Source organism: Chamaea fasciata, unplaced genomic scaffold (genome assembly GCF_029207755.1).
Source record: "Chamaea fasciata isolate MVZ Bird 193981 ecotype frontalis unplaced genomic scaffold, bChaFas1.0.hap1 SCAF_8, whole genome shotgun sequence".
Classification (NCBI taxonomy): domain Eukaryota; kingdom Metazoa; phylum Chordata; class Aves; order Passeriformes; family Sylviidae; genus Chamaea; species Chamaea fasciata.
In genome coordinates this window covers 11962873-12107051 of record NW_027094093.1, presented here as the reverse complement: position 1 = coordinate 12107051, position 144179 = coordinate 11962873, and the positions used below count along the sequence as shown (strand labels likewise).

The following is a 144179-nucleotide window of genomic DNA, read 5'->3' as shown; positions in this document are numbered from 1 at the left end:
GACCTTAACTTGAGACAATAGCCTTAAAATTTAGTTTCTGGCAATCACTGGTAGTAAGAGTACTCATGCACACATATAGACTTCATTAATATATTTTTCATGCAATATATTAATTTTCAGGGTTTTTGATACAGAACACAACTGATGTTACTTGTACTTCAATGTTATCAGTAGTTAAGGATGTAACAAAAGCCACACAAAGTAAAAATAGGCAGACTGGATTTAAAGCAAGAGTAGCTACGAAAGGAACTGATGAAAGCATTCTGAACTATCACATCCTATGGAAATCCACACTTAAGGTTTAGTTCCACCAGAAAGCACATGTACTGCATGTCAACAGTGTCTTCTGGTCCTTTAGTTTTTCATTTAGAGGTTTTATGTGACAGACACAAAACCACATGAAGAGGAAAATACAATATTAGAGACCTCAAATTAGGCTCTAGGAGTCAGTATAAAAAAATAATTTAAAAATGGTTTGATGCCTGATGAAGAGGTCACTGTCTCTCTTTAGTGTTAAGTAGATTTCTCAGAATGACAAATTTAAGTCTCAGTTATTCCTGCTAGGTCCAGTAGCTTCACGGTATCATTTAGGACTTCACCTTAAGACAGTTTTGACAAGAACTGCATTAATGTACATTCTTCTAATAATGGATTTTCTTCCAACCTAGGCTATTTTTCAGAACAGGTTAGGCAGCAACACCACGGGCAGTTACATTGACAGATTTCAGGATGCAGAAAATACTCATAGGTGAGGCAATGGCAAGCAGATGAGGAGTAGTACAGCAACCATTTCAGTTACAGCTAGAATAGCCTGTACTAATACAAATACCTGGTGATGATATAAAAGCAAGAAACATTTTATATTTTGCAAACCTGTAAGTGAGGAACTGAGGTATACAGCACAATGAATGCTGACGCACTACAGAAATGTATAGGGATAGCAACAGGATAACTATCACTATGAACTTTCTAAAGGCCAAGAAATGTCTTCCCAGCCTTGAAGATACACAGATTTAGGCAGGAACAAATGCAGGTACTAAGCATTTTAAAAGGAATACATTGTTAGTTGAGATGTTCATAACAGAAAAATAAGCCTGAGAAATAATTTGTGAAGTGAATGTGTAGGGCAGTATAAGAAAGTAGTAAGATGCTTCACTAAGTTTAATAAGGAAATGTTAACCTGCTCAGTGTAGATTCTTCCAACAACCCACAATCCCCATATCAAAAGTCTATATGATTAATAATACATGGGTAAGGGAATTTGGCTTCATAATTTTCCAGCTAATGATCCTCTGTGTTGTAAGGTTTGTCAGTATAAAATTCTTACCAGGATAGAATCATCAGGGGTACATCCTCCATTAATATAATATTTGGCATCCACAGCTGTGATCCTACCATCATTCATGAAGCCAACCTAGAAGGATCAATAGTACGTTATTTAGAATTCAGCATTCATTTGTTTCTGAAGTGCTTGTATATTTTGAAAATTAACATAATCCACACATTCAGGATCATACTGCACTACTAATTTCTGGGCAGTGTTCACTGAAACTATAGAAGAGCAAGAGAGAAAGAAAGGATGTTTCTAAGATACAGGCTTTCCCTCCTGGCATCTGTGATATGTATAGGTACAGCATAGAAGAAGCAACATAAGCCCATTGGGAGAGGAAGAACCAGTGGCTTCCTCTCTATTGCCTGAGACGGCTGACAAGAGTGACACCTAGGAGTGTTTACTGTAGATAAAGTCAAATCCCACGTTAATGGTAAGAACAGTGTGGCAGATGGAGTATGACATTTATGTTTATTAATGAAGAAATGTTATCTTTATCTCACATCTCTCTTTTCACCTCTTGCCACTAACAGTTCCTGAATTCTCAACATGAGGTACAGCTCATTTTCAACTTTAGGGAAGCATCTTATAAAATGCTTATAAAATGCTCTCTTACTTTACCTATGTAGCATGTCATGCAACTTGCTTAGTATTAGCAGTTAAATTTGCAGCAGCCTTAGGCTGCAAGCTGTGAACTTTCACATAGGTATGCTGAGCTGTTACCAAGTCAAGTAAAAGAAGACCTCAGAGTCAGTTCAAGCTGAAAGATAAGGAAGCTACAATTTCTAGAAGAGGCTGCACACTTAGATATAAGAAATAGCCCAGCTACAGACAATGAAACAAACCCATGAAGAATGTGAAGACTCCAGACTCTTAATATTACTATTGGTTTGTACTGTCATGTGGGGGATGGGGAGCTTAGATTGTAAGGGTTTAATTGCCCAGGTATAATCCCATTGTTCAGGGTCCCTCTTTGAAGGCATCCAATTTGAGCTGTAGTGCTATTAACAAAAGATACTTTTAAAGAGAAATCTTTCAGCTTATTAATTTAGCAGAAACTTGGATTTAAAACCCCATTATGGTGACTGGCATACATAATTTATATGACAAATAGAGAAGGAAAAGAAGGCAGAAATTACCGTAATGAATAATTATTACTGATAACAGTGCATGGGCAGAGAAGAGATTAATTTCCTCCACAGAGTGAGTTATCTGCAGGCAGTTTCTGTGAAAAATTAGCTGCTTCTTTGTGTGAATCTAACCATATGGAGAGTTTAAAATAAAGTTCTGCAGAAGAAACCTGCTATAGGGTAGCTTCCTGTTCCCAGAAAGAAAGACAGAAAGAGCTATAAAAGTATAAAGAACATGAAGGAACTAGAAAAATAATAAAACAAAACCCTGAAAGAGAAGAGGTAGAAGCAGACAAAGGGGCTATATAGCAGCTTTCTCTCTTGGGTTCCTGGCTTGTAGTTTTGTTTTAAAATTGAATTGGTTATACCGATTTTCATCAATGGAACACATTACCCAGTAACACTGAAATACTTATTTGCAAAATTTAGGTGGGAATTTTTTCACTGAATTCTTATGGCACTCACTTTATATTTAGCAATAAAAGGATGTCGGCCACCAGTGATTACCATATCATCCTCTCGGCTCAGAACAAGACGGACTGCTCTGCTGGTTCTAAATCCAAAAAAGAAATGTCAAATTGCAATTAAAATAAAGGATGTCATTAAGAAGATGGCTACGGCTGCTTATCATGTATCCAGATCCAGCCATGCATATAAACATGCGTTCTGATTAAACTTAACTTTAATAAGCCTGAACATATGCTTAACACTATGTCCAGAGTTCATATTTCTCACATTTACAATCATGTTAGAATTTACATTTCATCTCTTGAAAGCCAACAAAATAACTCAGTGCAAACTACTCCTGAAGAAACTATTTCAATGTTAAATGTTTGTCACCTCTTAGTTATTCAGAATCATACTGAAATAGAGTGTCTTGGAATTAAACCAATATATGAATAACAATAAAAACATGAAAATTAGTCTAGAAATGCATATACTATTTAAAATATTTACTTTAGAAAAATGGACATAAGGTGTAAAATAAAGTCCTAAGAATAAAAAAGATAGTTTAAGCCATAAAAAATATTATTTTTAGCATGATCTGTTAATAAAAACACAGATAATATGGCCAAAAATAATCAAGAGCAAATTTTATACCAGTGACAGTAGAAGAAACATAAACCTATTGAGCTAACTCCTCAGATGATGAGATCATTTTGGCTGACAGGTTGGAGCCTGATGTGAATTCTGCAGCAAATCAGTTATGCTTATAAAGGAGTTTAGTATGCCCTGACAGCTAATTGCCAATATTGTCCTGCCAAAATTGGGAGATGGGGGATGGAGCTTTATGTGTTAATGTTCTTAAACTAATTCAAGAAGTATTACAAAAAGCATAATTTTTTATAATAGACCTCATAGACTTAGGCTAATTTTGACTGAAAGATGTTGAGAACTGAGCTAGAATTACTTTTCCTTAAAAGCAGTTCCAGTCATGAACTCTTCCTTCTGCATTCTGCTGTGTCAGTGAAGTTCATAACTGGAGGATTAATGTCATTTTTTAATGTATGTACAAAGTCTCAGTAGTTAGGGACTGGTCCTTTTGAGTATTTCTAGCTTATATTAATACCAACTTCTTGCAGCCCATTAATTTAGTTGAGGCTAGAGCTGCTTAACATAAGTAATCCAACAAAAGAAAACAAAGAAATACACTGAATAGTCCTGCAAAATGTGAAGTCAGGATTGTATGACTTTTTGACTAGCAGCTTTGGCAAAGGAGAAAGCAATTTAGCCAAAATGGAAAACTTGTTTGCTTCATTTTTTTTTTTTAATATCCCAACAGACACATACTGCACTTACTTGTTTGCAGCCACTGCGGCAACTGATGCTAGCAAGCCAGTTCTCAAGATTTTCCCACCAAAAGCTCCACCAACTCGTTTAACATGGCACATGATCCTGTTGGCTGGAACACCTAAACTTGCAGCTACCATCTCCTGTAAAACAAGTTTTAATATTTTATGCCAACTCAAAGTAAACCCAAAAGCTAGGTTCTGAAATAGAAACCTTTTCTAAAAAGAGGTTCCATAGATGTTTCTATTCTTCTATCAAATTAATATAATTTTTCCTTTACCCTAGGTTAAAAAACAAAGAAAGAATAACAACAAACTCTCAACAGTGCTCAAATTTCAAATCTTTACCATGCAGACTGTGAAAAGGCCATTGGCTGATGTGAAGAATAACCCTTGATTTACATTATCTAAACAGTAAGAAGCTTCAGGTATAATAAAAATGGATTAGTATACAGTGTCTATGATTTTATTACTAAGATAATACTTTTTATTTTTATTTAAAATCAAACTACTTGTTTCATAATAATCTAAGGTCTTGCTAGTGTCAGGGATGTTTTGCTTGAAATCATTTTCTCAAACACAAAGTTCTTCATACTATCTGGCTATTGGCAGTATAATAATAACGGAAATTACAAAAGGAGCTGAACTGGGCTTTGAACACAAAATGCCAGTGTTGAGTCTGAAATACCATCAGTTTCATGCACTGTGGCTGTTGCTGTGCAGGCCACAAGCTATGGCAGCTTTGTTTTGTCATTTACCATCACGACAATGTTTAGAGGGGTAGAACACCTCTACTTTGAAGACTGAGAGACTTGGAATTGTTCAGCCAGGACAAGACAGCTCCAGGGAGACTTCACTGTGGCCTTTCAAACTATAAAGTGGGTTTACAAGAAATTGAGCAAGACTTTTTAGCAAAGCTTGTATTGACAGGACAAAGGGCTACGGTTTTAAACTACAAGAGGGCAGGTTTAGGCTGGACAAGAGAAAGAAATTTTTTACGATGAGGGTGGTGAGGCACAGGAACAGGTTGCTCAGAGAACTTGTGGGCACCCCATCACTGGGAGTGCTCAAGGGCATGTTGGATGGGACTTCCGAGAAATTTGATGCAGAGAAAGACAACCCTGTCCATGGCATGGGTGTTAAATTAAATAGTCTTTAAAGGTTCCTTGAAACCCAAACCAATTTGCGATTATGAGACTGCTGCTTGGAGTAGCAGTCTCACCTACAGCTGTTAGACTTGATCAAATCCTCAGTAGGTTCTGACTCTGTAGGGAACTGATTGCTCCTCACTCCAGTGGAAAACTAACAGAGATGGAGGAGCCTCAGCACATCACAGGGAGTTTTTCATGCCTACAGTAGTGGAGTATGAAGTACTTTGTTCAAAGGGAAAGGAGAGACTTATCCCGATAGTGACTGCACTATCGGGAGTGTTTATCAGAATACAGCAGTACTACAAAGCAGCTGTTATTGAACAATCCAGATGGGCAGTTTCATGTTTCTATGGCTTCTGTTCCTACAGATTTATAAACTAAACTTTAAAAGCTCTATTGTCACAACTCCAAACACTTCCTCTGAGAATGCTCTGCATTACCTGAATAATTGCTGGATGCTGTGTTGACACATACAAATCCATTTCTTTATCCTCTCCTTTTGGAACAGCAAGCACGCTCTGAGTCTCCATGTAGAAGTGTTTCTGTCCCCCAATGCAAATCTCTCCTGATCCAATGAGAAAAACACAAGTGTTACTGAGGGAAAAGGCCAGAAGAAATGAACCAGATAAGAACTAACAGCCCACCATCATGTAAATTATCGCAATTGGTGTCAAATCCTCTGATACTTCTTGTGTGAAAGAGCAACATCTAAAATAAAAACACAAATTAAAATCCTTGTAAGATTAAATTGGTCTTCTTCCAGTAGCATCACCAGAACTAGATTAAGAGCAGAACACCATTGCCCACAAGTGGTGACAACAATAAATAAAGCATAGATAAGTTAAACAAGGCACGCACATACTGGACCAGGTCAAGAAGAAGGCCACCAAGATCATCAGGGGGCTGAACCACAGGATGTAGGAGAAGAGGTTGAGAGAACTGGATTTATTAATCCATAAGAAGAAAAGGTTTAAGAAGAGATCTTATTCCTGTCTCCAACTACCGAATGGAAAGGTGACAAGAGCAAGGCAGACTGTTCTCAGAGATGCCCAATAGAAGGATAAGAGGCAATGAACACAGGAAATTCCAGATAGATATAAGAAAAATCAAGATCAGCATGAAAGTGGTGAAACACTAAAACAGGTGAATATAGATGTTGCATAATTCCATATTTGGAGATACTAAAAACATGACTGGACATGGCCCTTAAGAACCTGCTCTAACCAGACCTGCTTTAAGTAGGAGGTTGGACTAAAAGATTCCCTTCCAATCTAATCATTCTGTACCTTTTTTCAGGAACAGATGATGCAAAAAGCTTGAATGTAGTAGCAGAACAAGAATGCACTAGGTTTAGGTCACATTGTCTCCCAAGTGCCCAAGAGTTTTCTCAGGCCTAATGACTACATGGAAAAAGGTAGAAGGGAGACTTGAAGAACAGACAGCCAAACCCAAATACTGACAACCAAAAATTTCTCATCAAATTTATTCTACAGTTTACCTTCGATTATATTATCAACAGTTTCAAATGCCTCATCAACATTTCCTTGTTCTAATTTTCTTTTTGGCTCAAAGAACGAGTTGTGTTTTATAGCTTCCTGCAATGGAGAAAAAGAGAAATAGGGGGGTTTAAGTATTTTTAAGATTCCCAGCTTGTTGCAGCATTTTAATATCAGGACCAACACCATTGTCTTCAGAGACTGGAACCGCCAGCTACCAAAGTCAATGAACAACTGTTTTGTAATTTCATTAAAGTAATTTCATTACTTTACTGTCATTGTTGAGTTTGTTTATTCAATACCAGCAATTCTTTCCTGATACATCTTATGTAACCAATAACAGCAGTTTCTGAAGGAAATGCATTCAGTTTATTCAACCTGCTCTTCCCTGTCATACATCCAGGAAGTGACCAAGACACCACAGAGTAAGAATGCAACCGCATCACCCAAAGAGTGATGCCAGTAAAGAGGGGAAGAAATCACAGGAACTAAGTAAAGGTGGAATCTATTTATAAATTAGTATTTGCTTTATTTCTAGAAAGATTTCATTGGAGTTTCAATTCTAATGAAATGTTAACAAAATTTGTCTATCAGAAGGACTGTTCCATTAGACCACACACACATTATTAAAACAAGCTGTAAAGTGACTACCAGAGCTAATGCTGATTCCCTGCAAGTGAATTTGTTCCTTACTTCTACTCTCTTTAATCCAGGGTAAGTACATATGTCATCCCATTTTACATTTCTAAAATGTTGTACATCCCTAACACCTTTCCTTCATATACCCCCAACAATTCCTATGTCTCCAGCCTAGCTTTCAAGCTAGACAACAGATAAAAATGCTAGAGATAATCAGGAGCTGAGTGTTAGCCACTATACACATGCTGACTGACCAGCTGGTAGCTACCAAAAAACTAGAAACTAGCATGCTCATTGCCTTTTCCTTACCAGGAACACTGGGAGAGTTCTGCGTGGGTTTTTTTGTTTGTTTGTTTGGGGTTTTTGTTTGATTGGTTTTTTGTTTTAGTTTTCTGTTTTTTGTTTTGTTGTTGTTGTTGTTGTTGTTGTTGTTGTTGGGGTTTTTTTGTTTGGTTTTGTTGGGGGGTTTTTGGGTTTTTTTTTTTGCATTCTAATGTTTTTTACTGTAAAAGTTGTGAAATCTTCATACTTTTGCGACTGTTGCCTATCAGGCAACAGTGGTCAAAATTAGACAAAAGGTTAAAAACTTACATATAGGGAGATACTCAGACTGGTTAATTGGATGTTCAAATTCATCTTATTTCCTTAAAAATCATATTTAAAAAGCAACTAAAGTGTGTGAACTACTGCTTCCATTAACTAAATAGGTAAAACGATAAAAAAGCAGAAGAAATTATTAGTACCTCAATTGTTAAAATTACTGGTTCCAGCATTTCATACTCTATCTTCACTTTTGCAGCTGCTTGTTTGGCATGAACATCTGAATCTGCGACCACAGCACAGACAATCTGACCCACACAAATCACCTGTAAAATACACATCACATAATGGAACAGTGGATTCAAACAATTCCCATATGTGCTATTGATATTCTTATTTTACATAACCACTGCTTATGTTTCCTATTGAGAAGTTTTCTTCGACTTGGACTTTTGTATTTTTACATCATCCATGAAGCTAACAAATTATAAAAATACCACCATAACTACAGAATCAAGGAAAATACAATATTCAGAAATGGATAGTGACTGGATAAAAAACCAGTTAAAATTAGGAAAATCATTTGCAAAAGGCTGTAGTTATACCTCGTTTCTTGCAAATATAATCTCCGGATCATCATAAAAATAAAACTCATTTGCAGCTGGCACATCATGAGCTGTTATGACATCAAACACACCTGCTCCTTTTAGGGCCTCTGAGGTATCTATGGATCTGATTGAGATATGGGAAGAGAGAAGTGTAATACATTAATTTTACAAACTGTTCACAGAAGAAGGGAACACAATACAGAGGTATATTTCTTGTACTACCAAGATCTGCTCATAGGCTCACACATGTCTTTTCTTTCTCTCTAGCATGTGGAGAAGTGCAGATAAAAGACAATTTAAGATTCTACTAATCTGCTTCATTTTTAGGAAATAATTTAGATACAACAGGGAAATCATTGCCTAAACTGTATTGGTTTAATAAAAATCACTGCACAATTATGATGTTACAACTGCAACTTTCTAAGACCTCACAGCCTACACACATATTGCAAGATACAAATACTCATCTTCAGATGGAGGATTCATGTAGAGAGATACAAAAGAAATGACAAGACCAGTATAAATGGAGAAGCAATGGAATTGTCTAGGTGTAGAAGGATCAGAAGGAAGAGCAGAAGGGTCTATAAGAATAGCATGTTTTGATAGTATCTAGCTCAGCAGGACATCACATCCCAGCACACGCACAGGCATCTTCTCCGGACAGAGCAGGAGACAAAGGAGACTGAATAGATCCTATTGATTCTCAGAGATGGGGGTGATGTCACCTCTGTGATGGGACCAAAAGATGGCTGGGCTGCCAAACCCAGCACTGACCTAAGAATAAGCCAGGAAATATGACAAGGACTCTGTAGCTAGAAGCCCCAGTCCTATCTGTCATGACAGTCCTGACTAGATCACTTGAAAATGTCTTGGTGCCTAAATGTTGAACAAACTGCTAGAATAGGTGTATCTTGGCAGCATAAAAGCATATGTGGAAAGTTTTCTTACAAAATAAAATACTCTTTTCCACCCTTCCCTCCTATAAGCAACATATGAGCTTTGCCACCTTATTGCTACAATGTTGCCACACTATTTCCTACATTTTGAACAATTTTCTTTCATCATAGAGTTGAGGTTTCAAAGCAGTGTTGGTAAAACTGAATCTCAAAGTCTGCTTGCACTGCACAGCTGAGCACTTCAAGGAGGTAGCTAGGCTAGCTCTGGGCTGGTTTATGGACCAGAAACAGTTCACCCTTACTAGTACAGTAAAATGGGGTGAGACAGTTAAATCGTAACAAACCCTTCTACTAGTGCAATAATACTGCTTCCAGCATGGATTTGCCTGCAGGTATCAGGCACGCTGTTCTGTACACGAATAACTCCTTAGTCTCTCTAAAAATCTCAGGCAGCAATTCATGACAGCACTTTTGTTGGGGGTTAGGTTTGTTCCTTCTTTCTCTAAAGAATTTTTTCCCCACAAGTTACCAAGGAAACCAAGTGTTGGATACTTGAGAGTACTTAACCGAAACAAAGAGGTGGACAAAGGTGGAAGGGGGAGATAAGGCAGGTAAAAGACAAAGCTTGAGGCAGCTGCGGGCTGTTCTTTTTCCCGCGTTCAGGGAGAAAGAGAACGGCTGTTGCTGGCTGGAAGAGTTTCACCGTGGCCAAAGGGATCCAGTCCTGGGAAATCTACTATCACCGGTTCGGCCTGAATCCTGAGTTTTCTCTGCCACCCGCGGGAGCTGGTCCAGGCGCTGCCTTGCCTTCGGCTTCTTTGGCGCTGCTCCTCTTGCTACAGTGTGACCCTGCACCCCCTGCGCTGCCGGGACATCCTGCCCCTGCCTGCCGGGACACCCTGCCATCCCAGCTACCAGCCCGGGACTTTTTCTACTGTTTTCAGCTTGGTGCTCTGAGGATCCTGCAGGGACACCAAAACCAAACTGCCCTGGGTTTTGTGAAACAAAGCCCTCAAGGTTCTTGGTACTGTTGTCGTTTGTCATTAATGCTGTAGTTGTTTGGTGGGGGGAGGTGTGTGTGTGTGTATGTGTGTTTGTGTTTGTTTGCTTTGTATTACATACTAGTAAAGAACTGCTATTCCTATTTCCCAAATCTTTGCCAAAGAGCCTCTGATTGTAATTTTACCTAGCAGATACCTGTCTTCCCAAACCAAGACAACTTTCTTCAGGTCCACTTTGAACACTTACACAATCTTAGCGTGAGCTCTGGCACTAGTGACAGCAGCCAGGAAAAGCTCCCCATCCACAGAAGGAAGGTCATCAATGTAGACTGCTTCACCAGTGGCATGCTTTATCCCAGATTGGTGCATAATGGGCCGTCCCACAGGGTCCTGGGGAGACTGGTTCGGCCCGACATCCTGTGCAGTCAGAAACACACACCCAGCACCCCCAGTTAAGAAAAGAACAGTCCTGTTACTCTTACAGTAATCAGAAAATCAGATGAATGAACAACTGCTCATACTATCATCTTCTGTTCAACATTGAAAGAGATGTGGCTGCAGGAGGTGACAGCTGCTCCTGGGGATTTCTTTCTCCTCTTTTCTTCTCTTAAGGACCCTTCCAAGAGTGCCACACAAGAGGTTTGTTTATTTGGATTTTTCCTTAATTATTTACATCAAAGTGATAAACCCAGCAGTTCTTCAGAAGGACATTTCTCAGAAGGGATTTTCCTCCCTTACTGAATGGTGTCATGAAGCTTTGATAATTCTCTGAATTATTCTCACAAGATTCTGCTCTGAATGTTATCAGTATCAGGTGGTGCATTGTGAGCTATCTGCAATGATTTCTGGGGTTTGTCTTCCTCACTGAAGGAGTGCAACTGATCAGTGCAAATCAGCCTATATATTTTCTTCCCAATTATTTTCTTGCAACTGTGTATGAATTTACTGTCTTATTAATCTTACTTTGTTAAGTTTTTTTGAAAATTAACTCAGTGTTTCCAGTTAAATCTGGCACATCAACTGATGTTGCCAACTTCTAGAATACCTTTACAATTTTTGTGTCAGTATTCATGCAAACATTTTCCTTTTCTACATTTAGAATTAATTAATTGCTTACAACTTAAAATGTTTTAACTTCTAAAGCTTCCAGTGCACAAGGGTTCAGGCTACACACTTCTACTTCCCACACTTTCTGGCACACTGTCTGCTATTTGGTCAAGAACAAACAGTCTTCACTTGACTGCCTGAAGTTTCTCAAATGGATGTCTCAGCCAAACCACTTCAACATTTCCACAACAGAACAACAAGGTATTCGGATTTCAGAATAAGCATTCTTCTTTTATCTTAATTTTAAAAGTTTATTAATGTCCAAATAAAGGAGTGCAGACAAAAAATATGGCCTTACAAAATCAAAATAGAAATTTAAAGTGGAAAAGCTCAGATTTTCTGGGTTTCTGAATTTCAGTTGTTCAGTGCCAATTGATCTGAGTAACAAATTGTTTCTATTTCTGATGTTCAGTCACTTTATTACAGAGGGGGAATAAATTGGGGAAATGTCACAGAGAAATAGTCCCTTTGATCCTGGCTCCTGCTATTGCTGGTTGTCTTTTTTTTTTTTTTCTATTAAAAAAAAAAGAATAATAATAACACTAAGGAAACTTAAGATAACAATTTGAACAAATTTAAAGTATTTAAAGTGAAAGTATTTTTCTAGACAATATCCAAAAATGAGAAGAAAACCAAATATTTACCTATGTTTCATTTGAATTTTTCTTTGGGTTTTCAAAAACTGGTATTTTGACTTGTGTATTGAGGGTGCCAAAATATCAAAAATCCTTGTGAGTGTTTCCACCATGAATTATTTATACAGTGACCTGAGAAAATACCAAATGTGTTCTTTGCTGCTCTCTACTGTTGATTTACGACAATCGGCTCATGTTAATTTGAGCACACAACCATCACACACCATCTTAATTCCTAAATTGCCAGCAAGACCTAAGAGCCCCTGAGGTCTTGAGACAGCAATACTATAGCTATACTACAGTATATATATACTATACCTGGGCTTTTCAATCTTTTTTTTTGTTTTCTTCTCATTTCTTTCTAACTGGGTTGCACACTGCAATAAACCGATTTTAAACAATCTGATAATGGAGTTTGCTTAGCATAATTATCTTCAAAGAACTGTCTAGAAGAAGTGAGTATACTCCAGAATCTATTTTTACAAACAAGGATTCTCCAAACGAGATACAGTTAAAATCAACTTCTAAAAGCCTCTTGCTTCCAGTCCTTTGGAAAATCTGTGCCTGACCTTCAGACCAAGGCTCATGCTTGAACTGTGACTTTTTACCTGGTCTTATAAAGCACAAAACAATGTCAGAATGAAATCACTTGCCTGGTATATTTGGATACTCTGGGACATTCTGGTCTTGAAATCTTGTAGGACACTCCCATATTCCATAGGTATGCCAGGATAATGGCAAGGATCCTGAAAACGAAATGAATTACTACTGAAACTCACATTTTGAACATTACAATTAAAAAAGCCAACAACTAAAATCAAACACAGAAACTTTATACAGGAAATGCTTTCCAGGCTCAAACTAGAAAGGCCCTAAAACAACAATCTGAAAACAATGTAGAGGTTTTAGATGTCACTAAATAATATTTTAAAATATATTTGATTCAACAAATATGCTTTTCAAAGTAAGCAGCATAAAGTAGGGATAGACAGAGGAGCTTTGTTTTGAGGTCTGATCAAAACTGGCTCAGAATCACTCCAGGTAATAAACAATTACCTAGTAATCGCAATTTATAGGAAAGCGCTCAAGGTAACAGAAGAAAAACATAAAAGGGATATTTTTCTCTGTAAGAACATACTTAAGACCAAAAAAAAAGTTAATTACACCTAGAATGTCTTGGTAAGTGACATTTTAGTGTCCTCATCCCCCAGTCAACAGTTCATACAAGAAGGAGGGTTGGTTTAATACCTACATTTTTTTTCCAAAGCCTTTATTTCTATTTCACCTATTTGTGTTTTGAACTATAGACAGAGTAAGATCTCTTGTATATTTTCACTGGGTCTGAGAGCTTGCTACTGGTTGTTATATTAATATTGCTCAAATGTCTTTTAAAGACTAATGTCCAAGGTAAAGATATCTGAGCATCTAAAAGTTAAATGGGCATCTCTCCATCCGTCTCTTTGGGAATTAAACACTTGGGTTATTGTGTAGCTCCAAACACCAAAGACAATGATTTAGCACACTGCACAAATTGCAAGCACTAACAAATAGCAAGACTAGCCCTTTTATTTGCTTGCACAATAGCAGACATGGGGAACGCTTGGTTTGCTCAGCTTGGAGGAGACTCAAGGGAGACCTCGCTGAGGTCTTCAACATCCTCACGAGGGAATGTGGAGGGGCAGGTACTGACCTCTTCACTCTGCTGACCAGGGACAGGACTGGAAGAAATGGCATGAAGCCAGGAGGGGAGATTTTTCACCCAGAGAGTGTTTGAGCACTAGAACAGGCTCCCCAGAATAGTGGTCACAGCCCCTAGCCTGAGTTCAAAAAGCATTTGGACAACACTCTCAGGTACATGGTGGGACTCCTGTGGTGTCCTGTGCAGGGCCAGGAGTGGGACTCAATGGTCCTGATGGGTCTCTTGTAACTCAGTATATTCCATGATTTTATGATTCTATGAACTAATTTACCATCGTCTTCAGTGACTCCGATACTTCAAGGAAAAATCTGTAGAAGAAACTGACCATCAAAGTTTTCTTATAGTCTACATTTTCACCACCATCTGGGCCTGGAAGAGCAATTTCTTTAAGAACTAGACTGCATGCTTCATCCAACATTTGTTCATTCCAGTTTCTGTTAGGAAGAATAATAGATATAATCAGACTAGGACTAATAAGAAATGAATACAGATTGCAGTAATATATATGTACCATTGACCACAGACATCTTGCTCACAGTGAAGCCAAAATATTGATTCTCATAATGTTTACAATTTTTTTAATGGCGTAGATCAGTGTTGCTCACAGAGCTCAGCTCCCATAAGTAAACAGAATTAAGTGCTATGCCAGCATTTTTAAATAAACAAATACATAATTAAACAAACCCTATTACAGCTTTAAAGCTGCTTTAGCAGTCTTACAGATTCTCACCATATTGCAGATACTATCCTATGTTTGAAGAAAAGTAGATATAGAAGCAAAATGTAGATACTTTCAAGGGATCTAATTAGCTGTTACATTTCCTGAAAGCACTGTCTTCTTCAAGTATCTCAACACTGTTAATTCTCCATAGTTACATGACCAGAGATATCAAAATATTAGTCTCTTGGACTTAATTTAATCATCAAAAAAGCATCAAAAATAATGAGCACTTCCACTAATGAAACAGTTGCATATTAAATGGCAAACCAGGCCAGTGGGGTTTAATTTAATGTTGTTTTTATGCTGTTTGAATTTGCAATTTTTTTCCTCCAAAACTTGGAAAGCTGCTACAAACTGGGAGGGAAAGTCAGGGACTAATTCCAGACATTATTGGGACCTTGTAGATGAAGACACATTGAAAAGGTGAAGACTTGACTTTTGCTTCTAACTTTATTGGGCACATCTAAAGTTCTCAAACTTTGTATCTTTTAGAGATACAAAGTTCTTGAAGGACTCAAGAACACTGATGAGGGGATTATCAAATGTATGGGACACAGAGTAATTTACCCATACTTCGGTTTAGGTGCACAACTGACTGATGCATACCTCACCTACCCATCTCACAGCTAATCTGTCTTATCTCTCTGCATAATTCACACTGGAGTTGCACTTCACGTGCAAACTCCAAAACGTAACAATCCTGAAAAGTCATCACTAAGGCTTGATCATTCACTTGAACATACAAGGCATCAGTCAGGCAAATGAAATATTTCTGTACTTTCCTGTCCCAAGGAACATGAACTCAAGCTTTCAAAGTCCGTTTGTTCAGAGGCACAGACAAGACAGAGAAATTTTACCTTCCAATAAGTGTCCAACAGGTTTGTTTTGCACAGACTGTTGTCGAGACAGCACCTCCATAGAAAATGCTTAGATCCTTTATAACGTCTGTACCTTCTTCAAAAAGGACTCTCATCCCAGCATTGGTTATTGGAAGAGCATTTTCCCGCCTTGGTGCTTGTCGAAATGCAGAGACATACTCCCCCTGAGCAAGATCAGACAGAAGTGCAGACATGTAAGTATCTAAAAGTACAACTTGTTATTGTGCTATGTGAAGCAAGAGAACAAAAAATGAAGAGCACAAATTCAACTTCCTGAACATTCAAGACCATGCACTTTCTTCTCTTGACCATCTCTGATTTTCTAGCAGCTCGTACCCAATCCTCCATCACCTACACAGTTCAGATGACCTAGATTTTTCATGGTAGATAACTGGAAGTCAGGGATCTTGTGGACTTGTATTTATAACAAGAACATAAGTTTAGAGGCTTCAAGGTATTGCCAAACTTCAGTATTCAGTCCCACATCCACTCTTCCAAACCCAGTACTCGGTTCAGCAACATTTATGGAACCACCATTCACACACCCAATCCAATCCCATTTTTTAGAAAAATCCTCAAGAGATGACAATGCTTTATCTATTTGATGCCAGCCATACCACAGGTGAGCAGCCTGCTTTGGTGAGCACAACAGCAACTTGTCCAAGATCCCTTTCCACAGCGGATCTAGACAATTGCTATTGCCCTCATCATTTCAGGGCAAACTTTCATCTAAATATTACTGTTTATATAGCATCGCCAGCTACCTGCCAAGTTGTGGTTTTTGGCTGAAACTGGGAGGCAGTATGGCACTGAAATGAATAAATGTAAGGAATTCAGAAAGTGGGCAGTAACAGTTTAAACAGATGGATTACGGCCCCTCCTGCTCTTTATTTCATAGTCTTTAACTCTGCATAAAGCAAATCTAAACAAACGAATAACTTACCTTCCTAGAATAGGGAATATGGATAGAGACTAAAATCTCTTCTGGTGTAATGGTACTGTTACTAACTCCATCTGCAAAAATATCACTCACAGGAATCTGTCGCTTTTGTCCTAAAAAAAAAAAAAAAAAAAAAAAAAAAAATCCCAAATCCAGAAAATTCCATACAATTGTGCTATTAACACATATCAATAGTATTTTAATTGGCAAGAAATGCCTGCTGCCTTCCCAAAAAAATAACCACTACAGAGCTTACATTAAAATTACCACTGATATGTTCTATAAATTCAAATGGTTGCTCCATCTTCCATAACATCATAATACCAGATTCCTAAAAAAGTACCCAGAGGTCAATCCCCATTCTGTAATCCTCCCTTCTGATACCGCCATGATGATCCCACCCTCACTCCTGTCAATCTATTCCAAATCTCTGCAGTTGCTATCATAACTACTTTTCATTCTAAAACATAAAAAATGAGGAAGTAAACTGAGTGGTAAAGAACTGCTGTAAAAGTAAAAAATTATTAGGAGGGTGTTTTGTTTTTTGGTTCGTTTCTTCTTTTTTATTTGCTTTTCCACTGAGACTCTGAACATTTCCAGGAGTCCAGAAAGAAATAAATGCTATTGCTTCTTCCTTTTTCTTTGTGGTATTTTATTCTAAAACTTGTTATTTTATGATATATATTATGAAAGCTAAATTTTTCAGAAGGGAGGATGACAAAATTCTGCAAAGAACCTATATCTCTAAGAGCCATTTGAGCACTTAAAACCTCATTTACGCTACAGACACAGGCTATCTCCTCCTACCTCTTGAAGCCAGATTGAGCATGCAGTTGCTGGCTGCCAGAACAGGATTCAAGTCTGAGGTTGATTTTCTACTTATGATGTTTCCACCAAATGACTTGAAAAAATAAAGTAGTTTATGTTACCTTTCTCTACAATTGACCATTTTTGTGTTAAGTGACAATATGACATGCAAACTATATGTACATTTATACATATTGAAAGCTACGAAAAGAGGTATTGATAGAAAATTCATGGCAAAATCAAAATTAAAAATGCAAGTTCTACATGTGGTCAGGACCAATTTCACATTTGTTACAATTTTTTCAAACTGTAATTGCAAATAATTCCCAACATACAGCAACATTTCTTATCTGCTCTCCACCCAGAGTCCTCAATTGCTTCAAGACAGCACAGAAAACCCTCGTCTTCTCTTCAGGGAACTCAGCAATTGCATTTGTCAAGATGTCTTTCACTAGAGAGAGGCTGCAGGCAGCTCCCAGAGTTAATCCTGTAACCAGAAGATTATGAAAGTGTAATGTGTGCATTGCTTTATAGCCTGGGTTTTAAATTGTATTCAGACTGTGGAGTTAGGACAGCTCATGTGGGCTAAGGAAGATAAAAAGAGAAGGGCCTTTTCATTTTAAAGGAACTGGAACCTTTCATTTCAGGACACTGAGGGTAGAATCCCTAGAAATGATGAAATTGAACTAATACTTCACCTCTTCTGCTTAAAGGGAAATCTATTCTCTGCTTCCAGCTGTTCATCCCAGCTATTTCCCTTGCACCTTGCTTTGACCGAGTAAATGTTTAGGAGACATTTCACACAAAGGTGAGTCAGCTTCAAAATGCTTTCAACAGACTCTTCCTATTTTTAAGCATGATTTTCATCCTAATTTGATCTTGTTTTGCATATGTACATTCTAGTTATTCTTCTAAGATGAGGGTAGGTAGCGTTGGCAGCAAAACCCCAAATAGTCCTAACAATGAAGATGGTATTCTTTTTCCCCACTAGAAAGACAACTCATATGCATTCATTTAAGCTTTTTGTAAGATTATACTTCTATTTTTTTAAAATGGTACACAGTTCCTTTCTATTAAAATAATTCTTTACATAATATATGGATGTTTTCAATGAATACTGGGATTCAATTAAATGTATAAATGAAAGCATAAATAAATTTAATGAATTTTAATCAAACAAAGCAATATTAAATTTTCTGTATTTACAAGAAAAATTTAATTGAAACATATTTTGCATTTAAATCTGATTAAAGAGAGGAAATGCTATTTCTGGCTGGGAAACTAAATTGCTTATCTCTTGTTTTAGACCTAGGAAGTCTCACTTTCGAATACCTAGGTTTTATTTACACACTTTAAAGAAGCAGTAAGCATTCTCCCAGCTTCTTTTCAATTCCTAGCTACTTTTCAGCTAAGAACAAACTAGTCTTTGAATAGAACTGGATGACTGATCTGAAATAAAATAGATATTCTAAACGCAATGACGGAACTATCAAACGCAGCTTACCACTTAAAAAAAAAGTGGCTTCAGGCATATAGCAAGTAATTTCATCAGATATGACTTTCCTTAAAACTTTGGCTATAAGCTTGTACAAGGTAATTTTTATTCAATTACTTTAGGCTATTATAGCAAGTTGAAACATCTTTCTAGTTGTATTTCTAGTCCACCAGAATTTATTTAAAACCCAAAACCTAGTCTAACTAAAAAAACATCCATGCTTATTATAAACATGTAAATTGAGGTAGAAAATTTTTAACCTATTATAATTAATGCTCTTATGATCGAGAACAAGATTAGTTGATGCACATCAGCTATGCCAGTTTAATCACAGCCTTTTTTATAATGTAAGCAAGCATGCCACATGCTAACTCTCCCTGTGGTTCTGTATGGGTCTCTCTGCTATTCAGCAGAGCATGGTACAGCAGTCACAAAGCAAATCCTGCATGACTGAGCACCAGAACCAGTATTACCAGAATAATCACCCTCACACTAAGGCCCATGATAATATTGCTGGTCGGCTCTGTGCTGCACCACCAAGACAAAGCCATCCTGCGCTATGATGTTGGCAACAGCCCCCTTGACCTGGGAAAGAGCCAAGCATGCTTACGAATGAGTTGCACAGCATTTCACACCTTCAGGACTCTGGAATGGTGCAGCATTCCTTACTGCAAAGAAATCTCCTGTTTCTGAAAAAAGTAAAGTCTACTGACCATCATTTGTGTATTTCAGCACATTCAGATCTGGGATCCTTGCAGGAGCAATAAGAACTGGATGGAACACACCTCTGAATTTCACATCAGGTCCTACAAGACAGGAACAGACTTAGACAAAAGGCTTTTCCATAACAACTCCCACAAAGTGGAACATAAGCTTAAGGATGAAGATGCAAAAAGAACGACAAATGTAGCCCCACTCTTCTCATGCACACTGGAACTAAAGCAACAGGAGCCATTCTGATCACATACATACCCACACCAGTGTTCCCAACCACAAGAGGTGCTTTAGGGTGGGTGGCTTTCAGATCCAGCAGTTCATCCAAGCTGACAGGAGAAATCCACGTTACACGCTCCCCACGAAAAACCAGGGTTCTTTTTGGTTGATTTTCTGCCATTCTCTGATGGGGAAACATGGCATATTTAAATATTTAGACATATAGACAGAAGTGAGGTCTAACAGACACTAGACTGAAAGTCAAAAATGCTTTTAAACAATAGCAGTTCTATACAATCCTTTAAAACTGGACAAAAAGGGGTCAGAAATGTTATGCTGGCTCTTTGCACAGTGGCAGAAGTTGACACTGTGTGGGTGAAATGTCTTCAACTAATCGTAATGGGCTAATAAACGAGCCTGATAATAAACAGTCCCCTACCAAAAGATGTAGGAATAGATCCTGCAAATGCTAAAACTGTTAGAAAAGTGATAAAAAATACTTAGGGAGGTATTTGCCCACTTAGCTTGCTTGGAGAGCACCAATGACACTGACAGCAGCATCCCCTTCCAGATTATGCATGAACTTAAGTGTCTCTGGCTGTTCTAGCACTGTTCACTGATCACTTGGAAACAGCTTGTGAACCAGTGCTGGTACTAACACACAGTCAAGAACTCCTGTCCTGCAGTTATCAACCTTTCTCCAGAAGCTGTCAGCTAACTACAGAGAATCTGGCTTTGAATCTCTACACTGACAATAAAGTAAAACAAACAGCTTTCCATTTTTCTAGGGCAAACACTGCTGTCAATAATTAAGGATGCCTAACACTTTCCATTCCAGCCGTTCATATCTTTAGCATGCCTTAATCACTGCGGCTAAACACACTCTGATCTGGGTGGCTGAGAACAGACTAAAAAAACTATTAAGCCACAAAATTGTTTTCCAATGTTAAAAATTGTTTGCCATTCAGTTTTCTGCAAAGTATTTGTATCTTCAGCTGCTGGATTGAAAACCCATTTTAGGTTGCTTCTTTATCTTCTCACCTAACACCTAACTCTGCAACTTTATTTTCCCAATATGACTTTTTTTGGTGTGTGAATATTCAATAAGCTTACTGGTCAAAAAACCCAAAAGGAGTATAATAACATTAAAATGTTTTCACATTTCTTCTCATGAATTACTGCTAAGCAGGACTTAAGAATTAATTCTCAACAGAGCATCAGAATAGTCTATAAGCAGCGAAAGGTACCATTAGTTCTGGAGGGAATATAAGCTCCTGGGTGGGATCTAAGGGCTGGAATTCATCTGTTGAAAACAGGCTGGTTGAGACCTTAAAAAGAAGACAAGCAAAGACCAAGAATTTTCTCTCATCATTAATTTCATACAACAATAAAAGCAAAAGCAATACAAAACCAGGAGACTGCCACTGAAGTCAGTAAAAAATGAGTCATTTCATTATCATTTGGATTTGTTGTTAAATCACCATGCATCATTTGGAGGTGCTGAGGTGAAAGAAGTGTTCATAACATTTTCCTAAATTTTACTGCTAACACAAATGACAGTGCAGAAGCAAGCAACAGAAGGACTAAGTACAGGCTTCCTGTAGCTCTACTGTAACAAAGGAGTTTCATGCCAACATAAAGTACTCAAAACCCAAAGAAGTAGATCAGATACTACTAAAAGATAATTGAGAACAAGGTGAAATATTTGTAAGGATAAGAGGTTGCACATAAAATCACAATCATAGCTCTAATTTTTAGGAGTGTATCAATTCTTACTTACAATATCAGACTCAAGTCAGCAGTTTTCCTAAGAGACCAGTACTTAGAGCATCACTGATCATTGATTTAAGCAAATTTCATATATGCTCTAATGTCTTGCACAATATAATTCTCACTGTATTGATAGAGCTCAGACTACTAATATTACTGAACCTGAAGAGTTGTTTAAATCTCAGCTCTGGAGATCCAAACTACCTTATATGAACTATCTGACACATCACTGCCTCCTCATACAAATATACACATAGAACCCTCAATTCTTCAAAATACTTTAAAATTTCTTGTGAGGAATAATAAAATATCTTATTTATCAAATACTATATGCAATGTTCTTTCTCTAAGTTTTATACTGAAGTAGGGTCAGTAATATATTTAAAACTTTACCTTCTCGTCATTGTCAAACAAATCATCTTCCTGATCCAAGCAACATTTTCCATTTGTTTTCCTTTGACAACAAATGGATTCCTAAAATAGGAATATTCCATTAGTGAAATACTGCCCAAAATGGCAATGAGTTAAAGCTCGTAAGATGAGAGGGATTGTATTTCAGTAAAGTTCTACATGAAGTTTAATAACAAGCCAAATTAGAAGGATTGTTAAAGAAGTGATATTAAAAAAAAAAACCAACTTAAAACATCATATGTTAAAGTCCTTAATACAAAATAATTCCTACTATGTAGAATTCAGCTGACATTGCGAGAGCAGATATAGATGGTCTGCACTATTTCCTTTACCAACAGTTCACTCCCATTTTTCCTCTGTAGGTTTCTGACACATTGCATGATAAATTACTAAGAACATGGATTGAAATTCTGCATTTATTCATGCCAGTACTAACCCACAGTAAACCACATGGAGTTACTTCAGATTACTCTTCATAATCCAGGCTAGACACCATGTTCATTTGTGTTAATTTATGTTTGTAACAGGTTAGGCCATTTACTCAGAACGACATCTTCAAACAGAGAGAAGGGATGATCTTAATGAAAATCTTGATGGCTTGTATATGCATATACACTGATGGCCCCAATCTAGCAATCCTACCGCCACTACTTCTTACCTTACAGAAGGTTTTACAGGTATCTAGGATTGGCCTGTATCCAGTACAGCGGCACAAGTTCCCTGAAGGAAAGAAATCAGTCAGAAAAAGCTTTGCTCTAAAGCCCATTGCTTTAGAATGTTATGTTTCTGTGTGAGTCTTGCGTTTTTGAAGTGCAAGAAGTGTTAGCAATCAAAAAGACAAAATAGAACAGTGTCACAGGACTTAGGACCCTGCAGCTCCTAACAGAAAATGCTGTTGTTTCAAGGTGAGTATGAAATAGTTGAGATCTGCACTACAATGAATGCTGGCTACAGCTCAGTATGCAGGAGAATAAGAGATTGTACAGTATTCTTCACCCACTCAAAATATTGTTCTCTTTCCCCCTGACTTTTTTCTAGAGGTGAAGGAAGTTAACATTACACCTCTAAGTTCACCACACAGCAATAGGAAATGTTTTTGGCTCCACTGTGACTCTAGACCACAACAGATGACAGAAGGCTATTTTACCAACAATAAATGCTCACACTTTCCCTTACTGAAGATAGTCTGCAACTCTCTGCCTTATCTGTTTTAATCTTACTGCAAAGGGTCTGCCTGGCAAGGTTCATGACATTCCCAACACCAGACCTTGGAGATGCTCAGATGCAGCTGCTTCTCCAATAAGACATCATTTTTGCACATCTGATTTTCAAAACACACATGTGAAACAATCCACAGCTCCATGTTTCATTTTCCAGGAGAAAAGAATGACAGGGAATACAAGGTTTGCATCCAGTAGCAACTCTTCTAGGAAGCACAGTTGCCATCATCCAGGCAGGCATGTACACTCACACAGACAGGCACTCACATAGACAAAGCATCTGGAGAAATGCTTCAGGAACACACCTGCAAACTAAAAAGTGGCAATATTTACCAGCTAGAGCTGCAATCATCTGCTCCGAAGTTGGTTCTGGGTGGTTTCTTAGCAAAGTGTATATGGACATCACCATTCCAGGTGTGCAGAAACCGCACTGGGAGCCATGGCACTTGGCAAGTCTTTCCTGAAATGAAATACCACAAACAACACTGCTTCCAGCACTCATCGACATTCTAATGAATGCTCTCTTAAATGGGAGAGGCCGTTGCCTTCACAATAAATGAGACTTTTAAAGCAATATCTTTAAGCGATATCAAATGAGCATAATTACCCTGGGTGTGAGGTTCAGGCACATCTTATTCAAGAAACTAATTAACCTTCACTGGACTTCTGTCTTTTTTGCATTTATACTAAAATATGAGCCAAAGGGACAATGTCCAAGATGTGGTCATTAGCCCAAAGAGAGCAAAGCCTGACCCACTCCAACAATCACTACATACCAACTACTTGATCAGACTGTCAATATTAAAGTAAGATCCATCATGAGCCATGTCATCACCCTTGATCAAGCAACCACCAGGAACCAATGTTGTCCTCTGTTGTCTTTTAGCATGGAAAACAACCATCTTATGAAATTCCTATGCCCTAAAAGCTCTGTCACTAAATCCATCCCATCCAAAAAAGAAATCAGCAATCCTCCTATACAGTGATACTGTACTCTCACCTGAACTGGATGAATCCTGGTTTTTGTACTTCCAACACCTTCTACTGTAGTCACTGCTGCACCGTACAAGGAGCAAATGGGAAGCAAACATGCATTGGCTGAATAGTGTCTTTGGAACATAAAGGAGAATAAAGAACACAAATATTACTTCAATAAACAAGTCTGAGTATTATTTTCAGTCAATCAAGACATAGTTCATACTCACAAAGCAGACACTATTTACATTTGGAATGAGAAGGGATCACTTTCTAGCTACGTCTCTTGTATGCCATATAAAAACGTATCTATGTGGACAATTCCATGGAATTGACATCTTCCTTAATACCTCAGTCTTTTCTAATTTCCCTCTTGTCTCTCTTGCCCACAAGCAATCTGTCAACCATATTTTGGAGGAAGAAGATATGGAAGATTGGTGTAGTCATTGGAAAGAAGTAAAGTATTACTGCTGCAAATTTATAATCAAAATTCTGATCCAAAGGAAATTCTGATGTAAAATAAATATCATACTAAATAGGAACAACACACCAAAATGAAAATTCTTCAAAGCATTTAATAATTTTAATAAAATTATTTGGTTTTTTAATACAGCTGAAATGTTTCTTTTCAGGAGTCTGCTTTAATTTTAGCTCTTCCATTAACTTTAAACATTTTCATTTGTGTTGCATTCCAATGTAATGTAACTTACAAAAGCACAACTGGAATGCTTTTTTCCCCACCTAACAAAAACTTCAACACACAATGACATGTAAGCATTTAATAATTTGACTGGAGTTTTCTCAACTTAAAAGCAATTTATTCCAGTTTTTGACTTAATCAAACTTCAGTTTTGAGTTTCAAGATCTTTCTTTTTGTGGGTGGGGTGTAACATATAGAGCTCAGTATTAAAGGGCTGGTAACACTCACACTTCTGCCTACCCTGCCTTTCCACCAATCACATGACAGTATGCTGGTTTTGGCTGGGATAGAGCTAATTTTCTTCACAGTAGCCAGTGTGAGTCTGTGGTTTGTATTTGTGCTGGAAACAGTACAGAGATGTTTAGTAACTGCAGAGAAGGGCTTACACAGAGTCAAGGATATTTCTGTCTCTCACCCCACCCCACCCCACCAATGAGGACACAAGAAACTGGGAGGAGACACAGCTAGGACAGCTGACCCAAAATGACCAAAGTCATATTCCATGTCATATGGCATCATGTGCAGAATACAGAGTTGAGGGAAGAAGAAAGGGTGGAAGATTTGGAGTGACTGTGTTTGTCTTTCCAAGTAGCCATTACAAATGATGGTGTCCTGCTGTGCCGGTGGTGGCTGGACATCGGCCTGATGATGAGAAGTAGTGAGTAAATTGCCTACTTTGCTTTATCTGCACAAGCAGTTTTTGCTTGATGGATTAAACTGTTTCTCTTTTACCCTTCTGATTCTCTCCCCCATCCCACAGTGGGGAGTGAGTGAGCAGCTACATGGTCCTCAGTTACCAGCTGGACTAAAACCACCATTCAGAGCTGCAGGTAGGAGCCACTTACCAGTGGTCAAGCGAAAGGGTCTTAAATTAATGCCTCCTACAACCTCCTGCAGGGGCTGTCAATATTTATAAGTAAATCAAGCATTTGAACATTATAGGTCAGCAAATTTACAATATAGCTGAATCAACAGCAATTTTTACAGCACTCTCTTTTTGGATTAAAACTGACCCTTCCTCTAGATTATTTTACTATTAAGTAAAAGTTCTACAACTCTGTTTTCAAAGTTTCATATCTGGAAATGGTATCTAAAATAATAAAATTTTCTGCAGTTTTCAAAATATTCTGTTGAGGATACCGTATCTTCTTTGAAGTTGGCTCGTAAGTTGATATCATCACTGTGCAGGCACCACAGCCACCTCCTCCACAGCCATACTTAGTTCCTGTAAGACAGACTGAAAATGCTGTCATTAGGGAAAATAATTATCTGGTTCCATCCTGGTCTTTATTCCACTCAAAGGCTTGAGACCACCTTTTTTCCTAAATCCCTAAGGAACACAGAATTGGTTTGGTATAAGCATATGTATTGGACTCCTTTCTATATTGGAATAAAATTTTCAAAGAAAGCAAGATGGAAGCTAAGGAATAACATGACAAAAATCCTCTTCTCAGAAAAACAGGAAACTTGATTATAACTTATTTTGGAAGAGGAGTAAGTTGAGACAGAAAAGAGAAGTGAAAAATAGTTATCCAAGTGAAAATATGAAAGGAAGAAATGAGTAATGGGAAAATCAGCTGTATATCTGAAATTCCAGTGGAACACAAACCAATTTCTCAGTTTCTCCCAGAAGGCCCATTTATAGTCAGGATATTTGCCTTGCATCTCATCTGAAAGATTATATTTCTGAGAGAAGTGCTCATTTCTGTGAATCTGGAACAGTGGCCAATCTAAAACTGTGAATCAACAAACAGGTAATTAAATGTTCCAAAGCCACCAAAAGGAAGATGTCTTTTTGCCCCTCAAAATTCCTTCAGCCTCAGGTTCTCATCCCAAGATCTCCTTTACCAGGAGAGAGACTATTATAAAGCTTGGGGACTTCTATTGTGTCAAGCTTTATATATACTGACCACGAGGGTTTTAGACTTCTTTATGAGGTGGGAAGGGAGGAACACAGACACCACATTCATTGTGTCTTATGGCATAACTTTGTGTTTTCAAAAAGCCAGGCTAAAAATATAGCAGTTCAACTGAAGAATATTGGATTAAGAAAGCGACATCATTTAGTATGGTTGATTTATCTTAAAGGAATCACAACTTCCTTAATCTGGTAATTAAACCTTGAATTAAAATTTATTAGAATTTTGCTTGAATAAGGCTTTCACATGAGTGACTTTAGGGAACAGACAAGAAAAGGATACGCCTCTTTCGCAGATAAGACAAGAGCATTTGTTCAGGATCAGCATTTTTCTCTATTATCTGCAGCAAGAAAGTAAAAACAAGGTTCAATTAAGAAACCAAGGCTTTTCAAAATTCAGGGCACAGACTACATTCACACAAAGCCAGAAGAGAATCCTTCTCTGGTTCTCTCATAGTTGCCAAACACTGCAGGAGAGTTCGGGCTCCTCTGGAAATTCCTTTCCAGACAGATACATTTCCAGAAAAGAAGTGTTAGGGCACCCTGCAAGTGCTAAAAATAACTGCTGCTCAGTGAAATGTTATACCGAGGGAACTGACCTTCGGCCACACTAGAAATAAAAATGCAGAACTTCAAAGACAGCATAAAGAACTAATTAATGATTTGCAGATTCTAAAGTTTCCTTGGCACTCTGACGTACTGGAATAAACATAAGAGGAAGCCTGTAAGGCTATCAGCAGTAGCATTTTATTTTCTAGTTTTAGTTATATTAACTTCCACTTGCTGTAAGAAATTTGCAACAGGGAACCACAGAAATACCCACATTCTTGACTAAGTACAGTACTTCTTATTCGGTCACTTAGAATCAGCTAGTTCCTGACAGTTGCTTCGGATCAACAACCAGTCCTTGCAATATTATCTTTATGGCCAATAGTCCAAATTTGAGCACTGGAGTCTTGCTTTCAGTTGTGCCTCTGAAAACCTGACACCATCAAAGATAAGAAGCCAGACATACAAATGAAAAAAGTGGTTTGCCTACCAGCCAAGTTTTATACCCAGCTGAGAGTGTGTTTCACTTTGACACGGTTTTTCTCCCAAACACAGCGGAGCTAGCCAAAATGGGATGCAACCATCCAACCTTCTTCTGGAGGTTTGTGTGAGGATTCGGTTACACTCGCATGAATAAGTCAGAGGAAGTCAAATCAGTGCCCGTCGGGGTTCCTCCAGGCACAGCAACCCCTCTTTCTCTCGGCTTTACTTACCTTCCTCCCATTCACATAGAAAAGGAGCTCCTCGGCCGCCGCGGCCCCTTGCAGAGCCATGGCTCGCAGCCCCGGAGCCAGGATCAGCAGGGAAACCCGTGCAGCTGGAGGCGCCGCGTTATGCGGGGCGGGGCGGCGGGGCGGGCGGGGAGAGCCGGGGCCGCTCCGAGGGGTCCCCGCGCCCCGCCCGACCCTGGGGGTAACACGGTCATTGTTTCCAACGCCCTGAGGCGACTGCAAATATTCATTTACTTCAGCCTGTTAAGATGTTATGTAAGTGTTCGAAAGCTAAGCCATACCTCACACTTTCTCAAAGGATACAGGTGGTCCTGCAAAGCAAAACGGCAACATTAACACTGTGCGCTGTTATCAGGTTCCTATAATAAAACCACCAAGAGTAATTTTAAATTCAGGTAAAATCCAGCAATGTAACGATCATGAGACCAATGAGATTTTTGGTTATATTTGCATTCACAACATAATCAGCAGTAAGTTCCAGGTATCACAACTATTTGTAGGGGCTACTTATGTAGGCAAGGGTTTATAGAAAAAATACTTTCCTCTTTCTGTATAATCAAAATATATGGAATTAATTTCCCCCAAAATTTCAATTGGATTGAGTAAACACAAGAAAAAGCAACTTCAAAGCTATAAAAAGAAGTTCAAATTACCTTATCGTCAGCAAAATTATCCTAATTCCTGGTGACAGCAACAAATTAATTTTTATGTCAAAAATCATGAGCTGGCTTTACATCATTTTTCTGGAAAGAGCTTCTAATATATCAAATGACCTGGTAAAACAAGCACATATAGTGAAGGTTCAAAGACAATGCAACATTCTTCATGCTGCTTTTACATGATCGTTTTGTGATCATGTAAACGAACAATGAAACAAAAGAAATGCAACCTAGTAAATAACAAAGTGAGTTTTCTCTGTATTCTATTATTGAACATCCATTCGAGCAACAAGAATGAGGATGGAGAAAACAAGGAAAGAAGGGCAGTAGCAATAATATGATTTCACAGTTACCTAAACAAATTTCTGGGCATCTTCAGGCCACTTTCTTTATCCTTTTTTACTTTGAAAGATATCTACACTAAATGAATGGAAGAAATGAAGGCATAAAACCCTAGGCCTTTTACTTTTATTTAAAATTACATGCTTGTATTTGAGACACCCTAGCAGTCCAGCTGGTAACATACCTGAGACTGTGTGGAACAACAGGACCTTCACTGAAAAAATAATTAAGCCCATCCTCAAAGAGATTATTTCTTTTCTAGGAAAATAAAGCATGTGCCTCTGTTTTTAGCTTTCAAACCGCAGGCAGTAGAGAGAAACAACAATTTAAAATACCATTATGTTTTGCTACTGCAGTGTCAGCACTGGGAACACAAGTTTTAACAGGTATTTCTTGGGGGTTTCTAATGACACAGCTGGTGATGTTGATAACATTTCACTTAAAATGTTGAGAGAACATTTCAATTAAAAATAAGATATATTAATTACAAACTTGGTAATAAAAAACAAGGAAAAATGCCTAATTATTTTCTATGTGTACTTCTTTTTAAAAAATAACATTGAAGAAGGATAGAATCTATCTCCCCAACCATTTCTGCACCTCTTCATAATATTCTTGCTAATGGAGTGACATGCACAGCATGTTTTAGAAAGAAAAAAGTTTGTCTGCTGAAACTTCCCAGATAATGTTAACAGCTCTGTTTTGCAATGCAGATCACATTGCCTGCGTGATGAGCTAAGTTTTTTATATTGGAAGAATTTTCATACTGATTGAGTACTCTATTTGTACTGCAAGGTTCTATATGAAAACACCTTGCTCTACTTACTGCTGCATACTTACAATCTTTACATGATCTTTGCAGCTGGTAACCACAGCTAGATAACTCTCTGTTTAGGGAATAAATGTCCCCTTTGTAAACTATCTCAGGAGTGATACATTTAACTCAAAATTCATACATGGGAAGTCCTACGGGATCTTGAGGAAACTGCCTTAGGGCTACAGACCATAACAAAATAACCACAGCAGAAAACAGTTGTGGCATTACTTAAGTGTTTGTAAATAACGTTTATGCCTCTTAGTGTTTATAGTTATAGTTCCAGACTTACATGCATAATGGACACACCTGAAAGCTGTGTCAAGGAGTATGTTCTGATGAGTCCCTTTTCTGTCAAAATACACAGCTGAAATTCTGGCAACTCACAGGAGAAGGATGTAGGTTCCTCCTGTTGATCTCAAGATTCCTTTCAGCACACTTCTCCAGCCTGACCAGATCCCTCTGAATGGTGACAGAACCATGGGTATTTCAGCCACTCCTTCCAGTTTTGTTATCAACTGCACACTTGTGTAGGGTGCACTGGCTCATACAGGTTGTTATCGAACGTGTTAATCACTGCTGGCAGCAGTGTGAAACCCTAAGGAGCTCTAATGTTTTGCCTCCAGCTTGACCATTTTGCACAAATCACAACCTTCCAGATTTTCTCATGTCACTCACAACTCACCCCACTGCGCCCTTAACAAACCCATTCTTTGTCAGTTTGTCTGTGGAATGTTATCAGAGAAAATGTCAGAAGCCCTACTATAACTGAGTGCTCTACCCTCACCCACCAAGCTAGTTGTGGAAGACTCTCAGGTTCATAAAGCCCGATTTCCTGATTGCAAGTCAATGCCAGCTACTCCCAACCACCTTCTTGTCTTCAACATATGTTAAATGACTATTTTCTCCATCAGCTTCCCAGCTTACAATGTAATCTACAACGAAGGGGAAAGAGTACATTTAAAAGGATGTTTTTAGAGTATATTATAATTTTTTAAAGAATATACTTTTAAAGAATATATTGTAAATTTAAAACTATCAGTTACACCTTGTAAAAAGAGACATGTTGTATCCGACAAAAGGTCAAGCTAACCAAAGAACTGGTCTGTGAAAATGTCAACAGGAACAGGAAAAGGTACAAAAATTATTGGTCAAAGGCATAGTAACGCTTCGCCAGAACTACCTTCCAGTCTTCAAAAATTTTCAATTCAGGAACATCCTGTGCCAGAAATGGCGTTTCTGGTAACTCCTCATAGATTTTTCTTCCATCAATGTGTCTGATCAATTTTTAAGCCCATGTGAACTAGTAACATCTACTGCATATGCATGAAGAACCACTACCTATAACCAAAATAAGTTAACTTATTTCTATCTCATAAAAAAAATGGCTCTCTGTTGCAAAATTAACCACAACCTTATCGATTGTGATGTGTATAAGTTGTGTGGGTAGTAAGGTATCACCTGCATCTGGCAGCATCTACAAATCTGATACTGCCAGGAAACTGTCAGCTGACAGTACATTATGGAATGCAGAGGGGAAGCAGTACAAAAACCTGCAAGCTGAAGGGTATGACATGATTGTATTACTTGTCACATTGGCACTCTCAATTGGAATCTCAAGGTGTTGCTTTGTCTGGATCCTATTTGCTACTGAATTCCTACTGAAGTGCTTTTTTCTTCCTTGTCGCCTCTGGCACATACTGTGGACACTTGACTTCCCTCCATTATTTCTCAATGAGATTTCCTTATTGAAATATCAGTGTGATTCTGTCAAATCCAAGTCAACTATGAAAAAAAGAGGGACTATCTCCATCTATTTCAATAAATTCACAAAAATTCAGGATGCGTGTGTCTGTTCCAACTAGCACTGAGAAATGGTTGCACTCAAATATGAAAAACTCACAGTACAATTCCCAAAGTTGGTTTATTTTTATTTCTCATTAAAACATATCTTTTCTAACAATTTTAAGAAGTGCTGCAAGCCATTTGAACAGATTATAAATTACTGAGAAGAAATGCAAAACACAAGTGAGCCTAACCTGTATACGCCTTCCTCAGTAAAGTACTCTGTGCCCCTTTCATAGAGGTTCTTCAGAAAATTTCACTGTGGAAGACCTTGACTATTCAAAGAAAAGACAAACACTCTATATTGCTAAACATTTACATATATACATAATTGTACCCATTTTAGAAGTATTGTCCATAAAGCAAATTCTCTATTCTTCAAAAAACTTTGATTTGCTTTTAAAATTTCCTTTATTTTTTACTTTGTAGACTGGGGAATTCAGGAATTGTGTATCTGTAAATCGATCCCCTCGCCTTAATTTGCTGTAAAGAAAAGAAATAAAAGACATCAGGTATGAATATCATCAAGCACCTATGCAACTATAGTAATGTAATCATAATAATTCAAATGGTAAATAGCATTAATAGCTTGATACACTAAAGAAATTAAATTTGTGGAAAATAAGTGTGTCTGAAAAGGCAAGACATAGATAACTACTGCTTTCCAAAAAAAGTTAGAAGTACTAGTCTTTTTATGTGACCTCTATCATATTAGGACATGATATTCCTATAAAACAAAATTCAAAACTAATTTAAACCAAACACTTAACAGCACCCATTCAGAATAGTGCAAATCTAACTAAAATATAAATAGGAGACAATCATCTAAAATCTTGACTGACATCAACATTTTTTTCTGTTATTAGTCGCCATTTCTCAGAAATACAGAACCATATGATTTGGGGTAAAAGAGTGGCAATGTATCCATATATAATACTACAGCATTTCAGCATATAAGTCACTTAGTAAAATAAAAGTGTGACTAATCTCTTTCCATTTTTTTAATAAGTTATCTGGGATAAATATTTCTGAGTTGTCAGTGGTAAGGTGAAGACTTCCTACATTACTTTTATCTCCTACCTTTTCTCAGTCTCACTGCTTCAATTGTTAGCTCACTCACAGAAGTAAAAAATATTTTTGAGGTTGTATGAGAACAGTGCTCTAATTTTTTTCAGTTTGCGCATTTATCTTTTTCTCCTGCCACAGTATTGCCAGAAAAAAAAGGCTTTTCATATCTCTGTCAAAAAGTAAGTTGCTATAATCCTTTCATTCTCATCACTGTTCCAGGGAAGCCTTTTTACTGTCTTTACTTCCTGAATACACATCCTACTAACACACACTCAACTCAGTGGAACTGTTCCTTAAATTAATGTTATACTTAAAAAAAAATCCAAACCAAACAAAAAACCTCAACAACTTTCTGGCAAAAACTCACGGAATATTTTCAGAAGTAATAAACATAAAGGTCCATTTATATTTAGATCTATTCATGTAAGAGCAAATATATTAGTTTTCTTAATGGAAGTTTGGGTTTCAAGTCCTCTTTTAAATTTTAGAAGTTATTTCAGAATTTATGTCTTGTCTTTTAATAACCTATAAAATTGTATGCCACTAAATTAGCTAAGAATACTATAAGGCAAATTACTTATAAAATAATATATCTAATATAACTATCAATTTAATATATCCTAAATTATTTCTTCTATTACATATAGCTAGTTAAAGCAAAACTACCGAATTATATTTCAGTACATAAATTTCCTTTCCATTTGACAAGATTACAAGGACATTATTATGGTATCATTTACCTTTAAGTATAACATTCATAATTATTCATCACTAAAGGGGTTTATATAATGATAAACATTAAGATTCAGTATTATTCTCGATTAGTCCAAACTATATTTTAGAATTTAAATACTATTGCTGTCTTTGGCACTTGGAATATCTGCCACACTAACTGGAGCAGCTTTGTATCAACACTTTCAGCTTTGCAAAAGAGATTTGGGATAGCTCAACTGTTTATTTGGGGGCTTAATAACAAATCTTTACTGGGGGTAGTTCTGTATACAAAAGACAAGAACAAAAGCCCCAATTTACGTGTACCTACCTGTGTAGATTGGGTTCCTTGTAGCAAATAGTGGGTCTGCTTCGTCTTAGTGGTATTGCTGAGTCTTCCAAAGTTTGGGGGGATTTAGGTACAGAAGTGTGAAATTGTATACTAGTATTTGTCAGATCTTGGAAAGCTTTTCTCCCTGTAAATACATAGTTATTAAATAAATAAGTAGTTTAAATGCTTCATTTTAAGTATTTCCTGAATCACTATGTAAAGTTCAATTAATAATTCTTTTTAATATGTCTTTCTTAATTCAGGTACATTGATTACTGCTCCTACACTAAAGATACTCAGCACAAAATGGGATAGATGATCAAAGAAAATGCTCCTAGAGCAGCTTTCATCCTGTACAAACTTGGAGCTGTTTGAGGTCTGCCTCAGCTCATGGGACATTTCAGAGAGCCCCGTGACTGCTCAGGACTCCCTCACTGCAATTACAAAAGTAACACTGCACACAGCTCCTGGCCTTGAACACAGGGGGAGGGCACACATGTATAATCTGAAGAGTCAAGCTGTACAAGAGTTTTTTAGTTCAGCATTTTCCAGCTTTATGCCTTCTTTTTGGGCCTATGTGTAAAAAATGAGCATAGCAATCTTTCAATTCAAGATCTGGATTTAGGATGAAAACTTAACTGTCTTTTGAACTATGGTTAAATAGATGAAGATCAAATAACTACCTTGCTTTTTATGCCAGCAGTGTCTGATTCTGCTGATCACAAGGGTGTACTAATTTACCATTAAAGCTACTAAAAGGAAGGGATCCTTTTTCCACCTTCCAAAGAAGGAACTGAAGATGAGAAGATGCAACCGCAAATCACAAAGACCATGAAATAAACAGGAACTTTTTGAGAAAAAGTATGTTTACAAAATAGATCCCTAATGTTATGACATTTCAAAGCTACGTTCTAAACTATATTTAAACTCTTGTCTAGAAATGTTAGTTATATTTCATTAACATCGTTATATTGCATTATAATGATTGCATTTATTATAGAAGAATTTAAACCTATCTTCCAGACTACATTGAAGTTTTATTATGTTCTTAATGTATCTTACTTAAAAAAGAGATTGTCTCATCAAAGTTGGCACACGGACAGGTTATAGAAAAACCTACTCAACATACTTCTTTAGATATCAGAATTCGTGTTGAGTTGCAGTGTTTCTAAAGAAACAAAAATGAAATCTTTAGGTCCAGTTATATTTTCCATTTAAGAAGGGAACAGTGTAGTCCTGTCTTGTTTCCCCTGGATAAAAAGCTCAAGCTATTTTATCTTTCAATCCCCAACTTTTTGAATGTAATTGAATTCTTCAAAAAAAGAATAGATGCTTTAACTAAAACTGCTTCTCAAGAATGTAGACTACTTATGTCTGCCCTACTAAGTATCATCTTGGGATATATTGAAAAATAATAAGGATCACCACAATTTAAAAAGATATTGCAACTGATCAATGACACAGAAGATTTTGGTGATTTTCATTCTTATCTTTTTCACTCCTGTTTTATCTGCTCTAAACAAGCAATGAGAGGATAGAATTAAGAGCAGACATGCTGCCACTATTTCAGGCACTACCTAATTCAAAATGCCTTGCTTTTTCTAGCCCACACACTTACCATGACGAGGTGTCAGAGTATTTTTGTTACTCTGTTTAGAGATATGATCCATATTTTGTTCTGCTTTTTCAGCATCTGGTGCTTCATGATGATCATTTTGGATTTCAGAGCTTTTCAGTATAGAGAAGTTGCTGGAAGCATTGTGGTTATCAAAAGCTGGGAGCTCCACATTGGAAAGATCCTCCTGGGAAAAGCTATCTGCCTTAAATGGCATATTCTTACAGCATTCAACTTCAATCACAGGCTTCAACTTACTCACGAAGGAATTCATTTCATGAGGCACTTCCTGGTCATCCAAAATATTCTGACCTCCCTGATCAAAATGCCCGGAATAACTTTTTTCTCGTCTGGTCTCAGTAGTATCAGAACTAAACCTCTGTTTCTGCTTTACATGCTTATCAGGAAAATTACTTATGTGGGAGGTTTTATTTGCCACTGCTGAGGAATCTACCATCTTTAACCTGTTAGCATCATTATCAAACTGTTTTTTAGCTTGTGGTGTATTCAGAGCTACACCATTCTGAGTAACTAAAGCTACTTGCATTTGCTGAGTTACAGTTACTTTCTTTCCAGCCTCTGCAAGCAATGAATCCTTGTTTTTTAATTCTTCATTTTTACGAACTGAGAACCGTGTAAGATTGTCCTTTGGTACCACATAGGCTTTCCGGCTGGCCTTTGCCAATGTACGCTTCAATCTGCCAGGCGAAAAATGGCCACTCTTTTGGTCCATTTTCTGACTAACTTGATGAGGAATAAAATTTTCGGTGTCTCTACCTTGTCTGTAACTACTTTTTTTGTTGTTTTTTCTCTCTATAATATTCTTCTGGTCCTGTTTTCTCTTGCTGCTGTCACATTGGTTTATCTCTGTTTGAGATTTTGTTGAAATATATTCTCCATCCTGGCTATTTTCCTCTCTACAGGATTTTACTTTGGAAAGGTTTTGAGAAGTTTTCCTCTTTATTGTTGGTTGGTTATCTTTCTTATCTGTATACAGCAAATCCTCCTGTAAAGGCAATACATCAGAAATGTTATCTTGGAATGGTAAATGTCCAGCACAAAAAACTTCTGGTGGCATCTTGTTAACAGATGAGCTTGAGTCTGGTTTTTGCATTCGGCTTTCCACTTCTCCAAACACTTCTGAGAAAGTTCCTTTATTTGTCTCTTGTTTTCTTGGACTCATTACCTGGTCTGTCCTCCTGGCATCCTTAGCTTTACTTGTTCTACTCTGTCGCTCTGCAGCATTTCCTGTAGGTTGCTGTTCTGTCTGACTTTGGAATAGCTGAGTTTGTGAATCAGTAGTTTCTGAAGTTTCACTGTTGTCAGCCCTGGAGTGCCTTTCTTCTGCATGCAAATTTGAATGGACTTCAGTCTTGCTTTTAATATTTTCTTTATCCTTCTTAGAATATTTTACTTTTCTGAAATTCGGTAATATTTTGTCAGAATTGCCATTATTAATTTTATTTTGGTGCAATTTATAATTGGCTTTTGCTGTAACTGTGAGTAGTTCACTTGCATCACTGGCAGTCAACTCCATATCAGCATCATAAACAGTTTCGTCAGGTTTCATCTTGTCAGTAAAAATCAGGTTGTTAAAATCTCTCTTACCTTCACTGTTAAATTTAAGAGGTGAAGGAATAATGCGAGACAAGTCACTTGAACCTTCCTGCAAATTCCTATCACTGGCGTTGCTACTACTGTTGATATCATGATGAGGCAGATTCAATGACCTATATTTTTTATGAAAATCCTTTATATTAGGTTGAGTTTTTGACTTACAAAGTACTGCATTTTTCTTTCTTTCAGTCACATTTTCATAGGATGGCAATGAACTACCATGATATTGTTTTGTAAGCTCCTCAGACTGTTGTAAGGATTGTGTATTTTTTCCATGAGTCGGGAAGGCACTGTTGCAACTTAATTCTGCACACCACTGATCTTCTGCAAAGAGAAAAATTTTAGCAGCTTGGGGAAAAGAAGAATAGAGTGTAGTTATCTGTCTAAAACTACTGAAGGCTGAACCAGAAGTACGGAAAATTGCACACTTTTTTAAACTGAATACACACATTCTATGGTTGGTCCTTAAAAATTTAGTAAACTGAAGCTAATTTCATAATTTACTGAAGGTGTACTTTTGAAATTGGACAAAAATAAAACTATTTTTCTATAACTACTTCAGCTATTATTTGGTTATCTTAGCTATATCATTTCAATGAATATAATTCTATAAATGATTGTCAGGATACCTATACTTATGGATGAGCATTCATTTTTTACTAGCTTATTACAGTTTAGCAATCTTCCTACAACTTCTGTGTTGCACATTGAGCAATGAATTATTAAATACTAATTCTCAGAGAGCTTGAAAAATAAATCACTTACACAGAAATCCATCATACCTTTCAAAAACCTATTCTTGTCAACCATTGGTTTTGTTTCAATTAACTTTTGATTATTTGTACCAGAAGGCCAGAGTGATGCAAACTTGACTTGATCTGAATGCATTTCCTCTGTCAAATTAGTGGTACACTCATGAGAATTTGATGCTCCACCCAGAGAAAGGCTACCTTGCTGCTTTGCATTAGCTGTTGCAATGAAAGGAAGCTTTGCTGACAATTGTACAGATCTGAAAAGAGAAAATTCTACTGTGAAGATTTTTATAACGTTTTTATCATGACATTCAATTGTTTAAAATGTTATAATAGTAACATTACTAATAATGTGTATAATGTATAATAATGTATAATATCAGAACACAAGAACTCAAGATACCGGGTTCTGTCTTGCGGCAAATATATTTTTGATGATAGAGAATCCTGCTTTGGGCTGGTGAGATCACATGAAACAAGCAGCGAGTTACTCAAACACAAGTTTTGTAAATTCTGAGTTGCAAACAGGTAGTTTCTGGAATAAACAGGAAATGGTTTTCTCATGACCAAAACTACATAGGACCATGTACAAAGATTAGCTGTAAGAGAAAGCCACAGACAGCAACCACCTTTGGCATTTCACACAACCACCTACCGAGCTGACCGACGTGCGCTCCTCACCTCGCCACCAGTGGGGCTGCTTGGGCCAGCTGACAGGGGAAAGGAACTCTGGAGATCCTTTCAAAAGAAGAACAGCAGGGAAATACAAATAGTTAAATATTCCCTTACGTTTTAAGTATTAGAAATATCCATAGCGAAAAAAAAATCCCACAAAAATGAATGGGGAAAAAATACATGCACTGATGCAAGACACATCATAGTCAAACATCTGCAATAATTTTAAAGAAAAATATTTTGTTACAAAATTCATCAAAATACATAACCTACTTTTATCCCAAAGGAATGTACAGGCTTTCTAAATGTAGCTATAACTCATGCACACTGCATTACACATATGGCAGCACAGAGCAAAACTAAGCAAGTTGAGAACAGACAACACAGTATTTTCCTTTTTAAAAATTAATTGTATTTTTTCCATGACACAAGCACTAATATGGACTCTGTTTTCTGGTTAAGATTCCAGACGTGAGATATTTATTGCAGCACTAAGCAAGGAAGGCAGGTAGCTTGCTCACTACATACTGAAGAGCTAAGCCTTTTTTTTTTTTTTTTTTTACCACATGGTTCCTCTTTCAGGCTGATATTTAACTTTTAGATGCTTTGGAAACCAGATTAAATCCTACATTTTCAGTACAGTAAAATTTAATCTATTTTACTATTCTGGTTTAATTCCAAGTTTTAAGGAACTGGGGTAAATGTTTTACAGCTCAAACAGTATTTCAACATTGCACTCAATTTGATGCTTTGAAAATCTTACCCTGGAAGATGAGTTGAATATGGTAAAGTTGAAAAAACATCTTACCTCAGAAGGACTGCTTATTTCTATTGCAGTTAAGAGGTTTTCATTCAAAAATGCATCTATTCCAATAAGAGCTTTGTTCTGCATGTAACAGAAAAAATGTATTTTAAGTGGCTTCTGACGTAAGAAGAGACAAGATATAAAAGGTGAATCTATGATGCTTTTTTTTTAAGACTTAATTGAGCACAAACTCATCTCGATACCTATAAATATAAAGGTGAACCTGGCACTAAAATAGCTATAGATATACACACTGATAGACAAAATAGTTCAAAAAAGCTACAAAAGAAAAATCAACTGTAAATATTATGCTGTCAGGTGATATAACTTCACAAATCGGAGACGCATTTTAAGCTACTACTTTAAGAAGTAATATTAACTTTCAAAAAAAGATAAAAGCTTAGTTTAGCTGCTCTAAGTTTAAATTATATTATTTGCAGCATACCACACAGGTTAGTTTCTGACGAAGTGAGATATTATGAAGCTGGAGTTTCTCTACTTCCTTCTGAAGAAAAATCTTCTCATTCTTTAGCTTGCGAGAATTTTCTTTTTCAACACTCAAAGCAACAGCTAATGCTTTGTTATTTTGTTGTAAAGTTACTTTAAACATAGATGAGTTATCTAAAGGAGACAAAATGATTATTATTTTCAACAGCTTCAGTTCCAGGCCCTCTCTGTGTGAACTTGCACTCTATGACGACATTTTTATCTGTAGATTCTGGTGCAACAGCAGCAAAGCCTAACACCTTCCAATATAAAACTGTTTATGTGGCTGTCATTCTGATGACTACTCTGTCTGTTTCATGTTTATTTCATGTGTGGATTCTGCTCTAGTCTGGATTTTTAAAAATAAGGTTATTTTAAGAAGAAAACACTTGAAAATTGATAGTTTCACAGGCATAAATATGTTTACAAAATTTAAAAGTTACAAATTAAAACATTCAAACATTCTCATAATAAATGTGAGTTTTGACAACATAAAGAAAAAAGCTTTATATTCAAAATACATATGCCCACTGTCGTAACGAAAACCCACCTATACCTATCTGTTACAGAACAGTTTTAACAAACAGAATTTCAGCTAATTATGTTAAGTACAATTACTATTCCTTTTGAAGTCATACATTCCAAGTACAGGATACGGCTTCAGTTTTATTTTAACAGGACTTACTTAATAATTTAGTTTTGATTTTAAAAGCTAAAGAAGCATTCCATTTTGCAGCTTGTAATGCTCCATCCCTCTTCTTCACCCATCCTTTAGCAGCATTTGAGGTGAACACAGCAGATGACGATTTAGCAGTTGTGCCTTTATCCATCCTCAAAATCAATCTGTACAGCGTCAAGGGGAATGCCCAAATAAATAAATTATCTTTTTGACACTTTTCAGAATTGAGTTTATTATGTTTTAGGATTTCTGTGTCTGAAGTTGAAAGAATTGCTTCAGTCTTTACCGTTAATTAAAACAGATTAACGAATTAATCAACACAATGAGACATTAACACGGAGAGGCAAAACACTTAACTAGTAAACCATGAAACCTGAGAAGACGATAGTATTTTTTTTTAGCGTGCCCACTCCCTCCCGTTAACTATCCGAGTTTACACGCAAAAGGGGAAAACCCCAAGGTTCTACCACTTCACAGTACGACCAGAACCAGCTCGCGCTTTGCCAGGCCAGATTTCGAACTGACGCAATTAAACAAGCCGCATTACAAAGGGCGCGAAGCGCACCGAGGCGGGCGGGCGGCGCCGCGGAGCCCTCAGCGCCAACGGCCGCGCGCGCGCACAGGCCGCGCCCGGCGGCGCCGTTGGGCCGCGCCGCGAGCGCGGCCCCGCCCCGCCCCGCCCCGCCCCGCCCCGCCCCGCGAGCGCAGCCCCGCCCCGCCCCGCCCCGCCCGCGCCGAACTCCAGCGCCGCGCCTCTTCCCTTCCCGCGAGGGCGGCTCCCAAGCGGGAAAGGCAGTGCTCAGTAACCGCCAATCCACGATGCCGGCTCTTTCGTGGCATCTCTGCGTGTTTTAAGGAGGAGTTGGGTGTTTGTAACTTCCCAGATACGTATCTTTGAAAACCATTTTCAATACCATTAATAACATACAATAAAATAAATAAATAAATAAAATATAACAAGGATATGAACGCTTAGCATCAATTTCAGTACACTGTGAGGAAAGGAGGAGAACACTCCAGATACTCCACTTAGCTGTCAGAGATTTTTATGAAGAGTTTGAGGTGTTTGGCTTTCAGTTCAAAGATTTCCTTTAGGTTTAAGGGAGAAAAACACATCATTCCTTCTCAGTGGCAAGTTAAATTTCTTTCTGGCTGGTTTTGAGCTATTAGTATCTATACACGGAATAGCAATGTATAGACAGGCATCAGGCCAGCCAAGAAGACAACAGAGATAAATTTACAGCCCAGTAGATTGTATGCTGCCTGCATACCTACAGACTTGGAAGGGCAGGAAGGCTCTGACAACAGAATTTGAACAAGCCCGGTTTTAATGTGGTGCGGGTAATATTAGGACTGTGAATTGCATGGAAATACTAAAGTCTAATTAAATGCTCTTTCCCCAAATCTCTTCTAAATCCAAAACCCCTTTCACACTCTCTTCACATACATTCTTTTTTACTGACTAAATGTACCCAGTTCTGCCATTAGCTCAAGTGGACGTTAATTGCTAAATTTGATCCAGGAATTGGTAATTTTAGAGTAAGCAGAATTATTGTTTTATTTGAAGATTTACAGAGATGCAGAAGGTTGAAATAAAAAGCATCAGTTTCTGTAATGCAGTAATTGTCAAAAACCCTTTACCTTGCTGTTTGCCAACATTACAATATTCTATAAAGTAAGTCAAAGGAATCACACATTAAATATGAGTAGCATTATGTGAACATGGATCTTCATGAACTTACTATTTTCATAATCTGCTCTAAACAGCATCTGGAGAGTCCCTTGCTTCTATCTTTTGTAGTGAATGATGTATGACAGAGTTTCGGAAGCTGCAAAACCCTCTGCTTCTATGCAAAACCTTTAAAATACAGCTTTGATCATGCACACATCATATGCCTTTGGTACATTTTCCCTCACAAGGAAACTTGGAAGTGACTGTAGCCACTATAAAACTCCGGCCAAATAAAAGAGCAAATAACCTTACATAACTTTAAAAATAGAAAACCAATCAAACTTACCTCCTTCTCCTTTACACAAGGCAGTGTTTTCTTTCCAGATCCAACAATGAGTTTTCATTTCCTCCAATTCCACAACAGTCTCAAGCCTTGAAGAGGCAATCACCAATTTGTTTTCATTTAGTGTTTATGTCACTACTGTGGGCAATAAATTTAAAATAAAACGTGAAGTATTGCATTTCCACGCATGGTCATACTTTCCTTTACACCTCACTGAGGAACTCCCACGCTGGAACACTTCACATGTAAAAATCTCCAGTTAATTGTCAGCTACTCAAAGTAGGGAAGAACTTAAAGCACTGCCAAGTTTCACAGCATATATATCTTATTAAGAGCAGAATTAGAGGTTTCAGTCACTTGTGATCCTGTGACTGGTCTTTAAACTGAATAGAAGTTAAAGGTAGTGAGGGAAAAACACACAGACTCTTGTGAAAGCTCTAATCGTGGGAATTTGTACCTTAGTAGATACCTACATATTCATGTCTGAGAAGAATTTTGGTTGAGGAATTAATCCTGTAGTGCCTAATACAGTGTGAGCTATGACTAAAGCACTTGTGATGGATAGATTGTAGCTTCTCTCTGGATTTTCTGATGTCCAATAAGACCTAAGCTCATTATACAGCTTTTCCTGAAATTACAGTATTAAGTTATCCTCTAATCACACCACTTCTTGCACAAGCTTAATGAAAAATCCATTTCTTAATGCCTCTTCCTCTCCATCAAATTTGACTGAAATTACTAAAGTGAAACACTATTATACAGAGGATGAGTGTGTAAGCCTGGCTTCCTTGGGAAACTAGTGAACACCAAAACAAAAACATTCCAGTGCTCATTTCTCAAAACACACAGCTCAAAAGGCACTTTGCTTGTGGAGCTGGTTTTGCTGCACACTTGTATGCCAAGTACATGCTGTACTAAGCCTGAATTATAATGATAATTCACATGGTTAAATCTAAGGTCCAAAACCTATCACATTGTTTGTTTATATATGTATGTGCATTGACTGAAACGGTGTATATCCTTCTGGCCTCACAGTGCAGAAATACAGGAACATAGTCCAGATTTTTGAGGCAAAACCAGCTGAAAGGGGAAAAGAAGCATGGAAAGCTGCAGCTTCATGAAGTGAATGTTTTAGAGCGAGAAATACCAAAGGCCGTACCTACACTGTAACATTTGACAACAATGGCCACGTTTAAGTTGCAATTGCTATGCGTGAACTATTCCCAGTGAGTAAGGGAAAACATATCCTTACTAATACAGTTAAACTAAACACCATTATTCCACAAAAACTATCTGTTATCCTTATTTTTGCTTGTTTTGCAGTAAATCCAACATCCATGAATTATCAGCCTGTATTGCATTCAGTGACATGTAACTTGTGTTAGTTCACTAAACATCAGATACCTGGCTTCTAGGTACACTCTTGGTCAAGAACTGTCCAGGGAGCACAGGAGAGCCTTGGTGCTTGGCATGCCATTCCCTCTCTTTGCTGCAATTGGAGCATGATTGGATGCCAAGAAAAAATGAATCGTGTTTATTTTATGGCTTTACTAAATGGCCTGAACTGCCATTTGAATGCAAATCTGCATTAAGATAAAAAGAAGTGAGTTTTAAATATTAAGTGATCACTCAGAGTTACACAATTTCAAAGAGAATTTATTACCCCCATATTAGGACCAGATGATGATTTACATGAGTTATTTGGCTCTTTCCTCTAATGTTCTTCACTTTACTGAAGGGAAGTCTGAATTAAAAGTTTATGGTCCTAAATATTAACTGAAAACACAGTAACCTATGAATATTTAGGCATAATCAAAAATCAAAATATGTTACCTATCATTTGGTCTGACCGTTTAGCAAAGTGAACCTGTAGCTGAAGTTTTAAATACCTTAAATTGGTGACAAAACACCTCCAAAAGGAAATTATGTGTAAAAAATTAGCATGATACACGATGAAAATCAGTAAGAATTGCAGGTATAACTGAGTAAACTATTTAAATGCAATACAGGCACATTTCTTATATGTGCAGTGTACACAGTTAAGTAAGTGGATTTTTACTGGACTTCAGGTAGCAATAAAAATACACTCTTAACATTTGGGATTTAGTTATCTCATTATATAGTGAATATGATGTATAAAATATATTATATTCTATATAATATATTGTATATTTTATATGCTAAACATATAACTAACTCATACCTTCCAGAAAATCTGCAGAAATCCAGAGTTTGGTGCTGTTAACTTTTGCACACAACTCCTACTTACTTGGCAGTTTTATCCACAAGGATAGTTTCTTACTGTATGTTATGGCAAAAAAACCAAACTTTGTAAACAAATAAAGGAGAATTAAGTGGGAACTAGACGTGATGGTGTAATTGTTTGGTTTTTTTTTTAGAAAATGCAGCTGCATTTTAGAAATATTTTTCATGTATATAAACTTTGTGTAATGAGGCTGAGACAAAAGTGCAACAAGAACCTATTTTCTTTACCTTTCTCCTGTTTATTGCATGCATTTTGATGACCACACGACTCTATGTCATGCATAAGGAATTTAATAGGACACTTTCTGAATGTCTTTTTAGAATGACTGTATGAGGGTGAGGCATCTTGCCTCATTACTCAATCACAGAATCATCAAGTTTGGAAGAGACCTTCAAGATCCTCTGCCATCAACCCCGCACCACCTTGTCCGGAGTCAGTGCAAGATGCCCTGCTGAGAAGGACTTGGGGGGAGCTGGTGGAGGGGAGGCTGGACATGACCCAGCAATGTGTGATTTCAGCCCAGAAAGCCAAACGTGTCCTGGGGCGCATCCAAAGGTCCGTGGGCAGCAGGGCAGGGCAGGGGATTCTGCCCCTCTGCTCCGAAATCCCACCTGGAACACTGCAGCCAGCTCTGGGGGCCCCAGCACAGGGAGAACAGGGACCTGGTGGAGTGACTCCAGAGGAGGCCACCAAGAGATGACAGAAGCAGAGCATCTCTCCTTTGAGGAAAGGCTGAGAGGATTGGGTTTGCTCAGTCTGGAAAAGAGAGGGCTCCAGGATCACCTAATTGTAGCCTTCCAGTACCTTAAAGGAACTTAAAAGAAAGATGAGCAAGAGTATTTACACGAGCATGCAGTACCAGCACAAGAGGAAACGAGTTCATATTGGAAGAGAATAGGTTTATATTAGCTATTAGGAAAAAAAAAATCTGTGAGGGTGGTGAGGCATTGAACAGGTTGCCTAGGGAAGCTGCGGATGCCCCATCCGTATTCGAGGCGGGAGGTGGTTAGACGTAGGTGATCTTCAAAGTCCCCTTCCAAACCAAACTACCCTAAGATTCTGACTATGGAGACTATAGAAACAGCAATAGAGTAAACCCACTCTGAGTAAACCCGTACTGGCAATTAAAAAAGAAAAAAAAGTTATCAGCACGGTTTGTGCCTTACAGAACAGCCGACTGCAGGCGGTAAGCCACACTTCGGAGGGCGCCTGAGGGAGCGCCTGCCGACAGCGCCGGTGAGCAGCGGCGGCCGAGCCCCGGGGGCCCTGCAGCCGGCCGGCCCGCGCCAGGGACCCCGGCGGAGGGGCGGCGCGGCCGCGGCACACGGGCTGCCCCTCTGCTGGCCCGGCCCGGCCCGGCCCGGCCCGGCCCGGCCCTCCCCGCCGCCATTTGGCGGAGCGCGGCCCGGCCCAGCAGCCGCGGCGCGCAGGTACCGCGGGCGGCCGCGCCCGGAGCGCTGCCCCGGAGGGACGCGTGCCGCTGACCACTCGCCGCTCTTGCGCCGAGCAGCGCCCCGGGGCGTGGAAGGGGCGAGCCAGCGGCCCGGGAAGTTAAAGCAGCCCTAGTTAAAGATCGGGTTTTAAAGAAGCCGCGCTGTCATTGGTTTAAAAAGAGCTGCATTCTTAGTGCTGTGAACTATTTGTCTCAAAAGAGTAAGCTTTGTGTTTCCTAGCAAAGTAAAACGCCATAGCTTTTTACACTACAGGTGCAGAATATTTGGCTGTTGGCATTGCTAGGTCTCCAGAGGTGTTTCCAAAGAGGTATCCTGTTACGGATATGCAAGAGCTCCTGCCTAGGTCTTGTATGTGGTATGTTAAGTCTGTAGCTGGCGTTGGTTTGACTTGTATCTGTTTTAGGTTTTAATAGCTCTTAGGAACATCATCATCGGCAAGAGCAATGGGAGAGGGCAAGGTTGAAGATGTCCAGGATATTCTACGGCTGAATGTGCGAGGCTGTTTGTACACAGCGAGGCGCGAGTCTCTGTGCCGCTTTAAGGATTCTATGCTGGCTTCCATGTTTAGTGGACGCTTTCCTCTGAAAGTGGATGAATCGGGTAAATACACTGAAGCTCTAAATATCACATTCTGACCACAGAGCTCTCTGGTAAATACACACCTCCATATATATTTATGCATTTTATAGTATATCTCTTTTCCCAGTCTGCTGAGCATCGGTTGGCTTCTATTTCCAGGCTGGAAAACAATTCTGCATGCATGATTTTATATGTACAGGTAGTTCATCTGAATTCCACAAGTCTACTCATGCTTGCAGACACACACATTTGTACAGCGCAATATCCCTGTCCAAACTGTGGCTTTGGAATATTCTTCTTCAGTAAGACTACAAAAACAGATAAAATTGAAGTTGGCAGAGTATTTGGCATTTATCTTGGATCCTGTTGGTGAAACTCTATAATCTCCAGAGGCATCTCATTCCCTCTGTTCATTACATAAAGAGATCTGGGTCTAATCTTTGTTTCAGAATACCTTACTACCCAGTAAAAATTGCATTTTTCACCACCATGGCTTGATACATAAGTTTGAATAAAACTGTTCATGGGTCAAATGTCACACTTGTTTGTGACTTAGAAATCCTGCCAAAGTAGGTCCACTTAAAAGAGACAATGGATAAAGAATAGTAATTCCTTGTTGCATACATTAGACTGTCTAAAATACCCAAAGTGTTTAACATTTGGACTTGGCAGAACATAGCAGGACTTTGCTACCATCTTTCACAGTTGCAGTGAACAGCCTGTTGTACAGACTATGGTTTGGTTGGTTTTCTTGGGCCCTTCAGGTAAAGGAGAGAAAAAGAAACAAATACAGTACAACTTGAGCAATATTCAGGGAAGGTTTGACTAGATGTGTACTGGAACTGATGCTAATTTTAACTCTCTTAAATGGTCTAGAAGCAAAATTGAACAGATCCTGCAACAGTGGGTAAAGATGCACCTGCAGTTAGAATTAGAATGTGTCTAAAATTAGATTTTAGCATTTTAAGCGAGTGCAGCACAGCTGAGGTTGTATCACTGTGGTCCCATGCAGATTAGCGATTTCACTGAAATTCCAAAGAAATGTTTACTGCACTAAGAATTTTATCTTCAAATAACAAATATTCCAGGGAAACAAAATACCGTTTTAAAAGAGTAAAGACAGTATACTTACTCCTCCTAAGTAAAACCAGTACAGAAGTTTTGTACAAAAGGCTGTACTTGATGATTTGGTGGAATGTGACAAGTTTGTCTTCACTTGCTGGAAACAGTATTTTAATTAAGTTTATGTTTTCAGGAGCATGTCTAATTGATCGAGATGGAAACCTGTTTAAATATCTTTTGGATTATCTTCATGGAGAAGTTCGGATTCCTGGAGATGAACAAGTTCGAACTGCACTGCAGGAGGAAGCAGATTATTTTGGAATCCCTTATCCATACACTCTGTCTGATCATTTGGCCAATGAAATGGAGACATACTCTTTAAGGTCCAATATAGAGCTTAAAAAGGTCCTGACATTTCTTAACATTTTTGATGCTGAGCTCTCTAACCCATGCCATTCATTAGCACCAAACACTAAAGCTACAGAATGTCCAAGTTAGCACGTCTTAGTGACCACACTAAATTATGAGTAAATTCAGAGGTTTAGGTTAAGAAATCCTAGAATTGGTAATGCAGTCAGTACAGTAAAGGACACCAGCTTTTACCATCATTGCAATACAGCAACAGTTTAAATGTGAGTGTTGCACATGCAAGTCTGCTGTAGAACTTGTGCAGTAGAAGGACATTTACTTTTTTATTTGGCTTCAAATTTTAGTTGAAATTAGACTTGATCCCTTCAAGTAGTTTGGGTTGGCGTTTCTTTTTCAGTTTTACAAATTATTCCTAAAACTTGTGAGACAAAATGTACTCGGACATTTTTTTAGAATGAGAAAGGAGAAAAGATAATTAATGTATTATTTAAAATCATAAGGTTTTACAGCATTGTAACTTAAAACCTAATTGTAATTAACTGGTAGGAAATTAACTCATATTACCAGCTCTGGCTGTGTTATTCCTGACAGTCATCTGTGTCCTTTTAGCAAGTTATTTTTCTCTGTATTTTACATTCTCCCTTACTCATTTCCTTTTGAAAAGAGTAAAACAATTCCAGGCTTTTCAGTTTTTCTGCACCTTAAGGGGTTGCCTCGCCTTTAACTATTTCTATTGCCTTTCTGTGAACCTCTTAGTTTCACAACATTCTCTCATATCTAACATTAGATAAGAAATAACAGCAGACATTATTCTAGAAAAACGACATCCTTGATTTACTTAAAAAGAGCTCACTGGTACAGTTAAGAAAACTTAAATATGAAAGCTTATTTAACTAAAAATATTGCATTCTTATTAATATTCTATATGTTTTATGTTCTTTTCCAGGCTTTGTTGGATTTCTGTGATTCTTACCATTTGGTTTGTACCAAGCCTACTGTTTGGGTCCTGCACTATCTCAACACTTCTGGAGCAAGCTGTGAAAGTAAAATTATTGGTGTGTATGCCACAAGAGCTGACGGGATTGATGCAATTAGTAAGGCGCTAGGAAGGAAAATTCATAGTAAAAGCATGTACAAAAGGTAAGGTCACTATCAAACATGAAAGCACTCTGAAGTGAGAATACATACATATTATAATTATGCCAAAACATTATCATATATAGCATAATGCAGCATTATGGTACTATAAATCTGTGGAAGGAATCTTTCCAGCTCCCAAAGCAGCTGGATAATAGAATGGCCACATTAAACAAATAAACATGATAAAAACTGAGCCTGGAGGTTAAGAATTTGAGAGAGTACACACAAGGTGGTTAGCATGAAGTTGCTCTAAGTTCTTACTCTGCTTGACTTATTATTTTTAAAATGTCGCAACAATTAAAAATTACTTTTTAATATTTACACTTCAGTACAGTGAATAAATCCCCGTACAGAAAAACCGCCAGAAATCTTTGCAAAGTTGGTTGTGATTCATGCAATTCTTTATTGCAGTCTTCTAAGACGGCTGAACACTGAGAACCAAAGATGAAAGGAAATGGTTTTAATTCTTAAAGGAATATGCACAGCTGTACTACACTATTAATGTATTTACATGGCGGTAATTGGAAGTTATTGGTAGACCTGTACTTACAACTGGAAGCAGTTGGTCTTTGTCACTCTCACAGTGCAGTGTCAAAAGTGTACTTCTCTGTGCATCTTTTGATTAGGATAAAGCTCTTGATACTTCATCATCTTTATAATTAGGATGCATATCTTCCTAAATTTAGGCTAGGAACATTAATATTTATTCCAAGAGTGTTTGGAAACATATCAGGTATCAGTTCTCCTACTGTGTATTCTAGAAAAATAGGTTTTACATCATTAATTCTGTAATTATTCTTCTATGAAAATCTGTTTTTTCATGAATATCCATTTTTAGCAACAGGCATTCACAGGAGAATTAGAACCTCTTATTTGAATAAAAACAACATCAGAGTAACATTTTCCTTTCTTCTTTATAAAACATTTACTGCTAAGTCCTTATAGTTAGTATTTGGTATGATATATTTCACCAATGGCACATTTTTAAGGACTTAGCTAACAAATCACATAAGTGTTAATTTTAAAACAATATTTCTAGAGAAGCTGGAAATAACATCCAATACATCTGGAGCTATTACTCAGTAGCTGAGCTGAAAAAGATGATGGATGCTTTCGATGCCTGGGAAGGGAGAGGTAGAGTAATAATTTTTCATTTCAGTATTACTACTTTTAAACATAAAAATAAGAAAAATATTTGCCAACTAATTATAATAAAAACTCTGCATAAACTTTCATAACATTGTAAAATAGTAGTGGCTGTGTGGGGGGAAAAATGTTTTATGGGATGTTCCAGAGAGGGGACAGGAGTTGACATGAATGAAGCAGCATGCTGGCTATCAGCAATGCTCCTGTCAGCCGGTTGAGAGCTGAAATTCTGCATAATAAAATACGTGTATTCATGTATTCAGTCAGGTGTAAAAACCTGCATGGCTCTGTTCTCTCAGCTCATCAGTACAATGCTGCTATGAAATGCAGGTGTCAGCTACTGGAGAGTGCCTCAGGAGCTGATTGAATGTTGGACTCTGGAAGAACGCCCTCTGAGAGGCAGTTTGCATCATATGCCTCCAGTTTATAAAAGGTATGCTGATTTGCATAGGTGGCATAAAATCAATTAACAAATACAGTTCTGTCTTTTTTTTCTCCTCTCCATAATTTCAGGTTCCTTAAATATCTATGCATGTTGAGGTTTCTGGTTTTTTAATTTACATTTTTATAAAATGTCATAGAGTGCTTAACTGCACAACTGAACTTGCTAAAAACAAATTACTGGTTTTTTTAGACTCCTAAAGATTTCTCTTAAGTTACAAGGAGTAACTTGAAAAAACTAGAGAGCAGTATTAGTTAAAGGGACTGCTAAACCAGAAAGTGAAAACTTTAAAAGGTTAACCGATTTTCATGTCTGTGAGATGTCTTCTTTTTAGAAGGAATTTCTAGAACTTCCTCTCTGCAGTTTTATGGCAATATTTTTGTTACACCTGCATTCACAACACATTACTTAAAAGCAGCGTTTTGCAAGTTCCACTGCACAGTCACCTGAGCCAGCCTACAGCTACTTCACTGCAACAGTTTTTAATGTGTCATCTTAGAGAGGCTGAAGAGATTGATGGTTCTAGTCACAGAGAGGCAACCCTGATTGTAGTGATGAACTGTTGGGAACTGTAATTTATGCTTGTTACAGCATCATTTAAACCTATTTGTGAAATGCTGTTGCAGATGGTCTGTTTTGTAATAATGTTATAAAAATAACAAATTACATATATAGCTTATTTTTTAAAATTGAAGTTCTTTGTTTTACAGACGATTAATTGACTATACTGAAGTGGAAGGCTGTTTACCATGTAAAGTGGGTCCCCGGCCAGTTAGATTCTCAGGTCCCTCAACAAGTACCCACATAAAAGTCAAGAATTCATCTTCATTAAAGGTAGCTGCCTGCAATGCTTCACATTCTGCAGCAATTCTTAAACGACCCCACAGTGAAAAGCTGATGCTGCACAAAGAAGCTTCTGAAACCACATCTGCAACATGCACATCAGTGCCCAGCAACTCCCAGGCTCCCTGTGGAAGGCAGAGTGCTGGCAGTGGGACTCTGAGCCAAATGCCGTCCCAAGCTGCAGGGAGTCAGAAGCCTGTGAACAAACGCTCAGTGAAACTCAGAAGGACTCCGCTTTTCCTTGTGACACCTTCTCAGCCACCTTCTTCTGCACCCAGCGAAACAAGGGAAAAGGACAGTGCTGCTGTTGAAATTCCTACTACTTCTACAGTACTAAACAAGAAAGAACCAGCTGTATTAGGAGAAAGTATTACGCTTAAGAATGATAAAGTGGATGGATAATGTTTGACTCAGGATCTTTATCTCATGTAATCCTGTATTCAGAGATTAGGTAGAAAATTGTGATGAAAAAGATAATGAAAAGCACAGGAAGAAAATTATTTTAAGTGAGCACTGAAGTGTGTTTTCTGCTTTATTTCTAGATATTTTTTAGATGTTGGGAAGGGAGGAAGAAAAATGGATTAAAAAAATTGCTCAAGCACATGCAGTTTAACATTCCAGTCAACTTTAACTAGTCAGTGAACCTCAATTTGTACCTTTTTTTTTGGGGGGGGGGGGAGAATAGATAAAAGTAAGTGGCTTTTATTAGATCCAAGGTTGCCACAAGTGTACAACATATGCGTGCTGCAGGGACACGGGAAGTTGAATCACTTACTGGCACTTCTGGTGAGGGTAAATGACCATTTTAGCTCTTACTAGCAATGCAAGGGATCACCTGTGCTTGTACACCGAGAGAACATTCGGAAATACAGCAAGGGAAGAAGTGTGCTGTGTCAGTAACAAGGCTGCTCTCTCTGGAGAGACACACATTTACAGACACACACGGTACCCGGGTGTGATCTGCCACTGGGGCCAGGCTGGTGCAGCTGTGGCATTTTGTGTCACACTGCTGGGGGTTGGCTTTTTTGGGGCTGCAGGGTCTGAGTTACACCTTCCATGTCCTTCTGCAGGTCATTTCAGATCAGGAGGGCACAACGTTAACTTGTGTGCAGCAAAGCACAGACGTTGAGGTTGAAGTGCCATGATTTGAAGAAAGTCTACCTCCTTCCCTGCCGTGCAGGCTGGAGGAGACGTTCTTTTAGCAGGGCAAATGTGGAGCAATGATACTGAAACAAAGAGCTGCTCTATGTTTCCATCAGCAGAAGAAAGGCAAGTTTGGATCATTGATTTTCAAGAGCTCTTTTAGATGTTTAAATCAGTGAACAAAACCTGGCTTTGTTTTGTACCCTTGCTTAGCATTGGGTGCCGGGTTTTTTTGCTGTTTTTACGACTACTTTTGCTTCTCCAGCACAGTAAATACAGCTGTCTCTGAACACTGAGAACATTGCCAAAAAGCAAGTTCTTAAAATTCCTGAGACTATCAGAATTACAGAAGGGTTCTTTAAATGTTTTACTTGCTAGATCATTTAAAGCCATCACATTTGCAGCTTTTCTCCCAACCATAAGGACTTGAAACATAATTTGCACGAATAAAAACCCCTGAATTTTCATGTACTAATGTTTTTAACGAGACATTTTGCCATGAACAGTAGTCACTATAAAGGTGTAGAGCACTATAATATATGGAAGACCAGCTGACCTTTAGAGTATTTAAGCTAGTGTTTTTTCTTTAAAAATAAACCTGAAGATCAACAATCCCAAGGCTCTTCCTATCTCAACAAAAAATTTCACTGAACAAAGGACAAAGCAGAAGTTATGGAAGGATACTAACATAATGTACTCTAGTATTCTTTGAACATGAGACTAAGTTTGTGAAATTTGTTTTTCATAATAATCCATCTGAAAAGAAGTTTTTTAATACTTATCTTCTGTGTGAATTCTACTTCGCTATTTATTCAACAGCTGAGCATTTTACCATGCATCTTAAAATCTTTTTACAAGGCTCTCTGAAGCTGATTTCTTTCAACTTTTGAATTTAGAAAGCTTCTATAAACACAGAATCAGAGAATATAATTTAGGTGAGAAAAAACAAGAGAATACAAGAAGAAGCTTTCAGAATATTCCTACAGGATTTTGAGAGTTTGTACTATCTCAGTGTTTACTTAATTTTGGTGGCTCAGTATTTTTCAAGTAACATTTGTGTTGTCTGCATTACAGCAGCATTAATGAGTCTTCTCTTTGTCCTGGACATACTAGCTTGTGGTTAAAAGAATAAAAAACAACCCCCTTGAATTTCAGTAGATGAAATGACAAAGTGGCTGTGGTGAAGAAGGTAAAGAAAGAAGGACTTGATTTATTTTCAACTGGATGGGGTGCAAACACGGCCTTTCAACTTATCTCAGTAGGCACTTTCAGCATGTTTTTATATCATAGAATCTTGTTCAGTTTCTATTAATTGCTAAGAGTGATGTTGAACCATTTATGACAGATGGATAATATTAACCATCATGGTGACTGGAACTAGATGCACTGTCAAGTGGTGTGACAATGGTTTACTTTGAATCTTTGTAAAATTATAAATCATTATAGCAGAGATCATGTTAAAAACCAAACATGTTCAGCAAGTTATTCCAATTCCAGAATCATTGGGTTTTCTTTAAAGGAAAGATTTTCAAACACATTAAGTGTTGAGTTTTTTATCTTTTCTTTTTTCCCCAACATGGTTAACTAATATAAGATCTCCAAAGAGCTTGATTGCATTATGTTACCTGTGCTTTTTAGTTTTCAGCTGTGTATGTGGATCTTGATTTTGCTGGGTTCTGCCCTTACTCTGATTTTCATCTTACACAAAAGATAGATTCAACCTGCTTTAAAATACTGCCCCTTGAAGATGTGTTTCCACTTCTGGAAGAGCACAGAGTGCAGTGGGAATTCCATGTTTGTGTCTGAGTGAGGCCAAACAGCTGTATTTGCTTTGCTAATTGAGGAGACTCTTTATAAAAGAGGACTGGCCTGGAAGGGAAGCCTTGCCCTGCCATAAATTCCCTCACTGCCCCTCTTCAAGTCCCTTAAAAGGAGAATTGAGTGTAGTTGTCTCTGTAATAGGAAGATGAAAACGGAGTTCTGTTGAAGATGGGCCCAAGAGCATTTGGCTACTTGTAACTACCACCAACAGTAAAACACTCCTAGAAATTGGCAGATATAATTCCAAGCATACAGACACACATGAAAGATGAAGATTCTGACACAGTTTCAGAGCACAGCCACATAATGTGGTTAAAATGTGCATTGGCATAACCTTCCCAAACCAGCACAGGTACTAGACAAAACTTGGGTGTGCTAAAACTGCAGTATGTCCACAACCAGCCTTTTCCTCAGCCTAACCAAACCCATGCAAAGCTCTTTAACAAAGATGTCTTAGCATCACCAGAGAAAAGAGAAATGCCATCTCTCACCTGTTAGTCCTGGATCTGTCAAATACTGAGCCTTCAATATGTCAAAGCTTGCCTGGTACTGAAGAGCACAAGGTGGTTCTATTGTGCTGAGTTAAGTTACAGATTTTATTTATCTGCAGAAGGTCACTTGTGAGAAACTTACTTATGGAATAAATTAACTTTCAATAATGCAATAATCAAGTGCAGAAGCTATAAGGAAAGAATAACTGTCATTACAGATAAGTTTGATTTTTTTAGGATTACAAGAAGTGACACATTTCACAACTTACATATGGATAATATAAGAAATTCTTGTGTAATATCTGCATGGAATTTGTAATTGAATCTCTCAGAGTGAGGTTACAGTGAAACTGTAAGGCAGCAGATAAATTTTGAAAAGCTACCTATCTGATGGGTGTGCACAACAGAGATTCTGGAATTTTAGTTCCATCTACCCCAAAACATTCAGCTTAAAAGTGTGATAGGTAATTAACTAGGACAATAGCAGTGCTTGCAATGCTAAGAAAGCCATTGTCCACCTACATGTTTATTTTTCTTTCACCACTCTTCCAGATGACAATGAGTTACTTGCCTTTTAAAATCAGGTTTTACCAAAATTCACATGTAGGACAGTGTATACGTGTATAAAGAAAAATAAAAATTTGGGAATGCACTTCGCTCTTCCCCTCGAGATTATTTTTCAAGGGCCCCAGAGGGGAGTAATCAATCCAGTCAGTACTAAGGAAGTGTGCAGTCAATAAACAGAAATTAGGCAGAGGAAGTCGGTAAAAGCAATAGCAAACAATCACCTAGGTGTAAACTTTTAAAGCTACTTAAGTGTCCTTCTGCTCTTACTGACCTCAATGGGAGACCAATCTTACTGACCTTTACACCTTTCTGATTCTGACACCTTACTGTGTTAAACAGTAACTTACTGTAAAATGTGTTCAGCATGGAGGTGACTCTCACGGCAAGGTTGTTTCGTGCGCTGTGGGATTAGAATCAAGCTAGAAGCAAAAGCCTAGTCCAATCCAAACTCAGCTGAAGCCTCCCACTGACACCAGTTCCATTACTCAAATACAATTTGAGTAAGAGCACGAGGTTAGGCACTGCAAAGCAGCAAACACCAGGATATTGTAGAAAGATTTTAATTATTTGGAAGAAACAGGTTTTCTGAAATACAGACTCAGAACATAAAGACTAAGTAATTCATTAGTCATAGCTCTTGTTATGGACAGATGGTTCCTACAGCAAAAATATAGAAAAATAATTTGAATTCAAGTCTAGAAGACCTGCAACTTTTCATATGCAAAAAATAAATCCAACTAGTCATAGAAAAGTGGCTGATAAGGATGGAGAACAGGGCTGTGCATCTGAATAGCCATTACTATATACATTCCAAACTTAAATGAGCATATTTCCTCAGCCTCATAAAAATAGTTTGTCCATGAAAAATACCAATATGTAATACATTTAATACAATTTATACTTGAATTTAAAGATCTCAGATTATGGAATAATAAGCTAAAATCAAATGAACTGCTTTTTCAACTCTTCTTGTATAGAACAATACTCTCTGTGTATACAGTGTGCATGCATGTACATGTATACACGCACAGAAAGAAAGAGGTGTATAGAGATTTGCTGAAAAATTCTACAAGATTATTTGATTTCTTTGCAGACCACAGCATACAGACTTCCTGGGATCCTTCTAACACAGGCTGTTCTATGAAATAATAATGTTGACTGGTATAACCACATATCTACAACAGGTTTTTGCTATTATGAACTTAATTATCGATTTATCTTTCCAATCTAGGTTTAATTTTTCTAAGAAGTAAATGCTGCTTTGGTCAGATTCCGTACAGTCATAAGAAAAGAAATGTGAACATACTGGGGAAAGCCTTGAAAGTATGATTTAATTTTGATAATTAGTAAGTAATAAAGATACCAACAAGTTTTAAGCAGCAAAAGATTTAAAAGACTATGTTCTGACTTATTTTCTTCACCAACAAGCTTTTCGAGCAACAAACTAAAATGAAGGGATTGAATTTCTCTGCCTGCCATCACTGTGACATTTTAAGCAACCAAAGTCACAGCTGGCACTGAAAGAACAGTGGCATCAGCAGAGACCTCCATCCTCGAAGGACATAAATTGCATTGTGACACCCTGCCAACGCTGCCTTGGAAAGGCCTGTGCTCTGCGGTGTCCGGTGTGTGATGCTTCCGTCGGGACTTCTCCGTAGGATTCTCTGTGGTCCTTGCAGTTGTAGGTTGCTCTTGATTCTTCATAGCTCCTTTATTTTTAGATCGAAAGCTGTTATGCTGCTGTCTTCTGTGCTCAGACCTGGAACCACTCTTTGTATTTTGATCTGCCTCATTACCTTGTGACTTATGAGATCCATTGAGTCGCATGGTTTGGTGCTGTGGGTTGAATCTTCGTCTCTGGCTAGAAGGCCCATTCTACCCAGAAAGAAATGGGATTAACTGTTAGGTTGTCTGAATCCTTCCAACAGGCCAAGAAACACAGCAGTCAAAATTAACAGTGTTACTTTTAGGAGGGAAAACACTAAAAGGTTTTGATTGTTACCAGAGTCTCTTTATTGTAACTATAACTACCAGTACCATACTACATCTGAGAAGTCTGGAGATACCGATGTCAGGCTCATCACTGATGCCAAATTAAAATCTGCCATGATTCAAGAGAATATAGAAAAGGGGATGGAATTCTAGACATCTCAGCAGTTGTTGAGGAAAGGGATCTGCAGGTTCTGGTCAGCAGAAGCTAAATATAAATCAGCAGTGCCTTGGCAGCCAGGAGGGCCAACCATGTCCTGGGGTGCATCAGGCCAGCATGGGCAGCTGGGCAAGGGAGGGGATTGTCCCCTCTGCTCTGCACTGGGGCAGCCTCACCTCGAGTGCTGGGGGAGTTTTGGGTGCCATGATGTAGGAAAGACATTAAACTATTAGAGAGTGTCCAAAGGGGGCCATGAAGAGAAGCTGTATGAGGAGCAGCTGAGGTCACTTGCTCTGTTCAGCCTGGAGGAGACTAAGGAGGAGACCTCACTGCAGTCACAACTTTTCTGTGACGGGAAGAGGAGTGGCAGGCACTGATCTCTTCTCTCTGGGGACCAGTGACAGGAGCGGAGGGAATGGCCTGAAGTTGTGTCAAGGGAGGGTTAGGTTGGGTATCAGAGAGAAGCTCTTCACCCAGAGGGTGGCTGGGCAACTGGAACAGGCTCCCCAGGGAAGAGGTCACAGCATCAACCCTGAGAGAGCTCCAGAAGTGTTTGGACAATGCTCTCAAGCACATGGTGGGATTCTTGGGGCGTCTTGTGCAGGGCCAGGAGTGGGACTCAGGAAACACTGTGATTCTCTGAGTAGTTAAGAAGTACTGAAGAACTTAACACTGACTGACTTTTTTCAAAATCATGAATATTGCTTTCCTAGTAAAGACTTGTGCAAGTACTGCAGTATGACTGCAGAAGAACAGACGGTCACATGTAAATTGAAGTCAAGTGAAGAATCCTCATGGTAGAAGACACGTCCATTGTGATATTTTGCTCAGAGGATGCTTTAAGTCTTAGTGGGAAGTGGCTGAATTACTTTTATTTGCATGCCTGACAGGACATGCACTGACATTATGCACTGTCTTACATTTCCCTTCACTCATCTACTTGAGCCTAAAGTCCCCACTGGGACAAAATTCAGACCAACTTTAGTGGCAGCTTTACCTAAGAACAATGGTACAGGGACATTCTAAGGTGCTATTACAATTAAATATAATTCATATATGCATATATATGTCCATATATATAGATAATGCTACTAATATATTACAATACTGTAATCTGTATTATGGAGCTTCTGAAATAATATGCTTTTAAACCCGGCAGGATTCTGCTTTCAAAGTGTGTGTAATAATTGTGCTTCAACAGCACATCAGCTGACCATTTGTCAAGGACTAAATGTTTCTCCTCCATAGGAGTCAGCTATAATGGAGAGGTTTTCTTTTTCACTCTATTACTGCCACTAGACACTTCTACACAGACAGCTGTCTTTACTCATATGGTATTTCTGGTATTTCTACTTTGTATGTTCACACTGACTTGAAAATGAAGCTGGAAAATATATGCTTACTATCTTCAAATACTACTAATTAAATGTAGACCACAAATCAGTATTTGATTTTGTATTAGTAACTTTCAATGCTACCTATTTTTCTGAAAGTTTTTGAAGTAATTTAGTTTAGTTCATGACTAAGTGACATCTTACCTGCTTATTTGTTGGGATTCCTTGAGAAGAAGATTCTGTAGGATTGGAAGAAGAATAACTTTGTACTTTACTGTTGGCTGTTTTATTATCAGAGTTCTTGACATTACTAGAGGACCTTCGGTTGTGTGTATTTTGCTTGCCAGTTGTTGCATGTGGGGTCATTGAAGACAGCAGTAAACTACATGGTGGCCTTGAGGAATAGTTGTTCTTTGGGTGAGAAACTGAAAAAAAAAAAGGGATTATGTGTTACCAGGTAAATGATCAACATCTAAACAGAAGGCTGTATTCTTATCCTGCTGACAGTTAATTTTGGAAGCATTGTTCCAGTCTCACTTTAAATAATGAAGTAAGCTAACTTAAGGTAACTATTGAAGTAGCTTGGTTGGAGTCAGACCATAGTGTTCTACACCTGTAAGTCTGCCTCACTGCAAGGCACTTCTGGAGATATAAGAGCCAATACATGGCACTGCATTAAAACTGGATGGAGCCTGGCAGAAGGCCAGGCTTTGGGCATCCAAGAGGACTTAATTTATTCCTTTCTAAAGGAAATATGTTCAAAAGGTTTTTCTGTATCATGGGTATCTACAAAACCTGGAACTGGATGCAATGCACTAATCTACTTCATGCAGAACACAACAGTCTGCACCATCAGGAACCACTACTGTCCATCTCAGTATATTCCTACTCTCAAAATACTTCTCAGTATCTTGAGGCTGCCTAATTTAGTAAGCACTGTCATGTTTATATATAAAATGCACCCAAAAAATCCTTGATTCCTCTCTGCATTTCTTCAAGCTGTCTTTGCAAAATGCCCCCCAAGCAGTCTTGAAGAGGATTCTGAGGCTAATGAAGTTCTTGATCTTAATTTGCTATCCTGATTTTTCTGATTATGGAATTTTTCTGTTTCCTTCTGGTACAGATGACAAATTTAAGGTTCACTCCAGAGAGACACTTGTTTTTATCTAAGAGGTACTTTTATTTTTTCACTTCTAGTTCAGAGAAAGGAGATGAGGAATCATTTTGCTAAGTAAGCATCATCTGTTGGGTTTTCTGAGGATCTTATTCACTGACACCAATATCAGCTACTTCTCCCACTAGGTGGCCTCTTCAGAAAAACAATGCAATGATCTGCACAATGAACTGAATTTTCTCTTCTGAGTTCAGTGAAGCCAACCATCCCTGAATTCTATTAATTCCTTCTCATCTAAAACAGACGGCTGCACATGGAAGCCCATATAAAAACCCAGATGCTTGTCATAAAAATGTATTTTTAACAAAAAAGATGTACAAGGAAAAGATACTGGATGTTCTGATATATATCAACCCAATTATTTTTGTTTCTTCCTGCCCTTCATTTTAAGTATATGCTATGATCTCCTCATGCTAGAACATTCTTTCCTTTGCACAAGCTCTGTGGGTTTAGTTATTGCTCTTATTAAAGCCCCTAAGAGTGGCTGTTCTTAGCTATAGGCCTTGTATAATCTCTTGTTTGAGGGGCATTTGCAGCTCCTAGCAGGGGATGGGCCTCACTGAGAGATGATGCTAAGAGAAACATATTTTGCACTGAAAAGCTCTTGTCAAAGACACCAATCATCACAAGTTGCTCATCTAAGGTCACTGAGGGCAGGTATGAGCAAAATTCTTCAGACAGTCAGTGCACTATCAGTCATTTCTAGGATGACACTGCTCCCTTTCTAAAAGCTGCTCTTTTGACTTCACTGACCTGATTTAAACAGGCCTGCATCAAACTGTGCTTATGTAATGCTTTACTGAAATGAGGTATAAATAATTAACTTGCAGAATTAACTGCAGCTGGAAGTTATTTAGGAAAGTAGTTCAATGAGTTTTAAAAAATAGTCTATGGTGGTATCAATAGCAGCTGTGGTATTATTAGTCAAGATAATCTTTATAGAATTTTCAATCTCTTATGCTTCAGGGTATTAGATAGGGTCTATGAGGTGACTGTAAACAATTAAATGCATTAATGGGAAGTTTATGTCTTCCTCTGAAACATCCCGGGTTGGTTTCACTGAGACAGGATATGGGGTTAGATGGATCTTCAAAGTATTCTGCAAAAGCAACTCTTATGGTCTAATGAGTTAAACTGGTTATGCCTCCAAGCTGTCAGTTCTTTAGCTATGTAGTCAGAAGCTTGTATTGGCAGAGTGTGCAGTACTCTCTCCATTTTCTATTTTTAGGAACTGCTTGAAAACATTTATTATTTTCCTTCCACTAAGATACACTTGTTCAGTATTGTTTTACCAGTTTTCTCCTGAATGGAATACCATAGGGCACGGTAACATACTGGGCAAAGCCTTATATCACTTACTTTGTTTTAGGGGGAAAAAAAAGCATGATAGAGATGAGAAATAGGCTCCTATTTTGCAACAAGGACATGATACTTGAAGTAAAAATGTGAACCTGAATTTCCAAACAGAAGAGCAGATGATTTAGAAACAGGAGCCTGGAGAAAAAGAGGCTGAGGGGAGACCTTACTGCTCTCTACAACTACCTCAAAGGAGGTTGCAGCAAGGTGGGATCAGTCTTTTCCAACCTTAGTGATTCTATGATTTGGAAGTCTAGATGGCTCCTGAAAAACCCAGTGAATACTGTTATAAAGCTGGGGAGTTACTTCTTAGCAGGAGAGATCTGAATTGGTCTCATTACATTATGCTCACACACAGAAGTTTCCAATTTACTATTTATTATAAATTACTGAATTTGTGTATTCCCTAGAGTTGGGATCCTGTTTAGATTGAAAACTCCAACTGATCCAAGTAACACCTGGAAATCTCTGTCAAAGATGGTACTGTGCACCTGCAGATGGAGCGTGCAGCCCAGGCACAGTGAGTCTAACATGTTGGAAACGGTAAAATTGACTAGTGTGTGTTCAGCAGTCCTGCTGCACCCAGAGACACCACTCATACTGGGCTTGCTGCACACTCACACACTGGCAGCACATGCTGTCAGCTCTGCTGAATAGCTATGTTCTGAGAAACTCAGTGAGAGGGATCATCAGCACTTACTTTCTCCACAGAGCTGAATCTGGGTCTTCAGCTGCTCTGTATCGCAGGAAAATCGGGCAGACCTGCCCAGCTCTTCATCGTATTTCCGTTCACTCACAAAGTGCTGCAAAAATAGACATGTTAACAGTGATTTACATTCTGAGCAGAAGACTCTATGGATGGTGAAGGAACCAATCAATACTTAAGTTTGCTTTAAGGCTCAACAAATTCTTGACCCTGCCCTGTTCACAAGATCTCTGTGCAGAACCAAGTGTTTTCCCATCCTTACCCAATTACATCTCACAGCCCAGTGATGGGTGGGTCACTCCCACACTTGGGAAGAGGGTCATTTCAGTGGAGAACAGATGTTTGATCACTGAACCTGAAGCTATCAGGTTTACTTGCTGAGTCTAAATGATACACAAACAGCAAAACTCCCCACTGCTACACTTAGGAGGGGATAGCTTACACTCCTCTGATAGCATCTGTACACTGCTCAGAGGTGCAACAATGCTCTAAGAAGCTACGCTTTCCCTATGGAAAGCTATTTAGCCTTCACCCATAGCAGGAATGAACAGCCAGGGCATGTTAATGTAACAACTCTTTCTCGGCATTTCTGCAAATGGCTAAAACACCCAAGCAGAAGTGAATGCCTGACCTTAATTTCAGCCCTGAGTTCAGAGAGTTGTGCTTCAGCCATCTGACTGGCTAGGTCTGCCAGTCTCTTCAGCTCCTCTGCTTTCTTCTGCCGAGCAGTCAGGATTTCCACTGCCAAATACCAATAGTCAGTCATTAATGCTAGGAAGGTAAACTGCTCTGTAATTTATTAGTCTTTGGGCATTAACATGGTACATCCCATGTGAGGCAAACACATGGACCACTGACTTCATCTGGATTTCCAATATGATACTTGCACAGATTAAGCTGATCAGCATATTTCACTGTACTGCCTGATTTTGAAAAAGATCTGAAAATGGGATGGCTGTCATAAAATCTAAGTTAAACCAATCCTCCAAGATTCAGACTAAGAGGGGCTAAGATATGTTGTTTTGAGTTTTTCAGTGCTTTATTTTGAAGCACAAAAACAGAGAGCCTTTCAGAGACATAGAAAGAAGCAATGCATTGAGTCACCAGCCTGTTTCTGAAGACATGCTGAAGACATTTGATTTACACAGGGGAATTTCACTTCCTGTGAAAAAACCTGTTCATATACAGTTTATGTTAAAATCACTGGCATCGCAATTTTGCTTTCACATATGGAATATACACATTTGCCATTTTAACAGCAAAGCAGCATTGAAGGCCAAGAGTCTTGATGAAAAAAATACTAAATGTTCATTACTGCCTGTCTTGTATATTCTGTGTAAGGAAGGGGTGAGTAGTTCTATTCTTATAGGGAAAGATTATTCATAAACCATGAAGCAATGATCTACCTGTACACAAGATAATACAACATTACAATTTTGGTGGAAATATATGCAAACTTTTACCTAAATGGTGACTCAGTGTAAAAGCAACAACTGATTAGGTGGCTGATGGGATCAGTACTTATGGCAGAGAGAAAACAACATCTAAATGTAAAATAATAACAATCACAGTCTTTTATCTTGAACTTACACATACAGTCAGGGGGAGTGGTACTTAATGTAAACTATCCTAAGGACACACACTCCACTACAGCAGTAGAGATTTTGGTTTCTTTGCCTTCTTTTTACACAGATTTCCACAGCACACTTGACAAGTCATGTAACCAGCCTATACTTTTTAATGCTATTTTTAAAGGTGAGAATTAATGATATTTCACAGACAGTTTGTTTCTCAACCCATTATAATCTATTTTATCAGATAACACATTCTTTTGAAAGTATTGTCGAGTCAACAAATAGTTTGGGCTGGAAAGGACCTTTAAAGGTCTCCAGTCCAACCCCCTGCAATGAGCAGGGACATCTTCAATATATGGGGTTGCTCAGAGCCTGACCTTGAATAACCAAAAACTGTGGATATATATCCCTCCACAAGTCCTTCCCAGAATAACACAAAGCTTCAAATTCACATCTTTTTCATGTTATTCCTAGAAAATCAGCAAATGAAATTCAAAACACAAACTTTGCAAATATTTGCTGTCGTAACTTTGTACCTTCTAGTTTCTACACATATTCAACTGGAAAAGACTTGGACAGCAACAGAGAATTTAGAGCATTTTTTTCAACAAAAATTCAATTAGTATACTTTTGTGAACTAAGTGAGTTCTAAATGCAAATGAAGCATTCAAAAATGCTCAATATATTTGTGACCCTGCTCGGAAGGACCTTAAATTCACAAATCAATAAAAGGACTGTATGCATTCATATCAAGGACATTTTCATCTGCCAACAAAAGTATCATTCAAACAATGCTTTGGTTACTCTTCAATTTCTTGCTTAGCATTCTCTACTGAAACATCCCCCTGTATTTACTGGGGGTAAATACAAACACTATCTTGGATGGGGTGTAAGATAGATATTGTGGTATTCTAATATAAGACTTATCTTGCTTTCCTCACCCCTCAAAACAGAATATATATATACATGAAAATGCAAAAACCAGAGACAACATGAAAGCTTGGAATGCAATCAACTCCCACCAATTATTAAGTAAACAGACTGCAGTAACCATCTGTTTTTTGATTTTTAAAATTTTCTAATTCATAAGCTTGATCACTATTCCTTAAAGCTATGCAAAGCAACACAATAACCTACTCCCCTACTTCCTAATTCCAGTATTCTAACTTATGTAGGTAATATAAGCAAGCAAAAAGTGATTGATAGATGGAAACAAAGTAATTGAATAACCACAGAAATGAGGAAAACAAAGAAAAAAGAGTGGTCAAAAAGCTCTGTTAGGTAAGCAGAAGGAGAAAGCAATTTAAATCAAACTCTGTATCACCTTTTGGTTTACCTAATTTCATAACACTGAAATTTCGATGCACAATCCTCATAGGAACTACCCTGGCACCTTAAAGCCTCATCTGACTACACATATAGAGTGAAAGATGATGGAATGCTGCTAACCAAATTTATGGATTGTGTAATTTTCTGCCAAAACAAAACAACTGTTTCAACAGCAGTCCAAAATTTCCCTGTGTATTTTTTTTTACTTACTGGCTTCTTCTTTAACTTTATCAATTTCTGCCATTAATGACACTTCTTTGTCTACGATGCTAAAAAAGAAAAGAAAAGAAAGAAAAAAAATCATGATTTATTCATGCTAGAACTCCATCAAAATCAAAAGCTGTAACTACACACAGACTTCAGACATTAATAATGGGCAATTTTGAAATGAATAAGACTTAAAAAATTGACGCTGAAAAAATACCTAGGCATGCCAGCTACAAAAAATTTGTGATAATGAGTGTGTGCTGCTTTACACAACCATCTCACTGGCCTTCCCATGTATCTGCACAGATGTGGAAATCAGTCTGATTCAGCACAGCAATCCTCAAATGACTAAACAGTCTGTTTCCTAATTAAGCCAGATATACCATGGCTGCTACCCAGATTAATACAGCTTAAGTCTTGGCACAAAACTAAGAATGAAACAAAATTAAAGATATGTGGAATGAGTTCCTTTTCTTCCTTAGAGATATTTTTGCAAAATATGTCAAGGTAAACAAGAAAATGGTTTGTGATGTAAATAAGCATTAACATATCTCCATAACAGAAGTCAGCTTCCTTGCCCCATATTCCCTCCAGACCTGGGAAGGAGTTGTTCCACTTTTACCTAACCTTCCTAAAGGAATTGCGTGCCTCTCCTTTTACAAATGTCTGGTGTGCAATCCCTGACAGTGCTTATAAGCTGTCAAAATGCAACTGATCAGGTAAGTCTGCTGAGAGCAGACAGAATATGGGGTAAATTGCTCACGTTATGAACGCAGTGACATCGTCCAATGGAGTAACATCTCTGCAGAATGCTCTCCAGGGGACACTGCTCTGGTGTGCCATTCTGTTTTCCCCTCACTGGATTATTCTTAAAGTTAAGTTCACATTTAATGAACACCACCAATGTTAATGTTTGTGTGAGTAAATTCAAGCAGCTGGGGGGGAATTGCAAAAAGTAGGTCAAACAGCAGGAGTACATCTAGGCATGCACTCAAGGGAAGAGTGCAGCTCTCAACCCTGTTAGTAAAAACAACCTTGAACATTAGCTTTTGTACCCAGCTTTCGTACACTGTGTTACACGTGAACAGGCTTCTACTGAAGGAAGACATTATAGAAAACTTAAACCCAAAACATTTGTCAAGAATATCCTTTGCAAGAAAGCGAAGATCCTGCAGACTTCAGTGGGGAGTAAAGAGAGACAGAAGACTTAGAGAGAGAAGTATTGACAGGTCCCTTACTAAAACAGGGAAAGATTGGTGAGCAGGCAATGTGGGGAACACAAGGCAAACACAAAGCTGACAAACAAACATTTACCAGCTACAACGTGTTCAAGTGCCATTCATCCTTCCTTGAAATCTTCCAACCAACCTCACACAGGAGGTTTGCAACAGAGATGACTTAAGTTTTAGCTTTCATGTTTTTCAGATTCTGTGCTGCCTAGGTATGTAGTTCTGAGCTTCATATTAAGTGCCAGTAAGCTCTCTTCACAGAGCAGGCTGACAAAACAAATCCTCTTCCTGCCAAAGACCACGGACACCTTTCAGGCCCAAAGCATAAACAACAGTGGACTGAAGGGAAGAACAAGAAGGATGGGACCTCACAAACTGAAGCTGTAATTAGACAATTAAACCCTATTATGCAAATGGACCAAAACATAAAAATGTAAGACCTTGTGACTGATCGACCATTTTTTGTGACCATTCTTATTCTACCTTGTGTGTAGCCCTGGTCAGGCTCCTGTCCTGCCCAAGGTGAATCCTAGAGGCCTTTCAATAAATACCTACTTTATTCTCTAGCTCTGTCCAGTCTCTATTTCAGGTCAGTCTTCCCAAGGCATCAACAGAAGCTCTGCAGTCTTCTGTCCTTGAGTTTTCCTAGTCTACCATGCTCCCTGAAGGAGACCTTTACACTGCCACCCAGTAGCCAGCAAGAAGGAGAGAAGCAGGTTGGCTGATGGCAAAGGTTGCAGCAAGACAACACAATTGCAATGTAACACATTTTTTTGTTTCATACATAGAAAAAGACTAAAATTATTGTTTTAGCCTGCCAGATCAATTTAGTGTGACCTACACACCAGAGGAAATAAAACAGCAGGGTTTTTTTACGGTAGAGCAAATCAGTTAAGAGGCAGACTCTGACAATAGAAGGACACATTTGTTCCAGTTGCCACTCAATATTCTCCAGGCATAAGCATTAAGCATCACCTGCCAAATAAGCAGGTGATGACTCCAGCTTGCTAATCTAAATAGTCATATGTTCTCAGAGTTAATCTATTTTCAATTAGCATTTGTAACTACACGATTAAATAAACTTCCTTGACTTTCACAACAGGTGGCTGAAATGAGTCTTGTAAGTTCTTACCCATTTCTATCCTCCACAAAGAGAATCTAGTCATGTTTACTACTTTATCTTAAATTAAAAAACCTGCAGATTTTTGCTTTTTCTGTCTCTGTTATCAAAGTGCCTCCCTAGTGCACTACACAGGTTATATAAACATAAACTTTTGTCTGGAAAACATATTGAAGCAACAAGGTCACAACAGCAGAGCTCATCAGAAGAGTGTTTTAGCGCAGCTCATTCCAGGATTGTCCTCTCTGCACTCTAACAACAGATCCTTAGTAAACTGGCGGCCCCTAACATTTTATTTTGATGCCAGATAAAACCACTTTTAACACCAGAATAAAAACAAGGCGATAGCAGTCCTATATTTATCATATTTTATAGTCAAATCTTATCTGTTTTCCAGTTCTAGACAGTTTTCCACTCCTAATGTTTCATTTTGATCTCTGACAAACATTTCAGAGAAAGTGTTTGGATGAGCAGTAGAGGACAGGACTGACAAATTTAAAGAACAACCACCAGAGTTTTTCCTTTCTAGCTATAAACTAACATTGGAAAAATTAAAGAATAATACAAGAGGGAAACTGTTTGGTGCCTTTGTCCATGTAAGAAATTAAGTTTCTTTAACAGACAAACCTTGAAAATGTTTTCCTTCCCTGAAGACAATGCAGCTGTACTAATTTATATCAGCAAAGGACATGCATGCTCTCTCTCTTGGCTAAAGGAAAGGAACATACTCATTTTCATCTGGAAGCATACAACCACATTTCTCAGCCTGGAAACCATAAACTGCCATATGTCATATATGGGAAAAGTTAATGTTTCTTTAGAAATGTCCTAGGCCAACCAGCACCAGCAAATGCAAAACAGAGCAACGCTGCCTCCAAGAAGAATTTATCAAAGTTATAAACAAATGAAAACAACAGACAAGAAACTGGAAAAAAAACTCTGGCCTCAGGGAAAAAAAAAGACAAATACAAAGAGAAATCTTAATGCTAACATATAGAAGGAGAAAGGACACGAACAGCGCGGAGAAATCAATGGATCAAATCTTGTCTCTCATTCCTGCTAGTATCCCACTGTTTTCACACAAAGGTCTGACAGTCTCTTAAACTGAATGGCTCCTTAACTTGGGAGTTCAACCATTTTTAATGTATTTTCTGGAAAAATGCCCTACTCAGCCTTAATACAGGGACTGTGATTAGACCACAGCAAAAGTGTTATTGAGAACTGCTGGAAGCTCAGTGCAGCAATACCTCCCAGGAAAGCATTTTACTTTAATGCTTTTTAGTGTCCAGTTGGCACTAAAAAGTTGTATCAAGCTGGGACACCCCAGTGCAGAGCCTGCAGCCACTGGTGTGCTGTGGAAAACTGGATACTGAGTGCTAAAGGAACTTTCTGCACACTCAGGTATGACCAGATTTGAGCTCTAGCGGAGCAAGGAACAGAATTTCAGATCTAAAGACACCTGAGGGAAAACGTTCTGCTAATTCCTTCCTCTCCAGTTATGTTGTTTCTCTTGGGTTTTCTACGGATGTTTGGAAGCAGGTTTGAAATCATGAACGTACTACTTTAGCTCACGTTCTGAAGAGTTCATAATCTTGATAATTTTTTTCTGATTACTCTGAGCACTAAAAATCTGAAAGGCATGGCTGAAGCCATGCCTTCGTTTTACCTTGAATATCAGTATCAACACCTGAATTTATTTCCACATACTATTTGCAACTCTGGTGAAAAACACACAACTCAGAACCACTTCTTGCTTTGAATGTGCCTGAATCCATGCCCTAATCATCAGTCCATAGGTCCCCCTGCTGTAGTAGAACCAACACTGGGACTCAATTCCCCTCTTCACCGACAGACTCAAGACAGATCTGAATAAAGTGAGCCTTATCTCTAAGACTGATGACATAGAAAAAAAGAGAGTAACATTACTATCTCTCTTTCTTGTTTCCCTTTGCCACACCTTGTCTCCTGAGAGGACTGATTCTTCCTTTTCTTACCCCTCACATTTTCAGGATCAGGACCTGGGCACCAAACTTGAGCTATCTGCGCCATATCACTGTACCCCATAGGTGAGTATCTGCAGTTTGGAGCACAGGATTTAGCACTGTTTGAACTTAATATCCAGGTGAAATTTTGAAGTGGGGCTCAGGAAAGAGACAGTTTTGTTCAGGGGATGTGGCAGGCTTAACACAGAGGGCATGCAAATAAGACACAGCCAGTGCTTGTGCTGTATAGATGTGAGATGCAGCAGGAGAGACAGCAGCTCTCTAGGAATCATTTTGCTGAAGTGATTTTGAAGGCAAAAACGTAAGTGCCCTATTCCTGGTCAAATGAACAGTACTCATGCCTTGGCCTTACAGAGGCTGGCAGGATTCACACTAGTGTAGTGTACAATGGCAAAAGAGCTGCAAATGCCAAACTGCAATGAGCTGCTGGCACAGCAATGATAGGGGCAAATTATGCTGACAGCTGCCTCATTTCACAGTTTCATACTGAGAACAAATTCTGAATTTGTTCTGACATCAGTGGAAACAAATTAATCTTCCTCTAGTTTACAGCATAAAATCTAGTATTTGCACAGTGCTAAAGAAAAGGTATTTTCAGTCAGCTGCAATACCTCCAAATCCCACTAAAATGATTAAAGTTATTAGTGCCTCTTAAAAAAAGCTGCTTCAGATTGCCAGGCTGGCTGATTTATAGCTTTACTGATGAGAATCACAAGGTTTCCTGATGACCAGAATCTTCTCTTTCCTTCTGCCTCTTCTAGGCATTATGACAAACCTATTGTGCCTGAAGAGATGAGGAAATAAAAAGACCAAGCTGACATGGAGGCAAACATGCTGACACAGCTCACAAAGGTAAGCCCCCGCTGCGTGGCACAGAGGTTACTGTTATGTGAGATTCAAAGGAGTCCTTTCATAACCCTGTTAAACCCCTCAAAATGCCAATTTTCTCCTTGAGACGTTTAATAAACTTTACTCTCCCCTGAACCAGCTTTGTGCAGTTTGAGAATGACTGTTGTTCTGGAGACTGAGGAAGACAAGGTCAGCTGTGGCATCCTGGATAACTGCAGCAGGGCTCTTCATCCGGAAGGGGGAAGAGCTATTTTTTCCTGGGCATCCTCTGGGGGCTGGTTCAGCTGGAGAGCTGCTGAACACTGAGCTACAATTTGAGCCCTTTTTTCATGAGGAAGGGAGTTAGAGTAATGAGACACTGTTGGAGTCTGACAGTTTAGGCATCAACAAAAATACAATACACCCCAGTGATGTTGCTCTGTCAACACTTTGGAACAGACCCCAGTAGCTCCTTGAAGCTGTGCTGATTGACAAGCTGCTGACAAGCCCAAGCAAGTTTGAGGGCTGTTAGTACTGTTACTGTCTCTGCTGTATTTGAGCTGAGGTTACATGCAAATTCATGAAATGGTCCTGATAAGCTCTGCGTTGGTCTTTAAGTATTATGTTTTTCTTGCACATATTTCCCTCCTAGCATGAACATACTTGACCCACAGGCAGTGTGAAAAGACAACTGATAAGAATCTCTAATTGTGTATTTCACAGAAGATCACTCACATCAATCCAAAAACTTGAATTGTCCCTGTCAAACTTTTGGTACAAGGAACTAAAATTATGTGATGACAATGTAAATATAAAGCCCAATCACCTGTAGTAGGTGATTACAAGGGTTACAGGATTACTGACTTGCCATGCTATTTTGTAATTAGAGAAATGATACTTCAAGTTTTCTTTATATTAATAGGAAATATATATATAGAGAGAGAGAGTAGAAAATACCTTGTTGGAAAAGCTGGTACATTACATATTTTGCAATGTTTCAGTAGATTATATTCTTCCAGTATTAGTTCAATATTATTTAAGTGTTCACAATGCTTGAAGGTTATTTGATCACCGTATTAGCATACGTACAATGTTTACAGAGCAAACCAGATTACATGAATTTTCATTCTGGTCACTAGTACAGTCTGACAATAAGAAGATAAACAAAAGACAGCATAAATCAATTTCACTAAAATCCTTCCCTCTGCAGAGCACAATCTAGTGCTAGAACTGAAAATGTCCAAAGGCTTTTAGTTATTCAAGTTCATTTTGTGTAATTTTTTTATCTACCTTTACTAACATTGTTCTCTTTAGCAGCCAGCCAGCACACAGTGCGATCTGGTAAATGCACCATAATTAAAGATCTATTTGCAATTTTCTTTTAAGATCTCTTTACAAACAATTAGAAATGTATTGCCTCATCATAAAAACCTGTTTAAGCTAAAAACTGACATGGAAAACCTTTTCCTGAAGGAACATTTCTAAATTTTAGTTACTTAGAAATGAAGGCATCGTCTCACAATTTGGCAGTTTTAACAATGGTAAGAATTGCATCATGGCTTGTTAGCATCCTGCGCATTTTTACACAAACTTGTCAAGTATATCTTTCAGTTCTGATCTGATTCCTGAGGTATCTGAATACTTTACTGGTTTTATATATTTTAGCCTAAACACACTCCAGCAAGGAGAAGACAGTTGTTGAGCTCTTGCTACAGAAAGGAGGTAACTTTCCCAAAAGCACATTGGAAAGTGGCCTCAAAGAACAGTCTGGCTTTTTGGTGTAATGTCACTTGAAATTTTTCAAGTTAATTATTCTCTTTTTGTGTTTAGTAAGCTAGATTTCTCATTAGTCTGACGACAGTGAGATCAGAAAGGAGATATTCACTTTTCATCCACAATGACATGCACGAAATCAAGAGTCTACCTGCATGGCCTCAAAACCTGTGTTCTGTGTTTTACTGAGGATGACAAACACACCTACGAATGACTGGGAGGGGAGAAGGGAGACACAGCACCATGAAATACGGACAACAGCTAAGAAACAATTTCCAGCCACCTGCCCATCTCCAAACTCCCACAGCACAAACAGGCAGCTTTCATCTGGTGCCACTGATTCTGGGCTACAGGCGACAGAAAACCATTGTCTTTACAGTTTGCCAACGAGGGGTCCCAGAAAGGGGCAACTGTGTTCTCACTGTTCTACAGCTGTGACCACTTGCACCTCTGCTCACTACCCCACACTGAGTACAGACACAACTATGTAAGTACAAACATAATTCTGTTATTTTAGATTACTTCTTCCCCCATTCAACCACTCGTCTGCTTTAATTTAGAAAACAATATAAAAACTGCTTAATTTTCCCCAAACACACAGCACATGCTTTCTAACTGTTACCCTGAATCTATTTTATTATGTTTTTAAATTGTCAGTATTGCCAAACTCCATTTCCCAGCATTATGTCAGATTTTTTTTTTTTCTTTATCTAGCCTATGGTAAAGCTTTCAATGGCTTTTTCCTCACTCCAAAAATTCAGCTGTTTTGATTTTCATGCTCTTTACACAGGACTGGACGCACCAGCATGTTAGGAAAGAGTAGAGAAGCCTGTATTTATGTGGTTCAGTTGTGCATGCAGAGTAATTAAACCTGGTTCTTACTGTTTTCTACAGACTATTTGTGGCTGGCAGCAGACAATATGGGCAAGTAGCAGATGTTTCCTTTTAGTTTTCCATATGACTGTATGAATGCCCAATATGTGAAAATTATTTTCTGGCAAGAGGTGTTACGGGGAACTGTGGCTCCTTTTGTGCTCTATGCATTTCACTCAGATTTCCTGGGGCTCTCCTTTTATCCCCAGAATGGTTTTTCAGTCTCTTGGTGGCAGAGAAGTGAGAACACAGTTAACGCATGTAGGTTTTAAGCCTGGCAATAAAATGGCTCAAGTGCATTCTAGTAAGAGGAGAGTTCATTTAACTTTCTTAACCTTCCCCTGGAACTTGAGGATTATTTGGTAGCCTTCTTTTCTGTGCTCTACACTAATGTGGGACATGGCTATGCTCTGATATATTTTATACTGAAGTAGCGAGGGGAGCACCTTATGTTCTTTCTCACTCACATAAAAGTATTCCTGAAAAACATACACCAAAGCTGAATGCAATGAGGAGAAATACTGGATCAAGGAATACTACCAAGAAGCTTCTTTCTCTTAACTTTCAGGCGCATGTGAGCATGAGGAACACAGCCCTTCAGCTTGCTTTGCTGAGTGCTCTCATAACCTTGGGAAAGCAATGTCACAGAAAACCCAGCAAGAACAGGGGTGACCAGAGTGCTGGATCACAGCAGGAGCACAATCCACTTGAGACTGCAGAAGACTTCTTGTGGGACAAAATGCCTTGCCTGGTCCAGCCCATAGCTTGTAAAGTGTCTTCTGGCATGAAATAACTGAATAAATGCAAGCTGTTATCACTTCTTCTGAGCACACAGAGAATTACACCAGTTAGTAGAAACTTCAGTGAGGCTCTTTAAGAAAGAGGAAGTGATGCAATGTTTTTAAATAAACATCTTTCTGGGATTGCTATTTGCCCCATTTTACTACAAAGTCAAAACTGAAGTAAGCATTGTGCTTTCCCCCGAGGATTTTACAGGAGTTCACAGCACATCTGCTCCCTAGCATTGTTTTTCAGATTGTGGAAGGGTATGCACTATTTTGCTTCGTGACTTTTTAAACAGCAGCATAGTACATGTTCAGGACTAACTTCCCTATTGGTAAGGTCAAGCTGTGAAACACTTGAGCCAGAGAGAAACATGGATTTTCACTGGCAGCTATCACTCAATAGTTTCTGCTGTTAAAAGGAGTTGATCTTGTGAATGTTTCTGCTGAAGCTTTCAGGACATCTTAGGCCACATGTGCTATTCATTTAACTCCATAATAATGGTTTCATTTACTGTCTGGAAGTAGGAGGAAGATACATGATATTATCTCTGCATTCTTCATTCTTTCTGTCATTGGTAAAATAATGGGAAGATTTAAAAAACCAAAACAGATCATCAGAAAGTCAAAAACATTACTGACTCTTGCAATGCAGTTTTGATTCTGACCTTGATAGCAATAAAGGACACAAAAGTGGGCTTATATCCTACAATCAAAGGAAGAAAAATAAACCCAAAAGAGACAAATTAGTATGTGTTTCAGCATTCAGCTGCAATGTAAGATAAAAACATCTGACTTCATTTAGCTTCACTAAAAACCCCTTGGGTGGTGACAGCTGTGTGTAACAGGAAGGGGTTAGAGTATTGAGTTCATTCCAGTATTCCTGGCAGTTGTGAACACAGACAGCACTTGGTGGCTGTTGTATCTGCTGTCCATCTCAACCAGGCCACACTCCAGCATGAACTGGGAGAGGAATTTGGAAAAACGCTTTGAAATCACAATCACAATGGAGACCTGACATCATGTCCTTGCTTTGGTCACTCCATAGCATTCTAGGAGCAACAGTTTAGCTGAATTCCTTAATATTTCCATGACAGCCAAGTTGACTGTGTCACAGTGAAACTCCATGCCAAAGGAGGGTAATAACTATGCTCACTTAAAACACCTTATACTCCTACTAGCACTGGGGATGTTTTGTTCAGTTCTGGAGTGAGGAAACTCCCATGTAAATAACACACATTAAACCGTGCAGCTCAGGAATATAATGTCATCCTTGTATGAGGTCTGAAGCCATATGCATCACTGGTTCAGGTGATTTCTACCCAAATCCAGTAAATCTACAGCAGTTGTCAGGGAGTTTTTGGAAATATGGCATTAAAACAGCTGTGCCCATCTTCCTCAAAGTTTAGGCCACAAGATCATATGAAATATCACAATAGTCTCTTTAATTTTAGCAAAGAAGGTGTTAAGTCAAGGTGTTAAGCAGCTTACTGTTTAAACAAAAAATCTCCTTCATTCATCTGAAGAAAAACCTAAATGTTAGACTTAAAAGCTGCCAAAAGCAACATAGCCAGCATTGAGATTTCCATAAACATCTCCTGACATTGTACTGTCCTCGTTGCAATGTTATGCTGAGGCACAAATATTCAGACCACAGATCTGTTACATTCTAGAGCTTCCAGCAGACTCCACTTCAATAATTTAGGCACTGAAGCTGGTAGGAGGCAAAATGAAATGAAGCCTATTGAAAAGTCTTCCAGGCTATTTTCATCATTTTAAGTACTTGCATTTACAAACTCTTTTGGTATATTTTAGTACTAGGCAATACACTTTACTGTTCTTCAAACTAAAATATGAGTACATGAAAAATGAAGAATACCAGTTCTGAACTTACCACCTCCCTGCACTTTCAAGAATTCTAAGTCTGTTCCATGACCAGAGTGACAACTGCCTAAAGACTGAATTGCCTGTGACTGCCTGCAGCCAAGGTGAGACGTGTGATGTAAGGTATTTTTAACACTGCTACCAAAAATAAAAAAAGTGAGCGTGAACTACACAGCAAATGAGAACCAACTATAGTTTTCTCAGAGAAAAGGTTCCTTCTGAGAACTACCAAAAAAAGGTGCAAGGAGTTGATGAACTCAATTTTTTTATCCCAACAATCTATTCCTACATTTAAGTTCATAAGCAAAAATCACTGTAATGGTTCCAGAACAATCCTGACAACATTACCAAATTTAGTACAATGGGAGATCACAGCTCATATTCAGTGGAGAGACAGAAACACAGCTCTCCCTGCTATAACAGTAAAGTAAACTGGGGGCTCAGTGAACCAGAATCTTCCCCAAAATCAGCTCAGCAGCACTTGGATTTTCTGCCCATACAGCAGTGGAGCCCCAATGGCCCTAAAGTTACTTTAGATGTATCTTTGAAGACAAGGAATACACCACGGAAGTCCAAAGTTAACAAACTTCTGCCAACACTACTGCTCTTTCATAAGATGCGCACATGAAAAAACCGACAAATACAGTGACTGAATTAAAGGGGAAAGGTTTTTCACTCTTACTTGTAAACAAGTATTGTACATTTTAACATGATTGCTTCTATTTACTTCAACACTGTCTAATGCACATGTTTTATATGACATCTATGCTTAACCAAGGCAGAGTGAAATTCAAAGCAGAAAATACTTTTCTATGACAAGAATATACCAAATATGGAACTTGCTACTACAGCAATTATTTCTGCTATAAGTTTTGAAAAGGCAGAGGTATACATGCTGAAGATGAGCAGTAATCAAAATTATAATGAAAGAAACAGACTGAAGACATAAAAAATGAGGAAAAAAATGAACTAGAGATGCAAATTGGAAATTAAATAATGGATGGGAAACTTAGAAGGAAATATGAGGGAAACTTAAGAGAACAATGGTAGGATAAGAAGCAAAGATGATGGGACATGAAGAGACAGTAAAGGACTGTCTGCCAAAGGAGATAAGATCAAAGATGCAGTATAGAAAGAAGAGATTTAAAGAAGGTAAAAAAGAGTCTTCAGAAGATCCCAGACAGGATATTTAAAACAGCTTTCATTTGTTCATAGATGTTGCCACGAATCTGATACAAAAGAATTAGGTCAAGATGGATAATTTAGGAGTAAAAAAACCTGAGTTTTGTTCAAAGAACTTTATGTATGTAGGCAAAATATACATATATTACTTCCTGGTTGGTGATAAGTGTCATTACTTAATGGCACCATGTATTTTTTTAAAGAAACCAAATGCCCTAAACAAAGAGGGTGTAAGTGACCCCTCCCCACTAAAGCCAGTGGCTTAATTAGTCCCCTTTTCTAAGTGCAGCTGATGGATCTCTGCAGCTGATGTACCTACCAGCTGTGTAATTCTGCAAAAGCAGCTTTGATCTTCTTCACTGAATTATCCACTTCCTCTTTGATCATCACACGATATCTGGTTAGAGAAACAGTGCAACGCTGCAAGTCTTTTACTGACTTTTCAATGTTTGGCCCTAAAATAGAAAACAAAAATTGCACGGTAGTCAGAAAGTTGGGTTTAGTTTTTCTGAATGAGGCACCAGGAATAGTTCAACATATTATTTGCCCAGATTAGAATGAAGTGGTTATTCTACTGAAGTCCATAAATCCAACTTTTCCACAGTCCCTCCCTAGTGCTCTTCAGTTTCTAAACATGTTTGCAGAAATGCGTCCCCCAAATCAAATAAATATTAGAAAGGCATTATTAGTTCAAATTATTCAGTTTAATATGTTCAATAGATCATAACTGTTTTATTCATTTTGCTATAATTCTGCTCATACTTTCCAACACATCTCTTTCTAATTTATGTGAATCTGGAGTTTTTTTCCTAGAGGCCTCAGCTGTTTTTTGACCTCAGAACACAGCAACCAGAGACCAAATTTACCTCTTTTTTTGACTGAATCATCTGTCTTTGTTTCAAGTTGGGTTGACGGACTGGGTGATTTAATTGAGGAAGATTTTGACTTTGGCCTGCCTAGGTTACTCTGGAGTTGAACTGATGACTGAAGGGGCTCATGCTGTTCTACTCCATTCATAGTCTTTGGGTTTAACTCCACAGATACTCTCTGGCGTTCTCGTTCTCTGTCTGCAAGAAAGAATTAAGGAAGAAAATAGGGAGTTGTAAGATTAAGAAAGGTATGAAGTCTTGCTGTTAAGTCAGAATGACTTTATGGTGCTCTCCTGGCACACATTCTACAGAACCTCAGAGAGCTATGACAATAAATGAAATTGTTTTGGTGATTAAACACTAACACTTCTTTATTTCAACAGTGTATAAAAGAAAAACTGACTTAAAAAAATCAACTCCTTCATGCCAATAGGGAAAATACCTCATAATATAAAAAGCATGCTACCAATTATATTTGCCCAAATATGTGTATATATAGAGCACACAAAAAAATGTTCTTAATTTTATCAGCATTTTAAAAGCACTGATTAAACATTCCTACCTGAAATACCTACCTTGCCTGACTACAGATTTTGATCAAAACCTGCTGCTAAGAGGAACCAAGCAGGAAATAAAAGTATATTAAAGATTAGGCTCCTAGGTTCAACAGCTTCAGAGGGGTTAGATAACAGTGGCTGAGCATGTTTGGCTGCCACAAGATGACCTGGTTTCCTCTTTCCGAAACTCCAAAGGGATTCAAGATACAAGCATCATAACAGAGGAACACGCAGCCAAACCATGACTGTGAAAACTGACAGGCAAGGCCAGCTATTACTGCCACAGTCAATTTTAGTTAAGGAAACAAGCATAGAAAGTGATTTGTTGTGTTAACTCAGTTTTCTACTCACTTCAATGAATGAGTGATTCTTCATTCTGAAGCTGCTTTTTATGCATAACTTTATTTAACTGATGATGCCTGTTGTCTGGAGAAAAGGGACTTGTCAGATTAACATCTGGATTATAGCCCATGGAACGGAATAAACGGTGCTGGGACTGAGGGATATCACATGGACAGGTGCAGCATATCAACGAGTGACTTCTTTCTGCCCTGGCTGCCATTAGGACAGGTGGAAAGCGCATCTTGGTATGTTTAATGGCAATCATGTAACACCAGAGAAACAAGGAGGAACATCGGTGCTCACATTTTAAATCAGCTTTTAAGGGCTTTAAAGGGCTGAGTCTGGAAACAGAAAAGGTATCTTGCATAAAACAGTATGTAAGAATGTAGTGAAAGAAGCCAAAGAAACCTGTGAAAGCAAGAAACACCAGTAATGCAGTGCTCTGAACATGTCAAAGGTTCGATGCCAACACCGGTCTCGCACACAGTGAGGAACTCTCCTGTGAGAGAACTGCCACTACCCCTGTTCAACCCTGGCTGCATCTCACACTAATGCAAATAGCACATTCCTTACAAATCAAGGCTTTCTACTCTCAACTGATGCTGCCCTTGTACATAACTCTAACAGGTAATTAGAAATCAGCAATTTATCAGCTAACCTACAGAGAAAGGCCAGGGCTCTTTGGTTCTGTCCCTAAGATTTGATCTTCTGAAATTTGTTGTTAACCTGCATAATTTTTACTGCATTTAATTAGCAGTTTTGGTACACTTGTCAAGACAAATTACAAACTTGACAGCTTTTTGCCTAAACAAGGTCACTTAGAACAATGATTATACTCTAAATTAAACTTATTGATCATCTTTTGTCTGCAATACACTTTGACTCTGTTTCTTCCAAAACTCCACACAACTACTTTGAAACCCAGCAGAAAGATGACCAACGTAGACTAGCAAACAGTAGTTTTGTATGCTGCAACTGAACTTATAAATTTGACTGAAGAGAATCAAGACAACTAAAAATAGATTGAGAAAGTCTGGAGCAAGTCTCTGAAGACTTGCACCAGCTAAGACACATGTATAACAAAATCTAGGAATGAAGTCTCCATCAAACACCTGCAAGAGAAGTCAAAAGTCTGGATAAGAGCAGCTGCAAGTAAACTGTTACACAGCTCAGTATATGGTGGCTTGGAACTTCAGCACCAGTCTATTGTGTGACATCCACTGCATTAACAGTCAAACATGACCACACCTGCCAGTAATGGCAACAGCCCAGATTAACTTGCTCTGAAATCTGCTGAGCTGCCTTCTTCAAAATGAGTGGTTTATCTTTTTGCAGCAGCTTGCCATTCAATACTTTTCAAATCAAGTGAACCTCATAGATTCTTTGGCTGAAAGAAGAAGAAAGTCATATGTCCCCTGAGATGTAACCAGGAAGTTTGAGAGATTCATTAAAAATCTTCCTGCATGAAAAGTAAGTAGGGAAGAGATCAGATCTGATTTTACCGAGGTCCCTGCAAAAGCAACAGCAGGCAGCAAGGCAGTGCAAAATATCCCTTCAGCGCATTCACACTGCTTCTTTACAAGGCCACGCACAGAAAGGGTAACAGCAACTAAAGATGTCTAAGAAAAATAAAGATGGAATAATGGCAAGAAATAAACAGACCTGAACTAAAGACAACAGCCAAATGTTTCTGCTCCTAATTTTCTATGGAGAAAGCCGCACTCTCTCTTCTGGTTCCTAAAGTCCCTTCCAGGCTGCCAGGATTTTATGGCTTTAAAAGCCCTAATCTCACAGACTGGGAGATGGTATAGGCAAAGCTTCAACCTTATGTTCTTCATAGGGAGGAAAGTATTAGGGACTCTCAAGACACCTATGCTCCTCCTGAGCTGTGAGCCCTCTGAAGGAGATGGTGAAATGACTACAGTAACATTCATTTGATAGGAAAGGAACCAAAACAAACAAGCTAGACAAGGACAATACAAAGATAATTACAACACGAGAGAGCAATATGAAACAGGTGCAGGTTGGACTCACTTCAACATTTCACACTGCTTTAAGAGTCTGTAGGACTTGCTCAGAAACTGCAAGGGCACAGCTGCTGGCCCCTGAAGGATCCTGATCACTTCAGCACAAATGTAGCAATATGAATATAGGTGGCTTTTGACCCCAAGAAAGTAGTTATCATACTGACTACAAAGAAAAGGATACTGGTGCGACTGAAAGTGAAGAAGAAATTATTTTCTTCTCTCTACTAAAAAATTTACCAGGAAATTATTTTACTATTTAAGGGGAACTTGAATAATAAAGTTTCAGGTTTATCCCTTCTCTGTATTTCCTTTCCTGTGTTTTCTGCCTTTCTTTTGAAAGCTCTCTCTCTTGCTTGTTATTGAAACAGGAGAGATGTGTTTATGTTGAAAAAAAAATTGTAAAGGTATGGCAATTACTCATTTGCCACTTGCAAAAGCAAAGAAAAATTTCCAGATACTTTTTGCCCTTTATATATATAACTAACTCCGAACTGTTTCAAAGAGAAAAAAGCAGGATTCAATCCCACTGACCCATAAGAAGATCACTAACAGCATGGGTACTCTTCTTGCATTCTGTATTTGTACTCTCTAGAAAGCACTCCCCCCCCATGCATAGGCAATTCAGTGTACATATCTTTTATTCATGCACATATCATTTAAAAAAATGCCACTTGAAGTCTGATTTATACCACAAATGTTTGTGTCTTTCAAAATAAGAGGCAAAAATGGTTTTAGTATTATGGAAATGCAGAATTTTCTGGCTTATGGCATATTTTATCCAAATTTAAATGGGAGTCTAGCAAGGGCAGGGAGTGTATCTCTGGTCCTTTGTGAGGCATCAAATTTTTAGGACAAAATTTCTTGGTAACTAGTTTGTTTGGCTGCTATAGATTGCACAGTCTTCATTTAATTAACCAGAGGCTGGCACCACCAAAGTCATCCGAAAGCAGCAGACAATTCATTTCAGGACAATCATTACTTTGGCACATTCCTTTAAAATGGGGGTTTAGAGCTGTATTTGCAACCATGGAAAAAGGGATTTTAAGGAAAGGTCTTAAGACACAAGAAGAAAATACTAACAGCAGCAATTATCCAGCCTGTCAGATATCTGAAATGCAAAGAGCTGAAGAAACACTAGCAGTACTGACAATTATTAAATATGAGCTTTATGAACTTGTAGGCAAAAGCTTCCACAGAGCTTCTGCCCCAGAGCAGTGAGTTTGCTCACACTGGTGTTGGTATACTCACAAGTCTACACCTACTACAGTGAGAAAGAACTTGCTGTGTTGCTGCCACTCCCAGTTTCACAAAGTTAACTGGGTAACTAGATCCTGTGAGAAACTAAATGCATGTACTGAAAGGCTATCAGAGTGCCTTTCCACACCACAAAGGCCCTCCCTTCCCTGCTAGGAAAAGCCAGTGGAGGTCGACTGTGACTAGCCTGTGTATGGAAGATGAGACAAAGAAAAAATGGACTCGTTTGGACCAAGCAATAAAGAAATCCAGTCATGTGCCACAAACTCATAATGCTCAGATATCTTTACCCCACATGAGGGACTAAATCATTTTGCTAACAATTTGACACTCAAGCCATTTTCTAACCCTGCATTCTTCTGTATTTCTACCTGTAATATTCTGTATCACCTGGTCTATCCTTAGGAGAAGAAAGACATTTTGAAGGAAACATATTGCAAGATTAATAGCGTGCAGATAGAAATATACTGGCATGAGTTTGATAGTTATGTGCATTATTTTTCCACAAAAACATCTCTACAACATCTTTATGGCAATAAAAATACCATGATCTTTATGTCAGTGAAGGCTTGGCTACTGCCAGTTGAAAAGGTGCTCTCTGTCAGATGAACTGACCTCTGATTTCTGGACAGTCCAGTGCTGACCCTACAAATCCAGAGCCTTTGTTCTCGAGAGAAGTGGCTTCCAGTTTCTGATTGGCAGAACCACGGCCAGGGCTGTCCTTCGGGCATCCATTCATTTGACAGTCATTTATTCGCTGAGGCTCTTGAGATGCCTTCTCAGGTCCACTGTTGTTGTTTTTAGGATCTTTATTGCCTTGGTGCTGTTTAGATTTGCTTCTTTTTCTCCTATTGTTCTAAAAGGAGAAATATCACAAGAACAGAGACATCACTCAATGCAAATCGTACAAACTCTAAATACAATCAGTAAATTGAGCACTGTAAGTGGCTGTGACTATCTAGGATACAGTTTCTTATTCAAAGTATTTCTGTGCATGGGCTGTTTTGGGATCTGTCCTGTGCTTGTCCAGGGTCAGGCTCCCACACCAGCTAAAACGCATGTGCTGTCCCAGAAATTCGCTCAGAACACCGGGCTTAGTGAGAAAGCGACAGAAGAATAGGATTAAAAATAGTACACAAATTTGTTTCAAGCACTGTCTACAGGTGTGAATGAGGTCACCTGTGCTGAAAAAGGCCAAGTACTGACCCACAGTACTACAGTTTAAGTACAGACAGCTGACAAGTGATTTAAATGCCTTGACTCTCAAGAGCAAGTTCTTACCTTCTTTTTCCCTGTCATATTCCATTCCTTTAGAACCTGAGTTGCACTGCCTAGAGAAAGGAAAGATAAAACATTTCAACAAAAGCTCAGTTATGAAAAAGAACCAGAGTGTTCATGATCAGTTTCTAGTATCCTAGATCAGGAGCATTTCAATTTGTTGTGAATTCTCTCATGTGGGGAGAACAAAATTTACACTGCTGCCTTTCTTCTTCTCAGTTAACTGTTCAGATTACACTACTTACAGTGGATGGTCTACTTGGCACTACTGGCTTTTTATGGACTGCATTGCACAAAGTCATTGTGTGCCTAACTTAAAACATTAGCATAAGACCCAGAAAAATCAACATTCAAATCTCTTGCTTGAAAAGGAAAGTATCTCAGCACCCAGAGTCAACACTGAGCATACTAAATAGTCCACCCTGACTCTAGAGCATCTGAAAGTTTTAAAAACTTTTGGCATTTTTATAATGTATTTTCTATGTGTTACCTGTCATCTTCAGAAGACATAAGGGTATTAAAAGTAAAGAATTAGCATGCAAAAGAGTAATTTTGTGGACTCTTGCATAAAATCTGCATCACACAAATGCAGTAAACTTAGCCCTGGCAGAAAAGAATGGTAAAAAATTATACTCAGCAGTAATTACAGTTATACTTGAAATTCTGCCTCTCAGCCATAATGAGTTGCTTAGATAAATTTATGGAACAAAGCAGGCAGAGCCTTGGTCAGACCAATGCCTGCTGCCATGTTAGAAAAAAACCCTTCTCCTTCTAATTAACATCATCATTTTGTTCTCTTAGAGCCTAATGCTGAAAATAGATGTCATGGTAAGCACGCGGTCTGAACTGTCATCCAAACTACTATGGCAGTATCTGCCACAGTAATATTTTTAATCACCGTCAGGTTAAAGGTCTTCTGCTTTACCATCACTTCACAAATCTAGTAAATACTCAATTATTATTAGTCTTTTCAAGTGGATTTCACACTCAGCCATTCTTCTCACTCCTTTCAGAGAAATCTTGATATTAGCATTAAGCATAATTGCTGTTTTCAGACCACCATGAGTTGTCAACCTGTATTCACCCAAAGACGTGTGAGGTTTTCAGATGTACCAAAATTACTTTTCTATCACAATATACCAGATCCAAGATTATCTGGTGAGCCTATCACACACAATACCAAAGATTACATATCTTGCTAAGCCAAATTTGTTAAATGGTGAAAAAACTTGCATGGAATCCATCAAAGCCATGTTTTATTTGCTAAATGACATGACAATGTAGATAGAAGGCTAAGACAACTTCTACTCCGTGTATAACTATATACATATTTATAATTAGTTACACACATACTTATGTACATGTAAGTACAATCCCCTCTCCTAAAGGTACATTATCTTTTGACAGGTACCATGTTTCTGTATGAAGTAATAAACATTTGCCGCACATTTTACTCCATGCTGCCGAAAATAGGTGATTTCATGTGACAGCTTTGTTAACCATCTTCACAGTAGCAGCCAACACCCTTTTTGTGTTGGCTGGTGGTGTCTTTGCTTCGCTTCCCTCAGCTTCCCCATGAATACTATGCGTGCTGAGAGTTACTTTAGGGATTCATCCAACTAACCTCTGTTTCTCCCAATAATTGTCCAAATCCCAAAGCCCTCATTTAAATCCACCAGTATATTTTCTCAAATACATCTATGAAGCAGCTGAACAGACCCTCTGATTATGCTTAATTAGGTAAACTACCATAGCAAATAAAACATTTGAACCCTCTTTCATGTAAATCAAATTTCACATATAGAATGAAATTCATAAGAGAGGAATCACTTAAATGTCACTCCAGATATGAAACGAGATAGGAAACTAAATTGGAGTATTTCTTGATTCAGTAAGCAGCACCTCTGAGAGGAGCACTGCATGGAGGTGGCTCAACCTTTCCATTCAGCGTGGCCGCCCCCAAGTTTTTCACTGCAGGACTTCTCAGTGAGTGTTATTTCAATCTTAGCAATTTTTGTCATTCATGTGAAAAAATATTTCAATTATTCATTCTACCCACAGTGGATACGTATCTTTTCTGTTCTTCCCAGACAGAAACAAATATTAGCTATTTTCATATACTCCCTCACAAAGACTTCTGAACAGTAATCATGAACAGGTGAAGTTCAAGCAAAGATCATCTGAACTTGGGTATAACTGCTTGCTTTTCTTCACAACTTTACTGCACTTCTTGCAAAGCTTGTGTTTGCCCTGTTTCTTCCTTACAGCAGGTGATGACACATGGCTGTGAAAGCACTTCCCCTTTTGAAGAGTCATTGGAAACAATTCATAAGCCACAAGCAAGCCATAGTAACTTATGACAAAATAAAGTGAAAGCAACTTATTTAACAGTCATGGAACAATCCTCCACTACCTTCCCCAGGACATACATCACAGGAAAACAAAATTATTGTTAATTAGATGCCTCACACTTTCCTTTTTCTCTGTGTGTGTGTGCACAGACAAAGGCAATTTCAATACATCCCTCAGAATGTAACTGTCTGTGCAGCTGCCTGAAGCAAAAAGAACCATATACATCTGATGGAAGAATTTTGATAAATTTATAAATAGCCCAGTTTGCTTGCACCTCTTTTTTGCATATTGGTAATTCCTAGTATATGATGATGCTTTTTGGTGGATACATTTTAGTAAGCTATTCCAAATCAAATCCAAAAATATTCTGAATAGAATAGCCATGAATTAAACAACTTGCTTAGATAGCAAAAACGAGGAATTTTAAAGATATACAGTCTGAGACCACCAGACTTCTCCTATCATTTATATAATCCCAAGGAATAAAAATTTTGAAAATATTGCTCATGGTATGCCATTACTTCTGCAAAGGATTTCTCACAGATTCTGTTGAAAGTTCAAAATACTTGACTTTATATATTTACCAGTAAAGTTTTATTAAAATACAAGTGACCTTTCATTAGAGATGGTCTCATGACGCAGAATACAAACATGTATCCAGGTTTAAATGGCTCGAACTTTCAATGGAGTCTTGGTTCAGCCATTATAAATGTCAAGGCTATTTGCAAAATTCAGATTGAGGTTTGAATGTCAATGTATGCATCAAATTCAGGGGTTTAGGGGCCTGGTTATGTGCTTCAGAACTATCCCAAATTGTTCTTAGTTACTGTATCTTCAATAGTGAATAATTTACTGACATATTACTTTTAAAAGCATGCAGAATAAAAAAGCAAGTCTGCAGTAAGAATGGCTTCAAAAGCTGCAGTCAGGTAGAACAGATGAACAGCCATGTCAAACTCGTACTGCGAAGAAGCAAAGATGCAGACAGGAGGATCAATTTTGTTATAATTAACAAGTGTCACACATCAGATTTCAGAAGAATCACAGAACATATTTGGAGCTACTAGAGACAAAAAATACTTAGGCATGTGATTGAATCCCTCCTGCATTAGTGAAAAAGGTACATTGTACTCACCATCCATGAAAGCTTGAACAGCCTTGTCTACATTGTTATCAAATTGCTGCAACACCAGAACTATCTCATTATTGCTTTTGTTTGGAACAATTGATCGGATTGCATTGATCTGTAAGTAGAAGAAGACAAAAATAACATGAATTTATCATACTCCTTTAGACTATAAGGTACCTCTGTGCCAATGCATGTTTATATAAATGCCTGTTACACTGCTGTGCTCACAAGCACACAGCAATGTATCTGCACAAAGCCATATCCATCCTATCCTTACCCAGCCATGCAAATAATGAAGCAATTTCTTCATCAAATCATAGAACTTGGTAGCCAGTAATCCTGGAAACAAATCCTACTCTCTGTCACAGCAAAAGAACTAGTTTAATTCAACTGACAAAATCTGGCCTTATGCTTATTTCCCAAACAGTCTATTTGCTGCAGAGGGTTTCGACATATCACCTTCCCAAATCTAGTGAACACACAACTTTTTCAACAAGGCTCCTGCATGGCCTTGCTACCTCCAAGTTATGACTGATGCTTTCCTGGCATCTGAAAAAGAGTCATATGCATGAAAATAGAGGCTAAAAGAGAACAATATAATCTTTAAAAGTTCTAGTGGCTGCTCAACATAGTTTCAGTTTGCTGTTCCACATACAAGTGACCAGGAAGCTTGTGTAACAAAATCCCAAACAAAGGACATGGAATGCCAAATGCTTCCTTCAGGAAACTGATGATGGATAAGGTGACTCTGGAATGCCATGCTTAAATTTCACAGCATTTGCTACTGCTGTATTGTCAGTATCCACTGATACCAAATGGAATTCAACTCATGATGTTTTAATAAAATATTCCTACTGGAATCAGGTTGATAATTTCTCATCCCTATATATTATAGCTCAAAGCAAATAGTTACATGAAACTTTGTTGCTATTTTATTTTAATGCTATAAAAATTTTACTAGATCAGACCAAAATAAAAATATTTAAACATAATTAACAAAACAAAAGCCTGTGATAAAAAATGAGAGACTCTGCCAAACCAGTTTAGCTGTTCCAAATTAGCTTTACGAGCTTCCGCGTCAAGATATCCAGCATGTATTTACAATCACAAACTTGTTATTGTCCTGCACATGTTTATCTGGCATCCTCCTTTGTCATCTTTCTGTGGGAATACATCCTTGATTAGGGTGTACTTTATTTACTGCATCCCAATGTCATCATGCTAACTGTGAAGCAGTGTAGTCTTTTTATTGAACTGTGAAATATAATTGTGAAGAAGTAATACGTGAAGGTAAGGCTGTTTAAGGGAATTAGGCTGGCTGACATGGCAAAAGCATTCACACTACCTTGTCTTAGCTGCCCAGTTAGGTGCTGAAGGACAATCTCTACGGAGTCTCCATCAACAGGGACATCAGAAGGTGACTGAGAACACGTAAGTGCGCAGATTTGACCAAAAAATCTCATTTTGCTGCAGTGTGTTCACCCCACGCCTCAACCACTGTGTTTCCCTGTCCTGTATACTACCATAAACCACGAATCATGGCAGGTTCTCTCAGTGCAGTGATGGGACAGCTCAGATTCCTGACGCCTACTGGACTCAGCTTCAGAGTCCATCATCCTATCACATCCCTCTCTGCAGCTTCACATTCGCCCACACCACCTCTCAGGTAGCCTTGGACAGTCCAGGCCAAAGCTATAATTTACAAAGCAGTGGAGCTGAAGCATTTGTCTACTTCCCAAGGACCCTTCCCCAAAGGCCTGTCTCATCGTCTGTCTGATGTTGCCATGCTACAACTGAACCAGGCCTGCCCACAAGCTCACTCCCCAGCCAACAGAGGCTGCTTTAGACTACCTACTGAACAGGGGTAACTTTATGTTGAAGTTCATACAGACTAGGCTGACAAGCGGACTGCTTGAACCAGAGGTTGTTGTTGCCAAAACCAAGCAGAAAATCCCCTGTCTGCTCAAGTTTCTCTCTTCAGCTGATGTGCATGCATGGGGAAGGAAGTAATGAGCAGAGCTCTCTGCTATGTACTGCAGGCAGCCAAGTGAAAACTAACCCAAATCAATAGGATGTGAAGAGAAAGCACTGGAAAAAGGAGTTAATTAATCTAGTGATTGTGGGCACAGGCATGCTATTTACTGATAAACCTTCAACAAGTGTGAACTGAGCAAAGACACTAAGGTAGAGCAGGCCACAAGCTGCAGTCCATTTTATGTTCAAGCTCATAGCTCCCAAACATTTTCACCATGTGGATTACATCTTCATATTCTCATAAAAAACTCCCCTCTTCTTTCACAATCATGTGGATCGTCTCTCTGCCTACTCAAAATTGCATAATCTCCTTGTGGTAACTGCTTACAGGAAAAATAGTAAAAAAACTATCTAGAGTATTCTAACCAGCTTTAAACACAAGGATCTCACATGGCTTCTAGGTCCTACTTAGCTATGAAAGGCCTGCAAGCTTCAGGAAGCATTTGGAAACAACCAAGTGAGGCTAAGACCTCACTTGGTAGATCAGGCAACTCGCCACACTGTGCACTTTAGAAACTTCTTAAAGACAAGAAGAATATCTGTAGGGTAGAGGACATCAACACAGAAGAACTCAATCAAGCAGGCTACGTTTTAGACTACAAAATGAACCAAAGACTTTCTGTTTGCACTGTGTGATCTTCGTTAAGAATTTTTTGATTATAGAAAAACCAGAATTAAAAGCTAAACTGTGCTACATCCAACTAGTACTAAAATTAAATACAAAAAGGTTGTGGAAACATTCTAGTTGTGGAGATAATCCAAAAAAGCCCAGAAGATGATGATCTTAGGAAAAATGCTTAAGAGTACAGAGGAAAGAAATTTAGCATATGACAACACTGTGGACACAGCCCTGGTTTAGTTGGACTACAAAAAAAATTGATTTAGGGAATTAATACACTGTAAAGCTCAACAGTTCTACTGCCAAAACCCAACAGTATTTTCTGTTGTCTGTTGCACAAAAAACATTTGTTTATCTTTCTATATGGAAAATATAAAAAATTGAGAAGTTTAATGAAAGAATTCTTCAGGAAAAGAACATCAGATTGCAAAGGAAAGCATCCAAGACCTAGGAAATCCCAAATCAGAAGTTGCTTAGACTTTTAAAATCTGATTCTCTTGTGTATGTATGCTGTGATTGATACCCAGGATACCTATAAGTTAGTGTTTCTCCTTTCCAGATTTGTGCAGTGATTTATGTGGGTGAGTAGATGAAAACTAAAATTTGCAACCAGTACAATGCATCAAAATTAATACACACATAACTATCTCGGTATAGAACTAACAGAACAGAGATCCCAAAATGTTTTGTTCCAAAATGAAGTATTTTGTCTTGTAAATTTTTAGGAACAAACCGGCCTCACGTTACCATACTTCTTCCAGAATTTCAAAGACAAAGATCTGTGTGCCAGACATCAGGTCTACAACACATGCACTGTTTGACTAGTGTTCTAATCCAGTATACATTGGAACTGTTGTACACAGAAAGTGAAAATGTCAGCAATTTCTGGACAAAAATTAATGGCAAGTGGTTACAAGACTCAGCTTGTGACCTGACAGTGTATCTGGGAGGAGGACAAGGTATATGGACGGAGACCAGGCTATATGACAGCCTTCACCTAGAAATGCAAATTTCAAGGTCCCTGATATTCCATCCCTTAGTCTTTTACCCCTGATTTCAAATATGTATGTAGATTTCTAGGTCTGAAGTTCAGCTCTGTCCCCTCATGCAAGAAGTGTCCCATTTGTTTCTGGAAAGGGACCTAGTGATAAAAAAGAAAAAGCCAAAGGGAGGGATAGGAAACATCGTGACAGCATAAGCCTAACACAAATGGCCTTCTCCAACTGTAGGGTCATAAGAGACCGAACACAGACTGTGATGAACAGAAGCGTAGCAAAGCTCCAGAAATGCTTGACAAAGACAAGATGCCAAGGTGGATTTACACTGAAGGGCTCAGTGTGAGATGATTCTAGGCACTCCAGGTATGCTGGCTCCCCTCTGGTTCACCTGCTAGCTCAGGTGACAAAACAGCCATTGTGCTAGTATAGCTATACACCGCACCTGCTTACAAACCTCCAGCTGCTTGAGAGAAGTCCATCCCTTCCCAATCCAAAAAACTGTTTGGATCTCATTTTTATTACAGGTGTGATAGGATGATGTCAGGGCAGGAGGTAACTCCTAACTTTCTCTCTCTAAACTGGCAGTTCTCAAACTCAGCAGCAGTATCTATCTTCTTAATATGTAAGAAACAGATTACGCAATTAGAATCATCTGACATTTATGACTTCTCAACAACAAACTCCTTTAAAAATATTTAGCATCCTAAAGTATGAAATAAAGTACCAGAGCAAAAGAATCTCTTATCAGGCAATGGTAATTCATTAATGCCATTCTGCAAAGCAGTCTACTAACTCAGCAGTCTACTTTATTAGATTTCCATGGATGTGGGAGAAAACATTTTTTTCCTACTTCTGAAACCTGATCACAGGAGAAACAGCATTACCAGACAGACTACAGGGAAGTCAATTATTTTAATTATTTTGTGAAACATCCTGTTTTTATCCAGTGTAGATTCCCAGTGAACTGCTGTCATCATCTGGATGCTAGACAGCATTCCAGGACACCAAGAGAATTCAGTAACATACCTTCAGAACCACAAATAATTAATGCTATTAATGTCAGCACTACTTGAGAATCTGTCAGTGACAGTAGTTATAATTCCTGGGCTTTCCCTCCTGTATCCAAACAGTAAAGCACATTACTTTATGTACTACTAAGAAAACTTTCTCAGAATTTCAGCTTACAAAAGCTACTTTATCACAGATCTAAAATATAAATCTGTGATCTTGAAAAAAACTGTATACAGTCAAGAACATGAAAGACAGAACCCAGATCCACCTCCATTTAGACCCACAATCCAGACCTCAAATACTGCTAATACTTGCTGCAATTTGAGCCAGACTGTGTCTCATCAGGACCAGAATTCCACAGTCATGAGGATGTTTTTATCTCTCTTACAAAAAAATGTTGAAGACTGCCCAGAAGCGGAATCAAAGTTGAAAAAGGTTTCAAGTCCTCTCAGATAAGCTTCTACCTCACAAAAAAACCCCCAAGGTTTGATCAGATATACTTAACTATTTTTCTGATGATTACTGTTAAACATCTCACTTGGAGAAAAAAAAAAATTAATTAGATGAATCGGTAACAGGTTACTTCTGAGGAATATAGCACACAGGAAAGGATGCTGAATTCTACCCTCTCATGGTAGCTTACTCTAAGTCCTCACAAACACCCATTTCACAACACTTTCCAGGTAAGTCAAGCTCAAAAAGAAAGAAACTGAGCCTGCCTGGAAGTTGTGACACCAGATTTCCTATTCCACACGCAGAACCAAGCTGACAGTGATGTGTATTCCTCTAAGTCCTTTACGTTCTCTGTCAAGTTTCAAATGGTTCCCAGGCAACTGTAACAACATGGACTCAATCACTGCCTGTTTGCTGCTCTGCTCCATCTGGTCCCCCTTGGCATCATCTCAAAGAGGATGTTTCTGGTGAATAAGTAACATATCCGGGGTTCAGAGAGCTTGTTTATGTATTTCTGACAGAGTGACAAATTAAACTTCTTTGCTGAAAGCTCATGGCTGTTCTGAAACCCCTGAACACAGCTGCTCTAATCCCCTTGAAGTAAGTTACTATTACGGTCACTTAGACAGAAATACTCTTATTTATGCTTGGTTAGAAAAACTAATGCTGATCCACCTTCACTTTGTACTAAACATTAAGATCAACAGATTTTGTCTAAGTTAAGAACTAAATTAATTTACAAGCATGGTTATCAATAAACACAGACATTTCCTACTTTACTTTTACTGCATGTCAGTAGCAAATTTTTATGTACACATATACATCATTCAATTCCATTACACCCCCAATTTCTCCCAAACCCTGCAAGTGAAGTGGGAAAGAAGGGCTGCCTGCAGCACATTGCTGGTTTCCATAATCTAGGAATTTAGCATTAGCAGATGTCCTGGCTACATTAAGCAAGAAAATGCATTTTAAAACCACTTTATGGTAGAATTTTTAAAAAGGTTTTTAACTTCTATGCAAACATATTTCATGAATACAATTCGACTTGGTTGCACTAAGAGGCTATTTCTTACATTGGAGACATTTTTTCAGAAGGCTTACTAAGTTCATCCTGACAAACTGAACAAGTGTTGCTAATATCCCCTTTGAGCAAAATGACAGCTTTGATCAGATCTGTGACTCTTTCTGCTACATGATCTGTTCATCACCCTGATACCCTCTGATCATTTACTCTAAGTAAGCTCCAAAAAAGTTCTACTTGCTGCACTAAACTTCTTTAGGCTTGTCATGGATTTATTATTTCACCCTTATCCATCAAATAGAAAGCCAGACATTCCAATATGTTCTTTCAGTATTCCTGAGAATTTTGGCTTAGTAAGAACTGTTCTACTTGAGTGATGACAGCACCATTTACAGACATGAGTCCGTGATATCCTTAACCCAAGTTAAATGGCTCATCAAGTGATAAAAGTGCATTTTGATCATCTTTTCTGGTCTTTGAACAGTCCATCTACTTCAACACACGGGCAAAGAACAGCTGCAGAGGTCAGCTTTAAGGAGAAAGTGAAATCACAGATTGGAAACTATCTGCTTTTGTAATGCATGACTTTAAATTTACATACTACTTCCATTCCTTCCACTTTAAATCCTACTCTTTCCTTGCATGCTGACTATTGCTTATGAAAACCACATTTATGGTGTAATGCAAACAAAACTGTGAAACCTCCAAAACCACATCTGAATAAAATTTCCTTCTTGCAGTGCCACCCATCTGCTCCTGCTCCTCCAGCTCTGACACTTGAGATGACAAATGAGAAAGCAAGCCTTTCAGGAGAACTTCAGCAAAACTTCACTCCTAACAGAATCTCAAAAGGAGAATTTTCATCTGAACAAGTATTTTGCTAATTCCAGCTGACAGCAGATCTCACTTGTTCAAACATGTTTAGACACACAGCAAATATTAAAAAAAAAAAAAAAAAGAAGAAGAAAAGAAAAAAACCCAAAAAGATGGGCCCAAAAGCAAGTCCTGAAGTTTAAACAATTCCTGATATTTCTCTGGATCAAAACCAAAGTTGCATGGCAGAGATGAATGTTTTTTCTGGGCCTGATATTCACTCTTCTCTCATTAAACTAAGAGGGCCTAATTGTTGCAGGAGACAATACATCACTTGTCTTCCTCACTCGGACTGCTTCTTCCTTGGAAGCCTTGTAATTCAGAATCTCAGCACCTCTTCTGGTGATGTACTAGGTTAATGCTTGAATACCTCCTTTGATTTTATGGATTTTGGATGCAAGCCAATGAGTTTGGCTCATTTTATCCCTTAATCCAGTGAACTTCTGTGCATGTGATATGAACTATGTATAACACTCAGTCTCTGAAAATCCTGATATAAAAAATAAGTCCTTACTTATTTTCAGGCACAGAGATGATTATGAGTGTTATCAGAGGCAAGAGAGAGAGAGTGGCATAGTGGTCAGGGCAGAGGGAATTATTCTGAGAGAGATCCTGATGGTAAACTTCTTACGCTAGTTATGCACGCAATTAATGACCTTTGTGTCTGCTGAAATGCAGAACTTAGGTTATTCCAGAAAATCTGTGCGTTATATGCATGAAAATATGGTAATTGAAACAGTCCTGGCTCCCCCACAAGAGTATCACAGCTGCAGGAGTCTCTGCCAACTATGGAAACTTTCATTAGCCTTCCTAACATCACAGGCCAACATTTATATAAATCTCCAGGGGGAGGAAAAAAGAAGATATAAAATAGAATATTTAACCTATTGACTCTATGAACTATTTCAGCTGAAATGCCAAGAATGAATTATACAAGTATCACTACCACAGTAGCATTCCCTTATGACTCAAATTCAGGGGTGGGGCATTACAGAGCCTGGGCGTGAGCCTAATGTCCAAAATGTCTGCACTGGCCTCACAGCACTTTTAAAACAGTAGCAGAGGTTTTACTTTCTTGAATAACTAGAAGCTCATCATGGAGAGAACACAGGGAATGGTCACCATTGAAAAAAACAAACAAACCCAAACAACTGCCCCCGACCCCCACTCCCAAACAAAAGAACAAACATGCTGATGAAATCTACACAGGATCTGCACCACATTTTTATGTGCTACTCATGTGCTACTCTTGCAGAACCTTACACGAGTAAGTATTCGTGTGTAGATGTACAGCTCTTTTGGCTTCATGTAAGTCCTAGCAAGATCAAAGTCTTAAGTACATTATGATCTGCAAGCACTAAGGCAGAAGAAAGGGAGAACTGGGAAGGGACTGTATTCTAGTCTGTTCTTTTAAACCAGGCCTGCTTGTATTTACTTTGATGGCAATGGATTTGTGGAACTCAGCAGAAGTATTATATTTACAAACCTTGGTATTTTTACCCAGAAATACTGCCTCCCGAAAGGGGGATAAAAGTAAACATTAAAGTCACTCTGCTTCGATGTTGTGAGGCATGACCACGGAAGCTCTGTAAGCTAAGTGAGAAAGGGATGTGATTCTGACTCTTACCAGCACATTGTAAATATGTCTGCTTTTCCACATGCAAATGAAATCCTCATGTTTTAGCAGTTTATGTGCAAATATTATCAAAGGCAACTCTGCAGGACTTATTTGTTCAACTCTTTCCTCATATTTCTAGTGCATCAATCACAGACTTCTGGAGCTACAGTCAAGTCACTTCACAGTCACTCAGTTTTTTGCTGCCCATATGATAAACTAAATACAAGGTACCAAACGGAGCCATTGCAATCCTGTTTTAAAACAAGAGGGCCTTGTCCAGGTGCAGTGGCTCTCTGAGCACAACACCTTCTCAGCTGACGTACACAGACTGCATGAGGCTTATGCTGTTTGCTCACTAACCCTTTATGCAGTAGGTTATTAATCTGTATTTGCCAGAATGAAATCCAGTGAATTTGCAGAAGAATTTCAATTGCTACTAAACTAAGTTTTCCATTTGGTGTAGGGATTTAGTGGCACTAAATACTGATGGAAGATACAGGAATAAAGAGTGGAACAATTTGTAATATAGAGTATTGATCCAATTATTTTCTTGCCTTAAAATGCATATGCTCATAAACATTTGATTTTTGGGCGCTCCCAGCAGATATCACACTTGGAACAGCAGATATTTACTGTGAATAAAACTCCTGTTGCCGTTCTTCATTCTTAAACTTGCCAAAGACAAACACATGATTTGTAAAATCCTGCACTTGTAAAACTGACTTAAATAAAAAATTTCAAGCTACACAGTAAATTTGCAGAGCTTCAATTAATTTACTGAGTTGTATTTTGAGAATTACTGTAGTTTACCTTTGAGCACTCTGGCACCAGAGTTTGATGACATTACTTTCTACTGCAAAATCATAATGGTACTCAATTTTAAAACCCTGTGCTGTTATTAAGGACTCAGGAAGATATCCATCACCAAGACAGAGATTCATATTGACACATAAATCCTCAAGCACAATGAGCAATTGAGATGCTAACAACAAATGTAAGGTAAAACTACCCAAAAACCAGGCACCTGGGCAGTGCAACAGGTAAGGAAGTTTCCCGTGAGGAGAGATGGGGCAAAAGAATTTCTATGGCTAGAAATTCTTCACAATTTGCCTGCTGGGAGCCACAAAAGATCTCCTGATCTACCTCACATCCTAATTAGATTTAGGTCCTTTACTGCTCCTGAAAGGGTGATGAGGCCCTAGCTCTAGCCAAGGATATGGAGAAGATTCACTCAAGCACATGGAATGCAGTTAAAAGCAGACATACTTCCATAGGAAAAAGTCATCATCTCTTCTCAGATCTTGCACTTTTAGGAATTGCTTTAAGTACTATAGGTATAACATTTTTTGGCAGAAAATTATTTCTAAAGGGCATGTTTCTTCAATGGTTGCATTTTGTACAGCAGCAATTATCCCAAAGTGCAGTTCTCCACAGCATCATTGTGCACAGGAATTACAAAGGAATAAGAGAAGACTAGCTGACAAAACAATCTCTCTGCAAAAAATAAAAATACTTCTTATCAAGCAAGATTCAGATTAGTTCTATCAATACCCTTCTGTGTACTTAACTTCATGCACAGAGTCAATACATAATAAAGTTCAGTATGTGATCAGTGTTGGAAAGAGCAGAAATAAAATATGTATGCAAATATAATTTCGGTTTGCATTGTACTGTTACTTCAACTTACCTTTTCCTTGATATTTACAGGAGAATTGATTTCTGCCATGTCTATGCAGAGGTGAGTAGTGTCTCTGAAATGAGAACAAAATCAAAGAGATTAATTTGGAAGTTTTAGCCCCAACCTGTCACAGCTACATCTGTAATGACTAATTGCATACGCTTACCTGTAAGCATCACAGAAACATGAGAACACAATGTCCTGCACAGCAGTGCTCAATCCTGCCAAAAGGTAAAGCTAGCCCAAATTTCCTACCTTCCCCAGGTTAGTTCTGCAGGCACATTTAAAGATGCCTACGAATCTGGATAGAAGGTGTATCACACTTCTCCCCAGCCATGTCTCCCATACCCTGTTCTGAGGCTGTAAAGGGCAGGAAGGAGTACCTTCGATGAACTCAACAGCTCCTGTTTTCTCATTCACCAGCATCCTCAATTTTTGCCAAAAGAATTTATCAATTAATGCAGTCCTAAAATGCAGCTAAATGTGCCAGGAGGTTGGGCTGACAAGTGCTGCACGGCTGTTTGTTGTTTGCTTTTAACTCAAAACTAATTCAGAGGATTTAGTCACACAGCTTCTACTGAAACTAACAGGGTCTGTAGATCTAAATCTCTACGTCTTCTCTGAAAAATCGGGCACATGAATGGAATTTGCATGTGATTAAGAAACCCTGCAATATGCTTTCAATTTCCAGTTACGTGGCTGGGTAAGTGAGAGACACTCTACCACTTGATGAAGAGTTAACACAGGGAAAGGAGTCCCATTGCCTAATCTTGCTTCCATCAAAACCAACTGCCTAAAACTTCACTAGGGAACAGAGCTGAATCTTCACATCTAAAAATTAATTTGCACACAAAGAATTACAGCAAAGACTAAGTCAAATGAAATACAAGTTTGGTTTGGTCACTCTCTTTAACTCTACTGTACACTGATAAAAAGGTACACGTATAGATGTATGAGAATGAACCCTTAAGTTCATTCTAAGTTTTTTAGTCAGAACACCTCCTTTTCCCCATTTAAGCATTTGCTGTGTGGACTGATATGTGTTCCAAAAATTCTTCTAAATCTCTTTTAATGCCCTTAAATAATCCTCCCTTAACTTCTTCTTTGAAACACAGAAGTTTAGTAGAGTTCAAACTCCAGAAATTAGGCACTTCTTTTGCAGCATTCACTGGCAACATTTAAATCTTAAAATTAATTTCTGTATGCACCCATTTTCTAACTAAAGAGATGAGAGTTGAGGAAGCATATGGGGAAGAGATAATAGGAAGAAAAAAAAGTTCATTTGAGTTTGATGAAGTGCCAAAAGACAAAAGTAACCATTTCCATTGCCAGCTATTAAAAAGACACGCTGGAAATGAGAAAGGCTGCTCATGCCATCTCCATTTTAGTACAGCATGAACAGATGTTCTATTAGAACTCAAATACATTTTACCTGTATTAAGTCAGTGGCTCAAATGCTTAGCCAAGACTGGAGTCTCACTACGTTTGATAAGCCTTCTTGGCAACTGGGCCACTGTGTCACTCTGAAGGCTGTACTGTCTGCTGGTATCTCAGAGTGGAAGGCTGCCCTTCCTGCCCCTCCTTACATCAAGAATGAAAGAGCTCACACTAGTTTCTTTGTCAAGCCCACCCAAAGGCTAGAAGCAGAATTAAAAACATCTGGACAGAGCAGGCAGGAAGATGACACAGAAGCTAAGTTCAGGGCAATGCCATTTCCCAATATTTAGTGTGTTTCAATAACAAAAGAAAGGTGTTGAGAAGTGCTTGTAGCCTGTAGTCCCTAGACAACTTCTTTTTAATGTACTTCTTGTCTTTTGCTGTCAGCAATTTCTCATGCCAAAGGGGCCAAGTATATGACATACAGATAATCAATTTTCCCATGCCGATTGGAAAAGTCAGCTCTGAAGTTACTCTGAGTCTTCATGTCCCTTGCTACTTCTCATAAAAGCATGGCTTCTACCTAGTGACATCAAAGACATGCTGGACGGGTCCTACTCTCTATTTAGGAGATACCTGTATGGTAAGCGACTGCTAAGGAATTTGACTGGTTTGCTCTTGTATTGAGTACTGAGCAGATTTTGTAATGTTAGAGACAATTGATCAATGCACTCTTGCATACTGATTCAAATACATTTAATCCAACCCAGCACCTCATAACAACATTAACAAAACCAGTAAAATCTGTTCCTGAAGAACCAAACACACAACACAGAAACAAGCGCACTAAGAGAGCTAACAAACTCTTCTGGCCTTGAAGGTTTAATCATCTACAAAAAGCAAAAAGTAATGTGAAAAGATCTTTGTCACTTTAAATCCTCAAGTTCTTTTTCAACATATCAATTTTGTACCAGAATTGTACATTTTAAAAACTGCATCATGTATGAAGTAAATTAATCCAAATGACACTTCGTGAACGCCTCCTGCCTCTCAACAAAGGTTTCTTCAAAGATACCAGCTAAGTAATTCTTGAAATTTAAATTAATTTTGCTGATTAAACCCTACTACTTAATCAATTCTACTCTTTGTAGCAATGCTCTGACTTGATTTAAAACCAGACATTAAAACTTCATTCAACACCTTGCCAGAATTTGATGTGCCTCCTTCGTTGCCGTACACTGCAGGTGTTACTATGATTATAGCCTTCCACCAATAAATGTGGCGCTGATTCAGCTAGCTTGCAACAGCAAGCTGTTTCAAAAAGACCTGGCATGCTACATGAAACATACCCTCTGCTTCTTTCTTCCTTTCTCTCTTTTTTTCTTTTCCTTTTAAGATAAAGAACTAAGAGGACATCCCTTTTACAAATAGACCCATTTCTCTACACTTCACACACTTCATTAATATGCATATTACAACTGTCAAAATGAAGATGCTAAAACTGAGTTGGAGCTATTTTTCATTCACCTTCTCCAAGGACAGATAATTGAAATAACATGCATAAAACACTTGCTCATTTATATAACTCAGTCCAGTGCTGCTTGTTACATAAAATACAGATGATACATTAAAAAGAAAATGTCAATGCTGCACTAATTTTTAAAAGCATCATCCTTTATGGCTATACTTAATAGCCAACAAATTTAATTTCCTCATTGTAGCACCAACTGATTTAATGACTTAACTAGTGTTTTTTCTCTAGTGTTATTTTAATCTCAGTATTTAACAATTACTTAGTTTCTAATGCTGTGGCAAAAGACTGCAGCACATCCATAATTTTATGAACAAAATAGTCCCACTGAAGTCTACAAGCTTTATCTCCAAGCTTGGATCTAAGTTTGAGCTGCTACATTCTCATCCTGAGCTCTTCAGCAAAGCTTCTTCTTCCCCTGTGAGTTGTGGAACATCAAAACAGGACCTTCAGCTGAGCCCTAAAGGCACCTAAAGCCAGTGGAGAACAGTTTACATGACACCAACAGCATGCACACAAAAGAACGTTTGGAGAAAGATCTCTGACAGAAGATTTTCTGCACTGGCCAAGATTAAGTTAGTACAAGTACTAAATTTAAAACACACAAAACATACTGCATACGAGAGATTCTCAGCTTGCATGTCAGCTTACATGCTTTGTCTTTCTCCACCGTCTCCTGCTTGTACTTCTGCTCCTGAAATGTCACCGCAAATCATGTCAAAAGACTTCCAAGAAAAAGAAATTAATGAAAAAACCCCAATAAACTACAAATTCCCTTATATAAATGGGTCAATAATTTCTGATACAAATTTCCAAATGCACTACCTGGAGCAGGAGATAACTCAGTTTTTCAATACATCCTGACCTCAAATACTAACAGGGTTTTTTTTTCTGAAGCTATTACACACGTCCAAATGAGACATTTCACTTGCCTTGTAAAATGAAACAAAGCATTTCAATAGCATTCAAGGGAATGCTGCAGAGAAGACTGGACTACTTTTGGCAGAGTTTTACTTCTCTCCCCTACCAAATTAAGCAATTCATATTAGTCTATGCAGGTTTAAGCTACCGTGAACCTGAACCAGGGTGTCTATGGTGGTGGCACATGCTGTGTCCTGCTGACCTTAACTGTAAGCAGCAACGTCCAGCAGGCAGACAGTTACAGGAACAGCCTTTAACCACTGCAGAAAAATATGTCAGAGCTCACCTGTCACAGCCCGAAGTATGTGGCTGCTTGCCCAGCCTTTACAGAAGTTTCCTTTCTGTCTCCAAGCAGCAGTGAAATCCCACTGCTGCTGTGTTAAGCTTCCCAAGAATGCCCACCACCTTCCCACTGGTACCAGCATCAGAGGTGTTTGGCCCACAGACACCTTCCAGCCAGCGAGACCCTCTGGAAAAGCTGACAAACACTCCATTCTCTTCAACATTATGGATGGGTGGGATTGCCTGCATCTCAAGCGTCAAAGAATCACAACAACAACCCTGTGTCTTGCCACTGCTGCAAATCTTGGCACATTTACATCTCCTAACAACACCAAAAAAAATCTCCTTGCAAATACACAGAGAGGAAAAGTAGTTTATGAAAGCATAGGGGTTGCCAGAAAGATACAATTAGTGAAAATACCCTGTCACAGTAAAGCCTATCAGAGTGGAGACCGTGTGTGACACCAGCTCCACCACTTCTGATATCTGAAAAAGCAACTTTGGCAAGGGGGATCAGAAAATTCCCCATTAAACAGCACATAATAACCTGCTGTTGGGAGGATTTCCCATCTGTAGGCTTATGGATAAATGCTTTCCTACACTCCAAAAATTGTCGTAGTTCCTCATATGCGCACTGCAACTGTTTCCTTTCATAAGGAAATACCACCTCAGCAAACTAAGAATTCCAGGTCTGACTTGACCCTCGCCAATGCTTCTTTAATCCCGGTCACTGAGTGAGCTTTGTCTATTAAAAGAGAAACTAGAAATTAAAATTTTGTCACTCAATTTTTTTCACAAAGTAGAACACCAGAATATGAATTTTAATGATTTTCTATTTTTAATTACAGATTGTTTTCTCATTCCCAAATAGTTCAGTCAAAATCCCCCAGCTCCAAAAAGTTAGACAGGTATGGGCAGAACAAAGGAATCACAATTTTAGAGGAACCGCAAAAAATAAGAAAAAAACCAAAAAACCAAAAAACAACCAAGTACCTGTGCTGGTTTTGGCTGGGATTGAGTTAATTTTCTTCACAGTAGCTGCAATACAGGGATGTTGCAGTCACTGCCAGGATTTCTTACAGACCAAGACCTTTTCTGCCTCTCACCCCACCCCCGCAGCAAGGAGGCTGAGGGGCACAAGAAATTGGAGGGGACAGAGCCGGGGCAGCTGAGCAAAGGGATATTCCATATCATATGATGTCAGGCTCAGCATATAAAGCTCTGCCACTCAAACCTCATTCCCATGGGGAGACAGTGAATGAGCAGCTGTGTGGTGCTTAGTTGCTGGCTGGGATTAAGCCCTGACAGTATCTAATGAGATTGTAGCAGGCTGCACCATGCTTTCATCTTCTCTATTTCTACCTTCTCTACAGAATTACATCTCATTTTCAAATGGGATTCCTATCCATCCATATATATTATATTACACTGCCTTGCCTGCAGACATCCACATGCCCCAGGTAAAAGCCAGATCAGTAGAATCAGAGACACATGGCCTCCATTTCACATTAGACTTTGTTTCTTGGTATAAAAAATGCTACTAGAGAACCGCACATGAAGCCTGAGATAAAACTGCATCAGAATAATTGTGTTTAAGCTAATATTGTTGCACCAGAAAGACTGAAAAAAGTCCAAGAGCGAGACTCCAAAATTCAAGCATTTCAGAAAGGAATTATTTTGATTTTCACTCAAATTTTATTTAAATAGAAGAAAAAGTTAATTCGGTCAACTGAACAAACATTAGCATGCCACTGGTTGTGAAACTACAAGAAATACCAAGATTCAGACATTTGTCTTCAGTATCTTGAGATTAACAACAAGTATGATGTTCTATTTGCTGTAGTCACCTGTCTAAAGATAAACATAATAATTAAATGCATAAACATAACCAGAGTCAGGAGCACCCAGGCCATATTAGCAAGTGTCCTCACAGCTGTCCTTTTAGCCTTTTGTCACTAGGAATGAACATACCTAGTAAAATCAACATAAAATGTCATTAATACAGAACTGGTGTTTTCCAGTCCTGCTCTGTATCTTTCTAATGACTGCAAGTAGAAATTTTCTATCCACACCGTCATTTGGTATGGTTTTTGGAAGTTTGCGATTAGCCACTTCAGACTACTTAACCACCCCAGGTAAGTTTCATGATATCTGAGGCCTTCAAAATCCTTTCCTTTAAATGCCTGCATAAACACTTGTATGGGAGTGCACACACATTCCAGAATATTCCCCATTTGCAGAGTCCAGTCCCACTACCGTCCTTGGTCACGCTTGTCTCAATCACAGAATGCAGCTGCTCCCTCTGCATTCTCCCTCCTGCTCAGCTATTGCAGCCAGACTCTACTGGTCAGCACACTCTGCCTGAAACCTACTGGCTGCAGATCTGGAAACAGGATGCAGGAAATAAAATGTCTCACTGATTCCACATGTAGCTCTGGATTCCTAGAGAAAGGAGGCTTATGCTCCTCCACTGAGGATTTCTGAATTCCTGACTGCACAGTAAGGAAGAAGTAGATGTCTCAGATCTACAGCCTTGCAAGCTGCTCGCTTGGAAACAGGCAGTAAGGGGTAAAGGTTTGGAAAATGTGCAGTGGCGCATCAGGAACTCAGTTATGCTATTTAACACTATCGAGTCCATATCCAAGACACCACAGACCTATCTGCTAAAAAGGAAAAAAGGGGCAAAGGTGGGAGTGGGATATGTGAGGAAGGACAGTCCTTAGTACCTGGATTAGTGCCCTACTATCTTCCATCCTCCTCAGAATTCTGCCAAGGGCAGGAATGGCTCTAAGCAGGTACCATAGATACACTGCCATGTCCAGTCAGTGTTGCAACAAAACGGTTAGGCACCAGTAAGTTCTGTACCTCATTCTGGTAAAACCCACTGCTCTTTGACCTTCTTTATGCTCTCCCCTTCTTAAGCAGAGAGGTACCATCCATGTAAGCCAGGGAGAGCCTGTGCTTCTCCCCTCCTGTCAGCTGACTTGCTTCCTTCCCTCTCCCGGTTCCAGTGTGTCAGAAGCCAGAACACTGCTTATGCAGGCTCCACAGGCGTTTGTGTTTTCACAGAGATGTGGTGTGTGAGGGATCCTTAGGTCCCCCCTGCACTTGGTGTTGCAGCTCCACTGTATGAGAATCCTGCAGAGGAACACTCTACCCCTTACCAAGGTCACATTAGGAGAGGGTCAAAAGAAAGCTACTGACAGGCATCTTCCCCAAACTCCATTAATATTTCATGCAAACAGTTTACAAGTATTCAGTGATATAACCGTATCTTTTGATATTGACATCACAGAATATTCTGGCTCTGTTTTCTACCACTGGTCCACAGACAACAACTCACCCTTGGTTACAAGTGAGGCTGCTAGCAAACTCTCTTCCTGTACAGTCTATGAATGCTGGGTCTGTCCTATCAAAGTGAAGCTCTTCTTTAACACAGGTTTCAGTGTGGCTTCCCCAGAGACTGGTGTCATTGAACGAGTTGGTGCTTTCTCATGACAAGTGAGAAAAATATTTTCATTTAATAGTAAGAAATTATCAACTCATTAAAATCTTTGGAACTTTGGAAAAAATGAGGACTCCTGTTCTATAAATTTTATATAAAGAACATGAAACACCTCAAATAGAAAAGACAGAAAGAACTCATTCCAGCAGCCCAGTGACAAGGGAATGTCTCCAGCCTACAGACACTGCAGATCTAGTGCCTGTTCCAAACCTGCCTGCTGCTACACTAGAAGAGTACTTTAACCCCATGGCCATTCTCAAAAGAAGAGGATTTCTCTAAAGAGTTCTCTTGTTTCCCTTAAACACATCTATTAGCCTCCGAGAACTAGGTAAGAGCCAGCAAAGGCATATCCCCACTCCAGAGCTCCAAAGGTAGGAAATCCAACACCATTGCATAACTACCACAACTGCCCAGTGGCTGCTCAGGATAAGGTATCCACTTGCTGGCTTCTGATGCTCCCCACTCCAGGGACTGCACCCAGGGGCTCTGTATCCTCCCTGCTCTGCAGGAGAATGTTGCTGGAAGCCTAGAGCCTGTGTTCTGCTGGCTGGCATCCTAGAGGAACATCTGCAGAGCATCACTGTGATTCAGCATAATCTGAATTCCCCGTTTTACTACGTATATCATACTAGTAGAGCTGAACCCAACTAAAAATAGATGAATTCAGCTACATGGTCAGTAAAATTGTTCTCTCTGATAGGCAGGAAGGAGGGATGGGGGTTTTGGAAAAAAAAAAAATTCAGACTGAGAAAACTCACTTTCCACAGTAAGACTTGCCAAAATAAACATTAGCCTCTTGCTCTTCCTCAAGTGCCCCAAAATATCTTCCTAAGCATATTGGATAAAGAGCACTGAAATAGCAAAAAACAATCTACTCAAATTCTACATCTGCATGACCTTCCTGCAAAACAACAAAAAAGGTTAACTTTCAGTTTTTACAAACAAGGTATTATCTTCCAAGTTGTTCTTGCCAGGGACTTGAGCTATTAAGCTGTTTACGCTGGCTCCGATTTCAGCTCAGAACGGGATGCCAAGAGACAGCGTCGGTTCATTTGCTTCCGTGGTTGCCCAAATGTGGACTGCTACAAGAGCAGGCATGGGAATGCTAACAGGGAAGTATGTAAAGTGGGAGCATTACTTGCCTCAATCACAGCGGTTTCTCTAAACAGTAAGAGCAGAAGTACAAAAGTGAATGTCAGGAAGTGCTCAAATTCACTCTTGTTTTGGATAACAAGAAATAAATTATCACAAGGAATCAAACTTCTACCAGCAGACTGGTACAGTATAGTAAATTCTCAAACCTGGAATAAACCTCAAGTTCAAAGATGGTTCTGGAGCTATTCTGATTTCAGCCTTCTTTCTTTTAAGTATTCAAAATCCACATCACCTTTCCTTCTTGCTCAGTCATCTCTGAAGAACCAGTTTACTGTCGTTAGATATGCAAGGCTGACTCTCAGCAAATATAATCTTCTGAATTCAAAGAGCTACATGGACTTGAACCAGCTGCTTGCTGGTCCCACAGGAGCTCCCCCAGCTGCAGACAGAGAAGGACAAGTCATCAGAGCTGCCCTGACCAAGCACACAAGGAAGCACCACAGTCACGATGAGTTGGCAAGTTTACAGTGAGTTTTGGGAAAGGAAGCACTTTACCAGAGCTCTGAAAGAGCTCCCTGAATAAAGGGTTTCTGATGAGAACTGATAAAGCCAGGTACTCAACTGGAGGCAAGAGAGACCTGAAGAAGCCTTAGTGTGGTGAGACCTATATTCAAAGTATAGGTAAGCACATTTTATGAGTCAGTGAATTTATGTATATGCTTGAAGGTAAATATGTGATTTAAATGAGCCAAAGCAGTCTGAACCTTCCAAAACCAAACACTGAAATTAAATGCAGCCTTTCATTTTCTATAACCAAGTCACCCCGTATAGCTCCTTTGAAGAAGATGCAAATTTTTCCCTAAACACTATTTAAATTATTATATACTATATACATATGTACACACACAAAACATAAGTACATAAAAGCTCTAACAAATGTTTACAAGTTTCTCTAGTAAAATGACCTGATGTATATCCACAATGAACAGACACATTCCCATATTAACAGTACCTGTAGAATCAGACACTATACTGTCACCACCACTGACATTTTGATACTCTCAGATTTACAACAAATGCTAGTCTTCCTCTCCTCCCCCACCTTCCTACGGCCAAGGAAAACATTGGTTTTCTGATGTTAACAAAAGGTATTCCTGGAAACAACAAAAGCACATAAGTAAGTTAACCTATAATTACTTATTGTTCATACAGTCCTTCAACCTAATTGCTATTACACATTAGTAAGTGCCCATTAGAGCATTTACTGGACTTTAAACTGCACTTTTTAGAAGTAAAACCCAAAAGAAACTCATTATTTTTTTCAACTGAAACTTACACTACCCATCTACATCAACATTAATTGTAGAAGTACAGTCAATAAAGGCAGACTGCATACTGCCAAAAATATGCAAAAGCGCCTTGACCAGTCCCACCTTCCATACCCTCCCCAACAGTCAGAAGACAATCTTAAAAAACTTTTCTGCTTCTGTAAATCAATAGTATATGAAGTGTTGCTGATATGCATGAACTGAAGTCCCTGTTTAGACAGGTATATTAAGGTTTTGAGTTTTTTTTTTAAATTACAAGTATCTTAACCTGGCAAGGGCAATCCAAAGATAAAGCTGTTTGACTAGCTAGGACATATGGACAGCAAACAGAGTAATGTTATCAACAGAATGAAAAGAAGATACTTTGTTTATTTGTTCTGGAACATTGTCAAGAAAATAAAAGTATGTCTTATTTTAAGGTACTTTTCTCAAAGGCAGGTAAGCTCAGTTACACTCTACAGCACAGATACGTATTCTTTCAGCTCATCTGTTTGTGCCCATTCACCGCAAGCGATCTATCTTTGGCATGCTAGAATCCATGAAACAATAAATTCTGTGGACAAACCTTTACTTTGCACCTGTCCAGAATTTCTGAAGATGGATATTTAACACAGTTTGGAGGATAAGGTAACATACTATTTGCCTCACAGAATTCAGTGCTCAAAAGCATCAAATTAAGCTCTAACTTGTAGTTACCTAGGTTACTAGTTACCACTGCAGGCCCTGCCAGCTGAAACTCACAGTGTTCTCAAGGATGCCAAACCCACTTTTCTTGGGCAAACATGGATACCAGCAGGTTTCAGACACTGTATTGGGTTTGTGAGACAATGCTTTGATAGTGGAGGGGCTTACAGGCACGGCTTCTGTGAGAAACTGCCAGAAGTTTCCCTCGTGTCTGATAGTCAGTGTCAGTCAGCTTCAAGACGCACCTGCCACTGGCTAAGGTCGATCCCATCAGCAGCCATTGGAAGTGCCTCTGGAATAACAGAGTTAAGAAGGGAGGAGTGAAAAAAGCTGTGCAGCAGCAACTGTGGGTGGAGAGAGGACTAAGAAAGAATATACGAAAGGAACAGCTCTGCAGACACCAAGGTCAGTAGAGAAGGAGGGGCAGGAGGTGCTCCAGGCCAAGATTCTCCTGCAGCCTGTGGAGAGGCAGGTGTGCCCCTGCAGCCCATGGGAGGCCACAGGGATGCAGAGATCCACCTGCAGCCCGTGGAGGACACCACACTGTAGCCAGTGGATGAGCGAAGGAGGCTGTATCCCTGTGGGAAGCCCTCACTGGAAAAAGGTCCTGGCAGTGGCCTGGGGACCCTTGGAAAGAGGAGCCCATCGTAGAGCAAGTTTGCTGGTAGGACTTGTGACGCTGTGGGCTCACTCTGGAGGAGGCTGTGCCTGAAGGACTGCACCCCATGGGAAGGGACTCTTGCTGGCGCAGTACAGGGATCCACACTGGTGCAGTTTGTGAAGAACTGTGGCTTGTGGGAAGGCTCCATGCTGGAGAACTTCACAGAGGGCTGTGTTCCATGGCAGGGACCCCACACTGGAGCAGGGGAAGAGTGTGGGGAGTCCTTCCCCTAAGGAGGAAAGATCAGCAGAAGCAACATGTAATGAACTGACCATGACACACATTACCCATGCACCAGCACTGCTCTGGAGAGGAGTTAGAAAACTTGGGACTAAAGTTAAGCCTGAGGAGAAGGCAGGGCTGGGGAAAGGTGTTTTAATATTTAGGGTGTTTTTTCTCATTATCTTATTGACTGGTAATAAATTAATCTAATTTATCCAAGTCTAGTCTGTTTTGCCTATGCTGGTAATGGCTGAGTGATCTGTCCCTGTCCTCTTGACCCACAAATCTTTTGTTATGTTTTCTCTCTCCTACCCAGCTGAGGAGAGAAGGGATAGAGAGGCTTTGGTGGGCACCTGGTATCCAGCCAGGGTCAATCCACCACAAGCACACAAAAAAGCATGTTTAGTATGGGAACCTCAAAATTGCTTTAACTGCTAAGTCTCTCTTCTCACTGCTGTTAATTAACAACATTACAACAGCACTGACAAGCTCTTATATATTGCACGTAGGCGCTATCAAAAACCCAGTGCTGCTTAACAGTTACCACACTGAGCAAACCAACATCTCAGCAAGTCAAACTCCCAGTATCTCAACTTGCTCTAACCATGCTGTCAGCAGTAAGAACTGCCAGACAATAAAATGAGCTAGCTAGGAATTTCCCAATCAAATGGGTTTTGCTGGGGCTTGGTGAAGCTACTACAGATTAACCAAAACATTTCTCAGACACCAGCTAAGCAAGGGCTCCTCAAAAGCTAATAGAATTCCCTGTTAGCCAGCTATCCTTTCCCAAAAAGCCCAAATCATAGCAAAACTTGGGATAAGCAAAGTTCAGTTTAACAAAGCAGGAAGTTTCTGTGGCTTGTGCAGACACAGAAGAGCTGACCACAACATTTATTATCAACTAGAGCACTGTATCACTCACGCCTTTCCTTCACTATTCCAGAGCCTCACCAAGTAAAGGCAGAGGTGACTCCTGAACAAAATGTTTGACTGTATTTTTATGAAGCCATGCACGAAGTTATCATCTTCATTCATAATGAGCAGTTCTGGCAGTCACCCACACAGATTTCTTACTGCAGACAAAAGCACAGTCAGAGCTGCCACAAATTCACATCTCCAATTTAACCACACACCAAAACAAGCAGCACTGGCTCTGCAGGCAGCAGATGTGAGCTGAGACTGGATTCTGCGGTTAACAGAGCTCTCTCACTGGCATCCACGGAACCAAGGACTTTGGCCGAAGAGAGCTGGATTTATAGCTGCTCAATATTTGGACTCTCCAATAATGAAGAAAAAAAAGACCCATGTACGAGACTCAATTTACACAGGATGAGATTCAGCTCCATCGGCTGTCTTCCTTAAACATGCAATTTACTTCCTAATAATATTGACACAGGAAGTGTCTTTCCAAGACCTGAACTTTATCACTATTTTTCCAGGGGTTCTGCTCATTAACTGAGATCAGACAGTCTAGCCACCTTGCTCACAATCAGAACACGGCGAATAGGGAATGTTTTGGCTCTTTTTAAACTGCCTGAACTATGCAGTTGGAGGAAAAAACCAACTCTTTCACCACCTTACCCCCACATACACCCAGCTTTTGGACAGGGCACACATTTCTGCCTTGATCCTCCCTTCTAGGGAGGAATACACACTCCATCCTGGTGGCCTCAGAGAACATTTGTTCCTTTCCTGCCGAAAACAAAGATTTCCATAATTCTTCCAACCCGTTCCAACTGTCTGTTCCGTAGAGGAAACAAAAAATGGGAGTTATCACTGGCAAAGAAAAACTGCCTGCTCTAATCATGGACCTTTACAGCTGAACCATTTCAAAACATACTGGAAGGGGGCAATTCTGTTTTGCCTTCACTCTGGGCTGCCTGTTATGAGTATGTTCACTCTTCCCGGTACAAGGAAAGTTTCATTCAAGTCAGTGCTTCAATGTTAAAAAGGCATGAGAAATTGCACAGAACTTTTCAAGAAGACACTGGAGTTTCAGTTTCACTGTGCTTACTGCATGATCAACCAAATCCCACAATGTCATCTCTCTCCTGGAATGATAGTATTGACTGACCCAGTAAGAGGTTTGGAGATGGCTGCCTGGAACTCATACATTTAGACTGGTCACACTGCTACACATTTGTGTATGCTTTGTAATGCTTTTCACTACCAGGAACAAATCTTATCTCTCTTCATATTAAAAAGTGGAATAAAGAAGGGCCACCAATAACAGAGCAGGCCCAATACCCTAAAAATAAAGAATCAATTCAAGAACTTGAGAGTCTCCTTTAATCTCAAATATTTTCTCTGAAATTCTGTGAAAGCTCAACTTGCTTTCAGTTTCAGACTTTGGTATTGATCAAAGTAATCAGTGAGCTCTAATCTGAATTACCCAAACTTTTTGCATCACACAGCTGCCAGTTATTTTTCACTGACAGCGGCATACATAACCAAAAGTAAGGTGTTGCAGGGAAGACCAGGGCCATTCACTGATTTTTGTTCAGAAGTGAACAAATATTTCATTCCTACTTCAAATCTTTTATTTTTTAGTTTTTCCATTTCTTAGGATAACCCCATAAATCCAATTCTTAATTATGCAATTCTGAAAGCATTTTATTGGTCCAGTCTTGTGATAAATAAGACTCACAGAGTTGACTATTTTAGGGCCTAAAATTACATACTTATACAGACAGTAACAAAATGGACCTATAGGCAATTAGAGAATTACCCATTTCTGACAGGGGTCTGATGTTCACACCAGGCAAAATTTCTCCAGAATTGTTCTTGCAGGACAGTCAGCTTGAATATGCAGACCCTATTCAGACAAGCATTTAAGGGCTACTGAATTCCCTGAAACAAATTTTTGAGACACTTTTCAGCAAAAAATGAACTTCAGCAAATTCTTATGAGTCTTCCTGAACTGTTTCAGAAGTGTGCATGATTCTAATGAAAATTTCACATCTGCACGTACAAGAAAACATTTTTAATCAAGAATACTCTGTTCTTAAGATCTTACAATAGGATTTTGTTCTTCTGATAATTCCTTTTTCAGTACTACATTAAAAAGTAAGTAAAAAAAGTGGTATAATTTGGGGTTGTGATGGGTCTCACTGGGATGCAGTTAACTTTCTTCACAGCAGCCCACACGGTGCTGTGTTTTGCCTCTGTGGCTACAACAGTGCTGACAACACACCAGTGTTTTGGCTGTTGCTGAGCTGTGCTTGCACAGTGTCAAGGCCACCTCTGCTTCCCACTATACCCCCACAGCCAGGCTGAGGGTGGGCAGGAGCCTGGGACCAGACACAGCTGGGACTCAGAGTGACCCGAGGGGTATTTCATGCGATGTACCCTCAAGTTCATAAATAAAAACTGAGATAAAGGAAGAAAAGGGTTTTTTTTGTTTTCAAGCAAGTTTTTTGGCTGTTGTTTGTAGACTGGATGGGTATCAGTCTGCCATCACCTGGTGTGCCAAGTCCCTTTTGCTCTGCTTGCTTTTCACCCCCTGAGCCCACCTATTCTCCACCTATTAAATTGTTTTTTAACTCAAGAGGTGTCTTTCATCCTCTCTATTTTCTCCTCCATCCCCCTGTGGAGAGCTGCTGCAGGGAGTGAGTTAAGAGCTGTGTGGGTGCTTGGCTGCTGGCCAGGGTGAACCCACCACAGCGAGTCAAACTGAAAACTCAGCCCAGACTGGTGTACTCTCTTCTCAGGTTCTGATCTAGAACTTGCCCCAGTATTCAGTGTCTACAACAACTATTTCTCGAGATACTTGTAGGGCACTTTACCTCTAAATATCTGAGCTGAGTATAATCCTGCAGTCTGAGGAAGTATTTGTTATTCTCATTCTGCTGAGGGGTTAAGAAGTGGAGGGGGCTGCAGGAAAAGATTTTCAGAGTTGATTAAAAATTTTTGCCTCATTTGCAGAGAGAACATTTACACACTGCCATCTTTCAGTAGCAACCTGAAGGCTTCTCAGAGTTGAAAAACAATCCTTTTGCAAGTTTAAGAACTGTACTCACTTCCCTACTACTGCCCCTCCAAGTACAGGATTCACAAATATGGATCTTCACTAACAAGCCAGCAAGTTTCCTCATTCTCATGGCCACAAGGCATCATTCTGGTGTGGAAGACCAACGTGCAGCTGAAAAACCAGCATCTTCTACAGAAATGACTGCTTCTGAGAAATCTGTGTGCTGTGTAACACTGCTGATAAGGGTGGAGATGCTTCCAAGATATCTCGCTCTCTAGGCAGCCCATCTGTTTCTGCCAGCTCAACTTCTGGTCAGCAAGTGACCCGATGAGTCACTCTGCTTGTGCTATACAGAGCTCAGAGCCAGACAAGCAATATTTCATCATGTACTTGGCCACACTTGCGATCAGCAGATGTCTAAGAACTACTTTGGGCACGTATCTTTTTCTTCTTTCCTTTGAGGAAGTCACACAGCTCACCACCACTGAGCTCAGCATGCTGAATTATTAACTACCAGATTGATTCCATTCAGCCACTCCCCTGTGAGTTTTCCACTACCAAAAGCTTTGAAAGTTTGCCATGTGGCAATTCTGTGTAAAAAGTCTGAAGCAAAAAGGAAATCCTTAAGAAACAGTGTAACTGCCTGTACCAAAGAAACAGGGTGCATGAAGTGAATAATGTGCAAATGAAATGAGTTCTCTTTCAATCTATTTATTATAATGCCTGAGCATTTCAGGAACTTCAATACATAATCCTATTTATCATTCTAGCACCCATGCTTAAGTGCAGGAGTATTGTTATCTCATTTTACAGATTTAAAATTGAGGAATTAAGTGATTCAGTGATGATTTCTCAGGAAGCCATTTAGAGAGGACACAATCCAGGCGTCCTAAGCTGCAAGGAAACTGGAGAACCTTACAGACATTTGAAAAAAATGGTCATCTCCATTAGAATGACACAGAAGGATGAGGTCATTAGCCCACTTGTTAGATTCAGGCTTGGAACAGACTTAGCTTACGATTCTTAACACGCTGGACAGAGAAACTGCCTCCTTTGGACAAAACGGTAAAAGGAATTGCTTGATGTGTTCAAACAAATATTTTCTTCAAAACAAGTGACAAAAAACACGGGGTTTAGACCACCTCTAAAATAAGCAATTCTCAGTTTTGTAGTCTATATGTATATCTAATTTTTTTTTTAATTACTACAAAGCTACCCTTTCCCACTACCCTCTGAACACCACTTTGGACTATACTTAGTGTGATATGACTTCAGAATACCAGTTCAGCAGAACTTTCAGCTGCAAAACATGCTACATCTTCATAGTGGTTCAAACAATGGCAAAAGATGAGGAGATGGTGAGGAGGAGCAGTAGGACCATATAGCATAAAAGCTGGTCAACTCAGTCACATAGAGAAAGAAGACAAAGGAGAGAAATTTATACAGAATGGTGAATGATAGACTCTGGAGACAGAACTGCCCCATCCCTGGGAGTGTTCAGGGCCAGGCTGGATGGGGCTCTCAGCAACCTGGTCTAGTGCAAGGCGTCCCTGCCACGGCAGGAGGCTTGGAACAAGACGATCTTTAAGGCCCCTTCCAACCCAAGTCACTCTAGGACTTCCATATGATTCAGCTTTCTAGATGTTCAAATAGACTGCACTGCTCTGGTGAAAGCAGCCCCCAAAATTCCTGGCTTCTTGTTACTGCACTGATGGACCTGTAAGTATAAGAACCTTCCTATCTGAACGATCAGCAAAGAGAGATAAAAAGTATCTTACCACTGCAAATGACTCCAGTTTCTGTTCCTAATTTTCTATCTTCTCCAACAGACTCCTGTATCTCCTGCAAAAATAGCTGGAAGTTAAAAAAACCCAAACAAGTACTTTTTTCTTGATTTGCTCTACTGTCTTCTCACATGAGACTTTTGTGAAAAAAAAAAAAAAAAAAAATCCCTCATTCCTTTACTGCAGTGGTCAACACGGGGGAGTGGGGAGTGCCCTTACCTGTTTTACAGGGCTTATCTTTTCTAAGGGCCTATCTCCACTGCCATGAAAGCTTAGGCAATCACCTAAGCCTCATTGTTAGTCTCATTCCTGACCACACACACAATTCTCCCCTGGAACAAAGCCATTTTTAAAGCACATATTTTAAGCTTAAACTAGCCAGCACATGGGATGTGCAGAAAGACAAACTTAAGCAATGAAAACTATTTTATCATTAATGCAAGAGAGCCGTAGCTGCAAGTTACAGTAACGCAGCAGTTACTAATCGAACCTCTCTGAGCAGCACCAGTGCAGTTTCCAGAAACAACAATATCATCTCAAGAATACTAACTCAGATGAAACAAAGGGAAACCCAAAGAGTGACACCAGCACTTTGTTCCTAATACAAGGCCTTTGCTGATTTGCATATAAATTTCAGAGGAATTGTCCCCAAAGTTAAGGACACACAACCACATGGAAAGCTGAGTGCCTGTTTACATCCATACACAGAAGAATGGAAACTGATCTCCCAATTTCATTTGTGCAGGCAAGTAGCTAAGTTTTGTATTCTCCTGTGCAGTGAGGACAAGGCAGTCATGGTCTATGGTTTACCATGCATGCCAGACAGAAATTATTCCTCTTTGGCAGCTATTAAGTGAGTTGCACAGTGTTCCTTGTTTGCTTTGGAATAAGATCTGTTTAGGAGTCCTTCGGCTAATCCTAAAAGAATATTGCAATGTTTCTGAACATTCTAACAGCCTCGGCTAAGCCACTGTGACTTGCCTGTCTTTACAGACAAATTTTTCCTTCTGTACTACAAAGTACTCACTCTATGTACAGACTAGAAGTGTGTGACTGCTGTCGTATTTAATTCATTTTATCCTTATTGAAACTATGTATTTTGCCAAGGCCAAAATGAATTTTAGACTGTATAAGTCCTGTCAGTATCACAGGTTTTAGTTTAAAGCAAGGCAGAAAGCTCTTAATTGCTTCTGCATCCAAAACAGCCAGATGTTCCCTGAAGCACTTCACCTGGCAAAGGCTCCCACAACAAAGACTCTCATAGCTTATGTCCCAAAGTCCATTACAATCTAAACACATTTCTGCATGGCTTGCTGAGTCACAGTTATGTTCAAAATCAAAGGAATGAATAGAGCAATTTAAAATGTGATGCTTCGATGAAGAAATACAAGTACTCACACATGTCAATGCTAAAGAGCATTTCTGGGTGTTGGAACCCATACAACAAGCACAGATCCATGAGATGAATAGAGGGGCTGGAAACCTGGTGAGGGAAGCATAGCCAATTCCTTGCCTTTGGGCAGAATACCCCAACCAGGCACTGGGGAGGAGGCCTATGTGACAGCCCTACCAGAAGTTTGCTCCTTTGGGGAAAGTAAGGGCAAGATTTGGCTTTTTCCCTCAAAGGGACACAAGGAAGAGCTGAGAACTCATTCCTCTTGTCCAGTGAGCACCTGAATCAAAACAGAGAAGACAGCAACATTCCTAATAGCCACTGCATTTCTTACACCAACACACAGACATTTAACTCCTTCCAGTACTGACTGTAGTCTGCAGGAATTATATTTAGGATTTAAACATAGCAAATCAGATCATGGACATTAATGCACTGAGGCACCCTAGTGATTCTTCTTTTTTCCTGCATCACATCACCTGCTAAACCCCAGTTCTGATATTTTTCAACCCAGGCAACAGAGGAGAATACTCTCCAACTTCACCGGAAAAGTAAAACCTGAAAAAGTCAAATGGGAAGAGCTTTATAACTTAAAAAAGTATTTTTTCCTTCTGCTCAATGAGTTCTTTTGACAATTTTTGTCTTTTGGAACTTGACAAGATTTGAAGAAGCAAGTGACAGATAATGTCAGAATTCCATTTACTGATATGGTCAAGAAATACGGTCACTGGTATGAAATTATTCAAGCTAGAATAATAATTACTGCCCCTTGAGAGGTGTTATTAAAAACTATTTTAAAAGACAAAGGAACATAAGCAAAAAATTGAAGTCCAAAGTTCTTGTTTTGTATCACCATAAAGTAACAAAGCAGATAGCCAACTGTACACTATATGTAAACTTATAAACCCTCCCCATTTTATTGGGTGCAGTTAAGATTTGTTCTTTCCAAGCAATACCACATCGGTCAAATTTGACCAAATGAGATGTCTTACCACGAAAAAAATTGATTAATTCTACAGGACCTCTTTCCACAGTTTGGTCACCTTCCTAAATCACCACTTTGTCTTTACCCAATGGTCCATGACATGTCATCAAACAGTACGCAGGAAAAAATGACTCAAGGGCAGAGAAAGGAAACTGAGAGTTAAGGTACAACAGTTAGAAGGAAACTTATTTCACTTATGCATCATCACAGAAAATACTGTTGCTTAACGTGCAAACGTTCAAGGTAATTTCCCATTATAATGAAAGGTCAATTCTTGAAGTGATTTTTATTCTCAAACAACAAAAAGATCCTGAAATAGGAAGGCATGCTGTCACTCTGCAGGCCTTAGAAAATGGACTGAAAAACAGTGGCCCATATTCCTCTGTGGCAGATCCTTGGGTGATGAAGGCCATGTGCATGGAGATGACATGACACCCCCTCACAGAACCTTAAACACATTGTCCTCCACTGCAGAGTATGAAGAGGGAAAACACAGAGCTTCAGATATCACATCACCAAACTGCACATCCACCAGAGCTCGGTGACAACTGCACCAAAACCAACCTCAGCCCAGGCACCTGCCAGGAATCAGTGCTCATTGCAGGGCTACAGAACATACAAACACACCAAGCATTTTAATCCCTGCCATCTTGAGCTGTGACTTTTTCAACAGCTCCCAAATCCTAGTATTAAAGTTGTATGTGACAATAGAAGAACCAGACACAAAGTTTAAATCTAGATCAGAACAGTGATTCATTGTGACATGGCCCTTAATGAACCTAAAGAGCAGAATCAAAGCACAACATAAGCTACATAACACTCTAGATTGGAGTCCTCATCCTACAGGAATCTTTATTCTTCAGGATAGTAAAACAAGGCCTTTGACCCCTTTTCTTCTGATGCCTAACCCTGACCACAGCCTTAACCTAGGATTTCACAACACAACCATCAGACAGAGGAGCTCAACAACTCTAACACTCCACTCTTCTAATTCCACTGTGACCCATGAGCCTTCTAGACCCCAACAGCAAACATAACTTGCAATCCCTCCATTCCCAAGTAAATATCCTATATAAATAGGACTGGCACACCTGTGCAAAATATTGTGCTAAATATATCCCATATTGTATATAGGGACTACAGTAGTATATTTAGCTAAATATATCCCATATTTCACACAGTGACTGCAATAACTGGAAGTTGTCAGAGTCTGTTAAGAATAGTTTGTTTGGCTTCTGTTTTGGGTTGGGTTTTTGCTTATTTTTAAAAAATATTAAAAGCTAAGTTTATAGTGGAATCAGAGGCACACTGAGCTGGGATGAATGCTGATAACACAAGGAAACATTGGACTATAGACAACTAGCTTCCATTTCAGGATATTTCTTTGGTGAGGCCACTGATGGAACATCTGGGTGAGAAGAAAGTCAGTGCAAGGCAGGGGGATCTTCTGAATGTTGATATGAATGGCTGCAAAAGCTATTTACAGTCTGCGGGTCCACAAAAAAGTGAGATTTTGTTGATGATTATAGCACAGAAAAAGGGGGTTTTTTGGCCCTTTTGTGGGTTTTGATTTTGGCCTAACTAGTGAGTCACATTTCCCTAACTTCCTTTAACAGTCAGGCCTCAAGATATCTACTCTCAGCCTTACACCCAACACAGACTGTAAGTTCTGATGTAGTCAAAGTAAATCCAGGTTTCTCCTTGTCTGTCACTGCTGCACTTCAGCACAGTGGTAAGATCCTGTCAGTACCAATTAGTAACAACAACTTCCAAAGCTGAACTCTGCCTGCCTTTAACCCAAGATGGTCCATTTTGTGCACTGCTGTCTCAAACCCTAGCCAGGGCATGCAGTGCAAAGAACACTCAGCAGGATCCAGCCTTCAGAGGACAAGCCATATCAACATTTACAATGTGCACTTCTTACTGCAACAAAAGATGTATATGACTGTAAAGCAGCATAGGGCTTTTTGTCTAAACCCATCCTCATCTGGTATTTGCCAGACTGTACAGCAAAACAATCTGTTGACATTAGGATTGGGAAACAACCAAATAAAAGCTTCAGGACCAAACCACCTCTCATCCTATACCAGATTTCTGTTCAGTGACACAAGTCAGACAATGATATCACAGTTTGGCAAATGATACGATTCATGTTCAACTGTCTGTAAGCACCTTGATTCTCCTACCAGGGATCCCTCATTATTTCAGTCTCTTAATCATCCTATGTAACGTCAGTGGACAATTTACTCAAAGCATTACGGGCCTAAGCCAATTCCTCCTGACAGTGCTGGAGCCGGAACAGATCAGTAACACAGAGGGAGATGAGCCAGATGACACTGGAAATTCAACATCACACCACTGAACACCTAGCATCTCACCAGATGAGAAATCTCCCCACTGTGAGAAGAACTGGAGCCACTGGAAGCCCAGAACGGGTGGAGGACTGAGTTGTGGGCCCCACAGAAGCACAAGTTCTCAGACAATGAACACAGGGCAACACAAGTTCTACTTTCTACAAGAATTGCTCTTTGCTTCATATACATACCATACTTCTGATAGACGGACTAGGATAGTTTTATCCACAGCTGGGAATGTTTTACTTGGATGTGTTTATCTTTCCTCAATCTGTCTGACTCACAGACACTCCATTTATTTTAGTTTTCTCCACTCTCAGAAACTAAGAGGGTTTCTCTAACCAACTGCACCATAACCAGGTACACTGTCTGTGACCTTAGCAGATTTATGGAAGGCTCTCTTCACTAAGAAACTCATCCACGATTTCCCAAAAATGCCTTATTTCAGGAGTTAACTTCAGGAAAACCAACTTAAACTCATTTGTTACACAGCAATAGACTTACTGTCTTAAGAGTTGTTATCTCTCTCAGTCTGGAAGTGATAAAAAAGGATACCTTTCATTTTGCAGAACTCTTTGGTGGAGCAGGGATAGCAACAGAATAGCTACTCAGATGTATATGCTATAATCAAGTCCTCAGAATGTCTGTGTACTTCGCCAAGATCAGCTGATAGAAATTAAAATGAGAATTTTCCCTGAAACATATGAGCCCACACGCCAAAATTATTCCCCTTAAGGGCAGGTGAGGACTTCTGAAGCTACATTTGGAAATATAAAAAAAAAAATACCATGACATCCTTAGCCAAATGGTTATGATAGTTCATTATCATCATTACTAAAGAAAATACTCCCTAACACATTCCAAGCAAAGATTTGCCCACTCTCCCCTGCCCTAAGGATGCACATAAAGACTACCTGGAAAGGTATCCCAGCTGGAGTTACCAAGACTGGCTGATGACACAAGCCATAATTTGTCAAGATTCCAGCTTCTGAACTCGATGAGTTTGTGCTGAATTCTAGAAGTTGTTCAATATAAAACATATTTAAAACAGAAGGCCTTTGGGAGTAGTCAAGTGGAATACTTGAGGAAAAAAAGTCCATTAAAGAACCTGCGGAGGATTTACAACTCCATTTTGTTTGGATCTGTGCAGCAGCCTAGCCCATAAATAGAAACCAGGTGGAATTTTTTTTTTTTTTTTTTTTTTTTTACATTTGCTTTACTTTATTTGAGAGTTGTGGGAACTATGTAACCAAGGAACACCACAAACCTGGAAAGCCCTAGTTTAGACAATTGCTGATACCTGATGAGCCGGGATGTGTTCAGTGCCTAGAGGAGCTATGGGATCTGTACACTCCAGGGGCCACAAGATCCTAAAAAGAGTGAAGAAAATATTCTGTACAATCTGTGGACTCTCCATGCCTCAGTGTGAAAACTGTCTTCCTCTGACATGAATTTTGCTGCCACTTGGGAGTCCACTGTGAGTTTTACTTGCCACTTTTGCAAGGTCAACCCGTCAGGAGAGCTTCCCCTTACTGAGGCTTCAAAACTCAAAAATACTGGGTCTCAGACAGCATAACTGTTAAGAAGTTAAAAATAACACCCATGGATATATTAGAAATATCACTGGGGATCTAAGTAAATTTGAGTATGATCATATACACAGAACACAATCTTATAACTAAATGCTGATGATAAAAAGTGTAACTAAATTGAAAAAAAAAATCTGCAATGTTATTTTCTGGTCAGAAAAGCACATCAGAACAATCAAGCATTTTACAGTTTCTGCAATGAACAACAGCTGAAATAGCTCATTTTCCATGCAAGTGCAATCAGCACTATCTTCAAACTGGCATATCCTCCATATAATCAGTCTTCAGCCTCCCAACAGAAGGAGAGAAGCTTCTGAAGGAAGCAGTACTTCTTACTTTGCACACTTAAGCAAAATCAGTTGTGTCCTCACTCTGTCAAATGGTTTTTATTCAGCATTTACAAAGCAATTTTTAAAAATTGCTCCAAAACACAAGTAGACATTGTCTTAATAGCAAAGTCAATCTGTATCTTTTTGTACAAACATTTCAAAATATAATCACATTCTGACAAAGAAAAGCATGTAAATGATGCTGTTTTAAAAAGTTAAAATTATTTGTTTATTCAAATAAGCAGAGGCAGAGAAAATATATCTGAGGGCATATGCTTTAAAGTGAATGAGAAGTTAGTTTAGCAGACAAAGGGTGACTACTGCACACAACCATTGTGTGGTGGATCCATCAAGGCTGTGGATACTGAGTTTTTGCTGCAATTCAGTGGACAACACCTCAGTCTCACAGGTAAGACAGTGAGATCAGTGCCAAAAGCAAGACAGCCCAGCTACAGCAGACACGTGCTTAAGATAGCATCCAGGTATTGGGAGTCTCAGGGTGCATTAAAAAGTTCAACCCTGCAGAACAGGTTTCAACTTTTCCCCCTACTGACATCCAGATGATATTGGGTTTTATTGCACAGTACCCAATATCAAAGGTTACAACAAACAAGTATTAAAGTCATCAAAAAGCCCCAAGTAGAAACCACACCTGAAGATGCCCCCTGAAAGTTACACTACGACACAGACCTAAAGGGGCTCCAGGGAACTTGATCTACTGCCACCATTGCTGGGCTTCTGAAAAAACATCACACTACCACAACGAAAAGTGGAACTGTTTGTCAACACAATATCATGTGCTGAGTGTGCCTTTGTAACAGTGTAAGTGGGTGAGGTTCAAAGAATAGAGCACCCCCTGGGAACCCTTACTGGGAAGTAGCCCAGCAGAGGGATGCACAACCACTGGAGGAAGTACTGCATCCTGCTCAGAAAGAAAGCACTATGCCAGGGCCCAGTAACGGATCCTCAAGTCCAATTCCACTTCGCTCCATCGTTGTTGCCTTGGTGTGTGGACAGGAGGAGGATTAAGAACTCCCAGACTGCCATCACCTAAGCAGTTTCACACTTCTCTCCTTCCTGACAGTCCTGCAAGAGCTGAACACAACCACAAAGAATATTTTTACAGCACAGAGACTAGACATACTCCTTCTTATATAAAACTCCAACCCTTCTCCACCTAGAATGCAGAAATACTCTTGTCTTGTGCATTCAGATTCTAAGAGTGGGATCATAATGAACAAAAATGAAGGATTAAATCAATTTACAAATGTAAATATAACTCTAGCCTCTTTTGAAGCTTTAATAGGAAGGAGGAGCAAAACTACCCAGGGGATCTTGGTCAGACTCAGCCATGAGTGTTAATGAGATCTCATTCTCATGTGGTATTTCACATCACAAAGGAAAACACAGTTCTCACAGACCTGAGACAGAAGGTTCCATGAAACAGGAATTTGTTCGTCAAAGCAGCCTTTTCATGGGAATGACATACAAATAACAAAATAACACCCAAAGTTTTAAAGCTAATTTCTCACACTGGAACTTAAGACTGTTTCAGTGATGATTTAAACTATTTCAGCCTGGGCTTCAGCTGAAATGCTTGTGTCAGTATTACAGTCATGAAGGAAACTGGGTAAAATAAAGCAAAAATACAGCATGGTTTTCTATTCTGCTGGTAAGTTTGGATAAAAACGAGTAGGTGCTGGTGCAAATCTGGAACGCCTTCAGAGAACTCAGATAAACCCTTTGTTAAAGCAAACTGGAGTTTGCCTCAGTTTATTGGCATAGCATCTTCTGTATGGATCATTTATTCCGAATTCATGTCTGCATTTACTTTCCTAGGAACAGACATGCGTTTACTGCTGACACTGAGCCTCAGCAACTGATCTATGACTTGGCACCTCTGCTCCAAGTGCCTTTGAGACACCAAAAGTAAAGTTTATTCCAGTAATAACCACTCACCCACAAGACATCGTCTGAGTATTTTACAGTCCACTAAAAAAAGGAACATCCTATTAAATGACAGATAGTAGCGTGGAAGACATGACATGCACACCATGTGGCCAGGCTACCATCTCTAGCCCAACCTCTGCTATGTCAATTATCGGCCTTCTGTTTGTTTTAGCTTTGCAAAGTTATAGTGCATTGATGTTATTTATTTTTCCATTTTATTGCCTAAGATATTCACTGCTTCAGTAGAAGAGGGGAGTGGCACACAGTAACTACAACCTATCTTTCTTCTTTACAAGGTCTCCCGGCTCTAACAGATAGACCTGCATGGTGAGGCTCTGCTCAACATCACCCATAACTCCGGTCCTCGGTATGAGCTTTGAGGGATTTTATAAGCAAATCCCTCAACATCCATAGCTGCAGATTTCAAACATGCACACTGCCTGACCACCTCATGTTCACCTTGATCACAAATTTATCAAATACTAAAATTTTCTCAACCACCTTAGGATGTAAGTACATTTCTTCTAGTTAATTACCAAAGTGAACGAACTTGAGAAGCCAGAGACGCAATTCTTGGTTCAGGAATCCAGTACACTGTAAAAGCTGAGGATCAAAAGCAGAATTATCGAATTTCAAAGTAAGAGTGAGATGATTGTATCTTTCCAAAGAGTCACAGATTGGGTAGGGTTGGATGGGAAGGCAGTAGGTCATCCGGACCAACCTCCCTGCTCAGGCAGGGTCATCCCAGAGCACATTGCACAGGATTGCATCCAGACAGTTCCTGAATACCTCCAGGTATACTGAACACCTCTCTGGGAAACCTGTTCCAGTGCACAGTCACTCCCACAGTTAAGAAGTTCTTCCTTACATTAAGGTGGAACTTTCTGTGGCTGTGTTGCTCATTGTTTCTTGGAGGCAGGGGGTGTTAAACTGTGATCCATGAACAGATACCTTTCCACTTTTGTATTAACACAGACAGTTAATGATTTATGGCCTGTCTCTTAAGGAGTCCATCTGCTGTATTTTCCATTTCAATAAATGCAGATTCCTTCTCAAAGCTCTGTGATTAGTACTGGAAACTGAAAATGTCCAAAAATGTAACACATAAGAGTCCCTCAGGCCCCTTCCAGAAAAAATCCCAAACGAGCAAAAGGCAAAGCCTTTTATGGAGTCTGGTACCAAATCTGTTTAAAGACAAAATCCAACAAAACCAGCACACTCAGCATCAGCCCTTGCAAAGCAGTCCAGCTGTCAGCTATGTCAGCCAGAAGCCTGGAGTAGGAATGTAGCTCTGCAGGAGCCTTGCTCCCATAGACATGGGGAAGCACCTTCACCACACTCTGACCCTATAGACTTTCAAAATGAGTTGTCCTTGCCCAGGTCTTTTGGCACTGCAGAAAAACAGCCCTTGCTATCACATGTTTGACCATTTTCCTCTATTGAGCCACTTCTGCAGAGCTGGGCTCTGATTTCACAGCCAGCTCAGTGAGGATGCACAGCCTGGTAGGTCAAGTTCAGCCCAGAAGATGTACCATACCTACCATACCACTGTACAAAATGTCTGGGATTTGTCATCAGTAACAGCAATCCTGAGGGTTTTTTTTAATTAACAGAAATCTCTAATACAAGGCCAAGCAGTTCTCTAGATGGAAGAAGATATTATTCACTTAAAATAGTGAACAGTAGTTTAAAAGTGTGCTGTTCAGTTTAACTAATGAGTTTATATTGCTGCATTCTTTTAATATGAGGCAACAATGCTAATGACTAACCCTTTTGCAGTTTAATAGACCTTGCAACAACAAGATGATCCCTCTTTCATTTAAAAAGTCCCTTGTTACAGCTTAAGAAACTATGTTTTGCTTTTTAGCAATTCTCACCAAAATGCTTTGGAAGGCACCATCGTTCACTTCTAGGCTGATGTTTAGAGGACCTGACTGTACACAACTGCAAGAGTAATTTCCTGCACTCAACATCTCTGGAAATCCAACACCAGGACAGAAATTTAAAATTTCTAACATTTCCTCATCTGTAAGGTAGTGCACAAAATAATTACGGTTGCACACAGGCTAACTTCCTAGCGGGAAATCTGGTGTTAAAATGTCAACATCAACCTCATCCCAGAAGCAAAGAAAACAGAAACCCATCATTCTTTGTCAAGATATCACAGAATGGGTTGTGTTGGAAGGGACCACAGCGGGTCATCTGCTCCAACCCCCCTGCTCCAGCAGGGCCATCCTAGAGCACACTGCACAGGATTAGGTCTGGATGGATGTTGAATATCTCCAGTGAAAGAGACTCTGCACCCTCTCTGGGCAATCTGTTCCAGTGCTCAGTCACAGCACAGTAAAGAAGTTCTTCTCATGTTCAGTTTCAGTTTGTGCCCACTGCCTCCTGTCCTATTGCTCGGCACCACCAAGAGGAGCCTGTTCCATCCTCCTGGGACTCTCCCTTTAGATATTTATACACATTGACAAGGTTCCCTTTCAGTCATCTCTTCATTGCAATCCGTGTTGTACTCATGGCAATGCAATTGATGAATTTACATACGTGACCATCCCTTCCCAGATTATGCAACAGCAGAGTGACTTCCAAATCATGGAATCACAGAATGGTTTGAGTTGGAAGGGACCTTAAAGATCCCATAGTTCCAACCCCCAAGCCACAGGCAGAAATGCAAATCACTAGAAGAGGTTGCCCAGAGCCTCACCCAAACTGGCCTTGAACACCTCCAGGGATGGCATCCACATCCAAACAGCTTTCCTTGTTCAGAATTTCCTTAGTTTTGTAGGCTTGCTCTCTTTACTACAAAATAAAGCAAAACACTTCCCATTATAGAGCACCCCTCATCCTAAAAGACCCTGTGGACTCTGAACCGTCTCACAGAACAGTCAGAAGTTTCAGGACTGAACACTCAGTGGAACGAATAGCATCACACTGCTGCAGCCTGCTCCACAGCTGGCTCTCATGTCATATTCTTGGCTAAGGACAGAACCAAACTCCGACTCACATCAAAGTGCTGCAAAACTGTCAGTACATGTAGAGGTCTGACAGGACCTTAGCCTGAAGTATCTCTTCCCCAGAAACTCAGCTACAGAGGATGTAGACTGCATCTTTTTCAGGGCACATGCCTTTCACAACAGAAAAAAAAAGCGAGGCTACCAGCCAGGCTGTGATGCAGCTCCAATAGCTCACAATTTGGACCATCTTGTATCAAAAAGCACAGTCTTCCTCCCCACCAGGGCTTCTTCCAACCACCACCTTCTGCTCTCTTCACAAGCCTACAGGCACTTTTCTCACACAGCGGCTGCTCTAGTTCATCTGCATTTGCCTCAAACTTCAGATCTCTTCAAGCCACCTCTTGCCCCACCTGCACTAGAGCTCTGTGCACCTGACAGCACACATCTGATCTTTTGACTCCTTTCTCCTGCTCCTTCCTTACATTTCAGACCTGGCTGACTTTCTGCTGGGCAGATGAATTATCCAGTCCTTTCTGGCTTCCACTGCATTTGTATACATAATTTAATAATACAATTTGGTTATTGTAGAGGAAGAAACCCTCAAGAATTTTAACAAGAAGTAGGTCTCCTTCTTTCATCCCAGTAACAAAGTGTGTACAGCACATGGGAGACCTCAGTAGCTGTGGTGTTTCTCTGCACCTTAGACTGCACAGCTCTATCTCCACACCATCTCTCACTCCAACACACCCAGCACAAGGACCACAAGCCCCAGTTCTAACACCAAAGCACGTCATGACAGCACCTTAACAAATCAGCCAATTCAAAACAATTTCTAGCCAAAACTAAGTTATTAATAGAAAAGAGAAACACAGAAAAGGCAACATTTCATTCAGACCTTGTCCTGAAGATCACTAAATGAAATTCTCCTCAGGCTAGTATAAGATAATTAGTTATTCCCTCAGCAACACAGAAAGAAGTCCCCTAGTGATGACATTTTGGGACTTGTAAGTTTTCCACTGCTACCATAAACCACAGCTTCTGAACACATCCCAGCTGAGAAGTGCCACCACACCCAAACTACTGTACGTGCAACGGTTTTATTGCATTTAATTTTATACAGAGAACCATACACAGCACTGTAATTTAGATACTAAAAGGGAATAACTTAAGTGTAGTGCAGAAGAGGAAGCCACAAACTGGATGCGTGTAGGACAGTACATGCTCAAAGCTGGTTTTACGTATTACTAAATAATTTAGCCTGAAACAATCATCTGAGTACGTGCTTGAGCTCATCATCCAGAGTCCAAATATTCTCTGCTGGCAGTTGTAGCCAACCAATGAGAAAGTCTCAGGTCTTGATCTTCCACTATGAACCACTCTTCTGCAGCAATGAAAGCCAGGTGCAACAGTCAGCATTCAGGCAGACACTCCAGGGTTGAACCTTCAGGGCAAGTACTGCACAAACTTCTAACAAGATCAGCCAGGATCCTGAAGAGCTATCCTCATTTGGAAATGTCTCACAGCACCAGCAATATCTTTTGGTGGTGTTCCAGATAAGACTCAGTCAGGCACCGTAAATTCTTGCACAGATTTCACACAAGGTTAGGCCAACAAACACCAGCCTACCTACCCCAAATGCAAGGTGTTTATTTTGAAATGCTGCCAGGCAGGTTGGCTTTACCAGGAAAGAAAGATAACTCCATGAGACTGAGCTGTCAACGCAACAGCGGCAGCAGCTTCTTGCACGTCAACGCAAAACACCCCCACAACCTTCAAGGAGAGCCACCTTCCAAGAAATGATACTCACAGTTCACTTGACTATGCACAGCACAAACAGATAACATTGCTCAACTCCACCCAGGACATAAAACAGCACCAACCCTCTCAGAAACACAGTTCACAGTAACACCAGGCTTAAGTTACTACTTAAAAAAAAAGAAATAGAACAGACTTTCAGTCAAAGAAAATCAAATAAAACTACCAGTTCACACAGGCCAAAATCTGTCCCCAGCTCTGAGTAGTAGCACACTAGTATTCACAAACAGGTGAGGCTTCTTTGCCATTTGAACTCTTACCTTTCTAACACTTGGGAGATTAGATTCGTCAGTAATTTAAATACCGGACACAGTACACTGGCATAGGCATTTTTTTTCAGCCAGCAAACCACAGAGTACTGAAAGGCCTATTATGAAGGCCAATCGCTATCCTTTTCCTGAATGACCACATGAAAATCAGTGACTGTTCCACAATGGTTTGAAAGGGCCTTTTGTCTGAAGGAAAGGACAAGGAGTCACAAAGTATTGCAGCTTCATTTGTAACTCATGGCTTTTGAAGAAACTGCAGAGCTTCAGTTAAAAGCAAACTAAGAAAAGAACAAGCTTTGAAAATGTTATGCCACAATCCTTTCCTACTACGTACATGCAGAGCATATTTTTAGTCTCTTTTGTATTATAAAAAGATGGGCTGGCATTCTGTATTACTGTTGTTTTACAAGAGAAGCTTAAAACACTTGCAGAGTTTTGACTTTACTCCCAAACCTTAATTAGGGTCTGCAGCACTATTGTATAAACAGAAAATCATCAGGAGCTTTTTCTGGTACAACATCTAGTAAAAGTGTAATTGTACTGGGATAATAAGTGAAACCACTGTCACTGTTGCTTAATAATCACTTCAGTAATTGAGCAAATTTGGCATCGCCTATAAAGTATAAGATGGCCAATTCAAGAAAAAGACTTCTTTTATACTGAGAAGCCAGTATTAGACTCTAATTTTGGAGTCTGTTTCTGAAGGCCCTCACAAAGAAAAAAGAGTTAATTACATCTGCCAACAACTTCCCAGAAGGAAAAAATGTTTTACTTCTCTGCCTACCCCAATGACACTTCAGTTCCCAGATTTTACATGCAAAGGCGCACACACATTCAAAATGGGACTTGTACACACGATTTCATTACAGTTGCTAAACAAGCTGCACATGGACAAACTTTCAGCAGGAATGACAGTAGAAGCTAATAACCTAAAATAGATTTCTTCTAACCCATATCCAGAACTAGGGAATTACTGCACTTCCATTCAGAAACGAGCTACAGTTGACAGACTTGCCCTCTTCCACATATGTTCCACTCACATACCATGAAACTAAATTGTCAAAAAGTGGCAGTTTTCACTCCCCAGCTCCTTCCCACATCCTGAAATTTATACTCCTTGTGCTCCCACAGTGGCACTGAAACCAAACAATGTATTTTGCACATCCCATTGGTCGAGGTGCCAGTTACATTTAGCTCTTCTGACCACCTTATCAAATTACATCAGGCAAGGAGCTGGTCCTTGGCATGTTACAGGACTGCACAAGGGCCAAAACTTTTGCTGTAGGAAGCAGCCACAATGCCACTCCCATATATACATCGGAAGTTAAAGTCCTGCCATGACAAATACACCCCCAAGGTAACTACACACCCCCTCATCTCATGCTCTCCAATACAAGAGCTTACCATTCCGAGGACTGTAAAGAGACTCTTGCCAATGCAAAGTAGAAGCTAAACAATGCTGCACATCCTAAGCTCAAGGTGCTCAGAAACCCACACGGCATAGAGGTGTGACGTGCAAAGCCCCCGTTAATCTCAGAGAAGTTCAGGATCCAATTTCTTTGATTTAATAATGATATGGAGCACTGCTTTCAAACAACTTTTAACAGGAGAAGGTGCCCAGTCTAAAATAAAGGTATTTCACTACTGTTTCATTTATACTAGAAGAAGAAAATTGTGAAAAAGCTGGTGAAGCATCTGAGGAAGGAAGGCAGGAGGAAGAGAGAAACTGAAGCATTATAACAGTGCAGAAGAACAGAGGAGAGAGTAGCACCAGACAGGGGCCATATTTCTCAAGAGTAATGTGGGAAATAAAATCCTTGGTATTAGCTACAAATCAACTACAATTAACAGTTAACTGTTATTTTTCTTCTCTAGATCTTCCTGCAAAGTCTCACTGCCCTTTGGTGTTCTGCTCCAAGTCATTACACAGCTTTACTTTTATCCTCCAGTGCACAGTGAAAAGTGGAGTTTGACCTTTCCTTCAGATTTGTAAAGCACCATTGCAGATTGTTTTGAGAACATGACTGAGGTGGGCTTTTTTTCTGTATTCTGAATGAGTAACATTGCTAACAGTGTCTAAAGATGTCTAAGAGGTGGCCTCTGAAAACACACCAAGAAACACAGTCCCTCAGAATGACAACAGAGGCCATTTGTGTGGGTGAAAATACACACAAACGTAACAGTTTGCAGGAATTAACACCAAACACAGGCTGTCTACAACTGCTGACAGGCACAGGTTTGGTACTTCCACGATTGCTAGAGAAACAACTTGAAGAAAATATAAAACACATTGTAGGCCACTGGGAACTTTGTACTTTCTCTTAAAAACAGGCCTGAATCAATTTCAGCTCCAGACAAGCATTTCCTTAAAATCTGGAAAACAGCAGGAAGGTGTCCTGACATAGCCTTGTTTCCGTTTCTTTAAGCAAGAAGGACTAGATAAGAACCAAGCCTCTCTTAAGACAGCAAGGTGCTTATGTTCAATTTCTAGGCTCATTACTGTATGTCAGACAAAATAATCATTTTCAAGCACATTTCTTCTCAGGCAACTGCCCGGGCATAAGGACTGTGGAAAGAGACCCTTCACTTAAGGATAACCCTGTGGACATTTTGAAGGGTACTTAATTTAATTCATCTTAATCATAGCATTTTTTTATGCAGTAAATTTCCCGGAGTTGTGACCTTACCTCCTTACACAGTTCTACAGCACCTGACACAGTATAAGCCTTATCTTGATTAGTGTCTCCTTACATTTAACAGATCCTGCTGTTCTCAAAGGGCCAAACTCCTTCCACTTCCTTAGCACAATTAGAGGCAGAACACTCACAGCCTAGCAGCAGTGTTCAGCTCCAGCAGTTTGTGGTGGCGCCTCACTAAATTCATCAACCTGTTCCAACCTGGAAATCATTCTGCATTCGCACCGTCTGACTGCATTCACAGAAACAATTGTGGCAAGGGCACAGTGTCCTGCTCACAGCAGCTTGAAGACTCCACTCAGTGGCATTCCACAGGTTGCCATCTAGGATTTCTTTCATGGACAGTGCAAATACATTCCCAGTTAACCTGACATTCTACATACAGCAGCGTTTTCCACTTTCTGTGTAGAAAGTTTTTAGTTTACTCTCTTGAATCACCATGTTTAGGAAAACACTTTATAACTGCATCAAGAGCTCAAAGAAACAGAAGAAAAATGCCTCTCGCATACACTGGTAATTCAAATTTAAAAGTTCACCCAAAAAAATTCCCACAGAAGACCATTAGTTGCCTTGAAGCACATTTTCAAGCTGAAATCAACCAAATCAATCCAGTGGAATTTAACCTGGAATGAAACAGATGGATTTTCCGTGGTGCCTGTTAGCTCTCCTAAAGAAAACAAATCTGGTAGTACAAGTGATTCACATCTCCAAGTGATGAGGCTGAGGGTGGGGAAGGAGCTTACACTATTAATTTACAGCTCAACAAAAGAGGCATTGCATTCTGATAGAGTAAGAGAATACTGCCAGCTGCCACTGCTTATCAAGGAATTCCATACCTACTAATTTTTTTTTTTTAATGGATAGTAAAAAAGACAATAAAGACTTAAAAAATCCAACAAACCCTAAACCAAACACAAAATCAGTAACAAAAAAATCCCCTATCATCTTGGCGGTCTTTTACCCCGGCAGAGATAAAAAGAGAACGCCAAAGGGTGGATTTATGCCGAAACGGCAGCCGAGGCACAGCAAGCTCCGTGCCTACCTTGCGGTGTGGCAGCGTTCACAGCCGCGCCGGAGCCCCCGGCGGCGGTTCGGGACCGAACGCTCGGCGGGCTCCGCGCACGGGCACGGGCGGCTCCGCTCGGCGACACCCGGCTCCCCGGGCGCGCAGTTAATCATTTATGGCCGAAGCTGTTACCGAATAGCCTTGAACAGCCCAGCCCAGCCCCGCTTCGGCTCCGGAGGCGCCGAGGGCTGGCGGAGCGTCGGCCGAGGGGGAGCGGCTGCGAGCGGCTCCCGGGCGCCGGCGGAGCGGGTCCCGACGCACGCCACACGGGGTCCAGGGAACGGGGCCGGCCCGGCTGCGGTCCCCGCGCCGCCGGGAGGGGCCCACCCGCGGCCGGGGCTCGGCGCCGGCACCCGAGGCGACAGAGCAGCGGGTGGGGCGCCGCGGCAGCCGCACCCCTCCGTCCCCGGCACCCCCAGCAGGAAACTCCCGGCGGCCCCCCGCCGCCCCGCGCAGGTGCCGCTGAGGGGAGGCGACGGCGGCGCCTTACCTGGTGCGGCCGCGGCGGAGGCCGAGGAGGGGCTGGGGCCGGTGGCGGCCGTGGCACCGCCGCCCTCCCGCGGACACGCCTCGCGCCCCGCCCCGCGCGCCGGCACCGCCCCCGGCCCGCCCCGGGCTGCGCTCGGGGCCGGGGGCGCCGCCGGGCGGGAGCGGCGGGACGGGCCCGCGGCCGGGCCGCCCGAGGGGCCGCGCCCGCGGCGCCGCGCGGGTCCCGGGCTCCCTGCGCGCCGGGCCGGGGCGTCGTGAGGGACGGAGAGCGGCCTCTCGGCCCCAGGGGTTGGCTTCAGCCGCGGGCACATGATGTACGTGTAGCCCGCTTGCCACGCACAAATAGAACACCCACGACGCGCAAGGACAGCGTTGGGCCTCAAATAAGGAACTATTCACGAACTTCCCCGTGAGTGAAAGTAAACAGGCGACATCGGTCACGGCCAGCAGATGAATTTCAGCCTCGAGAAGAGATGACCGAGAGACGACTTCATTAATGTGTTTAAATATTTAAAAAGGGGGGGGGGGGGTGTTTTAAAAGGATGGATCGGACTCTTCTCGGTGGTGCTGAGCAAGAGGACAAGAGGCACCGAGCAGAAACTGATGCACAGGAAGTTCCTCCTGAGAAAGAACTTCTTTACTGTGCAGTGACCATGCATGGGAACCAGTTGCCCAGAGGGTGTAGAATTTCTCTCTCTGGAGATACTCAAGAATCATCTGGACACAATGCTGTGCCTTGTGCTCTGGAATAACCCTGCTTGAGCAGGGAGACTGGCCCAGATGACCCACTGTAATCCCTTCCAACCTTATCCATTCTGTGATGCTGTAAATCTCTATGAATACTCATGGCAAACAGAATATAAAAATCTACCACAAGTTTTTTCAGTAATAAGTGTTTTAAGATAGAGTCAGGATTGTTAACGTAAAGATTAAGAAGCAATAAATAACTATCCACTTCAATTTAAACACTGGAATGCAAATGTAGAACCGTACACTTGGAACAAAAAACCAACCAACAACAACAAAACAAAAAAGCCCCCAACAAAAACAACAACACAAACCCCAAAAAACCCCACCAAAAAACCCCCCCAAAAACACCAACAAACACAAACCCACACCCAAAACAAACAAACCCCTAACCAACCCACCCCCCAAAATTCCATAAACAACTACAAACTGGATTTACTATCAGCACTGGTGTCTTACACTGTCATAAGCATTTCCCTTAAACGAAACACATTTCAGTTCTCATTTTTCTTAGCAATGATTGCCACAAGTACTGGAAAATCATGCTCTTCCCTCTCAAAATGGTTACATACCTTTTTTCCAGCCAGCAATACGAGGGACTTCCTTGGTCATACCACACCTGTACTTGACTCCCTCCCCTCAGCCAGGAAACAAACTTTCACCCTCACAGTTTGGAGGCAACACTCGAGCCTTACTGTTTTCAACCAAGGATTCTGAAACTGCTGCACTGAAAATCATCCACGGTGCAATTTATGATGAGGACACATCTGACCCACCCTGCAAACCAAGGCAGAACTGGCAGCATTTCCCCCCGGCCGGGAAGCACCGCCGTGTGACAGTGTAAGGTTCGCTGTGACAGCGGTGCCCCAGGAAACCTCGCTGGCACTTTCTACTCTCTTCAGGCATGGTGGCTTTGCTGAGTGAGTATCTGTCAAATGGACTTGTCCACCTGCTGCAGAAAGCTGGGCATGAATTACATAATCAATATTACAGTGAGGCCACAGGTTGAGAATTATGTCTGCAATTGGAATCATGTCTTCAAAACTATTCAGATCTTCAGTGAATGCTGGTTTATTTTAAACAACGTAACTTGGAATGTCCAGACTTGTACGTGTGTAGGGGGAGTGCTCTTTATAATAATGCTAACATTTGTCTGCACCTTGAGCTATGTGAATTTTGCCCGGGAGTTTTGGAAACGATTCTGAAGTTCAGGAGAACGGTGGATTATATTCATAAAACAAGGGTGCCACTGACCTTTCAGCACAAGAGAATAGATGTGAATCAGAGACCTGAGATTCATCTAAAGGAACACAGTGGAAACACACAGGATGAAAGGCTCTAAAGGCTTTACAAATTATATTTGGATGGGGGAGAGCAGGAAGAAAGAGGATGTGGGAAAAAGAAGAATGAAAAAGGATCCTGCTGTTTAGCTCATGCATAAACTGTATGTGCCTAGCCAAAGGTCACTCCTTTTATTTTCTCATTAATTTCAATGACGGTAAATGGTATATGAAGAACAATCTAAAAATAAGAACAGCCAGAAATAGCTTAGGTTTTTTGTGTGACAGCATGGCAGGAAGAAAAACCTGAACTGAAATTTCATTCCAGATCTTTACTTCTGGCTTTTGAAAAAGTTGTGACTTACAGTTAATTATTTAAGATGAACTGTAAATCTGTTTAGAGAAGTTAAACAAAAATTAAGTGGTCTACTTTTTAATGTATTTTCCAATAAAGTTTTTATACTCTGTGTACACTGAAATTAATTCCTGAGGTTTGCTTTGTTCTGTTTTGTTTGGTTTTTTCATCTACCACTCTTGTGAAAAATGGACAGTTTTGAGGGGGAGTTTTCTGGGTTCTAAACACAAGTTTAAAAACCCTCCACTAAGCACTAGGCAGCTGTAAACAAATGGAGGAGGAATAACACCTTTGAAGCCTTCAGGTGCATGCAAAAGGCTGCATGCACAAGGAAATTGCCATCCACAGCAACTGAAAATAAAGGCTGAAATGGGACCATAAAAGGGATAATGTTTGTTTTGCTGTGGGAGTCATGAATGGCTGCCTCAAACATATCTTCAGGCAACAGGAGCTCTTCATACAGAGACTGATGCAACACCCGCCAGCCTTTTTTTTCTAGGGAATAATGGGCCAATACCCTAGAAGTCCAGACATGGTGACCCAGATTCTACAGCAGCATGGAAAGAATTTTAGGATTATTCCAGCAGCTTTTTAACTTTTTGCAGCAAATGTGCAAATCTGCATTGACTTGCAGCAAATTTGACTGTATGCTGAGCTTACATTTGCAAAAAGAGGACACCAGCTGCCCAGGGTTTAGTTCTCACCTTTTGTTTATGCCAAATAGCAGTATGAACCTAATGGTTAACTCACAATGCAGTGGTTCATTTTCTGTGTAGAGGTTAGTAATTGATAAAGGTAAAATGATAAGCAACAACAATTAAGCATCCCAGCTGGAACATTTGGGCTATGTTAGAAGTGAACTATATTATATTTGGGCTATATTATCTTTGACCTGCTCAAAGCACCAACTTTGGATTTTCCATTAAATCCTTAGGTCACTGTATTTCCTGCACAACCATGGTCATATTTCTGATATGATCCCAGACAACTAATTTGATTTCTCTGAGCCTCAGTTTGCCATTTGCAGAAGAAGAAAGGAATTTCCAGACTTCAGTGTATATGACAAAGATTTAAGAGATACTCCAGGTGTAACTGTAGAATGTAGTAACTTTGGCAGGAAAGGTGTCTGAATGATTTCTTGCTCACTGGCAGCCTCCTTGACTCCATCCTGGCACTGTAATCTGTTATTCTATTCAGTCTTTGAAACCTTCCCGCAGTCCAGACCACTGAAATGACCTGGGTTAAAAATACCACACCACACCTCCCATTTTTTAAAGATTTTTTAACTGAGATTCAGTTGTTATTGAAGCTCCAGCAACTGGTGACCTGTCATGACAAGGACCTTGAAAAGCAACGTGTCATAGTCTAACATCAGATAATGAGCTGCAGTAATCCAGAGGGATGTCACAACACAGCCTTTGTAAAGTCACTGTTTTTTGAAGGGGAAAAACACCCCTCACATATTAGATGGGTTCAATATCTGGTCCTACTTGATTAGTCTTGGGGCTAGGGATGGAACAGGAGCCAACTGAAAGCAAAGGGAATAGAACAATTACATAGGGATATATTTTATCTCCTTTATCTCCTTCAAAACACCTACTGCTCCCACAAGACTGACAGACTCCAACGCTTCCGTTGCATCAGTAACACCACATCCTCTTGGACTGCTTCTTGGCAATCAGTTTTAAAGTGCTGCCTGAAGCAGGTCACTGCCATTTTTCCTGACCACAGATAAGAGACCATAGCTAAGAAAGAAATAGTGCAGAGAACTTCTGCCCAATACACTGACTACAAAGCCTCATCTCCTGCTATTTGGTGAGGTCTGTTGCCTCTCAAAAGGGACCATGTGCCATGTGCAGCAGCAATAGGAGATCATGGAGCAGGGAGGAGAGGTGTCTGGAAGGGAGCTGAGGTGTGTCTCTCTAAATATGTATTAGTTTGTTCGTTTCAATACCAGAATCAGTGAGCAAGAGTTTGTTAGTTGGCAACAAATTAAATCAATTTAAATTCCCCTGGCTCAAAACTGTTTCTGGCTCACAACAAGGGAAAATTGATTCAACACAAAAATTTGGAAATAAAGCAGAAAAATCACAGTGGTCTGGCAACAGATCTGAGGGTGAAGATATGGAAAACAGCAAATTACATGTTGTGCAGGAGTTGCTAATCTAGGGCATAAATATAACAAAGGTCTTTTAAGCCAGGAGAAGGACTGATAATAACATTTTATCCAGGCTTTTGTTAACAGCAGTTAAAAACTGGAATGTTAGAGGAAATAAGTTCAAAGAGAGGCACCAGAAGTGATTAACAGAAATATATCTTCAGGAGATAGATGCTTACATGTTTGGCTTATGAGAAAGCAGCCAAGCAAAGAAAGACAGAGGAACCTTTCAAGGGAACTGGGTGGAATCCCAAAGAGCATTATATAGAATGTAAGGATGGAAAGAAGAAAAAGAAAATTCATGATAACTATAAAAAATTCTGACAGCCACAGTGGACCAAAACCCTAGAGAGGCTGGCTTCCTACATGTTATCAGCAGAAAGTTGCATTCAACATTCAGAAAAACATTTAGAAATAGAAAAGCGTCTCCACTCACCTGTGTGATCCCAAGCAAAAAAAAAAAAACCAAAAAAACCACCAAACAGCATCTTTTTTAGCTCTCAAAGCAGGTCAAATTCAGAAAGAATAATTCACAACCCACACATAAGTCAATGGCCATTATGTTTGCTCAGACAAGACCTGAATTTGATTAAATGCTTATGAGCACGCAGACTATATACTATGTAAACAAAAATCTGTTTTGCAATGAGATTATTTATATCAAAGATCATTTCAAGTGCTTCTCTGAGATCTCACATTTGGTTAAAAATACAAAGTCCCCAGAGGACTGTGACAGTCAGAGTGCAATATTCTAAGAATATATATACATACATACATACATACATACATACATATATATATACATATGTATGTTTTTAAGATTGGCAAAGAGGCTGGTTAAAACCTTCACAGAAACATACAGCTGAAAAAAAAAAATCTGAGCATTTTCTGATTCCAGAGGCAATACAGCCGTATCTTGTAGTGTCTGATGTTTCAGAGTGAGTGGACTTGAGCAGGGTGGTAAACACTTAAGAACGACTGAAGTTCAAAAACAAACAAAAAGAAGCCTTGAGCTCACTCTTGTAGTAAATGGGAAAAAAGTGAGGGAAAGCTTGGCAAAAATCAGCATAATAGTGGGCTTATTGTTGAATCTGAAAGCTTCATTTTCCAACGGTGTCCCTTTTCTGGGAAGCTGCACAACCACTCTGAAAGCGCTTTCTATAGAGATGATAAATCTGTGGTGGAGATTTATGCACATTCAGATTAAGTCAGGAAATCAGTAATGAAAAGGATAATTAAATAGAGAGACAAAGACCTAGAAGAAAAATTACCGAAAGCTCCCAAAATAAACACAGCTAACAATAGACCATATATATCAGGTCCTGGGATTCTGACTCTGACTCTGGCACCCATTCTTGCTTGAGCAACACACAGGATGAGCAAACTCATCCTCTTCCTCACTGTGTTTCCCAGGACTCTAGAAAAGAGCAGTCTGCAAAGCAGCAGATTCTGTGTGAGATGAGGTTTGGTATCTTTGGTCCGCACTCTGTTTCTTTTTGCACAAGCTCTTAACTTATCAGTAGGTGAAAAGCATAGGAAGAAGAAAGTATTCTATAGTTATTTATTGAAGTGTTTGAGGCCACAGCACTCCTGGTCCCGAGGTAGCATCCAAAAGGGAGTTGGAAAGATACAGGGACCGCTCTCAGTGACACCAGTCAATCTCAAAAAAACCACTAAACAAACAAACAAACAATAACAAAAAAAAAAGTGGTTGGTTGGAAGAGTTCCTGATAATGGCTTGCAGTTCCAGGATGTTGAAGCTGGGTTAATGCTCATCTTTTTGAGGAGTTCCAGCATGCATTCAGAGTGCTGGCATGTGCTCAGCACTAAAGAGACAGCCAAAGAGAAACCTCTGTTAGCAGCTGTGGTCGACTCCTGCTCTGTGGTTGAACTGGACCCTGGACTGAAGAGGCTGCTCTCACTGTTTAGCTCCAGGCATCCAACTTGAGTGCCTAAGCCAGCAGCCTCAGGGCTTGGGCTGTCAGGGGAGCTGCAGGTGTCCCACTGACCCTGCAGGAGCCTTCAGCCCCATGATCACTAGACTTGGGTACCTGCAGTTAAACTGTGAAAATCCTCATTGCACTGATGACTTTGTCACAGCGTTACTTGCTTTACTTTCCTGCAGCACCTGCCTGTAAGGCAATCTACCTTCAGTAACCCAGAGGCACTGTGCCACTGTCTGATCGAGCAGCTTTATATTCCAAAAGAGTTCATAAGCTAAATGAGAGCTTTAGAACATTACAGTCTCCATTTTATAACCAACAGCCCTGTCTTGCCAGGCACAAGTAAGCAAGGGTCTGTGAGACTGGCTTTTGACAGAGAGGTCACTTCTTCCCTTCTGACTTTCAAAGATGTACAGCCAACTCCGAGTGTTGATGGTAAAGCAAACGCACTAACTGAACAAAATTTAGCAAAAAAAGCCCTTCTCTTTTTTATGACTGTAACTCTAAAACATGAAAACTCAGTACTGTGTCATAGTCCAGTGTGCAAATTTTTCCAGATATTTTAAAGATATGGTGTACAAATGCTGTAACTCTGTGACAATCTTTAGTTTGTGCACCATGACTTTTAAAGTAATTGATTTATTTACTTTCTAAATGTTGTCCCACTTGTCTAAACTGAATTCAGTCCTAGCATCTGATTAATCTCATGTGGGAACTAAAGACAGATGAAAAAATTGACATCTAAAAGATGTGGATCTGCTTCCAAGTTTTGCAGTGCAAGATGATCTGTAGTAGAAACTATTTACAATCCTTTCTCTCACATTACTGGACAAAAAAAAAAAAAAAGCTCCACAAAAAGTGTAGCAATTCCAATTTCAGTTAAAGAGTTCTGGTCTAGGCAGTGTGCAAAATGCTACTTCAGCCCCTGCCTCACTCTCCTTTCTGCTATCAAGAATAATTTACAACACTTTGAACTTATTTCCATGGGGCTGGGTGAGTTTATAGATGACAATTTACTTTCCGCTATTAACATGCCAGGCTCAATGCAAAAATCTTAATGCAAAAAAGCCATGTCATTTACTAATCATAAAAATCAAGACAATCTCCCTTAAACACCAAATCTGATGAAGTATTCCACTGCCATTCGGAGATGTATGGGAGTTTAACTGACACTTCCATTGGTGTAAAGAAAAAATGCATTTAACAGGCAGCCATGCAAAGTAGGGACCACACTCAAGGACTGCCTTTGCATGTGGACTGTACTCTGGTCTCCTTCACATCAAAAAGTCATCTGCACAAGATAATCCTAGCCGGAAGGAAAAAAAGAGCAAAAGTATTAAGAGCTTTGAAGTGTGGTTTCAAGATCAACATGAAACTCATCTGGGAAGTAATGTAAATAACAAAAGTGGGACATTTAAATTATGATTTAACCACTAACTCAGGAGTTTGGCAATTGAGATTATGGTTGATACAGTGACATGTCTGATGTATTTGAAAGAAGGGTTGATCAACAGGCAGAAACATATAATCAAGTTGGAAAAAACAATAAATGCAAGTACTATTGCTTTGGTGTTATTACACAACATACAGGGTATTAAAAGAAAATACTAAAACATAGTAATTACAGAAGAAACTAAAAGGTATCAAACCTCCAAGATTTGATCAATCAGCAGGGTGCTTTAGAAGTCCAGTGATCATAACAGAAAATAAGTGAGCCATGTGATACAGAAATTACCAAGGTAACATAGGGTTTAATATGAAATTATGCCAAGCACAGATTTGGTTTATCTTAGAAAAGACTGAAGGGAAGCAGAACAATGTAGAATCCAAGTTCCTCAAAAGCAAAAGGGAAGTGTCCCCAGGGCTCTGCACTAGGAAAGCAGCACCTTTGTTTAACAAGGAGAGAGTCCCAGCTCAGAAAGTGCCTCACCCGTGGCTGCATGGGAAAGCAGTGTGAGAACAGAATACAGCTCTCCACCAGGAAATTTACCTTATAGTGGCTGTTGAAAGTTATCCTAAAATTAAAAACAAACAAACAAAAAACACCAACCTGCTTAAAACCACACTCTGGATAAAACAAGAACAAACTCCGTCCAAGTGTAGTGACTTGATTTAATGCACAAATACAGCCTGCCACTCTTAAAGACCAGAAAGGACTGCTCATGGACTAAGAGAAGAGAGAGATAACATTAAAAAACCTAGAAGACAAAACTGAAAAAGGGAGATATATAGACACAGATGCACCAATTTGGGGTCATCCTTTGTACAAGGACCTTACTGCACGTCACAGAATTCAGACAACGCTTCTGTAGTTATGGTCCCCAAATCTTCTAGAATGAAATGAACATGTACCATTTGTGACCCAATTTATTATACAAGAATATAATCCCTTATTAATTATAATCCTTAGGATGGCTTCAAATTTTTATAAGAAAGATGATGTTATTCTGTGCCAGAGTACTTCTCTCTGAAGAATACATAAGGAGTTAACCCACACATAGATGGATATTGTTACTTATCAGCACTTCACTGCCATTACCATGGCAGCAAGGCAAAGACCATTTTGTTCTGCCCCATTCTTTCCTCAGAACTGACAGTTCACTTCCAAATACAGAATCTTAACAGAAACTAATGTCTGAGGCCAGATCTTGCATTGTGTCCTAAAAGCTCAATCTGATATGAAGTTTAATGAAAAGGTGGAACAAAAGGCTGTCGTTTCATAAGGCTAACCGAACATTAGGAGGCTGATTATGCTGTTTGCAGTACAACGTGCATAAAAAGGATCAAAGAAAACTCAGATCAAGCATTTGCTGGGTAAAACGTGCCCAAAAATCTATCTCCATCTTCTTTTGCTGCTTACAGACAAGTGCAGGGATCAGCATGTTGCTGCTGTCTACAGGAAACCTGTGACTGCCAAGAAAGAACATGTAGAGTGAAATTACAATAGATTCATCAGGAATGTGTCGAAAACAGTAAGTGGAGTACACCAAAGGAGTAGTCAGGAACATGTAACATGCCATCCCTGATTACACTTCATGTCCGCACATCCAGTAGGTTATCAATATTAATAGGACAACTGGTGCAGGAGGAGGCTGTTGGGACATCAGAATTGCATTTTCTGATTTACTCTGACACTTTAGAGCTTGTCTAAAGAATAAAAACAAAAGGAAAGAATGCCACAGACAGATAACCTAAGGAATATGATCGCTTCCTAGCTGGTTCAGGCTCTTTATCTGGCTCCACACAGATCAAGTAATTAAGGAGTCACTGTGACATTAAAAAATTCATCCACCAATCCCATTCACCAAAGCTTCATGGATAAACAACTCATAGGAGTTCTCCCACCATTCCTGAGTAGAAACATTTGGGAAGAGATATAGAAGGCAGGAGGGCAATGCTTAGTGAAACAGAACTCTAGCACAAACAAGCTGGAAAACAACTGGAAGAGAAGGGTGAGAAGACAGAGAATGCAGGGGAAGCAGAAGGCAGCAAGTCTTACACTTCTGGACAGGAGGTTCAGAATGTGTGTGTGTGTGTGAACATCAGGAAAGATCCAGATGGTCTTCTCCACCCAACAGTGTAGTTTGCTCATGTAGGTCCTGGGAGACAGTTACCTGAACAACCTGTTCCCTCTTGTAAAACCCATCATGTAATCCAAGTTTATCCTGCTGAGCTGACCACAAAATAACCAAGGACTTGGCTGGTCCCCCCCGTTATGTGGCAAACACCATATAAGCTTCTTTGTCTACAGCAAAGGAAGAGTTAATATCTGCACAGGAACAGAGGCAGACGAAAAGAAATCAAGAAAAGGGATAGAGTGAAGCTGCAGGCTGCAACAGTTATGCCATTTGATTCCCAGCTTTAAATAAACCCTTTGAAGTAGAACAGGTTTTTTTATGTTAAAAAAGCTGCTTTTCAGTCTGCACCACTGTTCACGGTCGCAAAAATTACTCCACTTGAACTCCAAACTGGATATTCAACGTTGAAAAAAATAGCAGAAAATTTATGTGCAGATCCCCATCATTCCCACAGCTCCATGCCACATTCAACACTTACTAGCTGCAGCACTATTGAGTCTTGCAGTTATACATGACATTGTTTTGCAGTTCAAAAACTTTACCTTCATCCCTGCAAACCATGAGCTGACTGGTACAGCTTCACAACTGAAAAGTCTGAATTAACTACAGAAAAATAATATGTACCATTTCTGTGGACTTCACTTACTGAAAAGATCTTTAAGAGCCACAAAAGAGAATATCCCATGTGAACAAATAAATGCTGAATCTGCTGAGCTGGGTTTCATAGCACTCTCCCCTCTCCTACACCTCATTAAATTAGACTCTAAATACCAAGCAGAAGTGCAAATAGCTTCCTGAATGGAGACTAAGTTTGCACCTACCTGAGGAAGCTTGGCAATTTTGCCAATCAAATCCACATAATTTATCCTTTTGTTTAAACCAAAAGGTTGAAGGACAGGGGGCATGTCTAACAGAGTTTTCAAAATGATGGGTAATGCCCACACACAAGAGGGGGAGAATGTCATTATTATTTTCTACTGCACAGATCTTGCTTCAGTATTTAAAGGGTTCACCCTGGCTACCTATGAGACTGCCAGGACTTCAGAGATTTGATAGCACTTATATCAGTGTCAAAATTCCCAAAGTTTTATATTCTCCATGAGAACTAATGAAGAGGGCCTCAACAAATAGTTGCTGTGCATTTGTATTTCTTTAACAGCTGTAAATTAAGAATTGCAAACTTGACTACGTGTAATATCAAACCTTAAGTCCCAGAAGTACTGAGCTATAATAAAACAGGCTAGGAAGCAGTTGTTAATTTAAACTAAATTATGTAAAGGAACGGCTGCATTTCCAAGAACAAAGCCCCAAACAACAGAAAGCAATGAAGAAAAGACAAGCCTACACATATTTCTTCTAAAATGGCTCTCCAATGGGAGAAAACTTCAGGTTCACAATAAAATCTAATGTGGGACTTTAAGGTACAGTAAAATTCAGTTC

The 144179-nt window shown here is 39.5% G+C and overlaps 4 protein-coding genes across 7 annotated transcripts in view; 1 reads left to right on the top strand and 3 right to left on the bottom strand.

Moving 5' to 3' along the window:
- The window catches only part of AOX1 (aldehyde oxidase 1), a 39183-nt gene extending 11055 nt beyond the window's left edge, over window positions 1-28128 (bottom strand). Inside the window, exons 1-24 of the mRNA XM_066189659.1 lie at window positions 28053-28128; window positions 27074-27131; window positions 26013-26109; window positions 24198-24306; window positions 23531-23657; window positions 22636-22697; window positions 21960-22040; window positions 21044-21124; window positions 19836-19980; window positions 19577-19669; window positions 17704-17855; window positions 17369-17462; window positions 16565-16674; window positions 15601-15785; window positions 14294-14456; window positions 12977-13069; window positions 10829-10998; window positions 8682-8808; window positions 8280-8402; window positions 6900-6996; window positions 5842-5966; window positions 4261-4394; window positions 2926-3013; window positions 1328-1414 (exon numbers count right to left, since the gene is read on the bottom strand). Coding sequence (XP_066045756.1) covers window positions 1328-1414; window positions 2926-3013; window positions 4261-4394; window positions 5842-5966; window positions 6900-6996; window positions 8280-8402; window positions 8682-8808; window positions 10829-10998; window positions 12977-13069; window positions 14294-14456; window positions 15601-15785; window positions 16565-16674; window positions 17369-17462; window positions 17704-17855; window positions 19577-19669; window positions 19836-19980; window positions 21044-21124; window positions 21960-22040; window positions 22636-22697; window positions 23531-23657; window positions 24198-24306; window positions 26013-26109; window positions 27074-27131; window positions 28053-28112 — 2661 coding nt within the window. The 5' untranslated portion in view covers window positions 28113-28128. The remainder of the gene's footprint in view (window positions 1-1327; window positions 1415-2925; window positions 3014-4260; window positions 4395-5841; window positions 5967-6899; window positions 6997-8279; window positions 8403-8681; window positions 8809-10828; window positions 10999-12976; window positions 13070-14293; window positions 14457-15600; window positions 15786-16564; window positions 16675-17368; window positions 17463-17703; window positions 17856-19576; window positions 19670-19835; window positions 19981-21043; window positions 21125-21959; window positions 22041-22635; window positions 22698-23530; window positions 23658-24197; window positions 24307-26012; window positions 26110-27073; window positions 27132-28052) is intronic.
- Window positions 28129-31804: 3676 nt separating this feature from the next.
- Window positions 31805-40994, bottom strand: SGO2 (shugoshin 2). 2 transcript variants are annotated; one of them, XM_066189237.1, is made up of 9 exons: window positions 40937-40994; window positions 40476-40633; window positions 39750-39925; window positions 39308-39385; window positions 38480-38562; window positions 37855-38081; window positions 35459-37396; window positions 33841-33985; window positions 31805-32213 (listed from the first exon to the last, which is right to left on the bottom strand). In XM_066189237.1, exons 2-9 carry the CDS (start codon window positions 40618-40620, stop codon window positions 32102-32104), a joined length of 2904 nt encoding a protein of 967 aa, XP_066045334.1. In that variant the 5' UTR covers window positions 40621-40633; window positions 40937-40994; the 3' UTR covers window positions 31805-32101. The 2 variants fall into 2 exon arrangements, with proteins under 2 accessions (XP_066045334.1, XP_066045333.1); XM_066189236.1 differs by having other exon boundaries at window positions 40827-40977.
- A 5653-nt stretch (window positions 40995-46647) lies between these two features.
- Window positions 46648-52343, top strand: KCTD18 (potassium channel tetramerization domain containing 18). The gene is made up of 6 exons (XM_066189316.1): window positions 46648-46804; window positions 48039-48250; window positions 49161-49354; window positions 50394-50488; window positions 50831-50933; window positions 51653-52343. The coding sequence occupies exons 1-6, from the start codon at window positions 46648-46650 to the stop codon at window positions 52185-52187; spliced, it is 1296 nt and encodes a 431-aa protein (XP_066045413.1). The 3' UTR covers window positions 52188-52343.
- Window positions 52344-56351: 4008 nt separating this feature from the next.
- Window positions 56352-132760, bottom strand: SPATS2L (spermatogenesis associated serine rich 2 like). Of its 3 annotated transcripts, none has more exons than XM_066189653.1 (13): window positions 132680-132747; window positions 114781-114844; window positions 97436-97499; window positions 87125-87233; window positions 83641-83690; window positions 82975-83215; window positions 78177-78377; window positions 77630-77765; window positions 65640-65698; window positions 63158-63267; window positions 62521-62623; window positions 59495-59715; window positions 56352-57682 (listed from the first exon to the last, which is right to left on the bottom strand). In XM_066189653.1, exons 3-13 carry the CDS (start codon window positions 97472-97474, stop codon window positions 57299-57301), a joined length of 1653 nt encoding a protein of 550 aa, XP_066045750.1. In that variant the 5' UTR covers window positions 97475-97499; window positions 114781-114844; window positions 132680-132747; the 3' UTR covers window positions 56352-57298. The 3 variants fall into 3 exon arrangements, with proteins under 3 accessions (XP_066045750.1, XP_066045751.1, XP_066045752.1); XM_066189654.1 differs by lacking the exon at window positions 132680-132747 and adding an exon at window positions 132166-132291; XM_066189655.1 differs by lacking the exon at window positions 114781-114844 and having other exon boundaries at window positions 132680-132760.
- Between the last annotated feature and the right edge of the window lie 11419 nt (window positions 132761-144179).

Coding starts and splice junctions, on each gene's coding strand:
- SGO2 (XM_066189237.1), bottom strand. CDS start 40,620: ATGGATAAAGGCACAACTGCTAAATCGTCATCTGCTGTGTTCACCTCA. Junction 39,386..39,749: donor GTCAGAAACTAACCTGTGTG/GTATGCTGCAAA, acceptor TGTTACATGCAG/AACAAAGCTCTTATTGGAAT. Junction 33,986..35,458: donor TACTCTGACACCTCGTCATG/GTAAGTGTGTGG, acceptor ATGTATTTACAG/GGAGAAAAGCTTTCCAAGAT.
- SPATS2L (XM_066189655.1), bottom strand. CDS start 97,474: ATGGCAGAAATCAATTCTCCTGTAAATATCAAGGAAAAG. Junction 83,216..83,640: donor ATATGACAGGGAAAAAGAAG/GTAAGAACTTGC, acceptor TTCTCCTTTTAG/AACAATAGGAGAAAAAGAAG. Junction 63,268..65,639: donor TAAAGTTAAAGAAGAAGCCA/GTAAGTAAAAAA, acceptor GGTATTTGGCAG/TGGAAATCCTGACTGCTCGG.
- KCTD18 (XM_066189316.1), top strand. CDS start 46,648: ATGGGAGAGGGCAAGGTTGAAGATGTCCAGGATATTCTACGGCTGAAT. Junction 46,805..48,038: donor TCTGAAAGTGGATGAATCGG/GTAAATACACTG, acceptor TTATGTTTTCAG/GAGCATGTCTAATTGATCGA. Junction 50,934..51,652: donor ATGCCTCCAGTTTATAAAAG/GTATGCTGATTT, acceptor TTTGTTTTACAG/ACGATTAATTGACTATACTG.